This window comes from Rhinopithecus roxellana, chromosome 2, assembly GCF_007565055.1.
Source record: "Rhinopithecus roxellana isolate Shanxi Qingling chromosome 2, ASM756505v1, whole genome shotgun sequence".
NCBI classification, from domain to species: domain Eukaryota; kingdom Metazoa; phylum Chordata; class Mammalia; order Primates; family Cercopithecidae; genus Rhinopithecus; species Rhinopithecus roxellana.
The window spans coordinates 57,442-199,598 of record NC_044550.1 but is presented as its reverse complement, the minus strand read 5'-3'; the positions used below and the strand labels follow the sequence as shown (position 1 = coordinate 199,598).

At 40.3% G+C, this 142,157-nt stretch overlaps 4 protein-coding genes, 1 long non-coding RNA gene and 2 pseudogenes across 5 annotated transcripts; 4 read left to right on the top strand and 3 right to left on the bottom strand.

Annotated features, from left to right (window-relative positions):
• Positions 1-40,762: 40,762 nt before the first annotated feature.
• LOC115892343 lies at positions 40,763-49,093 on the top strand. The gene is made up of 3 exons (XR_004052232.1): positions 40,763-40,810; positions 41,447-41,544; positions 48,943-49,093. It is a non-coding gene; the product is annotated as an uncharacterized LOC115892343 (long non-coding RNA).
• Positions 45,650-46,596, bottom strand: LOC104657157 (annotated as a pseudogene).
• Positions 49,094-50,019: 926 nt separating the features above from the next.
• PYURF (PIGY upstream reading frame) lies at positions 50,020-52,833 on the top strand. Its single transcript, XM_030922018.1, has 2 exons — positions 50,020-50,328; positions 51,803-52,833. Exons 1-2 carry the CDS (start codon positions 50,126-50,128, stop codon positions 51,942-51,944), a joined length of 345 nt encoding a protein of 114 aa, XP_030777878.1. The 5' UTR covers positions 50,020-50,125; the 3' UTR covers positions 51,945-52,833.
• Positions 50,030-52,833, top strand: PIGY (phosphatidylinositol glycan anchor biosynthesis class Y). The gene is made up of 2 exons (XM_010356901.2): positions 50,030-50,328; positions 51,803-52,833. The coding sequence occupies exon 2, from the start codon at positions 52,039-52,041 to the stop codon at positions 52,252-52,254; it is 216 nt and encodes a 71-aa protein (XP_010355203.2). The 5' UTR covers positions 50,030-50,328; positions 51,803-52,038; the 3' UTR covers positions 52,255-52,833.
• Positions 52,834-62,740: 9,907 nt separating this feature from the next.
• LOC104657159 lies at positions 62,741-66,804 on the top strand (annotated as a pseudogene).
• Positions 66,805-67,737: 933 nt separating this feature from the next.
• HERC5 (HECT and RLD domain containing E3 ubiquitin protein ligase 5) lies at positions 67,738-120,479 on the bottom strand. Its single transcript, XM_010356902.2, has 23 exons — positions 120,071-120,479; positions 118,180-118,300; positions 117,464-117,540; positions 114,956-115,177; positions 113,680-113,771; positions 113,319-113,449; positions 110,251-110,396; positions 106,771-106,847; positions 105,933-106,036; positions 104,530-104,589; positions 102,685-102,778; positions 98,842-99,031; positions 95,168-95,322; positions 87,933-88,046; positions 86,987-87,097; positions 84,860-85,030; positions 81,057-81,200; positions 79,888-80,054; positions 73,862-73,928; positions 72,897-72,967; positions 69,475-69,658; positions 69,289-69,391; positions 67,738-68,218 (listed from the first exon to the last, which is right to left on the bottom strand). The coding sequence occupies exons 1-23, from the start codon at positions 120,330-120,332 to the stop codon at positions 68,013-68,015; spliced, it is 3,069 nt and encodes a 1,022-aa protein (XP_010355204.2). The 5' UTR covers positions 120,333-120,479; the 3' UTR covers positions 67,738-68,012.
• Positions 120,480-134,885: 14,406 nt separating this feature from the next.
• On the bottom strand, positions 134,886-141,682 carry LOC104657162 (probable E3 ubiquitin-protein ligase HERC6). The gene is made up of 7 exons (XM_030917880.1): positions 141,517-141,682; positions 140,444-140,510; positions 139,638-139,708; positions 137,253-137,436; positions 137,060-137,162; positions 135,855-135,910; positions 134,886-135,077 (listed from the first exon to the last, which is right to left on the bottom strand). The coding sequence occupies exons 1-7, from the start codon at positions 141,645-141,647 to the stop codon at positions 135,021-135,023; spliced, it is 669 nt and encodes a 222-aa protein (XP_030773740.1). The 5' UTR covers positions 141,648-141,682; the 3' UTR covers positions 134,886-135,020.
• Between the last annotated feature and the right edge of the window lie 475 nt (positions 141,683-142,157).

Below are 142,157 nucleotides of genomic sequence, written 5' to 3'. Positions count from 1 at the left end.
CATTTCTTTTAGAAAAACTTCCCTCAGCCAAATATGGAAACTTCAGAGAAAACTCATCCCTGCACATTGGAAGGGAAGATGGGGAGCAGCAGGTCTGAGAGAAAGAGAGAGAGACCTTGGTTCTGACGTTTATTTCTGAGGTCTTTCCATCTCTTTTGTTCAAAGCACTCAGCATGCCAAAGCATCATATTTTGGGATATTGTTTTCTAAGCCCCAACATTGTCTATGGAGAGGACCCATGAAAATTAATCCTACCCGTAGGAAATTCATCAAGTGCAGACCTAGTCCATTTCTCTCTATATCAAAAAGAAATCTTGACATTAAAAAAAAAATTTATAGCTTCAACATTATACTGTAAAACAAAATGAAAACTATTCATTTTAATCTGTACAGAAATAGAAAACTAGTTATCTAAGTAAATTGCTTAGGGGATAAATTCTGATCCCAGGTCAGCCTTTGAAACATCTAATGAACTTGGCTATGCATAATCTAATAGGCATTGAGAAGGATGTCTTTAGTGTACGGGGATGACATCAAATTTAACTATAGAAACATTTCAGTTAGACATCAAGTGGGCAACTCTTGATGATTCCACTAAAGAAAAAGTAATTGCTGCTAATTAGAAGCTACCATTTTTATGTCTCAACTAGTCTTTGAAAAGAGATTACCAGTGATATTATTTATTGAGTTATTTTAATATCCATTTTGTGAAGATATTAGTATTTGTCATATTCAGAAAAATTCTATAAGAAACATAGATGAAATATTCTGTAAAACACTGAAATAAAATATTTTAAGGAATATATTTTCAGAACAGGGGCAGTGGCTTATGCCGGTAATCCCAGCACTTTGGGAGGCCAAGGCAGGCCGATCACTTGGGTCCAGGAGTTTAAGACCAGTGTGGGCAACATGCTGAGACCCCATCTCTATTCTTTTATTAAAAATTTTTTTAAAAAGAGGGCCTGGCACAGTGGCCCACACCTGTAATCCCAACACTTTAGGAGGCCGAGGCAGGCAGATCACCTGAGGTCAGGAGTTCGAGACCAGCCTGGCCAACATTGCAAAACGCTGTCTCTACTAAAAATACAAAATAAATAAATAAATAAATAAAAAATTAGCTGGGCATGGTCGTGGGCACCTGTAATCCCAGCTACTCGGGAGGCTGAGGCAGGAGAATTGCTTGAACCCAGAAGGCAGTTGCAGTGAGCCAAGATCATGCCATTGCACTCCAGCCTGGACAACAAGAGAGAAACTCTGTCTCAAAAAAAAAAATAAATAATAATAATAATAAATAGAAAGAGAAGAAAGAGAAAGAAAGAGAGAAAGAGAGAGAAAGAAAAAGAATTTTCAGCAAATAAAATAACTCTCAACACAATAGGTTCTGCAGCCTCTTTACAAGCTGGCTCTAGAAACACAAGAATCCCTGAAATGGATCTAGTAAGGAAACTTAGAAGCAGGAATTATCAGTGCCAAGCTGCAGCAAAAGAATGGGGAGTTTTCATGTGTTAACTTTTCTATTTTCTCTTTCCCTCTTCCCTTCCTCCTTTGCCCTCCAATGTCCCATGCCATTAGAGCACCATACTTAACTTTCTTTTTTGATCATCTATCCCCTTCAGGAATCTGATGAAAGTTATACATTTTCTCTTCAGAAAATGATGCATATACTCATACAATTATGAACACTATTCTAGGAGTATTCATGGATTCTCTGCATTTAGAGATGGACCTAATACACTCCTCTTCCCTCATTGTGAGCCTCTGCCTCAACCTCTTACCAAATCTTTCAATAAAAGAATCTGATAAACTCATTCATACCCAAATACAATAAGGCTTAATATTTGGCCATCCTCTCATAGAAGAGAATTATAATTGAGGTGACATCATCTGTAACTGAAGGATATAAGCATGACTGTACTATGTGGGAACAGCATTTACCCCCTAATGACTCCTTCCTTAAGACCGAAAATCAAACCCTCATATGAGGTTGACTTGATTTTGGGTGCCTACTCTTGAACTCAATTCAGAGTATATAGAAGTGAATTCATCTTTCCCCCAGAAAATTAATTCCACTTCCTTTTTTTTTTTTTTTAATTGAGACAGTCTCCCTCTTTTGCCTAGACTGGAGTGCAGTGGTGTGATCTCAGCTCACTGCAACCTCTACCTCGTGGGTTCAAGCGATTCTCCTGCCTCAGCCTCCTGAGAAGCTGGGGATCACAGGTGCCCACCACCACTCCTGGCTAATTTTTGTATTTTTAGTAGAGACGGGGTTTCATTCTGTTGGCCAGGCTGGTCTTGAACTTCTGACCTCAAGCGAGGCACCCGCCTCAGCCTCCCAAAGTGCTGGGATTACAGGTGTGAGCCACCACTCCTGGACTAATTCCACTTTCATTGCCTTCGTAATCCAGATTCAGAATCTTGAAATTATCTTGATCCTTCACTCTTCTCCTCTCATGCAATCATCAAACACTGTTGTTTTATCTTTATGTCTTTCACATCCATCCCTTCCTCTATTTATTGGTTTCCTATTGCTGCTGTAACAAATGACTCCAAACTTAGTGGCCTAAAACAACACAAAATTTATTCTCTTACAGATCCTGGAGGCTAGAAGTCTGAAATGAGTCTTATCAGGCTAACATCAACGTATTGACAAGGCTGGCTTCCCTCTGGAGACTCCAGGAGATAATCCACTCCTTGCCTTTTCCAGCTTTTAGAAGCCTCCCATATTTAACAGTTCATGGCTTTATATTACCTTCTTCTAACTTCGACTCTCCTGATTCTTTCGTGTGAAGACCCTCGTGATTACATTGGGTTGACTATGTTAATCCAGGATAGTCTCCTTATCTCAACATCTTTAATCATATTTGCATTTAAAAAAACATATGCACAGGTTCTGGGGATTAGGACACAGACATCTTGGCAGAGGGGGAATGCATTATTCAGCCCACTGTACTCTATAATATCACCTCTTCCTCAGCCCTACTTCTGGTCCTTATCTGTACCACTGAACTAGTTCAACATTTCCTAAACTGGTTTTCCTGACCCCAGCCTCTCTCCCAATTCCCCATCCATTCTACATAACAAAAACAAATATTCATTAAAACTTAGTTATTTGTCCTGTTCCCCATACCCATTCCAAGGGCCTGAACCTAGTTTACTTTGGCCTGGCATTGGTCACTCTTTTGTTTGTTTGTTTGTTTGTTTGTTTTTTCAGATGGAGCCTCACTCTACCACCCAGGTTGGAGTGCAGTGACACCATCTCAGCCCACTGCAACCTCTGCCTCCCAGGCTCAAGCAATTCTTCTGCCTCAGCCTCCCAAGTAGCTGGGATTACAGGCGTGTGCCACCACACCTGGCTAATTTTCATATATGTGTGTATATATACATATATATATATACACACACACACACACACACACTTTTTTTTTTTTTAGTAGAGACAGGGTTTCACCATGTTGGCCAAGCTGGTCTCGAACTCCTGACTTCAGGGATCCACCCATCTTGGCCTCCCAAAGTGCTGGGATTATAGGCATGAGCCACTGTGCCCAGCCCATTCTTAACAAACTAATCTCCACACTGTCCCACAACCTATATAAACCAACTATTTGTTCAGCTCAAACCCCCTTTTGCCTCCAAAATTCTCCCATTATGCTAAAGTTTACATAAGCCCCTCCTCTTCCATGACTTCATCTCAGCAGTTCCGAGTCACAATGTTTCTACTTTCTTTTATTTCCTACAGCATGTTTTGTTGGGATGATGCCTCTAGCATTTATCACATGCTACTGGGTATAGATCCTGTCTCCACCTCTTTCCCACTATATGATCTTAGACAAGTCATTTCCCTTTCCCATGCCTCTTTTTTCTTGTCTATAAAACTGACAATATTTATGCCCTAATTATAGGATTATCATGAGGGTTCAAAGAGATAACAAAGCTTTTAAGATACTTAGCAGGTAGTGTTACCTCCTCCTCTTTTTCTTCGTATTTGCTTTCTTTAATATATGACCTAAATCCTTTGTTACATTAAAAATTCCTTGAAGATTCCGACCATTTCTTTTTTTTCTTTCTTTCTTTCTTTTTTTTTTTTTTTTTTTTTTTTTTTGGTGGAGTCTTGCTGTGTTGCCCAGGCTGGAGTGCAGTAGTGTGATCTTAGCTCACTGTAGCTTCCACCACCCGGATTCAAGCAATTCTCCTGCCTCAGCCTCCCGAGTAGCTGGGACTACAGGCACTCCCCGCCAAGCCCAGCTAATTTTTGTATTTTTAGTAGAGATGGGATTTCACCATGTTGGCCAGGCTGGTCTTGAACTCCTGACCTCAAGTGATCCACTTGCCTAGGCCTCCCAAAGTGCCAGAATTACAGGCATGAGGAACCATGCTCAGCCAATTACAACTACTTCTTATACACTATGCCATATACATTGGAGGCTCAACAGATACATCTTTATCACTATTGTTGTGGTGATGATAATTATGATAATATAAAGGGACAATTTGATATTATTTTCACAACACTGATATGGTCCTTGACATTTCTGTTTCTCATTCTTATTATATAAGTGAATACCTCCTTTTCTCTTAAACTATTTACACTCCTATTAACTGTGTAGAGAGATTCATGCTTAATTCATTGTGGAAACACCTAAAGACAATGCTTAGCAAACAGCTGGGCTTCATCAAATATTGGCTGAAGGAATGAATCATCTAGTGGTATAGAATCTGCCTGTCACATCACCTCCTTTACCCACGATTGATAATCTGAAAAATGAAGAGATTGTATTTCATGATCTCTAAAGTCATTTGAAGCTCTAAAGTTCACTCTTAATAGAATTCTGTGAATAAGGCCAGAAACTAATTTGACCAAGAAATAACCCTTTCTTACCTTTTGAATTGTTTCCTCAAACAGTACTGTCATTTGATATCACCATTCTATGGTGCCAATTTATAACGTAAATCTGTTTATGGAGACAGAAAAGCAAATTTTTCCACTAATTGCTAAATATAAATTAAGTCAACCACTATTCAGTAGCTATTATTTGCAACTACCTTTGGTATTACAAGCCTATTTTATATATATATATACACACACACACATATGCACATATATATACATAGTATAAGATATCTTTTGTTCTCATGCAAAAAAGTTTAGTCAAATATATATGTGGCACTTATATAAATATTCATTTGATTGAAGGTAATATAATAAATTACCTTTTATTATAATATAATATAATATAATAATATTATAATAGGTAATATAATAGGTAATATAATATAATATAACAATAAAATGTGCTTTTAAAGACAAATGTATAATTAAGGTTGAAAATGTGAAAGTGTAGTTAATATGGTCTTTGGCCACAAATAGCTAAGTCCCTGTTCTACGTCAGTAACTTCTACCCTTAAGGTCCACAAGGAAAATACATGCACAGAGAATTAAGCAAATAAAAAAACACTTGCTATTAGATAAGGCTTTAATGCCAAACCTCAATGAGGTACTTGGGGTACTTGTTTGGAACTTGGATAAGAAGTACCTTTGCCTAAAACTCATTAGTCTAAAGGAACTTGAACCAAAACAGAGGCCTATTTTCTCTACATCTGCCCCATAGCTCAAATCCACGACTTAGATCTTGCTATTTTAATGTCCACTACAGTTGTATCCCCTACCACAAGACTCTACTCAAAGCATGGCCTCAATAGTGTCCTTTAACTCTACCAATCTGTAGCCACAGCTCCTCCTCCTTAGAGGAGAGAAGAAATTGCCATGGCCAAAAATTGGGGGGAGAAAACATAAATTCCTCCCTTATAGCATATAGCAAGATAAATTCCAGATAAATTTGAGAAATAACAACAAAAGTTTCAGAAAAAAACTGAGTAAGTACAAAATTTTGTGGAGGGGAAGGAGTCTGTAAGCGTGATACCATGAAACAAAAATGGAAAAGATTAGCAGGCTTTATTATATGAAACTTAAAGCAGAAAATTAAACTCTATAAAAAGATTAAAAGGCAACATCCAACTGGGAAAATATCTGTACTAAAAGCATTTTAAAATAAATTTGAAGAAATTATCCAAAAAAATTGAAGAGACCTTGATTAGGTAACCACTACCACCTCCCCACCCTGACACACACACACACACACACACACACACACACATTAATGGGGAAACTTATCCAGCATTTTCTGGGAATTCTTCCCTGAAGAGAAAACATTTAAGTCAAAACCTTAAGGATGTGAGGAGTTGCCAGGTGGGATAAGAGCATCCCTGGGAGAGGGAACAGCATGTGTGAAAGTTCTGAGGCTAGGAAGAACTTGTCATGTCAAGGCACTGAAAGGACTGCAGGATTGCCAGCATGACTGGAGCAGAGTGGGCAGAAGGGGTGGCAGGAGGTAAATTTAGAGAAAAGGGCAGGGACATATCGTGCAGACTCTTCTGGGGACCTTGATTTTATTGGACATTCAATGAGGAGCCACTGGAAGGTTTTATACAGATCACTGGCACCTGGAAAGACGGCAAGGGTGGAAGGGGAGCAGTAATACAATTAAAAAGACCAGTCAGGAAGTTATGGAGGATATTGAAGTAATCTGTGCTAGAATGGTAGTAGCTTGGGTTCAGATGATGGCTGTACAGATGAAGAGAAGTAGATGGAGTCAAGAGCTAATTTGAAGGTAAAAGAGGAAACAGCTAAGAGTACAGGGTTGGGAGTGGGAAAATCAAAGAAAAGTCCTAGATTGCTGGCTTGAGCAGCTAGTTAAGGTAGTACTGTCCTTTATTAAGGTCAAAATGATTGAGGAACGAAAAAGTTAGAATAGAAATCAAGATCATCCTCTAAAAGTATAAGGTACTTAAGGGAGTATCTATGTTTAATTTTGCTTACCACCATCTACCCAGCATCTAGCATACTGCCTAACAAAATAGGCAGTATTTGTTGAATTAATGAATACAAATTGAACCAGGTTTGATGACAGTCCTATAACATCTTAACCACTCAGTTCTTACAACAATAAAGGGTTTGGTTAATTGAAATGAAATATTAAATGAATGTGGAATAAAGTTCTAAGATTCTCATTTCAAATTCATGCATCAGTTGGTAGTGATGAGTTAGTATCTTCTACAAACATGAGCATTCTTTAAAGCAAATGATGTTTTTACTGAATGTCTAATGTAAAAATACTGCTGATGCTGTACAAGGTACTTCAGGAAGGAAAAAGTCCCAAGAACTTCACTATAGATGATGGCTCTTTGTTATTGCTGAAGCTCTTAAATTCTATTATTGTAGACCGTTGACTCTTAAAAGCACTGCAGCCTTGTAGCACTGACTTTTATTTTAGATAGGGGAGCAAAAGAGAGCAAGTGACATCATCTCTGTGTCAGCTGTTGATGCTTGTCAGCTTTGACAGGCTGAGGAGGAGCTCTAGAATGACACTGAGACCAAATCAGTATTCAGCTTTTAAACTCTTAGGGAACATGGTTTTTAGCATAATCACATTAACATGCTATTTGTATATCCCAACTCTACTAGAATATGGATTATTCATTATGTGAAAAGAAAAAGTCCTATAGAGGAGGATACAGAAGTGTATCTTCACTGGTATTCTGCCAAAAGATACTTTTCAATAGGTAATTGGCATTTCATATCTTTACTATTCCAATAAAGGCTTTTCAAAAATTGGCACTCCCATTGAAAATCAGATTTGATAAAGGAGACCTCAAACTCGGTTAAATATGTCCAGAGCTGAAGCTGTATATCTGTCTACATGAGTTCTAAAATAAACAGTCTATAATAGCCAAGCAAAGTTTTTTTAATATTCTGAAAGTATTAAATATAATTATTAATTCCATATGACCCAGCAATTCTACTCCTGGGTATTTACCCAAAAGAACTGAAAGCAAGATCTCAAGGAGATCTTTGTAGACCCATGTTCACAGCAGCATTATTCACAATAGCCAAAAGGTGGAAGCAACTTGTGTCCATCAGTTGTTTAATGGATAAACAAAAGGTGGTATATGCATACAATGGAATATTATTCGGCCTTCGAAAGGTAGTATCAGACACACGCTACCACACGGATGAACCTTGAGGACATTATGCTAAAGTGAAATAAAAGTCACAAAAAGATAAATATTGTATGATTCCACTACTATAACATACCTAAAGCAGTCAAATTTATGAAGACAGAAAGTAGAATGATTATCAGGGCCTGGAGGAAGAGGAAATGGAGAGTGGTTGTTTAATGAGCACATTTTGCAGGTGAAAGAATTCTGGAGATAGATGGTGGTGATGTTTGCACAACAATATGAATGCACTTAATACCATTTAACTGTACACTTTAAAATGGTTAAGATGGTAAATTTTATGTTGTATGTATTTTACCACAATTAAAAATAATAATAACTATTAATTAACTTTAAGTAGAAATAGTGAGCAATATGACAATAATCTGGCATTATGAGACATTAGATAGGACATATATACACATATATATACATAGTATAAGATATCTTTTGTTCTCCTTCCTTTACTTTCCAGATCCCTAATACTTTGAAAAGATGGAATGTGCATAAAGCTGCAACCTCTGTGCACTGCCACAGGACTTCCCCTATCCTTGCCCCTTCTTCCTATCACTCCCTCTGGAGTTAGGAATGTGGTGGGATTTTTACATCCCAGGATGCAGTGGGCCACTTTAATTCTTCCTATATTCTGCCCAGTTGCTTTCAGGGAGCTGCAATTTTCAGATGGCTATAGACTGATTTTGGGGGCAGAGGAGGTAGAGGTAGATAGGGATAGGGAAACCTGTGATCTGGCTGCCTCAGAAAATAGTGCCTGCACATTTCAGGCACGGCAGAGAGGCAGAAAGAAGGGTTTTAGTTCTAGTTTCAATTAGGAAGGATCATTCTGTTTCTGGCAGTAAAATTTGAATGGTCTGTCAACTGTGTTTATTTTTCAGTTGTGCTTTGTTGCTTTATGAATGATGGAAATGCTTTTTAGATCCTAGCAACAGACTGACAAATCTTACCATTTTTGGAGGGGGAATGTGGCATTTTCACGTTTTCTGGATCATCACAGGTCTTTTCATTGACAGCTAGGAAAGGCTGTCAGGGCTGTGAAGCAGGTGCTGTTTTAAATCATTATCTTTCTCTTTACTCTTTCTGCTGACTTGTTTTGGAAAGGGCAGATTAAGGTGTGGGAATCTCCTTTGGGACTGTCAATGAATCTGTAGTGAAGATTTGCCTTTTCTAAGATTCATTCTCAGAGAAATTTAGCAGTACATTTCAAACCAATGCACAGATGACAGGGTGAAGGGAAGCTCTGAACTGTTTAGGTCACCATCCTATCATCTATCCCAGAATTCCGGAAGTCAAAGTAGGCAAACAGTCTATGCTTCATGGGTCCCTAGTGACACTGATTCGTAGGAGTGTAAATAAATGGTTATATTGTGCATATTTCTAATTTCAGATTTTAAATGTTCAGTTAAAATGTCATCTAATCAAGAGATTGAGCTATATAATGACTGGAATAGTGGCTGGATTCTAAACCTGATGAGCTTTATGTCCCATGTGCACACAAAGAATGTTTTTTAATGACTGATGAGTAAGCTAAATTTTTGTTTTCTTCTCCAAGTGGCTATGGATTTTCTTTTTCTCAGTGAACACTGATCTTAATACATTCAGATGTTAAAACCCAGCTGTTTCTCTTTGTGAACAGAAAGAGTCTTAATTAGTTTTTATAACATATACATGCCTTTCACTCTAGAAAAGTGCAACACTCAACAAATGACATTTTAATTAAAATCCAGTGAATACTTTTCCTGTTCTTTTTCTCCTTGTATTGTTTTGCTCCATAGTTTCTGTATCTGATACACAAGGGAGAAGTATCTCCAAAATATAACTTTTCAGATAAGAGAATCAATTAACCAATTTTTAAAGAATTTGTGAATTTTAAGTTTATGATTAAGATTTCCCCATTTATGTAACTTTAATTATAGACTTCATGAAAGAAAAGACTGCAATTATTATTATTATTATTATCATTATTATTATTTTGAGACAGAGTCTTGCTCTGTTGCCAGGCTAGAGTGCAGTGGTGCAATCTTGGCTCACTGCAATCTCCGCCTCCCGAGTTCAAGCAATTCTCCTGCCTCAGCCTCCCGAGTAGCTGGGACTACAGGCGTGCACCACCACATCCGGCTAATTTTTTATATTTTAGTAGAGACAGGGTTTCACCGTGTTAGCCAGGATGGTCTCGATCTCCTGACCTCGTGACACACCCGCTTTGGCCTCCCAAAGTGCTGGGATTACAGGCGTGAGCCACCATGCTCAGCCAAAAGACTGCAATTATATCAATTTTACATATTGATAAATTGTTTTTTGGTTAGAAGGTGGCCTAAGGCCATATACATGTTTTGTTTTGTTTTGTTTTTTTGAGGCAGAGTTTTGCTCTGTCACCCTGGAGTGCAGTGACGATCACAGCTCACTGCAGCCTGAAATTCCTGGGCTCACACGATCCTCAGCTGCCCAGGTAGCTGGGACTACAGGTGGGTGCCACCACACCTGGCTAATTAAAAGAATACACTTTTTTGGAGATGAGGTCTCACTATGTTGTCTGGGCTGGTCTTCAACTCCTGGCCTCAAGTGATCTTCCCACCTTTGCCTCCCAAAGTGTTGGGATAACAGCCATGAGCCACTGTGCCCAGCAAGGTTGATTTCTTCTGAGACCTCTCTGCTTGGCTTGTATGTGGCCCTCTTCTCCCTGTCACTTGGTCTTCCTTCCATACATGTCTGTGTCCTAATTTCCTTATCTTATAAAGACATCAGTCATATTGGATTAGGGCCCACTCTGATAACCTTACTTTAACTTAATTACCTCTTGGAAGACCCCCCTCTCCAAATATAGTCACATTCTGAAGCACCAGGGGTTAAGACTGCAACATATGAATTTTAGGGGGACACAGTTCAGACCATAACACCAGCTCACAGACTTGCTATGTTTTTTCATTTGATTGAGATAAAGTAGTCTCAGATGATAACTGTTTTTATACAGACAAAATACATATAAACTATATTCAAACTAGACTCAGACTATACCACAAATATAGGTGGTATACCAATGGCTATACCAAATGGCTATTGGTAAGGATGGCAGATTTTTGGACCAACAAATCTCACAAGCCTAAGGATGTCAAAGGCCTATCAGAAATAATGGGGTTCCAGCTATAATGGATATTAAACACATGCATGTGTAAAGACTATGAATAGATATACCTAATACTTTGCACCTGGGCTCTCTAGTTTGCATACCAAATCTGTCCTTCCAGGATCTGGGGGAAAAAAGAAAGAGTGAATGAGAGTTCAGAAGAAACCTTTGAATATATTTTCAAACCAAGACTAGTTTCTTCTTTTGCTACTTAGCTTAGGGCCATGGACATTCAAAGTCTAAAAAGGTTACCGTTGCCCTAAAACATGGATCATCCCACTTACCTTTAGGGACATTCCTGTTACTAATTTATATATTATCTGTTTATTCCCACAGATTACTTGTTTACTAGTTATGATACTTAATTTCCCTAAGGATCATTTTTCTCATCTCTAAACTAGGGATGAGCCAGGTGCCCTGGCACATACACTTATAGTCTCAGTCACTTGAGAGACTGAGGCAGGAGGATCACTTGAGCCTAGAAAGGTCAAAGTTGTAGTGCACTATGATGGCACCTGGGACTGACCACTGCACTCTAGCCTGAATAACACAGTGAGACCCCCTCTCCAAAAAAATAAAATAGGAGGCTGGGCGCGGTGGCTCACACCTGTAATCCCAGCACTTTGGGAGGTCGAGGCAGTTGGATCACAAGGTCAGGAGATCAAGACCATCCTGGCTAACATGGTGAAACCCATCTCTACTAAAAATATACAAAAAAAAAATTAGCTGGGGTTGGTGGCGGGCACCTGTAGTTGCAGCTATTCGGGAGGCTAAGGCAGGAGAATGGCATGAACCTGGGAGGCGGAGCTTGCAGTGCACTCCAGCCCTGGCAACAGAGCAAGACTCTGTCTCAAAATAAATAAATACATAAATAAATACATAAATAAATAAATAAACAAACAAACAATAGGAATAATAATAGTACTTACCTTGCAAGTTTGATGTGAGAATTAAATAAGATGACGCCATTAAATGTCTGGCACAAAGTGAGTATACAACAAAATATTAACTAATATAAGCTAAACTCCATGAAGGCAGGAGCCATATCTGAATTAATCACTACTGTGTACCCACTTCCTGAGAGACAAGAGATACTCAATAAAGGTGTTCAGTGGATGAAAGCATTAACTACAATCTGATGTTGGGATCATTGAAACAAAAACAAAGGAAGGTGGGACAGATAGGAGAGTGCACTATATTTTTTAATTGATTTTTTTAATGTAAGAAAGTTGTCATTGCATTTTTGAAACATTTGTGTAAGACACTAACCCTCTGACTAAGATTGTTTCATTACTGAGAAAATTAATTTTTCTTTCACTAGTTCATGAACACTTCTCTCAAGTCCACACTTGTCAGGGTTGTTTCTCAGAATTTATGTTTCTTATTTTTTATTGAGAAAAATGAAAATAACTGTATACTATCCCACTTTGAATAATTTGAAACCTGAAATGAATTACTTCTATATCTACTCCTCATACTATGCATGCCAGTGAAACATTTTAGGAATGCCAATGACCTGAAGAAAAATGAAACAAGCCATCATGGTTCTCAACCACACCTGCTCAGTCCTTGTCTTTGCTTCCTTTCTCCTACCTATCTGCCACCCTGGAAGGGTGTGGTATGGAGACTAAAATGCTAAAAAATAAAAATAAGAGGAAGTGGGCACTGCACTGGACATAGACATGTTCCCACCCGCCTGGAATTAAATTAGGGAGAAGCACGACAACCGATAGCGAAACCAAAGGAAACTTCCACCTCTCACTTCACAACATACTCCTGGATGTATGTGCAGTCCTATGTGAGCAGGAGCTGGCCAATTCCAAAGAACAGGCAACCTGGAGTGCTGGGGAGGCTGCCTGGCTTACACACATTGAAATCCTCCCAGCCAAATCCTTAGGGAAGGGAAAGCTGATGTGCATGACCTGGAGAGCTGAGGATCAAGGTTCAGGGCACACACAGTGACTTTCATGGATACATGTATATATGGCTACAAACAAATGGGGGCAAATTAATAAGAATAACTTCAAAGGAGTATACTTAGGGAGAAAAGTTAAATGATACAAACCGCATATATTGGAAGTAACAAATAGAGGTGGAGCAACATGGCTGAATGGAAGCCTCCAGTGATCATCCTCCCTGCAGGAATACCAGAATGAACAGCTATCCACATAAGAAAGTACCTTCATAAGAACCAAAAATCAAGTGACCAATCACAGTACCTGGGTTTAACAGCATATAAGGAAAGAGGCACTGAAGTGGGTAGGAAAGATAGTCTTGAATTGTAGATGCTACCCCTCTCCCATCCCCAGGTAGCAGCTTCATAGTGTGGAGAGTAAATCTGTGTGCTTAGGGGAAGGAGAGGGCAGTGATTGTGGGACTTTCCATTGGAACTCAGTGCTGCCTATCACAGCGGAAAGCAACACAGGGAAGAACTCAGTCAGCACACATGGAGAGAGCATTCTGACCAACTCTAGCCAGATGGGAATTGTGCATCCCAGTGGTCGGAACTTGAGTTCCAGCTAGCCCCACCACCACAGGCTAAAGTGCTCTGAGGTCTTAAATATCTTTGAAAGGCAGTCTAGGTCAGAAGGACTGTAATTCCTGGGCAGGTCCTGGTGCTGTGGTGGGCTCAGAATCAGTGGACTTGGGGTGCATGTGACCTAGTGAGACACCAGCTGGGGTGGCCAAGGAAGTGTTTACATCACTCCTCCTCCAACGATAGGCAGCACAGCTCACAGCTTTAAGAGAAACTCCTTCTTTCTGCTTGAGGAGAGGAGAAGGGAGAGTAGATAGGACTTTGTCTTGCAACTTGGGTACCAGCTCAGCCACAGTAGAAGAGGGCACCAGGAAAAGTCCTGAGGCTCCCATTCCAGGCACTAGCTCCCAGATGGCACTTCTAGACACACCCTGGGCCAAAACAGAACCCACTGCCTTGAAGGAAAGGGTCCTCCAAGCAGCATTCATCACCTGCTGACTAAAGAGCCCTTGGTCCTTGAATAAACATCAGTGGTACCCACACAAGTCTCACCATGGGCCTCCAGTGAGACCCAGTGTCATGCTGGCTTCAGGAGATTTCTAACTGTGGTGGCTGCAGGGAGAGATTCCTTCTTCTTGAGAAAAGAAAAAAAGAAGAGTGAGAAGGACTTCATCTTGCAGCTTAGGGGCCAGCTTAGTCACAGTAAAATACAGCACCATGTAGATTCCTAAAGTTCCCAACTCCAGGTCCCGGCTCATGCATGACATTTCTGGACCCACCCCAAGCCAGAGAGGAACTTGCTGCCATGAAGAGGACAGAAGCCTGGCGGGACTCACCACCTGCTAACTGAAGAGCCCTTGGGCCTTGAGTGAACATAGGCAATGGCTTAGTCTTGCTTTGGCTATGCAGGCTCTTTATTTCTTCCATATGAATTTCAGAATTTTTTTTTCTAGTTCTATGAAGAATGATGATGGTATTTTGGCAGTAATTGCATTGAATCTGTAGATTGCTTTTGGCAGTATGGTCATTTTCACAAAATTGAGTCTACCCATCCATGAGCATGGGATTTGTTTCCATTTGTTTGTGTTACCTGTTATTTCTTTCAGTAGTGTTTTGTAGTTTTCCTTGTAGAGATCTTTCACCTCTTTGTTTAAGTGTATCCCTAAGTATTTTAATTTTTTTCAGCTGTTGTAAAAAGGATTGAGTTCTTGATTTGAACCAACCTCAGTTTGATTGCTGTTGGTGTACAGAAGTGCTGCTGATTTGTGCACATTGTTTTGTATCCTGAGACTTTACTGAATCCATTTATCAGATCTAGGAACTGTATGGATTAATCTTTAGGGTTTTCTAGGTATGCAATCATATCATCAGTGAACAGTGACAATATGACTTCCTCTTTTCCAATTTAGATGTCCTTTATTTCTTTCTCTCATCTGATTGCTCTGGCTAGGACTTCTAGTACTATGTTAAATAGAAGTGTTGAAAGTGGGCATCCTTGTCTTGTCTCAGTTCTTAGGATGCTTTCAAGTTTTCCCCATTCAGTATGATGCTGGCAGTGGGTTTCTCATATACAGTTTTTATTACTTTGAAGTAAGTCCCTTCTAGGCCTATTTTGTTGAGGGTTTTTATCATACAGTCATGCTGGATTTTATCAAATGCTTTTTCTGCATCTATTGAGATGATCATATGGCTTTTATTTTTAATTCTGTTTATTTGATATATCACATATATCACATTTATTGACTTGCATATGTTAAACTATCCCTGCATTCCAGATATGAAATCCACTTGATCGTGATATATTATTTTGAAGTGCTATTGGATTCAATTAGCTGGTATTTTGTTGAGTATTTTGTATCTATGTTTTTTTGTTATGTCCTTTCCTAGTTTTGGCATTAGGGTGATGCTGGCTGCCTTCACAGAATGATTTACGAAGGGTTCCCTCTTTTTCTATCTTTTGGAATAGTTTCAGTGGGATTGGTACCAGTTCTTTGAATGCCTGATATAATTCAGCTATAAAGCCATCTGGTCTTGAACTTTTTTTGTTTGTTTGTTTTTTGGAGACAGGGTCTCACTCTGTCACCCAGGCTGGAGTGCAGAGATGTAATCTCAGCTCACTGAAACCTCTGCCTCCAAGATTCAAGTTATTCTCTCACCTCAGCCTCCAGGGTAGCTGGGACTACAAGTGCGCACCACCATGCCTGGCTTATTTTTATATTTTTTGGTAGAGACGGGGTTTCACCACATTGGCCAGGCTGGTTTCAGACTCCCAACCACAAGTGATCTGCTCGCCTTGGCCTCCCAAAGTACTAGGATTACAGGTGTAAGCCACTATGCCTGGCCATTTTTTCATTGGTATTTGAAAGAAATTACTGATTCAATCTTGCTGCTTGTTATTGGTTTGTTCAGGGTTTCTATTTCTTCTTGGTTTAATCTAAATTTTCTAGTTTGTGCGTGTAAAGGTATTCATGGTAGCCTTGAATGAACTTTTGTATTTCTGTGGTATCAGTTGTAATATCTCCAGTTTCATTTCTAACTGAACTTCTTTTGATCTTCTCTGTTTTCTTTTTTTGTTTGTTTGTTTGTTTGTTTGTTTTTGTTTTTTTATTTTTATTTTTTGAGAGTCTCACTCGGTCGCCCAGGCTGGAGTGCAATGGCGCGATCTCGGCTCACTGCAAGCTCCACCTCCCAGGTTCACACCATTCTCCTGCCTCAGCCTCCCAAGTAGCTGGGATTACAGGCACCTGCCACCACGCCCGGCTAATTTTTTTGTATTTTTAGTAGAGATGGGGTTTCACTGTGTTAGCCAGGATGGTCTCGATCTCCTGACCTCTTGATCCGCCCGCCTCAGCCTCCCAAAGTGCTGGGATTACAGGCGTGAGCCACTGCGCCCGGCCGATCTTCTCTCTTAATCTCACTAATGGTCTATCAATTTTGTTTATCCTTTCAGAAAACCAACCTTTTGTTCCGCTTATCTTTTGTATTGTTTTTTGTTTGTTTGTTTTAATATCATTTAGTTCTGTTCTGATCTTTGTTGTTTCTTTTCTTCTGCTGGGTTTGGGTTTAGTTTATTCTTATTTCTCTAGTTCCTAGAGGTATGACATTAGGTTGTCTATTTGTGCTTTTTCAGACAGAATTTTTAAATAAGTAAATGAATGCATAATCAACACAGTAGTAGAAAAATCACAGACTTTGAGCTGGATGTGGTGGTTCATGCCCATAATCCCAACATTTTGGGAGGTCAAGGCGGGCAGATCACTTGAGGTCAGGAGTTCAAGACCAGCCTGGCCAACACGGTGAAACCCTATCTCTACTAAAAATACAAAAGTTAACCGGTTGTGGTGGTAGGCACCTGTAATCTCAGCAACTGGGAGGCTGAGGCAGATGCAGGAGAATCACTTGAACCTGGGAGGCAGAGGTTACAGCAAGCACCACTGCACTCCAGCCTGGGTGACAGAGCAAAACTCCATTGAAAAGAAAAGAAAAGAGAAAAGAACAGGGAAGGGGAGGGGAGGGGAGGGGAAGGGGAGGGGAAAGGGAGGGGAGTGGGGAAGGGAGGAGAGTGGGGAGGGGCGGGGAGGGGAATTATGGACTTTTTGGATATAAAAGTTCAAATCCCAGCTCTGCACCTAAGGCAGCTGTGCCTCAGTTTTCTTACTTATTAAATGGTAATTACAATACATCCCCTGAAGATTGTGTTAAGGATTAAATGAGCCAATATCTTAAAAGGGTCTATCATAGTTCCTGGCATAGGACTCTGAATTATTAGTTCCCTTTCTTCTTTTCCTTCCATTGACTACATTAATAAGACATATGGTTTAAACTAAAGTGTGAAGGAATTAATTTATATAAAGGAACAAATTTCCTGACAGCATACATTTTCCAATATTAAAATTGGTATATAATAAAAACAATGAACAGGTCAACTAAGGAATTTGGGGCTTAAGGAATTTCTCATTTCCTTCAGTAGAGATGCATTTTTCAGAGGCAGTCCATAGGTGGGAGAGAAGTAAGTGAAGGCTTATTGGAATGAGGGGAGAATAGAAAAGGAGTCTCATGAATAGGACTTTCCATTTTAAAAAGCTTAGCTCATGTCCAGAAGCATGACCTCTCACATTCCAGTGTGTGATTTATAAGCTGTAAGAGTGGAAAAAGAATGGGCTAGGGAGGCAGGCAGGCAGGAGTTTGCATCCTGGCCATGTGTGACCTTGGACATATTATTTAACTTCTTCGAGCCTCACTTTACCCCATTTATAAGTTGAAGATAATACTTCCCTGCAAGTTTGTAATGAATTACAGGAGAAAACCTAGCCTTAGTGCATCACGCCCAATAAACGAGGTTTCTATAAATCTCAGCTGTCCTTCCCACACTCTTCAGGGTGTCTTTCCTTATTTCTGTGCTACACCCAGGTGCTATAATCTCTCAGCTGGTTTCCTCAGCTCTTGTAAAGGTATTTTTTTATGAACAGATAGTTGTTCAAATTGATGTTTCTGTGAGGGAATAAGGCTGGTCCATCCTATTCTATCTTGCTAGCATTACTGCTAATAAAAGAAAACCTTAGCTGTCCTAATAGCATCTGGACAGCTAAGGAAAACAAAATCAACTCCAGCAATAGTTTATGAGTTTATAATATGGAACATAGTCCATATGAAAACATTTTTTTTCTGAGGCAGGATCTCACTCTGTCACCTAGGCTGGAGTGCAGTGGCCCAATCACGGCTCACTGCATTCTCAACCTCCTGGGCTCACCCTCATCATCCCTAGTAGCTGGGACCATAGTCAAGTGTCACCACATTTGGCTAATCTTTGTATTTTTTGTAGCAATGGGTTTTTACTGTGTTGCCCATGCTGGTCTCAAACTCCTGGACTCAAGCAATCTAACTACCTTGCCTCCCAAGGTGCTAGGATTATAGTTGTGAGCTAGAGTTGGACTTTATTTTTAATATAATGAGACTATGCAGAATGATATTTAAGTCATTCAATGAAATTATCAGTTCTATTTCTGTATATATATATATATATATATACACACTTGTATACACACACACGTATATATCAGTGCTGGCAATATAAAGAATTATCCACCAAAAATATTGGTGACAGAGGTTGTTTTAGGAATCTAGATGATTCATGAAAACCTGAGTTAATACAAGGTAGCAGGGATAAAGAAGAGACCCATATAAGTGAAATTTAGGAGGTAGATTTGACTGTATTTATGACTACTTACTGAGTCCATGCTATGAGCCAGGCTAACTACTAAGGACATAGAAAAGAAAAAATAGCTCTTAACATTAAGTAACTTCTAGTCCAGTGATGGATACCAACAGTTAAACCAACTACAAGTCAATAGGGAAATCATTATGATAGAGGTATAATCAGGTGCTATGGTTGCCTAGCAAAGATGTGATCAACTCAAACTAGGGAAAGAAAGTTAAAGGAATTGAAGGATAAGGTGGAAATGGGAGAGGAAAGAAGAGGCGGATACTTTCCAGATGAAGTGAATCTGAAAGGGATACATGGAGGAAGGAGATGTATGGTTATTTTGCAGAACTGCAAATAGCTTGCTATATGTGAATATAAGGTACATGAGACCATGTGGTGACAAATAAGGTGAAGAAACTAAGATAAGAATAGGAAAAATTCCAGCACTTTGGGAGGCCAAGGCAAGAGAATTGTTTGAGGACAGGATTTTTAGACCAGCCTGGGCAACAGAATGAGACTTTGACACTCTTTAAAAAAAAAAAAAAAAAAAAAAAAGAGAGGACTTCGTGCCTTGGAGAGGAATTTGAAATTAGTTGGAAAGCTGTAGGACACCACTGAAGAATCATGGCAGACAGGCAACAGAATCTTACTGGTGTCTGAGGAAGATGGCTGTGGTGGTAGAGTAGAAGACAGATTGCAGAAAGGTAAGGAAGCCAGGTCAGTAATGATATTAGGACTGAGTGCAAGTAAGGGATTAATTAAAGGCTATGATAAAGAGGTAGAATTTATAGGACTTGTGACTGATCTGATGGGGAGGTTTTAGAAAAAGGAAGTAGCTGTTACCACAGTGATTATTTTCACATAATAGGCTCTCATAAATGTTAATAGAATGTAACTAAATTGCTTTTCTTCTTTAAATGGGTTTCTTTCAACCAACGAATTCTTTCAAAATAAGAGTATTTGTTTCTGTTAATGCTGCTAAAGAGTGTGGTTTTAGAGCTATTCGGGTTTACTTCCATTTTATTCACGTCTTAATCTATTATTGCAAATGTTTGCACAAAGCTTTTGGATAGCTAAACAGGTAATAATATTCAGAATGATTGCTTTGCACAAAGATACTTAGGGTTTAGCAGCTCCTGGGCACCTCCTATGTAACACAGTTGCCCTACCCAGGATGCTTCATTTTTCACTGACGGATGTTAGAGAATGGCAAGATGTTTGATAAGGCTAGGATGATTTTATGTATCATGCCATAGAGTTATAGTCTGGAAACATCAACAAAGCAAAAATAACTGTGAGTCCTTTGTCATACTTTTACAGCTTCCAACATCATCAATATCAAAGCTCCTTTACCTCTTCTTCTGACCCCTCTCCCCAAATCCAACCCAATTATCGATTGGAGACCCCCATGCCTATTATATATCTAATTGGTCAATCCAGTCTATTCTCTCATCTAGATAACCTTACCAGCTTACTAGCTTCTCACTGGAGCTTAACAGGTCACCAATTTCATATAGAGTAACATTCACTATAATTCTCTCTCCTCATTCTCATCATATCAAACTTAACCAAGAATAGAATATTCCTGCTCAATCTCTGCTAATAGGATTTATCTGCATCCTCACTTCAGCAACCATTGTCATACAAAGTAGTAAGTAAATTTTAATTTATTTCAGGTTATATAAAAAGTCTTCATATCCACTGGAAATATTTCAATAGAATATGCCAATATCATTTTCAATAAATATACAAAATAGCTTTTTAAAAGAACCTTTTGTATCAAACCTACCAGTTAATGATAATTAGCCATAAAAACATACAACCTAATTCCATTAGTTTAATCAAATTTTCACTTGTAGCATACCCAACAGCCACTTGTAAACAAAATTTCTCCATGTTAAACAAATCAAATGTTTTTAAGATATCTCAAACTACCCCATAATAATTTGCAAAATTTCCATGCTGTCATACTCTACTATATTCAAATTAAGTCAGTTAATTAAATTTTTGATTCCACACTCTAAAAATGTTGGTTTATACTATACAATTTCTTTCCTTTTTTGCAGGGGGCGGGGGACGAAGTCTCGCTCTGTCACCAGGCTGGAGTGCAGTGGCTTGATCTCAGCTCACTGTAACCTCCACCTCCCAGGTTCAAGTAGTTCTCCTGCCTCAGCCTCCTGAGTAGCTGGGACTACAGGCACCATGACCATGCCCACCTGATTTTTGTATTTTTAGTAGAGACAGGGTTTCGCCATGTTGGCCAAGATGGTCTCGATCTCTTGACCTCATGATCTGCTTGCCTTGGCCTCCCAAAGTGCTGGGATTACAGGCATGAGCCACTGCGCGGCCACCATATAATTTCTATACTAAAGTTCACCTGTCTGATAATTGTTTTATTTAGCTTAGTTCTAGATGTAATCCTATGTTTGACTCTCCATAAACATTAGCATGAGTAAGCCTGGAAATTAACACTCTACCTGAAAATCATCATCCAAAATAACAAAAGCAGCAGCACATTTTAGTATACTTGCTATACTTATTCCTAGGCCAATAAATAGAACATAAGCCTCACACCTCAGTCGCCATAATTCTGACTCTACCCATAATTCTGACACCCATAAGGAGCTAGGACTTATCTGTTTGCCAGTTAAATGCCAACGTATCCTATTTACCTCTTCATATCCTCCTCTTAACATGTCAAAAATTTTCCCATTCTCAACCAATTCTTCCCATGATTAGCTCTGCATATCTTTCATTAGTAAAGCCCTTAACTTTACTTGGCAGCTAAGAAGCTTTAATCAAATTCAACTGGGAAAAATTGTAGGCTACCTATGCCTCAGTTGTTTACAAAGACTAAATAGCAATCATTATTGTTTAAAGCCCAACTCTGATTAACCTCAATCATTTTGTTTACCTCATCTTCACAGTTACTTTATTCTTCATTGAAAATTATGTGCCTGCTACCAAGACACAGCCTCTTGTCACTGAATTTATAATTGGTATTGCCAGGATACTGTTTTTTTTTTTTTTTTTTTTTTTTTTAGACAGAATCTCCCTCTGTCGCCCAGGCTGGAGTGCAGTGGCACAATCTTGGCTCACTGCAACCTCCACCTCCTGGGTTCAAGGATTCTCCTGCCTCAGCCTCCCGAGTAGCTGGGACTACTGGCACACACCATGATACCCAGCTAATTTTTGTATTTTTAGAAGAGTCAGGGTTTCACCATGTTGGCCAGGATGGTCTCGATCTCTTGACCTTGTAATCCGCCCACCTTGACCTCCCAAAGTGCTGGGATTACAGGTGTAAGCCATCGCAGCCAGCTGATACCATTTTAAATCCTTACGCGATGTTTGCCATTAATAAGGTTTCTGCCCAACGGTCTTATTTTTGAAGAATTTATTAAGCACCACATCGCCATTTTAACAATTTCGTTATTACCCCCTTACCAAATACTCTCCTAAATAGGACTCTGTTAGTGAATGCTAATTGCATTTCTAGCACCATAGATTTATTAAAGGCAAGGATCCTAAGGTTCTCCTATTTTCCTTCTTAATTGTTTTCATGAATTTTAGCTTTTACTAACCCCAAAATAATTTTCATTCTCTTTTCTCATGTCATTCTTTTAACAGTCAGTATCTTTGAGAAAAATATTATTGTCAAATGTGACAAATTTATACTGAGTATTTTTAGTTACTTCATTAACTCTGTTGTTTACAAGCAACAGAGACCCTTTCAAGTTAGCTCATATGGATGAATAAGCAGACTAGGAATTCATGGAAGTTCAAGAATTGAGGCTGGATATTGGTTTTGGATTCAAACTTATTCTAGAAATCTTAGATGTGGGAGTTCAAGAATCTTTCCCCACAAACTCTGCTGTTAGTGTCAATCAGCTCTATTCTGTGTGTCTACTATTCTGTGCTAATAAACTTCTTCTGTTTACTTATGATTTCTATTTCCCTATAATTATATTACCCATGGTCCATTATGGCCTCCCAATCCTGGGTTCTGTCTCATAGATTTTCAGCTACACCATCCACCAGTAACAAATTCACTTTTGTTCCTTAGGTCCAATTCATGAGAAAAATTCATTTGATCAAATTAATTTTTTGAATCTGGCCTTAGAGGGTAAAGGTTACTGTCTCACCTGAAGATAAGCTGTTCCTGAGACAGATGGTTAATCCAGTCCAATAAATGTGGTTGGAGGGTAGGGAAAGAGGGAAGATATCACCACATACCAAATATGGCTTCTGAAACAACAGGGCCCATTAGTAGGTCAGTTTCCGTTGGCGGAGGTTGTGGACAGGGCAAGCACACAAAAAAGGTGGCCAGTAGTTACAGATGAGACAAAATGTAACCCTATTCTTTGTTTAATGTTTACATCAACTTCATCAGATTTTATTATGCTGTTGTGCATTAACTAACGAAATTGTTTAAGAGAAGAATGTAACAACCATAAATTCTTTAAAAGATAATTACAGCATCTACGAAAAATCCATAGCTAACATCATCCTTAAAGTGCCCATCAATGGTGGACTGGATAAAAAAAATGTGAGCCAAGCATGGTGGCCCACACATGTAACCCCAACACTTTGGGAGGCCGAGGTGGGTAGATCACTTGAGGTCAGGAATTCAAGACCAGCCTGGGTAACCTAGTGAAACTCCATCTCTACTAAAATACAAAAATTAGCCATGAATGGTGGCGCATGCCTGTAATCCCAGCTACTACGGAGGCTGAGTGTGGGAAACAAATTCACCCAAACAAACCCAAAGAATGGACTCAGAGACACACAGAGCAGAGGAAAACGAGACTTTTAATAGTGGTCTTGCAAGATGGGGTTTCTGCTAGGCAGGCACACCCGGGGCAGTTCACGGCAGGTAATTTATCTCCTAGCACACAAGTCCATCCCCCATTTCCTCATTGGTCGAGTCCTATGGGGTTATAATCTTCCCAGATGTCGCCTAAGTTTCATTATCCCCTTATAAAGTCATATCCAATTCCCCTTCCCCGCTAAAGTTTCGATTCCCCAATAAGGAAACTTTCTTCCCTTTTATGGGCTGACCCCTCCTCCTGTTCGTGTATCCTGACATTCTAGGTGCATGTGGTTGATCACACCCGCAGGCTGGCTGCCAGTATTTAGATTTCTATCATGCCTTGAAAATGGACCATTTAAAATGTTTTCTCACACTGAGGCAGGATAATCGCTTGAACCTAGGAAGCGGAGGTTTCAGTGAACCGAGATTGTGTCACTGTGCTCCAGTCTGGGTGACAGAGCAAGACTCCGTCTCAAAAGAAAAGAAAAGAAAAGAAAAGAAAAGAAAAGAAAAGAAAAGAAAAGAAAAGAAAAGAAAAGAAAAGAAAACACCATGAAATACTACACAGCCATAAAAGAGAATTAAATCATGTCCTTTGCATCAACATGGATGCAACTGGACGCCATTATCCTATTTGAATTAGTGCAGAAACAGAAAATCAAATACCACATGCTCTCATTTATACATGGGAAATAAACAATGGATTCACATGGACATCAAGATGAAAATAATGTCTATCTGGGGACTCCTTACAGGGGAAAGCAGGAAGGGGAAGGGCTGAAAAACTACCTATTGGGTACTGTGTTCACTATTTGAGTGATAGGTTCCAGCACGCATTATGCAGTATACCCATGAGCAAACCTGTACATATACTCCATGAATCTAAAATACCGTTTTGTTAAAAAAAAGATACTGTTAAGTAAAAAAACCTAAGGCATATATGAGATTTATAATATAATGCAAGTTAGTAAAATCAAACACTCACCCCCCCCCCCCCCAAAAAAAATGGTGCTAGGACAAATTGCATCCACATGCAAAAGAATAAGTTTTTATTTCTACTTTATATCATATAAAAAATTTCACTGGCAATGTCTCTAAGAACTAAATGTAAGAAATAAAAACATGAAACTCTTAAAAGAAAATATAGGCATAAATATTTGTGAACTTGGATTAGGCAATAGGTTCTTAGATATGACACCAAAAGCACAAGCAACTAAAGAAAATAAGAGAAAAACTGTACTGCAAAGGATACCATCAAGAAAGTGAAAAGAGGCCGGGCGCGGTGGCTCAAGCCTGTAATCCCAGCACTTTGGGAGGACGAGACGGGAGGATCACGAGGTCAGGAGATCGAGACCATCCTGGCTAACACGGTGAAACCTCGTCTCTACTAAAAAAAAAAAAAAAAAAAAAAATACAAAAAACTAGCCGGTCGAGGTGGCAGGCGCCTGTAGTCCCAGCTACTCCGGAGGCTGAGGCAGGAGAATGGTGTAAACCCGGGAGGCGGAGCTTGCAGTGAGCTGAGATCCGGCCACTGCACTCCAGCCTGGCTCACGCTTGTAATCCCAGCACTTTCGGAGGCTGATGCGGGCAGATCACGAGGTCGGGAGATCAAGACCATCCTGGCTAACATGGTGAAACCCTGTCTCTACTAAAAAATACAAAAAACTAGCCAGGCATGGTGGCGGGCGCCTGTAGTCCCAGTTACTTGGGAGGCTGAGGCAGGAAAATTGCTTGAACCAGCGAGGCGGAGGTTGCTGTGAGCTGAGATGGCGCCACTGCACTCCAGCCTGGGCGACAGAGCGAGACTCCGTCTCAAAAAAAAAGAAAAGAAAAGATGACCCACAGAATGAGAGAAAATACTTGCAAATCATATATCTGATAATGGAATTGTATCCAGAATATATAGAACTCAGTAATAATTCTTAGAACTCAATAATACAAAGGCAATCCAATTGAAAACTGTCAAAAAAAACTGAACAGCCATTTCTCCAAAGATGATAAACAAATATCAATAAACAGATGAAAAAAAGATGCTCAACATCATTGGCTCTCAGGGAAATGCAAATCAAAAGCACATTGAGATACCATATCATACACACTGAGATGACTATAATCAAAGAGACGAGATAATAACAAGTCCTTGCAAAAATGTGGAAAAATTTAAAATCGTCATATACTACTGGTAGAGATAAAATGATGCAATCGCTTTGGAAAATAACCTGGAATTTTCTTAAAACATTAAACACAGAGTTATATGACCACCAGTTCTAATCCTAAGTATATATTCAAGTGAAATAAAAGTGAAATAAAAATGTACATGTATACAAAAATTTGTTCACAAATGTTCATAACAACATTATTCATAATAGGCAAACATTAGAAACAACCCAAATGTCTATCAACTGGTGAATGGATGAATAAAATATGGTATACCCACCCAATGGGATATTATTTGGCAATAAAAAGGGATGAAATACTGATACATGCTAAAACATGTATGAAACTTTAAAACATTATGCTAAATGTGGCTGGGCACAGTGACTCTTACCTGTAATCCCAGCACTTTGGGAGGCTGAGGCAGGCAGATCATTCGAGGCCAGGAGTTCGACACCAGCCTGGCTAACATAGTGAAACCCAATCTCTACTAAAACTACAAAAATTGGCCAGAAATGGTGGTGCGCTACTATAGTTCCAGCTGCTCGGGAGGCTTGAATCCTACGGGTGCAGGTTGCAGTCAGCCAAGATCATGCCACGGCATTCCAGCCTGGGTGACAGAGCGAGACTCTGTCTCAAAAGCAAACAAACAAACAAAAAAATTATGCTAAATGAAAGAAGCCAGTCACAAAAGATCACATATTGTCTGATCTCGTGTATAGAAAATATCCAGAACAGGCAAATTAGTAGAGACAAAGTAGATTCATGGTTGCCTAGGGCTGCGAGTGGGGTGGGATTGGAGAAATGGGGAGTAAGTGCTAATAGGTATGGGATTTCTTTCTGAGATAATGAAAATGTTCCAAAAGGAATCTTAGTGATTTTGAAACTCTGAATATACTAAAAACCATTACATTTTACATTTTAAGTGGGTGAATTACATGGTATATGAGTTTATCCTAATCAAGCTGTTATTAAAACAAATTTATAAGTATACATTTCTTTGATATTTGTTACAATAATGCAGTGATTAGCTACTTGTTATACTTTCTATCCAGAGAATTATAACACAATTCTTATACCAATACTCCAGCAAAGAATAAAAATTAAGAACTGGAATTTAGTCACTAGAGTAGTGACATTTTATCTGATAAGGTCAACTAGTTTAATAAAGTTGCCTACCATTTCATTATTAAACATAATATTGTCTTAAACATTGCATTATATTATAAATTATAGTGTATTACATAAGTTTGGGATGAAAGAAAGAAAAAAAGGTAAAGGAAGTACTGAAACATGGTTTCTTCAGTGTCTGTTGTGGAATTTCAATTATAGACCAAGAAACAGTTTTTTAAAATCGCCCTAGCCTAGGAACTATGTCACATGTTCTAGGGGAATATGACACATTACTGAAGAATAATAATTCAGGAAGCCTATTATTTTAATAATAACAAGGTCCAAAACTTATTTCTGAGACTCTGACAGAGACTACTTAAATACATTAGATTCATCTGGGATTAACAATACCCAGTGAGTTTCAATTTGTATAGTGCACAAAAACAAAAATAAAAACAATCATCTGCACAATTGAGCTATATGATTTCATTAAAACAGGTTTCACAATGCATGAAAGGACTAGATTAGCCAGGCCTGGTGGCTCCTGCCTGTAGTCCCAACTTCCCTGGGGGGTCTGAAGTGGGATAATCAGTTAACCCAGGAGGTGGAGGCTGCAGTGAGCCATGATGGCACCACTGCACTCCAGCTGGGCAACAGAGCAAGACCAAGAATGAAGGCAGGAAGGCAGGAAGGAAGGGAAGGAGGGAGGGAGGGAGGGAGGGAGGAAACAAAGGACTAGAAAAAGTATATAGAAGAATCATTAAACACTACTAGATTTGGTAGTCAATAATAATCAAGTTCTCCTTTTTGCTGGCATAGGGATAGCACTATCCTACCCCACTGAAGTTAGATACAGCCTTATAACATTTTTTGACCAATAGAGGTGCAGTGTTAAATGATGTGTGTACTTTCTTCAGTTCTTTTCCTTCTGCCAAGGTAACCAGCAATATCCTAGCTGGTGGAACCTCTGTTAGACGGTGTCCCTTGGTACAGACAACGTGGAGTAGAGACCCCAATCATTCTGTGATTGACATGGATTACACCAATCCATATGAATTTACAGTATCTCTAGTTCAAAAATTGTGAAATACTGGAAATTTCAAGTAATTCAACCTAATAGCATAAACACAAAATACACTTGTTCTTTTAAGCCACTAAGATTTAGGGATTGTTTTTCCTGTACTATACCTAATCTATACTATTAGTAAGTGATTTTTTCCCTAAAGAGCAATGAAGTCTATTCTAAAATATTTGGTTGAGATTCCCATTTATACCACTATTAAGGAGGATGGAATGATAAAGAGCACTTGAATGATTACATCTTCATATTAGGATAATTTTATACTGGATTTTAGTTTAGAATTATTCCTTTAGTTCAGATTTAAAACCTCTTTATAGCTGAGTTCTCTTCAAGCATATGAAAAGAGAAAATAGATATTTTTCTTGGAGCTGTCATCACTTTAAAATGAAACCAGGTGTGGTGGTGCACACCTTTAGTCCCAGCTATTTGGGAGGCTGAGATAGGAGGATCCTTTGAGCCCAGGAGTTTGAGACCAGCCTGGGCAACATAGCAAGACCCTGTCTCTAAAAAAGAAAAGAAAACTTCTCATATGTAATTCCCTAATCGTTAAGAATTCTCAAAATGCTGATGTGGTAGGATCACACAAGCCCAAGAGGGTGAGGCTGCAGTGAGCCATGACTGTGCCACTGCACTTCAGCCTGGGTGACAGAGCAAGACCCTATCTTAGAAAAAACAAAAAAGGAATTTTCAAAAGGAATGATTTCCTTTAAATAATTAAACAAATTTAAATATATGTTTTAAGTCTCATAAGGAATGTATAATACCTCCCTTTAAGTCCTTGTAAAGTTGGTAGAATAACCAAAATTTTAAATTTTATTTTATTTAGAAAAAAATTTTATTTTTAATTTCTGTGGGCACATAGTAGGTGCATATATTTATGGATGGCGTACATGAGATGTTTTGATACAGGCATGGAATGTTAAACAAAAATATTTTAAAGCAAGCCAGGGGACTGGAAGAGTAGTGATATGGACAGGACTGTGTCCCCCCCACCATTCATATGTTGAAGTCCTAACCCCCAGTGCCTCAGAATGTGACTGTATTTGGAGATAGAATTTTTTTTTTTATTATTTTACTTTAAGTTCTAGGATACATGTGCACAACATGCAGGTTTGTTACACAGGTATACATGCACCATGTTGCTTTGCTGCACCCATCAACTTGTCGTTTACATTGGTTATTTCTCCTAATGCTATCCCTCCCCGAGCCTCCCACCCCCTGACAGGGCCCAGTGTGTGATGTTCCCCTCCCTGTGTCCATGTGTTCTCATTGTTCAATTCTCACACGAGTGAGAACATGCAATGTTTGATTTTCTGTCCCTGTGATAGTTTGCTGAGAATGATGGTTTCCAGCTTCATCCATGTCCCCGCAAAGGACATGAACTCATCCTTTTTATGGCTGCATAGTATTCCATGGTGTATATGTACCACATTTTCTTAATCCAGTCTATCATTGATGGACATTTGGGTTGGTTCCAAGTCTTTGCTATTGTGAATAGTGCCGCAATAAACATACATGTGCATGTGTCTTTATAGTGGCATGATTTATAAACCTTTGAGTATATACCCAGTAATGGGATAGCTGGGTCAAATGGCATTTCTACTTCTAGATCCTTTAGGAATCACCACACTGTCATCCACAATGGTTGAACTAATTTACACTCCCACCAACAGTGTAAAAGTGTTCCTATTTCTTCACATCCTATCCAGCATCGCTTGTTTCCTGACGTTTTAATGATTGCCATTCTAACTGGCATGAGATGGTATCTCATTGTGGTTTTGATTTGCATTTTTCTAATGACCAGTGATGATGAACTTTTTGTCATATGTTTGTTGACTGCATGAATTTTTTCTTTTGAGAAGTGTCTGTTCATATCCTTTGCCTACTGTTTGATGGGGTTGTTTGTTTTTTTCTTGTAAATTTGTTTAAGTTATTTGTAGATTCTGGATATTACCCCTTTGTCAGATGGGTAGATTGCAAAAATTTTCTCCCATTCTGTAGGTTGCCTGTTAACTCTGATGATAGTTTCTTTTGCTATGCAGAAGCTCTTTAGTTTAATCACATATGTCTATTTTGTCTATTTTGGCTTCTATTTTGTCTATATAGCCATATGTCTATTTTGGCTTCTGTTGCCATTGCTTTTGGTGTTTTAGTCATGAAGGCTTTGCCCATGCCTATGTCCTGAATGGTATTGCCTAGGTTTTCTTCTAGGGTTTTTATAGTTTTAGGTCTTACATTTAAGTCTTTAATCCATCTTGAGTTAATTTTTGTATAAGGGATAAGGAAGGGATCTAATTTCAGCTTTCTGCATATGGCTAGCTACTTTTCCCAACACCATTTATTAAATAGGGAATCCTTTCCTCTTTTCTTGTTTCTGTCAGGTTTGTCAAAGATCAGATGGTTGTAGATATGTGGTGTTATTTCTGAGGCCCCTGTTCTGTTCCATTGGTCTATATATCTGTTTTGCTACCAGTACCGTGCTGTTTTGGTTACTGTAGCCTTGTAGTATAGTTTAAAGTCAGGTCGCATGATGCCTCCAGCTTTGTTCTTTGGCTTAGGATTGTCTTGGCTATGTGGGCTCCTTTCTGATTCCATATGAACTTTAAAGTAGTTTTTTTCCAATTCTGTGAAGAAAGTCAGTGGTAGCTTGATGGGGATGGCACTGAATCTATAAATTACCTTGGGCAGTATGGCCATTTTCACAATATTGATTCTTCCTATCCATGAGCATGAAATATTCTTCTATTTGTTTGTGTCCTCTTTTATTTTGTTGAGCAGTGGTTTGTAGTTCTCCTTGAAGAGGTCCTTCACATCCCTTGTAAGTTGGATTCCTAGGTATTTCATTCTCTTTGTAGCAATTGTGAATTGCTCACTCATGATTTGGCTCTCTGTTTGTCTGTTCTTGGTGTATAGGAATGCTTGTGATTTTTGCACACTGATTTTGTATCTTGAGACTTTGCTGAACTCGCTTATCAGGTTAAGGAGATTTTGGGCTGAGACGAGGGGGTTTTCTAAATATACAATCATGTCATTTGCAAACAGGGACAATTTGACTTTCTCTTTTCCTAATTGAATACCCTTTATTTGTTTCTCTTGCCTGATTGCCCTGGTCAGAACTTCCAACACTATGTTGAATAGGAGTGGTGGGAGAGCACATCCTTCTCTTTGCTGGTTTTCAAAGGGAATGCCTCCAGTTTTTGCCCATTCAGTATGATATTGGCTGTGGGTTTGTCATAAACAGCTCTTATTATTTTGAGATACATTCCGTCAATACCTAGTTTATTGAGAGTTTTTAGCATGAAGAGCTGTTGGATTTTGTCAAAGGCCTTTTCTGCATCTATTGAGGTAATTGTGTGGTTTTTGTCATTGGTTCTGTTTATGTGATGGATTATATTTACTGATTTGTGTACATTGAACCAGACTTGCATCCCAGGGATGAAGCCCACTTGATCATGGTGGATAAACTTCTTGATGTGCTGCTGGATTTGGTTTCCCAGTATTTTATTGAGGATTTTTGCATCAGTGTTCATTAGGGATATTGGTCTAAAATTCTTTTTTTTTGTTGTGTCTCTGCCAGGCTTTGATATCAGGATGATGCTGGCCTCATAAAATGAGTAAGGAGGATTCCCTTTTTTCCTATTGATTGGAATAGTTTCAGAAGGAATGGTACCAGCACCTCCTTGTACCTCTGATAGAATTCAACTGTGAATCCACTGGACTAGTTTTGGTTGTTAGGCTATTAATTATTGCCTCAATTTCAGAACCTGTTGTTGGTCTATTCAGAGATTCAACTTTTTCCTGGTTTAGTCTTGGGAGGATGTATGTGTCCAGGAATTTATCCATTTCTTCTAGATTTTCTAGTTTATTTGCATAGAGATGTTTATAGTATTCTCTGATGGTAGTTTGTATTTCTGTGGTATTGGTGGTGATATCCCCTTTATCATTTTTTATTGCATCTTTATTTGATTCTTCTCTCTTTTCTTCTTTATTAATCTTGCTAGTGGTCTATCTATTTTGTTGATTTGTTCAAAAAAGCAGCTTCTGAATTGATATTTTGAAGGGTATTTGGGTCTCTGTCTCCTACAGTTCTGCTCTGATCTTAGTTATTTCTTGCCTTCTGCTAGCTTTTGAATTTGTTTGCTCTTGCTTCTCTAGTTATTTTAATTGTGATGTTAGGGTGTCGATTTTAGATCTTTCCTGCTTTCTCCTGTGGGCATTTAGTTCTATAAATTTCCCTCCACACACTGCTTTAAATGTGTCCCAGAGATTCTGGTACATTGTGTCTTTGTTCTCATTGGTTTCAAAGAACATCTTTATTTCTGCCTTCATTTTGTTATTTACCCAGTAGTCTTTCAGGAGCAGGTTGTTCAGTTTCCATGTAGTTGTGCGGTTTTGAGCGAGTTTCTTAATCCTGAGTTCTAATTTGATTGCACTGCGGTCTGAGAGACAGTTTGTTGTGATTTCCGTTCTTTTACATTTGCTGAGGAGTGTTTTATTTCCAATTATGTGGTCAATTTTAAAGTAAGTGTGATGTGGTGCTGAGAAGAATGTATATTCTGTTGATTTGGGGTGGAGAGTTCTGTAGATATCTATTAGGTCCGTTTGGTACAGAGCTGAGTGCAAGTCCTGGATGTCCTTGTTAACCTTCTGTCTCGTTGATTTGTCTAATATTGACAGTGGGGTGTTAAAGTTTCCATTAACCAGTCTAAGTCTCCTGGTAGGTCTCTCAGGACTTGCTTTATGAATCTGGTAGCTCCTGTATTGGGTGCATATATATTTAGGATAGTTAGCTCTTCTTGTTGAATTGATCCCTTTACCATTATGTAATGGCCTTCTTTGTCTCTTTTAATCTTTGTTGGTTTAAAGTCTGTTTTATCAGAGACTAGGGTTGCAACCCCTGCTCTTTTTTTGCTTTCCATTTTCTTGGTAGATCTTCCTCCATCCCTTTATTTTGAGCCTATGTGTATCTCTGCATATGAGGTAGGTCTCCTGAATACAGCACACTGATGGGTCATGACTCTTTATCCAATTTGCCAGTCTGTGTCTTAATTGGGGCATTTAGCCCATTTACATTTAAGGTTAATATTGTTATGTGTGAACTTGATCCTGTCGTTATGATGTTAGCTGGTTATTTTGCTCATTAATTGATGCAGTTTCTTCCTGGCATCAATGGTTTTTACATTTTGGCATGTTTTTGCAATGGCTGGTACTGGTTGTTCCTTTCCACGTTTAGTGCTTCCTTCAGGAGCTCTTGTAAGGTAGGCCTGATTGTGAGAAAAATCTCTCAGCCTTTGCTTGTCTGTAAAGGATTTTATTTCTCCTTCACGTATGAAGCTTAGTTTGGCAGGATATGAAATTCTGGGTTGAAAATTCTTTCCTTTAAGAAGGTTGAATATTGGCTCCCGCTCTCTTCTGGCTTGTATAGTTTCTGCCAAGACATCTGCTGTTAGTCTGATGGGCTTTCCTTGTGGGTAACCCGACCTTTCTCTCTGGCTTCCCTTAACATTTTTTCCTTCATTTCAACCTTGGTGAATCTGACAATTATGTGTCTTAGGATTGCTCTTCTTGAGGAGTATCTTTGTGGTGTTCTCTGTATTTCCTGAATTTGAATGTTGGCCTGCCTTGCTAGGTTAGGGAAGTTCTCCTGGATAATATCCTGAAGAGTGTTTTCTAACTTGGTTCCATTTTCCCTGTCACTTTCGGGTACACCAATCAAATGTAGATTTGGTCTTTTCACATAGTCCCATATTTCTTGGATGCTTTGTTCATTTCTTTTTACTCTTTTTTTCCTCTAAACTTGTCCTCTCACTTTATTTCATTAATTTGATCTTCAATCACTGATATCCCTTCTTCCACTTGATCAAATCGGCTATTGAAGCTTGTGCATGCGTCACGATGTTCTCGCACTGTGGTTTTCAGCTTCATCAGGTCATTTAAGGTCTTCTCTACACTGTTTATTCTTGTTGGCCATTCGTCTGACCTTTTTTCAAGGTTTTTAACTTCCTTGTGTTGGGTTAGAACATGCTCCTTTAGCTTGGAGAAGTTTGTTATTACTGACCTTCTGAAGCCTATTTCTGTCAACTCATTAAATTTATTCTCCATCCAGTTTTATTCTGCTGCTGGAGAGGAACTGCAATCCTTTGGAGGAAAGGAGGTGCTCTGGTTTTTAGAATTTTCAACTTTTCTGCTCTGGTTTCTCCCCATTTTTGTGGTTTTATCTTCCTTTGGTCTTTGATGTTGGTGACCTACAGATAGGGTTTTGGTGTGGATGTCCTTTTGTGGATGTTGATGCTATTCCTTTCTGTTTGTTAGTTTTCCTTCTGACAGTCAGGGCTCCCAGCTGCAGGTCTGCTGGAGTTTGCTGGAGGTTCACTCCAGACTTGTTTGCCTGGATATCACTAGCGGAGGCTGCAGAACAGCAAATATTGCAGAACAGTGAATATTGCTGCCTGATCCTTCCTCTGGAAGCTTCGTCCCAGAGGGGCACCCACCTGTATGAGGTGTCTGTCGTCCCCTACTGGGAGGTGTCTCCTAGTCAGGCTACACGGGAATTAGGGACCCACTTGAGGAGGCAGTCTGTCCAGTCTCAGAGCTCAAACATCATGCCACTGCTCTCTTCCGAGCTGTCAATAGGGATGTTTAAGTCTGCAGAAGTTGTCTTCTGCCTTTTGTTCAGCTATGCCCTGCCCACAGAGGTGGAGTCTATCGAGGCAGTAGGCTTTGCTGAGCTGTGGTGGGCTCCACCCAGTTCAAGCTTCCTGGCCACTTTGTTTACCTACTCAAGCCTCAGCAATGGCAGATGTCACTCTCCCTGCCAGGTTGTAGCCTCACAGGTTGATTTTAGACTGCTGCGCTGAGCCAGGCACGGGAGGGAATCTTCTGGTTTACTGGTTGCTAAGACCATGAGAAAAGCACAGTATTTGGTCGAGAGTGTACCATTTTTCCAGGTACAGTCTGTCCCACCTTCCCTTGGCTAGGAAAGGGAAATCCCTTGACACCTTGCACTTCCCGGATGAGGTGATGCCCCGCTCTGCTTCGGCTCACCCTCTGTGGGCTGCACAACCAGTCCCAATGAGACGAACCAGGTACCTCTGTTGGAAATGCAGAAATCATCCGTCTTCTGCGTTGATCTTGCTGGGGGCTGCAGACCGGAGCTGTTCCTATTCGGCCATCTTGGAAGCAACTGGAGATGGCACTTTTAAAGAGGTATGAAATGAAAGTAAAATGAGGTTATGGTGGGTGAATCCTGATTCAATATGACAGACATCCTTATAAAAAGAGGAAATTGGGACACAGACATGTTCAGAGAGATGACCATATGAAGTCAACAGAGAGACAGCCATCTATAAGCCAAGGAGAGAGGCCTTAGAAGAAACCAACCCTGCCAACACGTTGATACCTAGCCTCAAGAATTGTCAGAAAACAAATGTCTGTTGTTCAAGCCATCCAGTCTGTGGTACTTTGTTATAGCAGCCCTAGCAAACTAATAGGCAGCTATCACCACCATACTCCATGGTGTACAGTGTCATCTGAAAGAGCATCACAGTGTGAAAGAGGTCTTTAGTAGCTGAATCTAGTGAGGGAAGGAAATGTTGTACTCTGAACTGCATAGTTCCTTTACTATGATGCAAAACCATTTAAAAGAATAGTTCAAGAACCTCCCATTTATTGTGTTAAATTTCTAACTCCAAAAAACAAGTAAAATATCCATCGAATCACTTGTACCATTTCAATATAGTTCTCCCTTAAAGAATATGCGAGTTGAACAAAGAGGCTGAGAGTCAGGATTCACAGCTGTAACACCAACATAAACCTATTCTTTGATTGTAAAGTATGACTATCAACATGGGACATTATCTTCCTGTCAGAGGGTTTTTGACTAGTGATCTAACTGTGAGCCAAATGCACAGTGTTGCAGAAACAACAGTTCTGCTGCTATTCGATCTTTGTTCCCAAGGAGCTGCTAAATGCAGATCTCCCATTTACTTAAGGCTTTAATATTCAGGGCTATGGATTTCAGAGCTTAACATCTTGTTTTTATACATAATTTTGCAGCTAAAGCACTAAAAATTTCAGAAAATCACCATTTTAAAGTCTTTTGATTTTTATTTGTAATCTCTAAGAAGGCCAAATATCAGAGCTAAACAATTTCTACTTAGAACACAGAGGAACACTTGGTCTCTCTTTTGTTTGGCCTTCAATATAACCTCATCCCTGTATGCTACTTATTAATTACATAGAGGAAAACAGTAATTTACAGTAGTGACAACTTAAAGGGACCACTTTAACAAAATGATCAGGGTTAGCATAACCAGTAATAATTTTTGGTAGGATACACTAAAAATGACATAGTGTTACTTCTGTGGTATCCTGGCAAAAAATGCATAACTTGAAAAAATGTATAACCTGAATCTAATCATGAAGAAATATCAGACACATCCAAATTGAGGAACAGACTTGCTGCAAGTAAACTTCCCATAAAGCCTCAAAATGTCAAGGTCATGAAAAACAAAAAAAGACCAGTGAACTGTTCCAGATTACAAGAGATGAATGAGACGTGATGACTAAAAGCCATGTCTCGTCCTGGATTGGATCTTGGACCAGAAATCCTTTTCCTTTTGCTATAAAAATACATTAGTGGAACAAATGGTGAAATTTAAATTCATAAATTATAGAATAATATTGTATGAATATTAATTTTCTGATTTTGATAATTGTCCTGTAGTGATGTAAGAGAATATAGTTTGTTTTGGTTTTGGTTTTATTTCGAAGTGTTGAAGTATAAGTGAACCTCATGTCTGCAAGTTACTGTCAGTTTTTTAAAATCTAGCTACAGAAAGCTATTAATTTAAGAAATCCAGGTGAAAATATATAAGAATTATTGGTTATATTTTTTATAACTGTAGTGTGTTTTAAAAATATATAATCCCAGGCAAAAAAGAATTTAGATGACAGATGTGATAGAGTACTCCTTCTAGCACCTCTACCCTAACTTATATTACTCAAAATTATAATCAGATTGGGAAATAGTTTATATGTTTTGAATTTCTCTAAATTGAAAAAAGAATTTATTGTGCTTTTCTTTTCACAGGTAGCTAAATTTCAAGCAGATTCATTGACTGTGTAATATTTTTTTCCGTTGGCAAGTTAAGAGGAACAACATTTGATACTAGACATATTCCATTCATGTTACAAGTGTTTATTAAACGTATACTATGTGCCAGTCACTGTGCTAGATTTAGGGATAAATAAATAAAATACACATGGTATGTGACCTAGAGGATCTTCTAGATTAGTACAGGAGACAGACATATAAATGAATACTTGTAAAGAAGTAATAAATGTTATAATAAGAGTTAGTGAGTGAGTGTGCACGTGTTGGGCCAGGGGGTAGTTTACTATTGTATACAAGAGATTGATGGTCAATTCCCAGGAAGCAGGGAAAGGGAAGGAGTTAGAAAAATCTTCATAAAAGAGACTGTGTTTGAATTGAGTCTTAAAAGCTGAGTCCTGGTTTAGACGGACAATGGAGTAAAGATATTCTGGGCAGATGAAATGGCACGAACAAAAGACATGGAGCTATGAAACAGGCTATTATGGGGACAGCAAATAATTCAGAATGGCTGAATTCAAGACGAGAAGTTGTCACAGTGAGAGAAGATGCTAGAGACAAGCTGAGACCAGTTTCTGGAGGGCCTCATAAGCCATTGTGCCAGAAGCTTTTGCACAAATCCAGGGAAATCATCTGGGAGTTCTTGGCCACTTGAGTGCATCGGTGAATAGCTAATTTGTTAAACTATCACATGCAAAGTAAGGTACATTGAGGTAGGCCATCCTACTCTGATAAGATGATTTGTGTTTATTGTAATAAGGGAATTGAACCAAGAATGGGATGCTCTTCCATCTTTCTATCTTACGTTACAACATAAGAAACATTTGCATTCTTTCTACTCTGTAATATTTCTGTAAAAGATTTCAGGAGTGCTGTGGTTTGAATATGTCCTCCAAATTTCTTGTATTGGAAACTTAACTGCCAAATTCATATGTTGATTGGAAGTGGGGCCTTTGAGAGGTAATTGGAATTAGATAAGGTCATTCGTGTGGGACCCCCATGGTGGGACTGGTGGCTTTATAAGAAGAGGAAGAGAGACCTCAGCTGACACACTTGCTCCCGTCCTCCTGCCATTGGATGCTCTTCCTCATGTGACTGGATGTGGGAGGTGAAAAGATGAAGTCCACCATGACTTGAGACCTGGGCCCAGGTGACACAGAGGATGGTGGTATCATTTACTAAGTTCAATAACGAGGAAGGAGAGTTTGCTGGGGAAAGTGTAGGTGAGTGGATAGTAAGTTTAAGATCATTCTGATAGTCACCTTATATAACATTTTTCAGTTTATGAATTCTCTAAGTTGGTGACTAAAGTACTTTTCAGTAGGATCTTTACATTAAACGAAAATGTCCCCAATGACTAGACCAAACTCAAACTACTGAAATATTTAGTTGTATTTTCCATTGCAATGAAATCAAGAAGAAAGCAGGGCAGAGTGGGAATCCCAGGGCAGTACCCCAGGTGCTGACAGGCCAGGTGTAAGTTCAAGGTTGGGCTCTGAGTCAGCCAAAGATGCCTGACAGGCTTAGAAAACTAGGAAAAGCAGACTTCCAAAAACTTAGAATTCTGACCATAGTTTCAATAAAAACATTCAGGACTCGGTTTACTTTCATCTAGTCAAGATTCTGGTAAAAATTATCCTATTTTTTTTCATATGCAATAACTCTTGTGTAAGCTACATAACTGGAAAGTCAAATCAAGTTAAAGTTGTCAAATTCCTGACTCTCTTCAACTATGGAAAACACAGCTTTCTAAAATAAAAGAACTTTTAAAATAGCCCCATCTTCCTCATCTGAATACAAAAAAAGACTTCTTTTGGAGATTCATTTCCTTTTTCACTATGGACTATTTGATTGCTACAATCTGAACAGTTATTGAAAACACACACAAAGTAAAACACCTATTGATTATTATTTTGAGAATTACTTCAGTTGTTTTTGAAGGCACCATAATGCACTAGCTTAAAAACGGATAATAAAAAAGTCATATAGGATCACACATTTCAAAACTGTAAGCTTGCTGTCTTAATTTTTTATTTTTTTCTGAGAGCACGAGGCTTTTAAAATCATGTTAATACCATGAAAAATTCCATTCATAACTTTCATTTAATTATTTGGAAAAGGAAATGGTAGACTTTTGGGGAAAAAAAGCTTTCCAATATGAGATCCTTTTAGTCACAGGAACTGACTAAGTAGAGGGAAGAGGACTGGAAAGTTTTTTCTAGAAAGAAAAAAAAAACTGTTAGACTCATAGAAGATGCTACTGAGTGCTTATTATAGTGTTTAAGATCATTCTAGAGCAGGATTCCTCAGCCTGGTCACTGTTGAAGTTTTGGGCCAGGTAATTCTCTGTTGTGAGGGGCTGTCCTGTACATGGTAAGTGCTTGGTGGCATTCCCGGCCTCTGCCCAGGAGCACCACCCCAGTTGTAACCATCAAAAATGTGTCCACATATTGCCAAATATTTCTGGGGTCCAAAATTATTCCAGTTCAAAAACCAGTGTTCTGGGGTCTTGCTACTAAAAGTGTGGTCTGCAATTCAGCAGCAGCAGCCGGAAGCTGCTAAGAAAAGAGGATTTCAAGCCTCCTATTCAGTATGATCCTAGTCATAATGAGTCAGAATTTGCATTTTAACAAGATTCTCAGGTGATTCATATGCATATTCAAGTTTGAAAAGCACTGTCAGATGATATGGATCATATTTATCCATTAGCAGGAGGGTAGTGGAGAAGAAGGAGGAATGGGAGGTAGAAAGAGGGAGGAAGGGAGTAAAAAAAGATGGAAGCTAAGAAACCTGGTTGATATTGGAGACACATAGCACTTTAAAACCAAGCATAAATAACTTTGCTTTTTGTGAAATTTTGAACAAAGTTGCCAGTGAGAACGTTAAAGAAGAAACTTTTATTATTGGGATTTTAAAGGGAAAAATATTAGAAAATTAGAGATAAAGAAGTTAGGACTATATAAGAAGTTAGCCACAAGTTTAAATCACTGAGGCCAAGATTAGAATCGTGACTGTTAAAATCAAAGTGCTGAAAGCCAGAAGACTTACGAAGAAACAAATTGTAAGAAATGGTGAACAGCCAGATGTGAAAGAGAAATTATAAAGGCTTTTGGCACGCTGTTTCTCACACGGTCACCTTCCAAACTAGTCTGCATCATGCCAATGAAAACCTTGAGAAAGGGAAGGGGATAGTAGTATCAGTAGCATCGAATTACTCACATAGGTCTCAGGTGACATCGTTTTGCCTCCTTTTATCCCTTCAATTTTATTTATAAAATCAGAATTTTCCATGGTATGATGGTTAATAATGTGTCAACTTGATTGGATTGAAGGATGCAGAGCATTGTTCCTGGGTGTGTCTGTGAGGGTGTTGCCAAAGGAGATGAACATTTGAGCCAGTGGACTGGGAGAGGCAGACCCACCCTCAGTGTGGGTGGGCACCATCCAGTCACCTGCCAGCGTGGGTAGAATAAAGCAGGCAGAAGAAGGTGGAATGAGCAGACCTGCTGAGTTTTCTGACCTTCATCTTTCTCCCATGCTGAATGCTTCCTGCCCTTGAACATCAGACCCCAAATCTTTCAGCTTTTGGACTCTTGGTTTGGGACTCAGAGTGGCTTCCTTGCTCTTCAGCTTGCAGATGGCCTATTGTGGGACTTCACCTTGTGATCATGTGAGTCAATTCTCCTTAATAAACTCCCTTTTGTATATTCATCTATCCTATTAGTTCTGTCCCTCTAGAGAACCCTAATACATATGGTATTAGTACAAGAGGTAAATTATCTTGCCTCTTCCTCAAGCTCTCCCTTGAACCCTTGCAAAAAGAAAGTTCCCCACATTGTTTCCCTAAATATTACAACTCTATGTCCAGAGGACGATTGTCTTCCTGAGTACTTCTTAGTACTTCTACTCTTCATTCTTTTTAGTAATTCTGATCAGGATCTTTTATTTTCTGTTATAACGGGCCAATGTGATGGTTAATTTTATGTGACATCTTGACTGAGCTGAAGGATGCCTGGTTAGCTGGTAACACATTATTTGTGTTTGTGTCTGCGAGGGTGTTTCTGGACGAGTTTAGGATTTTAATTTATAGGTTGAGTAAAGAAGATCTGCCCTCACTTATGTGAATGGACATCATCTAATCCTATGAAAGCCTGAATAGAACAAAAAGGTGGAGGAAGGGTGCATTTGCTTCTCATTTGAGCTGGGACAGCCATATATACTCCCCTGCCCTCAGACACTGGTGCTCTGGGTTCTAGAGTCTTCAAGCTCCGATCTGGACCTCACTGTTGGTTCCCCTGGTTCTCAGGTCTTCAGATTCAGACTGAGTTACATCACCAGCTTTCTCCCGCTGGTTTTCCAGCTTGCAGAGGACAGATTATGGGACTTCTAGGCCTCCATAATTGTGTAAGTCAATTCCTGTAATAAATCTCCTGTTTTATAAATATATCTATGTAGATATCTCTTATTGGACTGTTTCAGGCCATTATTCTTTATGTAAATCACTATTCTAAATGATTTACATGTTTTATTTAATGATCACATCTACACTCTGGGGTAGTCGACCACTCAGGGTTCAGTGCAGGAAAAAGAAATTATTCTAGGAATTTCCAGTACATAGGAATTTTAATATACAGAAGTATGTGTTTATAAAATTATTGAAATGGCTGGAAGAGCAGAAACAGAAGGCTGCTTCTGGGATTTTGGTGTTAAGCTAATGCCCTTATAGCTGTGACCCAGAAGAAACTGTTACTGCAACCACTGCTGTGGCTGCCACAGCTGCCCTGTGCTAAGAAGACACTGCTCCTTGCATCTAGAGAGTGCAGCATTCATCTAACCCATGCAAATCCTGTGTCTGTCAGGACCTGTGTGTCAACTCTCCCTGCTGCAGGAAGCTCACCTCTGCCTCCCTTTGAAATTTCAGGTGTGTGTATCTAACTGGCAGAGTCTATTTCATAGCCAGAACCCTATCTATAAGGGAGTCTGGAAAATGTACTTGTTCGTTTTCCAAATTCTTCAAGTAGGAGGGTTGAGAGAGCAATAGCTCATCTTCAGATGGAGGTTGAGAGAGCAACGGCCACCACAGATTTCAAGCTGAGTTGGACAGAATTGCAATTTTTTTCTTGATTTCATTTGTTCTAAATAGACAAATTAATACCATGTGGAGTTGCTTATCTGGATATTTTCTTGTGATATATTTATAGTTTTAGTGACCTCTTTTCTTATTTTTAAAGTTTGTATTTCAAAATATGTATGAATAGGATATTTTAAAGAACAAAATAGTGGTGATGACTCCCATTAAGAAATACTATTGGCTGCGCACGGTGGCTTATGCCTGTAATACCAGAACTCTGGGAGGCCAAGGTGGAAGGACAGCTTGAGGCCAGTTCAACTAACCTGGACAACATAGCACAACCCCTGTCTCTACAAAAAAATTTTTAAAAATACTGTTTGTGCCAGGCACGGTGGGTCATGCCTGTAATCCCAGCACTTTGGGAGGCTGAGGAGGGTGGACCACCTGAGGTCAGGAGTTCAAGACCAGCCTGGCCAACATGGTGAAACCCCATCTCCATTAAAAATACAAAAAAATTAGCCAGGCATGATGTGGTGGTACACACCTGTGGTCCCAGCTGCTTGGGAAACTGAGGCCAGGAGAATCACTTGAACCTGGGAGGTAGAGGTTGCAGTGAGCTGAAATCGCACCACTGCACTCCAGCCTGGGCAACAGAGCTAGACTCTGTCTCAAAAAGAATAAAAACAAAAAATAAAATACTATTCCTCTTTCCATATATTCATATCTTAATTATGTTGAACTTTTAGGCTTAAGATCAAACCTGGCCATTTTCATGATCAGTTTTGAAATCTTATAGTTATACACAGAAGGCATTTAAAATGTATATTAATATGCAGCCCTACAATATCTACTCAAGTCCATATTATTCACTCTTGCCTGAGCTGTAGCATAGTATTGATGGCTCATCATACTCAACTCTGCCTAGCAAATTTTAGATTCTACTTGCAAAGCTAAAATTGTTTTTGTGGATTAAAAAACGATGAAAGGAGATAAAATGGGTGTCTCTTGAGGTCTCAGTAAATAATTTGTTACGGCTATATCAGTATATATCAGTATAGGTCATACTGACACTCCCCTAAGCCCTCCTTAGGCCTTTGGCACAGCCTTTTTGTGAGCCTCATATAAAGTATAAGTTCAACAAATGTTGAATGAATACACAGAAGAACGCATTATATGTAAACCTGAATTTTTTATTTACCTTTATTCTGTGCTGTTTACTTCACTTAAGATTATAAACACCTTCAAAATAGGGAAAAGCTTTTTTTTTTTTTTTTTTTTTGGAGACGGAGTCTAACTCTGTCACCGAGGCTGGAGTGCAGTGGCACCATCTTGGCTCACTGCAACCTCTACCTCCCTGGTTCAAGCAATTCTCTTGCCTCAGCCTCCTGAGTAGCTGGGATTACAGGCACCGCCACCACACCCAGCTAATGTTTTGTACTTTTAGTAGAGACGGGATTTCACTATGTTGGCCAGGCCGAGATGGTCTTGAACTCCTCAGGTGATCCGCCTGCCTCAGCCTCCCAAAGTGCTGGATTACAGGCGTGAGCCACCGCACTCAGCCGGAATAGCATCTTATATGCTTTTATACCCCTCCTTTTCACCTCCTAATATGATCTGAGAACACAGGAAGTGATCAATACTTACTGACCCGAATCAATAGTTTTGAAATAAAGTATTCTTTTACCAATTATGAACTGGTAACGTTTATATTTTAAAACTACTTTATTAAATAAAAAATTTTAAATAGGGAAACATTTAAAGAACAATTCAGCAATATTTCAACCAGCTAAAAAGAACCAACTTTTTTTTTTTTTTTTTCCAGACATAGTCTCTCTGTCTCTCTCTATTGCCCAGGCTGGAGTGCAGTGGTGTGATCTCAGCTCACTGCAACCTCTGCTACCCGGTTTCAAGTGATTCTCCTGCCTCAGCCTCCCGAGTAACTGGGATTACTGGTGCCTGCCACCATGCCTAGCTAATTTTTGTATTTTTAGTAGAGACAGGGTTTCACCATCTTGGCCAGGCTGGTCTTGAACTCCTGACCTCGTGATCCACTTGCCTTGGCTTCCAAAAGTGCTGGGATTATGGGTGTGAGCCACTGTGCCTGGCCTATTTTTTATTTTTTAGAGACAGGTTCTTGCTATGTCGCCCAGGCTAGAGTGCAGTGGTGCCATCATACCTTACTGTAACCTCGAACTCCTGGGCCCAAGTGATTCTCCTTCCTCAGCCTCCTGAGTAACTAGTACTGCAGGCACTGCCACAGCCAGATAACTTTTTTTATTTTTTGTAGAAATGGAGTCTTGCTAAGTTGCTCAGTCTGGTCTTGAACTCCTGGCCTCAAGCAATCCTCCTGCCTCGTGCAGGATTACAGGTGTAAGCCACAGCACTCAGCCAACATTTTGGTGGTTATTTGTTTTTTGCCCCTATGCAGAAGTTCTTGGTTTAAAAGTATAATCTTTGTGCATACATTTTTGTGTCCTGCTTGTTTTTCACTTATTATAATTGTTTGTGTTATGAGTTTTTATTTTTAAATCTGAATAATGGTGCATGCCTGCCACATAGTGGGCATTCAGTAAATGAATAAGTTGATACTTTATTCATTTATTCATAAACATTACGAATTACATTTTTAAAATATTTACTATTTCGATAGATGAGAAATGGAAACTTCTTTGATTTTTTAAAAAAACTAAGATCACTTTTATTTATCGAAGAGCAAAATAGTATATTAACAAAATGTTAGCTGATAGAGAAATAACACCAGAAGAAGTCTTGTGCACGTGATTATCAGCTAAGTAACTGGTTGAAGTCAGGATATAAATCACTGCATAATTTTTCATGGAAAGACAGAATAAATTGATGAGGCCCTTAATAAAGAATGGAAATGAAACTTTGCCCTTTGGAGAAAGAGCACTCTGTAATTCCTATAGCCACCACCCTTCATCAAAGAGAAACAGGGTTGTGACAATGGTCCCATGAGCCTGGACCTAGAACCGCCTTAAGCTTGTTTCTTGCTTGACTTTGCAGAGCAGACTGGGCATAACATAGAGGCCAGAGACTAATTTGACAATGAAGTTATCAAATGTTAAAAACTATCAAATCAAAGTTAAAAACTTCATATCCTGGGCCCACTCTTTGATCTTGAGCCATTAGTTCCACAGTTTCTCTTGGCCTTTCATGTCTAAAAAAATGCCCACGTATTACTATTACCACCTTGAGAGACGTGGCTGCTGCCATCAGTAGGTGAAAGGTTGTTTTGCTGCCTGAGATGGAAAGTCCCTAGCCAACACCTTATTTTCTGGCTGTATAAGACAGGCACCCAAAAAGCGAAGGGCTGGGAGGACAGGCAGTCCAGCAGGTGACCATTTAGAACTTCATGCTATAAATGGTTTTGGATTTCCAAAGATGAAACGAGTCTCCCCAGCACAGGGCAGTTGCAGGTCACACCCCCAGGGCCTGACTGGTTTTATCAATCTGGCTGTTCGGGGTCAGTGCAAAGGACCTCCTCACCACCTGGATTGCACGTACACACAGATGCTGATGATTCTGATATACAGGAAATTGTTGTGAAACTACAGTCTCGCTTTTGCATAGCAACCTTTCACTTGTGGATCTGAAGGGCAAGATGCTTGTTGCCCACTGGACCAATCACTCTTGCTATTTAGGCCACAACAGTGCAGAAATGACTGGATGGAGTCCCACATCACCTTGGTGCTGTTTCAGGCCCTCAGCTACCTGTACATTCAGCTTCTGTTCATAAACAAAGTGCAGGATAGCCAAAGTCACCTTAGCAAGGAGGATAATTAGCAGCAGAATGAACAAGGACATAAGCAGACACCTGTTTTTCTTGCCAGAGCCTACGCAGCCCAGGAAGGCAACCACTGTGATAATGGAGCCCACGATGAGATGAAAAGCTCATTGCCCAGCGTGAGGGAGGGGAGCTTATGGAAGAGCACTCCCAAGCTGTTGTGGGTCAGCAGGTACATCCCTTAAAAGTGCAGCAGCCACAGAACCGAAAGAGCAAGCTGGGCTGTGCGCAGTGGCTCACGCTTGTAATCCCAGGACTTTGGGAGGCTGAGGTGGCAGGATCGCTTGGGCAACATAGTGAGACCCTGACTCTACAAAAAAAAATTTTTTTTAATTAGCTGGGTGTGGTGGTGCCTGTGCATGCCTATGGTCCCAGCTACTTGGGAGGCTGAGGTGGGAGATTGCTTGAGCCCAGAAGTTCAAGCTGCAGTGAGCTATGATGGAGCCACTGCACTCTAGCCTGGGAGATAGAGCAAGATCCTGTCTCAAAAAAAGAAAGAAAGAATGAGAGAAAGAGAGAAAGAGAGAAAGAAAAAGAAAAACAGGACATAATTCCACAATTTCAAGCTACTCGTGCCCATGCTGGGATATTCTGGCCCTTTTTCAGGCACTAGTCCTTAGCCTTCAGAGAGAATTTGTGATTATCCTTCAGATGGCCAAGACAAGGCTGGTAACATTCATGTCTAGGGTTATTTCAAAACTTATTTGATGTTCAAAACTAGCATTACAACGTTACTATTGAGGATAATTTTTTAATGTGTTTATTGATCAACTGTATTTTTTTTTGTGAATTTTTCTTTTCAAATATTTTGTCCATTTATCTATTGTAAACTTGATTTTAATGAACTCATTATAATTAAAATTTATTAGTAAGACTTTTATGATTTTTGTTTTTAAAATAAGTGTTGGGCTGGGCACAGTGGCTCATGCCTGTAATCCTAGCACTTTGGGAGACCAACGTGGGTGAATTGCTTGAGCTCAGGAGTTCCAGACCAGCCTGGGCAACATGAAACACCAGCTCTATAAAAAATACAAAAATTAGCTGGGCGTGGTGGCGTGCACCTGTAGTCCCAGCTACCCAGAGGCTGAAGTGCCAGGATTGCTTGAGCCTGGGAGGTCAATGTTGAAGTGAGCCATGGCTGCACCACTGTACTCCATCCTGGGTGACACAGAGAGAATCTGTCTCAAGAAAATAAAACAAAAATAAAAAATAAGTGTCATCAAATTAAGAAACAATTGGCAAAACGAAAGTAAATCCTTGTAATCACAGAGAGAAAAAAAATCAAGCAGAGATAAATGTTAGTTCAAATAGTAAATGATGCCATCTAGTGGAAAATTTACTTTGACTCATTTCTTTGGATTACAGGTTCATAAATTTCAATCCCCCCAAATTTGGAATTGATGGGTTTTGTTAAAATACATAGTCCAGCCCCTCTTCTGCCTAAAGATTTCTAACTTCATGTGTGTGATAATCCAAGAATTGTATTTCAATAGTATCCATATTGGAAATTAGAAAAATTCCATTTCAGTTAAAAAGAGTGTTCCAGAAATACCTTGTGCTTTCCCTTTTCATCAGAATGTTTACTAGTTTCACCATAATAAATAATTTTATTGCTAACAACATTCTTTAGATGTGTTAGCCCCTGTACTGTTTTACTTGAATTGTTTTATTTAGTCTGTTCAAACACCATAATTTACATACTATTATTATTGTATTTCTCAAGTGAGAAGGTTGAGGGGGAGAACTTAAGTAGCTTCTTCAAGGTCACACAGGTATACTGTATCTGAGCTCAGAAACCATCAGGTTATTGTGCACAGGCCTATGTGACAGGAAAGGTCATAGTCATGTGAACAGTGACAAGGGACTAACTTTTAAAAGCCCAGTTCCAGTCCCATGATCCTATACTATCATCTACATTTAGCTTAGTATACTACAGGCAGAAATGAATCGTATTACTAAGGGCTATTTAGGGACATTTTGCTTTGATATGTTGCAACTTAATACGCACATAGTGACAGTCATACATTCAGATGTTCCTTAAATATTGGTTGTTGATTTCTGGTGTTATAAATTTGAGGATGTTTTCAATACTTTGCTGTTACTCTCTATTCTTCCCCTAAATAAAGTAAACGGAATTGCCTCAACGCTTTATGTGGAGGCAAACTGAAACTAATTTATTTATAACTGGTTAGAAAACCCAGTTGATAGAGATCTGTCAGCCAAGCTAGTTGAGGCATGTCAGCCAAGCTAGCTGAGGCTTAAGCGTGGGTGCCTTCCCCTACCCAAAAAGGGCCAAGGGTTGGGCCCACTCAGCGCTGGCAGAAGTCAAGCGCTGTTTCTCCTTAAGCAGAAACTTATCTTTCCTACAGTTCAGCCCTTCCCTTGAGCCCAAAGTATCAACTGACTTCAACTGAAAAATTAATTCCTGCTATTGCCCTAGTCGGAAATAGTGTGAAGGTGACACAGGAACTTTACAGTAGTTTCCCTTGAGGGTAAGTCCTGATAACTGCCCTATTCTCTAGGCCGTTAGTGACTAGGGGGTAAGTCCTGATAACTGCCCTATTCTCTAGTCCCTTAGTGACTCTAATAACGGAAAGTTACGACTATGAAAGATTTCTTTGTGGGGGAAGGAAGGTGTGGCAACCAGAGACTTTCATTATCTCTTAAATATCTATCCAGTAGAAGTGTTTCCTTTTTGGTATCCTATAAGCTACATTAACCTTAGAAAATCTCCTGAGCATTAGTGAACAAAGAACATCAAAAAATGAACCTTTTTTTTTTTTTAAAAAAAAAAAAAAAAACAGGATGGCCCAAAAAACAAATAAAAAATTAGGATGAACGCATAAACATTTCTCAATTTATTTTTACATTGGAGCGGGAGAGAAATTTGAAAATATAAACATATTTTTGTATTCTTTCCTTCCAGCCCCAGGAACTCAAAGTGTGAAATGATAATGCCCAGAGATGCAAAAAAAAGTTCAGGTTGATATTCAGCAGAACGGAGGGAAAAAATGGATGACTAACAAGAAACTTTGAGTCTTCGGACATGGAAAAACTAGATGAAATAAAAATAAAAATAGACAACATTAATGGAGCCCTAATTTGTGCCAGGCACTTTTCTAAATGTTCTTCGAATGCACAATCACATTTATCCCCTACCTTGAGAGAACAAGGTAGGTACAATTATTAATCTTATACAGATAAGGAAAATGAGCAGTTAAGTCATTTGCCGAAGTAATTCGGCTACTAAACTGTGGACAGGAAACCAAGCTGTCAGGCCCCAGAGCCCAAGTTCCCTTCTACTACACTGTAAGAAAGAGATCTAACATGCGTCACTTCCTCGGAGAGCCGGAAGCAAACCTGGGATACAAATTCACTGAATGGATCACCCACTTGACTAACAGACATCTGCCTGTTACACAGTTATTTAGGCCCTTTGCGGCCTCTAAGTTCATTGATAGAAGTAAATTAGTTGTGCTTTATTACGCAAATACTTCACAATGACTGGGTCTCAGGCAGGAAGAATTTATATATTTTGGAGGGTCAGAGGCCTAGGCCATTCCTTCCAGGTTCTCACTTTTTTTAATGAGACAGAAAAAAGCCAAACAAGGTTACAGAAACTAATGGTATAGTAAAGACGTACATGAAAGAAATGAACGCTTTCAATACATCCATGGCAATACATTCAATACAATACATGACAGTGTGTTTGAAACTTCACTTGGAGGTAACCACGTAGGTCCAAGCCTAACTCCCTACAACTCTGAGATCTGGCCACTGGCTTCCTAGCATCTCTGCCACAGGCCCCGGTGAAAACCCAGACACCTCGACTTAAACACTGGTTTAGTTTGTAGTCTGGTAAGGCGGCGGGGCACCCCAGAGGCCTCTGCCCTGGGGCTGTCCTACGGCCTGCAGATGACGTCCGTGGGAAAAGCAGTCGGAGCATGAGCACACTCGGAACCAAAGCGCCCGCCCCGCCTACTCCCCGGCAGCGTTTCCCAGAGCACCAGGGGGTGGGGCCTGGCCGGCTGGTTTGGACGAACGCGGAGGCAGGAGCTCGGACCCGGCTGGCGGAGGCGCAGTGAGGCCTGGTCTCCGGCTGCTAGACCATGCTGAGCGGAGCACGCGGCAGGCTCGCCTCAGCGCTGCAGGGAACTAGCGCAGCGCCGTACGCGGTCGCCTGTAGGTGTCTGCATGCGTCGGGGTCGCGGCCTTTGGCCCATCAGAGCAACAAGACGGAGGAGCCGCCTCGCGCCTTCGATCCGGCGCTGCTGGAGTTCCTGGTGTGCCCGCTCTCCAAGAAGCCGCTCAGGTGACTCGCTGGCCTTGGCCCTTCCTTTGCAGCCTCCCGGTAGGCGGAAAGGGAGCGGTGGACCGCGGCCTGTCGCAGCCACTGGGGCCTTGTAGGTCGGTCAAGTACTCTCCGCTGCCATATTCTGGACTCTGTTCCCGCCGGGCGCACGCACCTCCCGCTGCGGCGGGCAGAACGGGGGAGACCAGAGGCCAGGGGAGCCGCGTCCCACATCTCCGAGAGCACATAGCCGGCCTGCCGGAATGGCTCGAAGCGGTTTAGGGTTCGCGACCGGCTGCTCTTTGCAATCACCCGGGGACCGTTTTAAAAATGCCGATTCCCCTGCAGCCCCCAAGACGGGCAGACTTGGAATGCTTGGGGGATGGGACCTGAACATTTGTATTTTCTTTTTTTCCTTTTAAAAGACAGGGTGCCCCCCTACGTTGCCCAGACTGGCCTAGAACTCCCACCTCAGCCTCCTCAGGAGTCGGGAGACAGGCGCCGCCCCCACGCCCAGCTTATTTGTGTTCTTAAATGGTCCCTAAATGATTTCTAACGTACCACCAGGTTCATGAACTACTGCGATTCAGGACAAGTCCAAAGCCTTCCGGTTTTTAAGCTAAGATAATGAAAAGTATTGTACCCTCCAGATTCTTGTGAAAGTGTCTTGTACAACTGGTGCCTGACAATCTTAAGCAATTCAGCTGTGTATGCTGCCTGGTGGCTCTTAGTTGTGGCGTAGCAGGTTTCGTAGAAGCCTCTTTAACCTAGTTTTTGGGAAGACAGCTCTACAGTTTCCAAGCTCCCCAAAATGGAATATTGACAACACTAACGCTAGTATTACAAATCGCATAAACGAAACACCAAACGTTGTCAGTGGTTATCTTTGAGTGGTAGATTGCTAGCAATTTTTCATATTTCTTTTTTCCCATAATAAACATACTCAATTTTCTCAAACCTTGAAATTATTTGATTTGCGTTTATAACTAGCTCATTGCAGACTTACTGCTTTCCAAAGTTTCCTCATTTCTGCCCTCTCACCTTTTCCAGTGATTTCCTTCTAATGGATTAGTTAAGTTTCTCTACTTAGCATTTATTCTAAAACGAAGAAGTTGATTTTTCTCTTGTGTTTATTCCAGTAGTAAATTAACAGGAATGATTTGGGGGTTGACCAAAGTAATGAAGGAATATTTGGATAAGAGAGGCGGATCTTTTCTGACTAGTATGAAAAAAAAATTAAGGAATAACTTGTGAATAAGGTGAAAAAGAGAATATGAGAGAAACTGACTAAAATGGGAATAATTATAGATTCTAAGAGAATTTTTCTAAGATAAAAGGTTGAATTGGCTATCGTTGCTTTTAATTAAAGAAGACTATTCTGGGATTAACTCCATACCAAGAATTGGATAAATGGTGGTATTTGTTGAAAATCAGTCTCTTCAATTATTTTATTTTTCCACAACTCATTTTGTTCTTTTTTTTTTTTCCACCCCAGATATGAAGCATCAACAAATGAATTGATTAATGAAGAGTTGGGAATAGCTTATCCAATCATTGATGGGATTCCTAATATGATACCACAGGCAGCTAGGATGACGCATCAAAGTAAGAAGCAGGAAGAAGTGGAGCAGCGCTAGTTAATAATTAAAAAAATAAAACGCCAACAGCCAACTTTTCTTAGTACCATATACCTTTTAAAACACAGTGGCAGGTAATAAGTGGAAGAGAAGAATGTTTCTGTCTCTTCCTACATTGACTGTTCTTATTCCACTGGTTTCTTTAACAGGACTGTTCTACTCAGCCTCTGTGGAAGAAAACTTCCCACAGGGCTGCACTAGCACAGCCAGCCTTTGCTTTTACAGCCTGCTCTTGCCTATTACCATACCAGTGTATGTATTCTTCCACCTTTGGACTTGGATGGGTATTAAACTCTTCAGGCATAATTGATGCAACTAGAGTCAATATGCTGTATGTATTAATGGTGGTTCTTGGGCATCTTCTTATCTCTGAAAGCTCAAATGGATGGAATTGAGTTTGTGGGAAAGAGGCTTTGCTTTGCGCATATCAGGCTTAGGACTGTGGGAGGCTTAAGTTGCAGATGCTTCTTTTATTGTGCTCTTGTTCTGCCCTTGTTTTTTGAAGGCTCTGACTTATAACTGCTGTATCAGAAGAAACATTTTGACAGTGTCTTGTTGGAGATAAACATCCATAATTGACATGTGATGACTATTTCTTATTCCATTCATCTAAGAGTCATTGAAATTTTGTTTTGCTTGTTTGTTTAGCTTCAAGGTCTTTGGTAAAGTCACATGTTAGGGATGACTGAAATAATTCCAAAGGAGTGATGTTGGAATAGTCCCTGTAAGGGAGAGAAATGCATTTGAACGAATGTGATACAAAACCATATAATCAAATAGAAATTTCATGTACTTACAAAAATTGAGTCTGTAAAATTACCTTCATTTCTTTGACATTAAATGCTTATATTAGCAATAAAGATGTTGACACTTTCCCATAAAAAATAAACCAGTTTGTAATCATTTGTTTTGTTTATTTGTTTGGTCACGGAAGTGTTATTGATACTAAGGGAAGTTGTAAAACTGCACTAAATGTAGCTGTGTTTAGAGAGGTACTTAATACATAAAATAGAATCATTTCCTAGGAAAGTAGGGGGTGGGAAGACTTGCAAGTAGTAGATTGTGCCCTGTTGAGCTTAGAGCCATATTTTGAGCCACATTTCAGTTTATTTTCCCAGGACGCTGAATAACACTACTAAGGGCATGAGCATCGACACATTAATAGCCTCTGATTTTCCAGAACTTTCAGTAAGACTGATCGAGCATAGTACAATACTTCTGAAGTATAGTGTGTTTCAGTAGTTAACCCAGAGAAACCTAAGAACCGAATACAAACTTTATTTTTATTGGAATCTTATGTTAACAGAAACCTTAAACAGCGATTCTTCTGCATCAAAAAATTAAAACATGTTAGATGTGTTTTCTTTTGAATTAATTCAGGGTATACTGTAGTATAAATGGCATGTTAAAATTACCCTATGGCAACATACAGATAACCTGGAAGACTACAGGTTCCCAGGTATTTCCTGAAGAGTTGTTCTTTTCAGTTAACCCTAACTCTCACACTTAACCAAGTCAGGGAAAAGGAAACAATTCTGAAAAACAAGTATGTACTCTATCTCAAGAAGTCAATTTCAATTTCAGCTTTTGGGGAAGTTGAGTGACCATTTTAGGAAACACTGACACGCATGCCCTTGGGGAGTTTAGTATTTAACACCATCCTCTCACTAATATAATTTATTTAGCTATCAGTTGTTACAGTATAAACATACACCAGGTACAATTATAAACATAGTGCTGTGTCTTCAATCTTATAACCCTAAGGAGTAGGTAATATTAGCACCATTTTACAGATAAGGAAACAAGCACAGAGATTAAGTGACTTGCCCAAGGTAACATAGCTAATAATTGGATTGAAATGTAAACCATCTAGCCATCTGGCTTCAGTCTTAACTACCATGCCATGTGCCACTTTATTTTGTACTGTTTGGTCCTTTCTATTTACAAGAACAACAAGAATCAAAATGCTTAGTTTCTAATTTTCATTCAAGACTGGACTAGGTGACCACCCCCCCGCTTTTTTTTTTTTTTTTTGAGACAGGATCTCACTGTGTTGCCCAGGCTGGAGTGCAGTGGCATGATACGATCATGGCTCACTGCAGGCTCCACCTCCTGAGTCAAGTGATTCTCCCACCTCAGCCTCCCAAGTAGCTGGGACTATAGTCATCTGCCACCATGCCCGGCTAATTTTTTTTTTTTTTTTTTTTTTGTAGACATGGGGTTTCACCATGTTGTCCAGGCTGGTCTCAACTCCTGGGCTCAAGCGATCCACCCGCCTTGGTCCCCCAAAGTGCTGCGATTACAGGAGTGAGCCACTACACCCAGCCAGTGCCCTTCTTACTGCTTAAGGCACTGTACACTTTATTCTAGCACTTAACCTTGTGCTGCAATTGTGTGGTTTTTGTCTCCTATCTATACAGTAAATGCTGAACATTTTAAATCTAATGTTTAGCACAGAGCAGGCAGTAAGTGCATCCTGAATGAACACATGGCTCTGAGAAGCCTTATAACTTCAGCCAAGTTACTTAGCATTCTGGGCCTCATTTTTAGGGCCAAAAAGTCCTTACCCTTGTTTCATAAAATGGTGAGGATCAAATAAAATTTTATATGTGAGGGTGCTTTGTAAAGAACTAAGTGATACTTCTAGAGACCATGTGAGGAACTTTGTGAACCCATTCGCCAGTGAAACAAGCCTAACTAGTGAAAATTATAAACAAAACCATTTAAACAGTCTGGAAATTGTCCTAGGGCATACAGCTCATTAAATGAAGAAACATTCAAGGAAACCTACTGAAACTTAATAAGAACAGCAAGTTTTTGTCATCTGACCCAGCAACCATTTCTTTTTTGCTCCTTTTCAGCTCGGCAATGGCCACTCCAGGAGGGTGCAGTCAAGAACACAGGGCTCGCTCTTCCCCCAGCTCCTAGTTGAGGGTTACGGTACCTCCCAGGAGGCACAGGCCATCAGCATAGTAAAGGTAATTATGTAATTATAAAAGACAGTATAAATGCATATTTCGTCATTCTTATTTATAGGGCAATTACGGACAAAAACCATGTATACGCAAGATGCATTGTATTTGGGAGCCTGTAACATAGATAACATATTTAGTATTAACATCACAAAGGAAATGGAGGTAAGCAAAGGTGTATTTGCAGTACGAAAATGATACCAGATAGTAACTTGAATTCATAGAAATACATGAAGAGAACCATAAGAGGTAAATAATATTAATGTAATGAATGCTATAAATATATACTTGCTCTCCTTTTCTCAGTTTAAGAGACATCAGATTATATAAAATAATTATAACTAAGTGTTGAGTTTGTAACATACAGATGTGATTACATAACAGTAGCACAGCAAGAGGGAAAAAGGAATTGCACGCTTTATATGTGGCTAGGTCAAATAATGCTTCTATATCTTACTGACACTTTGTTGTTGTTGTTGTTTGAGATAGAATCTCACTCTCACCCAGGCTGGAGTGCAGTAGCATGATCTCTGCTCACTGCAACCTCTGCCTCCTGGGTTCAAGTGATTCTCCTGCCTCAGCCTCCCCAGTAGCTGGGATTACAGGGGTGCAACCACCACACCTGGCTAATTTTTGTATTTTTAGTAGAGACGAGGTTTCACCATGTTGGCCAGGCTGGTCCTGAACTTCCGACCTCAAATGATCCACCCTCCTCTGCCTCCCAAAGTGCTGGGATTACAGGAGTGAGCCACCATGCCCAGCCTCTTATTGACATTCTTATGAACAGATCAGCAGTTTTAAAAGACCTCGTAAGCCTTCATACACTGCTGGTGAGAATTTAAAATGTTGCAGCTTCTTTGGAAAACAGCAACACCACAAAAAGTCAAATGTAGAGTTGCCACATGACCCAGCAATTTCACTCCCAGGTATATACTCAAGAGAAGTGAGAACTTAAGTACTCACGATTGTTTGTATGCAAATGTTCATAGCAGCATCATTTAGAATAGCCAAAAAGCAGAAACAACCCAAACGTCCATAAACTGATGAATGGATAGATAAAATGTAATATGAATATAATGAAATAATATTTGGCAATATAAAGTAATAAAGTAGTGATACATGCTAGACTATGGATGAACCTTGCAAACATTATGCTAAGTCGTAGAAGCCAGTTACGATAGGTCACATAGTCTAATTTCATTTATTTGAAATGTCCATAATAGTCAATCTCAGACAGTAGATTAGTAGCTGCATAGAGCTGGAGAAGAAGGGGGAGATTGTGCAGTTTTGGCTAAAGGATACAAGGTTTATCTTTGGGGTGATAAAAATATTCTAAAATGGACTATGGTGGCACTTTGGGAGGCCAAGGTGGGAGGCTCACTTGAGCCCAGGAGTTCGAGACCAGCCTGGGCAACATAGGGAGACCCTGTCTCTACAAAAATTAAAAACAAATAAAAAATTAGCTGGGCATGGTGGTGTGTGCCTGTGGTCCCAGCTACTCAGGAGGCTGAGGTGGGAGGATCCAGCCCAGGAGGTCAAGGATGCAGTGAGCCATGATCATGCCACTGCACTCCAGCCTGGGCAACCCAGCAAGACCTTGTCTCAAAAAAAAAAAAAAAAAAAAAAAAAAAACCCAAACAGAAAAATTGACTATGGTGATGCTTGCACAATTCTGTGAAGATACTAAAAACCATTGAGTTATACACTATATATGGCTGAGTTACATGCTATGTGAATTACATCTCAATAAAGTTGTTAGAGGAAAATTTAAAAAGCAGTATCTCAGTGTCCAGCCTAAGGCTCAGTGGTTCCAGGTCACTTGCTGGAGGTCAGATGCTGGTTAGAGGCATGGCCAAAAGTGAATGCAGGTCTTACGCCTTCTAAATTTTGTCCACCCATTGTGCTACTTCTAGTGACCCTATGAAATATGACACCCTGTATTGAGAATTCAACAGGTTTCTACTGTTCCTTCCCAAGCTTCTCACTAGCAAATCATCCTGGCTTCATATCTGTTCATAGGGACACAAGCTGACCATTACGTAGCTCATGCTGCACGCCAAGGCTTTGACCCCACCACTTCCATCTGTTGCACTGTAAACTCACCATGAGGAACACTGTCTTATTCCTACATTAGTGAAACTCTTCCCCACTCCTCCTCCTCAATAATTCGCTGACTTCATAATGCCAGGGGACCTATTGCTTCCTTAGAGACTCTTAACAAGATTCTCTTTGTAAGTATCCTCAACTGCATCCCTGACAAATCTTTAACCACCTGTTAATGAGATCCTTCCCACCAGCTCTAAATGAGAAATTCCCATCCTGAGGGAGCAAAACCTGGCCTATTGTATGACCTACTCTCCTTCTTTATTTGCTGCCAATCCTGCAAAGGAGGGGATTGGTTTTGTTTTGTTTTTGAGACATAGGCTCGCTCCCGGGTTCACGCCATTCTCCTGCCTCAGCCTCCCAAGTAGCTGGGACTACAGGCCCCCACCACCACGTGGGTATTTTTTGTAGAGACGGGATTTCACCGTGTTAGGCAGGATGGTCTCGATCTCCTGACCTTGTGATCCGCCCGCCTCGGCCTCCCAAAGTGCTGGGATTACAGGCGTGAGGCACTGCGCCCGGCCCAAAGAAGGGAATTTTAAGGAGGCCCCTCTGAACTTGAGACTGCATCTGTAAGATGAAAATTACGATACCTACTTCCAGACCAAGGGAGAGTTTTTTTGTCCACCCATTGTGCTCTCGTAGGAGAGCCACGAGCCACAGTAGATTCTCCCTACTGTGTGTAGTGGTGGAGAAAGCCTGTCCACTATTCCAAGTTTTGTCCCTCTTAGTGAAATGCTCCATTTGGAGGCGATTGTTGTCTTCTGCATTTGCCACTAGATGGCACTTTTGGTTAACTCATGGGACCAATGGCCACTGAGCCCTCAGAAGGAAGCAGAAAGAGAACTGCACTGGTGAAATGCAGAGCTAGGTAGCATCCAGCAGAATGCCATGAGAGCTGAAGTGAATCCTGAAAAATGAATAGGAATAACCAAGACAGAGGAGGAGGCAGAATTGAAGAGAGGAGGTGAGGAAGAGGGAGAGATAGTGGTGCAATGGGAAGAGGGTTCTAGGCAAAAGAAAAAGCATGTGTGAAAACACAGAGAAGAGACTGGCCCATTCAGGAAACTGAAATAGAATCATGGGCTGCTTAATGATGTTTCCATTAACAACAGACCACATATACAACCCATAAGATTACATGAGGAGCTAAAAATTCCTGTCACCTAGTAGCATCATAGCTGCCATAATGTTGTAAAGCAATTGCTTTATGTTTTAAATAAATGTAGTGTAGCCTAAGTGTACAGTGTTTATAAAGTCTACAGTGGTATAATGTCCTAGGCCTTCACATTCACTCACCACTCACTCACTGACACTCAGAGCAACTTCCAGTCCTGCAAGCTCCATTCATGCTAAGTACCATTTTTTAAAAATCTTTTATATCATATTTTTACTGTACCTTTTCTATTTTTAGATATACAAATATCGACCATTGTGTTACAATTGCCTACATTGTTCAGTACAGTACACATGCTGTACAGGTTTGTAACATCATGCAAACATCACAGTGTACTTACAAACACAGCGTGTAAGTGTACTCTGTGATGTTTACACAGTAACAAAATCTCCCAAACAGTGGGAGATGAGGCTGGAGCTGTACACAGGGCACATCAGGAAGGATTTGGGAGCTGTAATAATAGTGTCAGTGAAATCGGAATTTATTGCCTGACTTTTAAATTATTTGGATTTGTGCAGCTGATAAACACTATGGTTGTTTTTCCCATAAAAAAGGAAAAAGAAAAAAAAAAACACGTGCAGCGTACCAGAGGGTTTGTGTGTTACAGATCCCTGCTGTGGCAAGTGTTCATACTTACAGTACAGTAACCACTTGTCACATGTAGATATTGAGTACTAGAAATGTGACTGTGACTGAGAACCTTTTAAATGTATTGAATTTTTATTAAAGAGCCCATACAGCACAGCACAGTTCTAGACTGTTTTTCCCACTGCTGCCAATGAATGTATTCACTTTTCAAAATTCTTCAAAGACTAAGCCTTATGTACAGAGGAGTCCAATTTATTGGACAGTGCAGATAAAGATTTCCAGCTTCACAGCAAGCTCTGCTGGCCAGTGTTGGTCTAGATATAGGGAGACCAATTGAGAGGCTAATGAAGTGATGGGACAAGAGATGATTTTTTTTTTTTTTTTGAGACTGAGTCTTGTTCTGTCGCCCAGGCTGGAGTACAATGGCACAATCTTGGCTCACTGCAACCTCCGCCTCTCGAGTTCAAGCAATTCTCCTGCCTCAGCTCCCTGAGTAGCTGGGATTACAGGCACCCACCACCATACCCAGCTAATTATTGTATTTTTGGTAGAGATGGGGGTTTCACCATGTTGGCCACACTGGTCTCGAACTCCTGACCTCAGGTGACCCACCCGCCTCGATGTCCCAAAGTGCTGGGATTACAGGTGTGAGCCACTGCGCCCAGCCAGTAGATGATGATCTTGAACTTTGAGCACTGGCAGTAGTGGGGTTACAGAGATGTTAAAACTAGAATTATTAGAACTTGACTTGAATGTGGAATGTGGTAAAAAAAAAAAGAGGGAGAAATGGAAGATGACTGTAGGCTTCTTCTTGAAGATATTGGTGGGATCACTCCAAGCTGTGAAATATAGAAAAACATTTTTGGACTAAAAAATGACAATTTTCTCCTTGCAAATGTTGAGATTAAAGAGCCAAGGGGCATACAGGTAGTGACATAGACTACACAGAAAAATGGCTATGGTGCTGGAATATATGAATTCCTGTAGGTCAGAGGTATAGCTCCAGGTATCACAGGCAGACCTCATCTATCAGCTTAAAGAGGAGACACTTTAGCCGTGGGCCCAGTAATAACTGAAGCCATAGACTTGATCAGGAGTCCAGGGGTTGGGGGTGTAAGGATACAAAGGAAATGGAAAATAAGCCAAGAAAAGGAGAGCAGTAATCAAAGGCTTCAAATGTGGTAGAAATGATTTAAGATGGAAATAACAAGTTTCTGTTGATATTTGCAACAAAAACAGTCATCTGTGGCTTTTACTGGAGCAGTCTGAGTGGGAGAAGTGGGGGACTGGAGGGCAGATTACAGTGTCACGGAGATATTGAGGCTGGAATTTCCTAATTGTAGATTTTTAGGAAAAAGCAAGGAAGAAGGGAAAGGGGAATATATAATGGAAGAGGGAAATTCTAAAATGTATTATCTTAATGGCAGAAATGTGGATATAGAAGAGCCTGTGGTGAAGCAATTGAAGATTAGAAGACATAGGAAAGCTGGCTGGGCATAGTGGCTCACGCCTGTAATCCCAGCACTTTGGGAGGCCAAAGTTGGTGGATCACCTGAGGCCAGGAGTTGAGACCAGCTTGGGCAACATGGCCAAACCCCGTCTCTACCAAAAATATAAAAATTAGCTGGGTGTGGTGTGCATGCCTGTAATTCCAGCTACTTGAGAGGCTGAGGCATGAGAATCCCTTGAACCCAGGAAGCAGAGGTTGTGGGGAGGCAGAGGTTGTGGTGGGCCTGCATTGCACTATTGCATTCCAGCCTGGGCAATAGAGCGAGGCTCTGTCTCAAAAAAAAAAACAAAAAAAACAAAAAAACAAAATAGGAAAGCATGGAGAAATGATGGAGATGGAAAGGAATGCAATCAGAGCACAAATAGAGCACAAGACACCTCTCCTCAGAGACAGGGAGGGAGAAAGAAACAAAGGGTGTTGGAAGTGGGTTTACAGATAGCTAGCAAGTAGGAAATTCCAGGCCAGGCGCGGTGGCTCACGCCTGTAATCCCAGCACTTTGGGAGGCCAAGGTGGGTGGATCACGAGGTCAGGAGATCGAGACCATCCTGGCTAACACGGTGAAACCCCATCTCTACTAAAACTACAAAAAAATAGCCGGGCGTGGTGGTGGGCGCCTGTCGTCCCAGCTACTCGGGAGGCTGACAGGAGAATCGCTTGAACCCAGGAGGCAGAGGTTGCAGTGAGCTGAGATCATGCCACTGCACTCCAGCCTGGGCGACAGAGTGAGATTCCATCTCAAAAAAAAAAAAAAAAGTAGGAAATTCCAGAGGTAGATCCCACTCTAGGTCTAATCGGTGGACATCACACACCAGGTACAACTATTACCCTTTCTTCTATAACACACACAATTTAGCACACATTTAAAAATACATATTAAATAAGATAGATTTTATTTTATCCCATTTTCTCTCTGCTTGAGAATATAAATACCACTTCATAACAGAGGAAAACATTTACTCACTGGTGTTGTTTGAGTTTGTATCTTGTCTTATTATTAATTTGTTTTACTGTATTAGCAAATGAAAGACACGTTCATTTTCTACCTATTGTGAGCTATCCTTCAAATACTTTCAGGTTGCATGTTTTATAGGTTGGCCTTGAATATCTTATTTTATTAATCATAATTAGACTCTTGTACCCTCTTAACAGACCATCGTCTTTAACCAGTTTCAAAAAATTATTCCTCTCTTGTTTCTCCCGTACTGTGAGCATCTCTTACAAAACTATTAGCCAAGGTAACTCCTTAAAAGGTCATCCTTGTGATTTAGGGACTGAGGCAAATTATCTTTCAACTCAAAGTTGCCCTAAATTCTGTCCCCAGGCAAACAGCTTGCCATCTTGGCACACACACGCACACAAAATGAAATACATGTTCATTTATGTACTCAAAAAGTATACAGTGACAGATTTCCCAAGGCATATTAGAATTTTATAGTTGCTGCTTGTACTAGAACTGTTTCTTTAGAATAGCTCCTCAATTTCTTTCTCCATTGGATGCAATTCTAGGGGAATTGCCAATCATCTTAACCTTTCCTGGCCATGGAATGGGTATGAGACTCAAGGTAGGCAAATAAGAAAGATCATCTCTCTTTGGAATTTAAAAACAGTTTTTTTGAGATATAAGAGGCATACAATAAATTACACACATTTAAAGTGTGTAATTTGACAAATTATGGGATATGTATATACCTGTGAAACCATTCTCACCATTGAAATAATGAACGTGTCCATCATCCCGCAAAAGTTCCTTGTGCCATTCTGTAATCCTTACCTCCTGTCCCTCCCCACCCCCATCCCCTTTCCCAGGCAACCACTTATCTGCTTTCTGTCACAGTACTTTAGCTTGCAATGTCTGGCATTTTATATAAATGTAAATTTTATATAAATGTAAATGTAAATTTTATATAAATATAAATATACAGGATATAGTCATTGTTAGCTTCTCTCACTCAGTATAATTATTTTGAGATTCCTGCATGTTGTTGTGTCAACAGTCCATTCCTTTTTATTGCTGAATATTATTCTATAGTATGGACAGACCACAATTTATTTATGTATTCACCTATTGATGGACATTTGAGTTGTTTTCCATTTCTGGCTATTAGAAATAAAGCTGCTGGCCGGGCGCGGTGGCTCAAGCCTGTAATCCCAGCACTTTGGGAGGCCGAGACGGGTGGATCACGAGGTCAGGAGATCGAGTCCATCCTGGCTAACACGGTGAAACCCCGTCTCTACTAAAAATACAAAAAACTAGCCGGGCGAGGTGGCGGGCGCCTGTAGTCCCAGCTACTCGGGAGGCTGAGGCAGGAGAATGGCGGGAACCCGGGAGGCGGAGCTTGCAGTGAGCTGAGATCTGGCCACTGCACTCCAGTCCGGGCGACAGAGCGAGACTCCGCCTCAAAAAAAAAAAAAAAAAAAAAAGAAATAAAGCTGCTATGAACATTTGTATGTAATCCTTACGTGGACATACACTTTTATTTCTCTTGGGTAAATTCCTAAGAGTAGAATAGCAGGATCATATTGTAGATATTTCTTTTTAAGAAACTACCTAACAGTTTTCCAAAGTGGTCAAACCATTTAAATTCCCACCAACCGTGTATAAGAGTTCTAGTTCTTCCACATCCTTATCAACATTTGGTATGTCTATTTAATTTTAGCCATGGTAATAGGTGTGATGTGGTACCTTACTTGGGTTTTGATTTGCAGTTCCATAATGATAAATGTTGTTGAACTTATTTGCCATCGATATATCTTCTTGTATCTGTTCAAATCTTTGCCCGTTTTAAAATTGAATTTTTGGATGTTGAGAGTTCTTTACATATCGTGGGTAGGATGTAAGTCCATTTTGTGCTGCTATAACAGAATACCTGAGACTATGTAATTTATAAAGAACAGGAATTTATCTCAGTCTGGTGGCTGGGAAACCCAAGATCAAGACACAGCAGATTTATTTTCTGATTCAAGCTGGCACCCTTGTTGCTGTGTCTTCAGAGTAGGAGAATTGTGTTCCTCATGTGGCTGATGCAAGACTCCTTATATGGGGTCAGAGCAATAGTAGGTAATACTGTTCTATGTGAAGAATAAAGGAGGAAACAAAAAGGTTCCAGTCAGTTGGAAAGATTCCCTTTTAAAAAGCCTCCTCAGGAGTTTTGTGTGGGGCTGTGTCCCTGTCCACCCCAAAGTCCCCTTGGATCACCCGAAGAGGGATTGGGAGCTGGAGCAGTGAGCAGAACGAATACCTCACATGACCAGAGTGGCTGCTCCAGTAATAGAGAACCCCTTTTGAGGTATAGTAATGCATGGAGGGACTTAAGAGCTTGCTATTGGTGGAGTTCCCTGGGCCGAACAGCAAATTAAAGATAACTTGTGAGAAGTCAAAGCTTGGGTTCACAGTTGTATAAGCTGTCACCTGGAATGCCTTACAAACTGAGGTGGCTGTATGAACAGTTAGACCTCATTTATCAGCTTAAAGAGGAGATATTTCAGCCGCAGGCCCAGCAGCTCTACTGGTTATTTGGCCAGTTCAGTGGTCTTATTCATTAACTGAAGAGCACCCAAAACAAAGATCTAGCCAATCAAGTCTCTGTGTGCCTGGAGGGACTGGGCAGTTTGACACCTAAGTTTGAAGATTCAACAATCCTGCTCTTTGAAGCAGACACAACTGCTCTGCATGACTATCACCACATTTGGGTTTCTCAAGACAATTCAAATTCCTTAGCACTTCATGCCTCATGCTAACTCATCAACTATCAGGCCCTTCCTGGAGAAGAAAGGCTATATCCTAATGCCAGAGCAGAAGTCAGCATCCAGCATCACAGATGTCCCTCTAAGTGAATGGCTCCTTGGAGCTCCACCATACCAGTGGTCTTCAGGAACAACCCCCCAGGACTGGCTCACCAAAAAGCAGACCTTGGAGAATAGACTTCTTCCAAAGCCTGCAGTTTCTTCAGTAATGTCTCAGGCAACCGAAAGGGCTTTCAAAACTTGCTCCTCAAGAATCAGCAACAAGAAGTTCCTGAAAAACCAAGTTACCCAAAGTGACAGCATTTTACTACCAGTTCCTTCTTCATTTAATTGAAAGGGTAGAAGATCTAGAGCTTTCTGATCAAGATGAGATGGATCTGTCTGGCTGGCGATTCCCCAGGAATCCCATAAGCTGGAGAAGCCTGAGAATGGCAGTTGTGAAACCAGTGATAAGTTTACATTCTTGTTCCAGTCCTACAATATGAACGATTGGCTTGTCAAAACCAACTCCTATATCAACTGTTGGGGCAACCAGCCCAGCAGTGTAGAGATTTTGAAAAACCTGGGTAATGTGAAGTGCCTGAATGACTACTTGGAGGCCAAGAAACTATTGTCTATCCTCAGCATCATTTCCGAGGATTGACTTGTCCAGAAACATCAGGACCCATATAAAGTAAAGGACATATGCAAAGTCAATGAGCCCTGCAAAAGTTTTTCAGAGTGTATGAGAATTGAGAAGGAAGCTCTGTATAAGTGGCTTCTAAAGAAAGATGGACAAAAAAATGGGATACCTGTGGAACCCAAACCTGAACCTGAGAAGCATCGATTCCCTGAATATGTGGCCCTGTCCTTCAAGAACAAGCTAAGACATCAAAGGCAATGGCTCCTTCTAGAATTGCTGATTCCAAGTCATAAACAACAGTCCCTTGTCAGAGTGGCTCATCAGGCCCCCACATAAGGAAGTAAGTCCCAAGGAAGTGCCTAGTACTGAGGACAGGGCTGGCCAACAAAAGCTTAAAAGCCCCACAATCACTTCCTGGTGTCCCTTTAATACAGCTGACTGGGTCCTGCCAGGAAAGAAGATGGGCACTCTCAGCCAGTGATTGTCTGGAGAAGACAAGTGGCTGCTTCAGAAGAAGGGCCAGGAAGTATTACTTAATCCACCCTTACAGGAGGAACATAACTTCCCCCAAGACCATGATGGCTACCCTACAGTTTGTGATCTCTTTGCCTGTATGAAACTTAAAAGTCGAGAAAGAGAAGTGATTGTATCAAACTCCTCTACAGATGTGAAGGAACAGACAAGAGTTCGGCAGCTTTTCAGCATATTATTATACATCCACGAGCTGAGTGACTGTGGCTTGCCAAATCATTGTATTTCTGGGTCTGACCAGTTAGCTTAGTCCCTTTCCTGCCTAAATTTGAACTAGTGAAGCAAAATACATCATTGGATTATGAGTTACCATTTAAACAAAAAAGGCTGAGGTGACTCAGTTCTTTCCTTCTGACAGAAGTATTAATTCACCCCATTCTAGAAATGTAGCACCTTGGTGGAGTTTTTCACAAGCCTCCCAGGCTCCTTAGATTGGGTTATTACTAAAAGTACATTAAAACACCGTAGTTTTAAAAAGGAAGTATTTCTGTAATTGAAGTGTATTCTAAAGCTAGTAAACTTCCCTAACTTTTAATTGCCCTGTAGCTGCTTCTCTTGCTGTGTTTTCTTTTATTAGAGGCTGAAATAATTTTTCTGTTCAATATATACTTTGCACAAAAAATTAATCCTGCCAGCAGTGATTACCAAAACATGTACTAATAATCTTGGTACTTTTTGACATTAATTACCAAACATCTTAGCCTACGTTAGTTTTACATTATTTTTCTTCTTCACTTGAAAGAAACTGAGTTACTGCAATTTTTTTCTTTATTCCTTTTTTCTAAATCAAGCTTGTCCAACTCAGGGCCCATAGGCCCCAGGATGTCTTTGAATGCAGCCCAACACAAATTTGTAAATTTTCTTAAAACATTATGAGTTTTTTTTTTTTTTGCAATTTTTTTTAGCTCATCAATTATTATTAGTGTATTTTATGTATGGCCCAAGACAATTCTTCCTATGTGGCTCAGGGAAGCCAAAAGATTGGACATCCCTGCTCTAAATGTTATTAGAGTATCCAGTGAGCTTTTTTGGAAGGGCTCTGTATTGTTTTAAGACCATTTTTCAAGGTAGTTTTAGACTCTTTTCAAAATACTCTATAAATATAGGGTTTAAGAAAGCCCAGGTGCCAACTAAGAGCAAATAGGTGAGACACGTTGGAAACGTAGTGTAGTACTTGAACCACTCACTATTCTAGGGATTATTGGTGTATCCTCTATAAATGGAAGCTGAGCTTGACCCCTGGTACTTTTAACTAGGGATCAAGTTGTCCTCTCACTGTAAGCACAGCATACCTGTACCTCCAGAAGTACAATGCAGTGACATTTTAGTAAACAGGCTGCTTACAACACTTATACCTTGGGATGTTCATTGAAGCTTTATGAAAACTACTGATGTTTTCTCAGTATCTTTAAACTCATGTCCATGCTTTAAAAAGTCTGCAGGAGAGAACTGGGTTTTATAATGTTTTAAAATTCCCTTAAAACATCTTCACCACTTTCCTGACTTTGGAACCTATGAAGTTTCTCAACTGCCTATGTTATTGGAAGTACTTTTGGGAAAATGTCATGGTCCTACAATGTCACTGTCATACAGTTTCATTAAAGTTCTTTGAACCACAGCTGAAAAAGAGCTTTGTATTATTCCTTAAGCCCCACCCAGGTATCATTTAGAACTATAATAATAATAAAGATGATGGGTAAAAACAACTTAAGGACGGCTGGGCACGGTGGCTCATGCCTGTAATCCCAGCACTTTGAGAGGCTGAGGTGGCGGATCACCTGAGGTGGGGTGTTCGAGACCAGCCTGACCAACATGGAGAAACCCCGTCTCTACTAAAAATACAAAATTAGCTGGGCATGGGGGGCGCATGCCTGTAATCCCAGCTACTCAGGAGGCTGAGGTAGGAGAATTGCTTGAACCCAGGAGGCAGAGGTTGCGATGAGCTGAGATAGCGCCATTGCACTCCAGCCTGGGCAACAAGAGCGAAACTCTGTCTCAAAAAAAAAAAACAAAAAACTTAAGGAGTCTTTCCAGTATCTTAAGTTGCGGCTAACTTTGTAGTTTCTTTTTGGGGCCTAACACACTGTATTTTACATTATCAAAGTGTAATTTACATTTATCTCTATGTTAATGAGTATGCACAACATTCTTTTGCTTGGATGCATTTTGTACCTAACTCCGTTAAAAGCATAACAGCCATTTAAATAAAAAAGCTGCCTCAGAAGCTTCTCCCAATGACTGTCACCACTGCCACCTGTCCCTACCTTGAAGAGAGGCTGGGATATGCATGATTTTAAAAGACTCAGAACAATGCCACTTCTACCATATAGGGAATCTGTACTGAAAGAAGGGGAGAACAGATATTGGGTAGATAATTACAAGTTTTAAAAAAACTTCTAAGCTAAAGAGTCTCTCTTCAGGCCAAGTCATGCAAACATTGTGTGAGAGACACAGCTTAATCTATATTATAATTGATATATCTTACATGCAATGATAGCAATTCCAAAAGATCTGGTAAACACATTGACTAGTGAATAAGACTTACAATTTTTCAGTTATTTTATTTTTGAAAAATATTTCCCCAAAGAGGTAAGGAATATGATGTAGACATAGGGGTTTCCAAGGGAGAGAATACAGTCACGGGTACTTAGTTTCTGTTTCTGGTTAGGCCAGTAAAGCCTCTTATTCATCCCTCTTTCCCGCTTCTCATTAGAGACAGAAACGAAAACCCATGGCTTCAGGCTGCTAAAAGCCTAAAACAAAGTACAGAAACAACAACAACAACAACAACAAAATAAGGCTGTTGGACAAGCTTGCTGGTCAGCCAAATCCTCTGTTGTTGCTGATGGCTACTTGAAGCGCTTCTTCCACTGTTTCCATTGTAGAATATTTAGGGAGGAAGAGGACACTGAAACATGTCAGTGCTCTCATAGGGTCTCTTTCATTCCAACTTTCAGGACAGCAAAATGTTATTTTCATATTCTTTAAATCTTTCATTTGTAGTCTGTCAGTTCCTGTAAGAAATACTAAAAAGAAGAATAAAATGAAGCAATCTGTTTTACATGGAAACCAGAATCTCTTTACAGAGAAAAAAACGATTCACAAAACTTTATTGTGAGCCCATGTGCAGTGTCCTACATTTGACAGTGCATTGGGGATTGTATTAGAACAATGTCTGACACATAGCCACTGTCCTCAAGCAGCTTAAAGTCTGACTGGGAATATTAGATTCTTGTGAAGAAAAAGACACATAATAGCAAGAGAAAAGCTGTGAGATATAAGACAGCCCAAGGAGGTGTCATGGAGTTAAGTGCCTCCCGAGTCAATGCTGTGCTTGAGAATAAGGAGAGAGAGCCAGGCTGAGATGACTGAGGGGATTTCCAAGAGTTCAGAATTATGCCAGACCTTTAAGGATGGAAAGGTTTAGAAAAGCAACAAGGAGGTAGGTGAGGTTCAAGGCAGGAGAAGGAACTTCAGAGAAAGGCCTGGAGGTGGGAAGGTACAAGGTGAGCTCTGGAGTGTTCAGACAATGGGATTATTTGGTTGGAACAAAAATTTCCTCTAAGAGTTAAGACTGGAAAGGTAGGTTGGGCTTCTATTAAGTCTGAGTATCTTCTAACATACATGTTATCCACAAAAATAAAAATAGAAGATAAATGTTTCTCAAAAGTAAGGAAATAGAAAATGAGAAAGTCATTAAGCCTAAAGATACAAATAAAATAGCTGTGTACAGTAATAGCAAATACAGTATTAATAATATAGGAACAGTAAAAATTAGCCAAATAAAATATCTTAGTTAATCCCACAAAGGCTGAATAAGTGAATGATGACAGGGGTACAGAAAGAAGGCTTGATATTTAGCTTGGATGAAGAAACAAAAACTTTAAAAGCAATAAAAAGGGATGAAATCACAGGGGAAAAGATCGCTTATATAATTAACGTTTGTTTTTTGATGTTGGGACACAGAGGATGTTCAATTGGACTAGGCGTAGCTCTGACACTATGATTTGCTGCAAATTGTACCTATCATAAAGGAAATTTTTATCCCATTAAAAAGACATACGATTACAGACCTATTCCTTGATATAATACTTACCAAGGAATTTTTTCTTTTCTTCCAGCGTCAATTTGTGGAAAGCCTTCCAAAACATCACTATGGTGGGATGTGAACTGTTATATCCTGGTTCATAACGTGCATTCTAGAGAAAATACAAAAAAAAAAAAGTTATTGAGGAAATAGGAAGGAAAATTGAATTTAATCAACTTAGACTTTATGATGTACCCTTTCAAATGTTTTCCAATCATAATCTGTATGTCCAACAATCACATCCTTCAGTTCTTCGGGGTGGAATAATTTGATAATGTCTTCGTCGCAGATTTTGTAAAATCCTCTCCGAAATTCTTCATAAACCGCCTTTACAGAGTCATTGAAAATGTAATCGATATACTTAGAAACATAGTCTCTCCTTTAATAAAACAAAAAGTTATTTCAACACTTACTGCAATATCCTGAACGAAATGGTGAGGGGCTAAAAATAAAAGCTAGAATACCTAACAGTTTTTGAGTAATTACCATGTGTCCTGGACTGTCATAGTTACTAGAGATTATCTACTGTAATTTTTTTTTTTTTGAGACGGAGTCTCGCACTGTCACCCAGGCTGGAGTGGAGTGGCGTGATCTCAGCTCACTGCAATCTCCACCTCCTGGGTTCAAGAGATTCTCCTGCCTCAGCCTCCCAAGTAGCTGGGATTACACATGCCCACCACCACGCCCAGCTAATTTTTTTGTATTTTTAGTAAAGATGAGGTTTCACCATTTGGCCAGGCTGCTCTCAAACTCCTGACCTTGTGATTTGCCTGCCTCGGCCTCCCAAAGTGCTGGGATTACAGACGTTAGCTGGCCCTAATGTAATTTTTATAACAACTCCATCATAGGCTGCTTATAACATATGTAACTTAAATGTGAAAACACAGATTAAAGTCAAAGAAGGGAAAAAAAAATTCTATGCAAACACCAACCAAAATGAATCTGGTGTAGCTATACTAAAATCAGAAAAACATGACTAGGATAGAAAAGTACATTTACTAATGACAACCAGGTCATATACCAGGAAGGTAAAACAATTCAAAAATTTGTTATGTGCTTAGTAATAACTTAACAAAACTTAAAGAAACAGTCATATCTACATGTATAGTATAGATGCTAATATACCTCTCCTACTAACAGAAAAGCAGACAAAAAATTTTTAAGGACAGAGAAGATTCAAATACAATAAATGATCCAAGAAACCTATTTAGAATACTGCAACAAGATCTCTACATAGAAAACTACATAACATTTTTTCAAGAGTGACTAAAGATGAGCTAAACAAATGGAGATTTTATATTCATGGATTGAAGACTCTTTAAGATGTCATATTTTCCCCCAAAATTGATCTATAGGTTCAATACAATCACAGTTTCAAAAATTGAAAAAATAAAACCTGATCCATACATTGTATCTTACTAAAAAAATCAATTAAAGTGGATCATAGATCTAAATGTGAGAAATAAAATGATAAGCTTCTAGAAGAAAATACAGGGGAATATATTCATAGCCCTAGGATAGGGAAGTAGTCATAAAATAGAAAACAGAAAAACACTAAGCATTAAGGAAAATATTGATAAAGTGGACTACATTACAATTACAAAGTTTGGCTAATCAAAAGACACATTTAAAAACTGAAAACAAAAGCCACAGTATATAAGAAGATATTTGCAGTACATATAACCAACAAAAGGCTTACATCTAGAACTCTCATAAACTGACAAGAAAAAAAAAAAGCAACAGAAAAATAGACTAAAGATGAGGAATAATTATTTCTGAAAAGAGGATATCCAAATAGCCAATAGGCATATAAAGTGCTTACCATTAGTAATGAGAGAAATGCAAATTAAAACCACAATGAAATACTACTATATACCCACCAGAATTGCTAATTTTAAAAAGACTAGCAATACTATTAGAGTGGACATAGAGCAATTAGAACTGTCGTATCCTACTGATGAAAGTCTGCCTCCATTTTTTTATGTTTGCTTACTAACAGCTTTCAAGTACCACTCCTCCTCCTTTTTCCCCTTTCGCCTCCAAATTTGCACAACACAGGCTCGCTCCCTGGGCACCCACTGACAGCTGTGTGGCTTAAATTTCCCCACGCATGCTCTGGGTTGCATGGGAACCCTAACCCTGGCCCCATGCCGGAACCACCATAAAAACTAAAGCCACCTGCCTCTCTCTTCACTTAAGCCAAAGAGATCAGCTTGGATGCCTGTCCAGTTCTCCCCAGAAAGCCCCATTATGTACAAAACATTTTCATACTCTCTGGCACACATATGGCATCATCCATATCAATATCCAAATGAATTTCAGGAGGATTGATCCTGCTCTGCATGGAGCAAGGGGAAACCACAAGGCACCAAGCACTTCTCCCAGTTACATACTAACAAATGCCTGCACATAAACAAAACACATGTACAAGAATGTTCACAAGAGCATTATTCATAACAGTCCAAAACTTGAAATACACTATGTCGGTCAAAAATACTACAGATAGGCCGGGTGTGGTGGCTCACGCCTGTAATCCCAGCACTTTGGGAGGCCAAGGCAGGTGGATCACAAGGTCAGGAGATCGAGACCATCCTGGCTAACACGATGAAATCCCATCTCTATTAAAATACAAAAAATTAGCTGGGCATGGTGGCGAGCGCTCGTAGTCCCAGCTACTTGGGAGGCAGGAGAATCGCTTGAACCCGGGAGACGGAGGTTGCAATGAGGCAAGATCATGCCACTGCACTCCAGCCTGGGTGACACAGCAAGGCTCCATCTCAAAAAAAAAAAAAAAAAAAACACACAAAAAAACTACAGATAAAACTGTGATGTGTTCATACAATACACAACTATACAGCTGGAAATGTTATATTTCTTGATCTGGCAGTAATTACACAGGCACGTTTGCTTTGTAAAATTCACTAACTGTACATTCATGACTTGTGCAATTTTCTGTTATATAGGTTATATTTCAATACAAAATTAAAAAAAAAATATTTAAGAAATTGTGGAAAAAGATGTGATGTAGGCCAGCATGCTTCCTAGAGATCTCTGACCAATTATCAAGGGAAGGTTCTATAATCCCAAACTCCATGGCTTTAAATGGCATTCCATAAGATGTTGGGGAGTCAAAATATCATAGTAACCTTTTCAACAAATACTTACTATGTGCCTGCAATGTACCAGGCACCACTGTAGACTACTCTAGGTACTGAATATACAGTGGTGAATAATACAGACCAAGTCCCTGCCGCATTCACTATCATGGGAAAAACAATGAGAAATAAATAAGCAAATAAACCCCAAAGGAAGGTGATGTGTAATACAAAAAGAAAAAGTAAAGCAGAGTGAGTGGATAAAGAGGGACAGATGGTGGTGCTGTAATTTTGGACAGGAAGAAATAGAAAGGTCTCTCTGGGAAAGCCATTTCCATTTCTTACCACAATATAGACTCCATGATATATATGTCAAAACACATACAACACACACCAACTTCTCTGCCTTAGCAAAAAATGATTAATGATAATGAAAAATTAAAGAGCTAAAAGGAATTTTTAGAGCTTAGTGAAATAAAAATAGTAAATATACAAACCAACTATTTCATTTTTTGTACCTACTTGTTAGTCTGGTTGACAATTATGCTACTTCCATTAGGAATTAAGTTTGTGTTGTTTCTGTCCCAGTGTACCTGTAACCACAAATGAACTCATATAATAACCTATCATCAACAAAAACTCTTTGGAGCATACTTTTTAACAAGAATGTGTTAAAATGTATATTTTTATCATAAAGCTAGCAAGGAATATACAAACAAAAAATTACACCCTATCATACTGAATACATTTTTTCAAAGCTTGAATTATCTTATTTTAACTGATCAAATTAAACAAATTAATTGGAAAATTGCTACATCTCAGTATTCACTTCATACAGCATAGACCCAGTATGGTAGATTTACAAGAATGGCCACGAATTCTTCCCATCCTAGTTCTTCTGCTCCTTTGCCTAGTGGCTTTGCAACACTTCCAATCAAGGGGGGAGGCTATCTCTTCAGTCACTGAATCTGGCCATGGCCATGTGAAGCACTTTAGCCAACAGGATCTGAAAGAAGCAGAAGCATGTGTGGTGGGGTTTGCTATCCTTTCCTCTCTGTAATCCTAAGGCCACCATGTGAAGAATAAAGACTGCAGTCTTGCTTCAAAAGCCACAGCTAGCCTATTGGAGAATGAGAGACCACAGGGAATATAGACAAGCTGTTGCAGCTGATACCCTATAACCCAACCAGCCTGCCAATGACTGGGCATGTGAGTGACACCACTTTAGACCATCCAGCCCAGCCAAGTCGGCCCAGTTCAGAAACCCACAAAATTGTATATGTTCTTTTAGGGCACTTGGTTTTAAGGTTGGCTGTTACATAGTAAAATCTAACTGACGCACCTAGATCATGATGAAGAACAATACCTTTTTCACTAATTTATTTCAGGTTTTTTTTTTTTTTTTAAGTGAAAATAGACATGTTTAGTTAAATATGTAAAGGGTTAATCAGATTAAAACTAATCTGTTATCTGCTTTTGTTACTCACATTAAAATGGATGTAAAATACTTCTTCAAAGTTATCACCTTCATCATCCAGAAGTGTTTGCAAATTCCTAAGGGAAAAAATAATCTTGCTTTTAAAAACGTAATAACCATGATCACTAGACACAGCATCTAAAATAAATGTCAAATGTATAGCTATTCTGAAGGTAGGAGGTCAGATATAGTTCACAGCACTTCTTTCTCCATGTACCGATAACCTAAACAGGGCCAGACGTCAACTAAACATGTCAAATTTAGGAAGCTTGTCTGCAATTCTGCAGGCTGCCTGCCTGCTTCACAGCTCTCTTCCCTTTACCCTAAATTCCCTACCTAATGATTGTAGGTTTCTATTTAGAAAAGGATTCTAACGTTCACTGACAGTGAAACTCATTCAAACTGGTGTAACCTTTATTGAAGCTTTTGAACTTTACTTACAGAATAGGTCTCATATTAAATTTCAGGTATCAGTAACTCTGAGGTGGGTCAAAGGACCTTCTCTGCACCTCTTGTCCCAATATCATCAAGCTTAAGAAACACCTGAAATTAGACTACCTTAATAGTTTCAGGGCATTTGTGAGAATAGAAGTCACATCAAAATGGACAGTAACCAATTTTTAAATATTTCCATCCTATCATCCTATGATGCTTTATACATGCTTTTGAAATAACATGATGTCTCATTGTATTTGCTCATTCACTCAAATATTTATTCAACAAACATTTAAGTAACCCCTACCATAGCAGGCATAGGGGATGTAAACTTGAGACTAAGATATTACTGCCAATAAACTCTGGGACTTGAAGGTGAAGTATGCTGATGGGAGTCTTACCTACAATACAGTGAGGTATGTGCAGCCAGAGAACTATGGAAATCACATAGGCTTAAAATAGCACAGTTACATTTTTCTGAAGGGATACACATGACATTGGGAAAGGCCTCTGGGATAAGGTAGAATCTGAACTGATTTTTTTTCCCCACTGGATTTTTAGATTACTGTATTGTGAAGTAACGGACCATGTTTTATTCATTGTGGGTTGTTTTTGTTTTTGTGGGGAAAGAGGTGAATTGTTCGCCAGCTGTGATCCTGTGAAATTGAACAAGTTACGTGTTTCTAAAATACAATGGTGGGCCAGGTGCAGTGGCTCACGCCTGTAATCCCAGCAATTTGGGAGGCCAAGGTGGGTAGATCACTTGAGGTCAAGAGTTTGAGACCAGCCTGGCCAACATGGTGAAACCTCATCTCTACTAAAAATACAAAAATTAGCCAGGCATGGTGGCATGTGCCTGTAATTCCAGTTACTCAGGAGACTGAGGGACAAGAATCGCTTGAACCTGGGAGGCGGAGGTTGCAGTGAGCCCAGATCCCACCACTGCACTCCAGCCTGGGCCACAGAGTGGGAGACTCTGTCTCAAAATAAATAAAATAAAATAAAATTCAACGTAGAACAGGCATAGGATAGACATTCCCATTTCAAAAGGGAGTAATAGAAACAAGAAAGGGGTAAGAGGTCCCAATTAAGTCCAAAACTCAAAACGGCATGCAACATTAAATCTTAAGGCTTGAGAATAATCTTTGACTCAATGTCCCACCTTCAGGACACACTGGGGTTGGGGTTGGGCTCCTAAGTTTCCAGGCAGCTCTACACCCATGGCTTTGCTGGGCACAGCCCACCTGGAGGCTCTCACACATTAGTATTGGGTGCTTGTGGTTCTCCCTCAGGCTGGAATTGCACACTGGTGGTTCTTCTGGGGTCTCTAGAGCAGCCTCACTCCTATGACTCCACTAGGCACTGCCTTAGTGGGGGCTCTTGACAGTGGCCTCAACCCTGTGCCAGTTCTCTGCCTGCACCCCATGGCTCTGTGAAGTATCTTTTGATATCTAGGTAGGAGAAGCCAAGGCCCCACAGCTTGTACACTCTGTGTCAGTAGAGATGGCACAGCCTGCCCACCATCCAGGTTTACCACCTGTGCCCTCTGATGGGACAGCCACTGTGACCCACACCACACCTGGGGCCACTGGAGTCACACCTGGGTCAGCTGAGGAGCACTGTGCCAGAATGCAATGAGTAGGGACTTGAGGCAGCACTGGACATCAAATGTCCAGGTCCTGTGGGTACACAAAGCCACTCTTGACATAGTTCTGTCCTCCAGGCCTTGGTACTCAGGGCCTATGATGGGATTGACAGCCCCCAGTGATCTCAGAAATGCCTTTGGGGTCATTCTTCCATTGTCTTGATGAACAGCACCAGGCTTCCATCCATCCACACTAATCTCTTTATTAAAGAGTCACCTGGCCACACCCTTGGTGCTCTCTTCAAAACACGTTTGCATTCTTTACAACATGGCCAGGCTGAGCATTTCCAAATCTTTAAGTTCAGCTTTTTTTCTAATGATAAATTCCACTGTAAATAATTCTCCCTGCTTCCATTTTGGTGTAAGCAGTCAAGAAAAGTCATATTGTTCCTTTACCACTTTGCTTACAGATTGCTTCTGCCAAATATCCTATTTCATTGTCAAGAATCTTACTTTATACAAATACTAGGATACAACACAATTCAGCTACATTCTTCGCCACTTTATATAGTAACCAGGATCACCTCTCCTCCAATTTCCAGTGTGTTCCTCACTTCCATCTGAGATCTCATCAGAATTGCCTTTATTGTCTATGTTTATACTAACATTCTGATCACGACCACTTAGGTAATCTCTAAGAAGACCGAGGCTTTCTCTAGAGGTCTCCTCTTCTTCTGAACCCTTGCCAGAACTGCTCTATAGGGCAATACGCGATTTTTCTAGCATGCACCTCAAAACTCTTCCACTACTTATTACCCAGTTCCAAAGTTGCTTCCAATGCCACACTTCTTGGTAGCAAGAAGTCCCTTAGTCCATTTAGGCTGCTATAACAAAATATCTTAGACTGGGTAATCTATAAACATAAATTTATTGCTCACGGTTCTGGAGGCTTGGAATACAAGATCAAAGTGCCAGCAGATTCGGTGTCTGAATCTAAAGGGAATAGGTGATGACCCATTCCTTTTCAATGGTGCCCTCTCTATCCTCTTATGGTGGAAGGGGCGAATAGGCTCCCTTGGGCCTCTTTCATAGGGGAATGAATTCCACTCATGAGGCCTCCACACTGGGGATTTGGCTTTGATATATGAATTTTTGGGGAACACATTCAGATCCTGATAGCACCTTCCTTTCTGCATTTTTCTAACACCCTCCTGATGAACAGAGAAGTTCTTTAATCTTATTGCAGTTAAATGTATGAAATCTTCTCTTTAATGTTGGTACGTTACATGTCTTGTTTAAGAAATGTCAAAGGTGAGAAATATAATTTTCTTGTATTTTCATGATTTTTGCATTTAATATCTAAATCCTTCATCCTCATGGAGGTGATTATCATGTATGGTATAAGACAAGGATCTACTTTCATTTTTCTCCCCAGACAGATACCATTTTTTCCCCCAGACAGATATCATTTTTTTTTCCAGTTCCATTTATTTAGTACTCCTATTCCCCTTGATCAAATATGTCACCTCTAATAAAGTTCCATATAGGCATGGGTCCATTTCTGATCTATCTTCTGTTCTATTGGAAGACCTATCATACTGTCCTAAATAACACAGCTTTCTAATAATTCCTTTTTTTTTGAGATGGAGTCTCGCTCTGTCGCCCAGACTGGAGTGCAGTGGCACAATCTTGGCTCACTGCAACCTCCGCCTCCTGGGTTCACGTCAGTCTCCTGCCTCAACCTCCCGAGTAGCTGGGACTACAGGCGCCCGCCACCACGCCCAGCTAATTTTTTGTATTTTTAGTAGAGGTGGAGATTCACCATGTTAGCCAGGATGGTCTCGATCTCCTGACCTCATGATCCGCCCACCTCAGCCTCCCAAAGTGCTGGGATTACAGGCGTGAGCCACCACGCCCGGTCTCTAATAATTCTTGATATCTGACAGACCAAGTTCTCCATCCTTATTTGCCTTAAGAATTATTTCTGGTTATTCCCAACCCTTTGTTCATCCATATAAATTTTAGAACCAGGTTGTCAAGTTTAATAAAAAGCCTCCTGGGATTAAAATTGAGTTTTACTGAACACAGAGATCACTGGTTCTCAAAATGTGAGCCAGACCAGCAATTATTGGGAATCCTTGGGCCTTTACAGAGTTCATGAGATCAAAACCATTTTCATAACATTATTAAGATGTTATTTGCCTCTTTTCACATTCTGCTGTGAGTAAACAGAAGAGTTTTCAAGAAGCTATATGACACTGTGGAATGCTCTGATAGCTAAAAGATATTGTGTATTCCTGTGTTTAAAATACTTAATTTCTACTCCTGTAAATACTGACAGATATAACCAACCTAAGTAAAAGCACTTTGGAGTCAATATTTTTAAGAGAATCTTAAGACCTAAAAGTTTGAGAAACAATGATACAAATGTAAAGATCTTTTAGTTCATGTACATTGTTAATTATCAGTCTTCTGAGGCATAAAGATTATTTAGGTTATCTTCAATGTTTCCAGTAAAATAAAAATGACAAATTTATCTTCTTCTTTCTAAATCTTGTGCTTTTGATTTTTTTTTTTTTTTTCCTTATTAGTACAGTTTGTATAAATGATTAACAGACTCTGGTGCCAGACTGTGTTCAGATCATGGTTCTGCCATTATGGGGCCTTGAGCAAGCTATCTAATCTCTCTGTGTTTTAGTTTCTGAATCTGTACAAGAGGGATGATACTACTACTAGAATCATATTACTGTTCTTATTCTTTTTTTTTAATTGAGACAGAGTCTTCTTCTGTCACCCAGGCTGGAGTGCAGTGGTATGATGATGGCTCACTGCAGCTTCGACCTCCTGGGCTCAATCTATCCACCCGCCTTAGCCTCCTGAGGTGTGCCTCCTGGCATGTGCCAGCATGCCCAGCTAATTTTTGTTTTTTTTGTTTGTTTGTTTTTGTAGAGATGAGGTCTCGCCATGTTGGCCAGGCTGGTCTCAAACTCCTGGGCTCCAGCAATCCACTTGCCTCAGCCTCCCTGCAGTGCTGGGGTTACAGGGATGAGCCATCATCATGCCTGGCCTGTTCTTACTCTTTAAAAAAATAACAATAAAAATCCCTGTAGTATTCCATTGCATAAATATACCAAAAATATATCATTCCCTTAGTGAAGGACATTTAGGGAGCCTTTACATTATGAACTATAAATATAATGCATATTACTGTACACTGATCCTTGCCTGGTTGTGTATTTCTGAAAGTTAAATGTCTAGAAGTAGAATTGTTGGGTTGAAAAGGCAAACATTTTTGATTTTGCTAAGTCCTGCCACACTGTTCTCTGAAAAGGAGTACCAATCTGTATTTCCACTAATAACACCTGAAATTAAAATGAAAGTTTTCAAGCCCTTGCTAATACTATATAGCATCAACACTTCAAACCACCGTCAACCTGAAGTATAAATTAGCCTCTTACTTTAATAGGCATTCTATGAGCACTGGTGAGACTGAAGACATTTTCATTGAGGAGGCATTTCTATTGCTTCTTTCCCAGGTTGCCTTCTTGGATACTTTGTGAATATTTCTTATGGATGTGTAGGAATGCTTTACTCAGCAAGGATATTAAAACCCTTCTACTGTTGCCATTTTTTGGTGAGGTGGTGGCTTGTCTTTTAACTTAGAAATAAGTTTCCATTTTAAAGGTGATGACATGAAACAACATTTAACATAAACATCACTAGTAGATTTTGCACCAAGGTGTATGTAACCTGTGCTCTGTGCATGACTATTCCTACACAGAAAAAGTTGAAAGATTAATGCAAACATTGAAGACTAGTTAAGGGAATAATCAACACTTCCTAATTTTAGAAAATGAAATTATCATCCAACAATTCTTGTCAAAATTAAAACTGGTCAGAAGTACCTAAAATGCTGCTGTTGAACATGAAAATATTATGAAGTGTGTGTACTTAAATATTTGCCTAAATATATGTTTATTAGATAGAGTCCTTCCTCAGGAACTATGTTTACTTACTTTCCCAAATCAGGACTGAGTTCTTTCAAGTCTTCCAATGATGGCATTTGGTCCAAAAGTTTCTTAAACAGTGCCAGTGGGAAAGGGAGGTTGGCAACATTGCAATTGAACAGGGAAAGTCCACATAGGAGCCCAAAGAAGAAATACCTTTTCTTCTCAAATTTAGGCTGAAAAGCAAAAAAAAAATCTTAAAGTATTATGAGTTTTTACCAGTACAATGAAATATTTATATTAAATAAACCTTTGTTCCTCTTACATAAAATCAAATCTCAAATTGAAAAATTTAAAGCCTGAGATAAGAATGTTTAGGGTTTATATTAGTTTGGTGCAAAAGTAATTGCAGTTTTTGCCATTAAAAGTAAAGGCAAAACCTGCAATTACTTTTGCACCAACCTAATATTTGGTCATTAAGTCAATTTAAATCCCTGCCACTCTCATGCTTGTAATCCCAGCCCTTTGGGAGGTCAAGCTGGGCAGATAACCTGAGGTCAGGAGTTTGAGACCAGCCTGGCCAAACTGGTGAAACCCCATCTCTACTAAAAAACACAAAAACTACCCAGGTGTGGTGGCGGAAGCCTGTAATCCCAGTTACTGTAATCCCGCCAGGCTGAGGCGGGAATGGCTTGTGCCTGGGAGGCGGAGGTTGCAGTGAGCTAAGATCATGGCACTGCACTCCAGCCTGGGTGAAAGAGTGAGATTCCATCTCAAAAATAAAGCAAAACAAAAGAAACAAACAACCAAATAAATCTCTGCCACAGTTTTAGTTCCTAAAAGCATACCAGCAATAAAAATACATTAGGTTCAGTAATCTTTATAAACTAGTTTTCACAATTTCTTTCCACAGCTTTTGTCTTCAAATTCATTGGGAAAACAGAACTGACACAAAGAATGACTACCTAAAAAAAAGAAGGTTCCTTTTTAATCCATGCATTATATAACTGATCAAAAAAACACATTGCTTGAGTTCTATGTGGACAGATATGGGAACCCAGGAAAAGGAAACTCCATTTCAAAGAAAATAATCACCTTATCAGAATTATAGATTATCTCCACAATTATATCCGTAACTCCTCACCTAACACGAAATAGTCTAGACAAACTAATTTTCTATGTTATAAGATGTACTTTTTCTGTCACAAAATACCTTAAGCGAAGAAAAGGGAACTTACCCTAACAGGAAACCACATGCAGGAAGCCCCTTCAGGATACATGAACATCCCATATTCTGGCTGGATCATCTCTTCAAACAGACAGTAGAAGAACTCTCTCTTGACTCCTACAAGGTCATACCCAATTTCTCCACTAAATGAAACCTGATGAAACAGAGCAAATAATACATCACTTCCAGGGCTCCATATTGCTATACATGAAGTCTCATTTAATAACAGTAAATAGCTAACATTAATTGTGGACCCAAGTATTTGGTAGGCACTAAGTATCCTACTTATATATTGTCATATTTAAGCTCTACATTAATTCTATGAGATAATGCGGCCTTGAGAATTTAAATAACTTTTCTAAGTTTATACAACAGCTAGGTGGTGTAGCCTAGTTTTTTTTTTTTTTGAAATGGAGTCTCACTCTGTTATCTAGGCTGGAGTGTAATGGTCTGATCTCGGCTCACTGCAACCTCCGTCTCCTGGTTTTAAGTGATTCTCCTTCCTCAGCCCCCAGAGTAGCTGGGATTACAGATATGCACCACCACGCCTGGCTAATTTTTTTGTATTTTAAGTAGAGACAGGGTTTCACTGTGCTGGCCAGGCTGCTCTTGAACTCCTGACCTCAAGTGATCCACCCACCTCGGCCTCCCGAAGTGCTGAGATTACAACCATGAGCTGCCACACCTGGCCTACAGCCTAAATTTAATCCTATGTCGGTCAAACCCCAGAGCCTAAAGTTTTTACCACTAAACTGACCTCAACTGGCATCACTATTATAGTCATCAGATCCAAGTATATGTAATAAAAACAAACAGAAAGAAATCATAAAAATTGGCCGGGTGTGGTGGCTCACACCTGTAATCCCAGCACTTTGGGAGGCCAAGGTGGGCGGATCACGTGAGGTCAGGAGTTCGTGACCAGTCTGGCCAACATGGTGAAACCCTGTCTCTATTAAAAATATAAAAATTAGCTGGGTGTAGTGATGCATACCTGTAATCCCAGCTACTCAGACGGCTGAAGCACAAGACTCACTTGAACCCAGGAAATGAAGGTTGCCGTAAGCCGACGTCACACCACTGCCCTCAGCCTGGGCAACAGAGTGAGACTCTGTCTCATACATAAATAAATAAATAAACAAATAAACAAAAAAAAAAATTCAGGATGTTCAAAAAACCAGAGCACACATAAGGTGTTTGCTGAAGTGGCTGTCTGCTCCCTGAGGCTGCACCCCCACTGCTGACACCAATCCCTCCCAAGAGGATGCTATCATAACCCATCTTTGCTCCTTCAGTTACCCCTCCATTCCTGCCTTTTCTTGGAATCTTTCACTTCCATTTACAAAAATGTTAAGGTCCCCCTTAACCTTAAAAGGAAAAAAAAAATCCCAACATATTGTCTCCAATACAGACAACATGGGCTCCTTCTACTCTTGCCAAACTTCAGAGAGATACGCCAACTTCCAAACCCACTTCTCCACTTAAATGGGTCTCTCCAAGAAGACCAAGAACTGTAAATCGCCAAACTCCAAGGACTTTTTCTCATATCTCATCTCTATGATTTCGTTAACTCCTTTTCCACTTCTGATCATGTCCTTTTTCTTGACACACTCTTCTCCCTTGCTTTCGCTTATGAAGCACCCTTCATGGTTTTATTTCTCTCTTCTTTTTCCTGCTAGTTTAACTTCTAGAACCAGAATTGCAAACAGTTCTATCCTAACACTTCTGTCCTTTCTCTCTGTTCTTTCCCTGGAGGTTCATTTTCTCCGTAAACTTTGTTTACCACTCGTAGATATTTCACCTTAAGATTCAGTGTATTTTCTCTCCTGATTGACAGTCACTTCCAAAGACCCGTTCGACATTTCTACCCAGATGTTCTACTAGCATCTCCAGAAAGCTCCTCTTACCAGTTTCTTTATTTAGATGCATGCCTCTTCCATTCCTCTTGGTGAAATAGTGAAATATTAAAAATCTCTGTAGCAAGACCAGGTGTCAAACCCTTCCCCCTCTTCTTACTAAGGACAAGCTGCCTGATCTCATAAAGCCTGTTTTCCCACATGATTATCAGAAAGATTACAGGGGTCATACATGTAAAATATCTCACACAGAGCCGGCAAATGGCAAATGCTGAGTGTTACCCGCATTTAAAAACTGGATGAACGATATATAAAAGTGGAACTCAAATAATCGAGTGGACTGACTGGCAAAGGATAGAATCACATGAGTTCATTAGAGTTATACAATTATCTGTGTGCAAAAATACATGGAAATGCCAACTTTAACCTGCTATATATATATATATTTTTTCCTTGAGATAGAATCTTGCTCTGTTGCCCAGGCTGGAGTACAGTGATGTAATCTTGGCTCACTGCAACCTCCACCTCCCGGGTTCAAGTGATTCTCACGCCTCAGCCTCCCAAGTAGCTGGGATTACAGGCACCTGCCACCACACCCAACTAATTTTTTTATTTTTAGTAGAGATGGGGTTTCACCATGCTGATCAGGTTGGTTTCGAACTCCTGACATCAGGTGATCTGCCCACCTTGGTCTCCTCAAGTGCTAGGATTAAAGGCATGAGCCACTGTGTCCGGGTGCAATATGCTTTTACATCAGTATCTTGAGACTTAGTAAAGTCAATCTTTCTTTAATCTGAGTAGAAGTGATAAACTAGGGTCCCCAATCAAAAATACTCCATTTACTAATATTATCAGGTCAATCTTTATCTGTCTTGATTAAGCAGAAAGTCTAGTGCCTAATGGCTGGGCCCAAATCCTGGCTCTGATGCTTATCAGTTGGGTTACTCTTGGATAAGTCACCTAATAGTTCTGTACCTCAGTTTCCCCATCTATAAAATGAGGGAAAAACAGAATCTGCCACGTAGTGTTGTTGAAAGGGTTAAAAAATTAGGTACAAAGCACTTACAACAGTTCTTGCCACAAGGACAGCACACAAAAGATCTACTGGTCATTATGATTCGGTATCAAATATTTACTAATAAGACAAATTATATGGTAACTAAAGAAAAAATCAGTTACAGATCTTCCGAACATGGTCAAATCTACAATTATACCCCAAAATAACTGTAGGATTTTAAGAGAAAGTTCTCTTTTCTACAAAGCAATTTAGGTTATTATTATTTTCGGGTTTTTTTTGAGACAGAGTCTCGCTCTGTCACCCAGGCCAGAGTGCAGTGGCATGATCTCGGCTCACTGCAACCTCTGCTTCCTGGGTTCAAGTGATTCTCATGTTTCAGCCTCCCGAGTAGCTGGGATTACAGATGCCCACCACCACACACAGTTAATTTTTGTATTTTTAGTAGAGACAGGGTTTCACCATGTTGACCAAGCTGGTCTCAAACTCCTGACCTCAGGTGATCCACCTGCTTCAGCCTCCCAAAGTGCTGGGATTACAGGTGTGAGTCACCATGCCTGTGCCAATTTAGGTTACTGCATAAGAAGAAAACCCCTTAATTCTCCTCTATGCTAACCATCTCATTGAAACCCTTCAATGGTGGAGCTAGCCAGGCTAGGCCAGACCTCAGAAGGGACTGTACCTCTTAGGGCCAAGACTGAACTATCTACCTGAGCAGGGTGTGGGGAGAACAACCACTTTGCCTGCTGTTCTTAGCCCAAACATACTCAATGAGTGCCCACAGCTATCACCCAAAACTCAAAGGCAAACTAGGGAATCAGAGGAACCCTAAAATAAACAACCTCTGTGGCAAAGGACGATAACTTCCTATGAAACCCTTTGTTACTTTTTTTTATGTTTTTCTTTTCTCAGCAGCAAAAACATTAAGTGAGAATTACACTTTACCCATAACTCTTTCCTCAGGTCTTCATTCTCAAATTGACTTAGCTGATTCAAAACATCCTCAATCAAGTGATTCCTTCTGACTGTTAGATCAAACGTGGGCATCAAAGCGAATTCAGACTCTCTTTCTTCCTCAATTGCTGCCGACATAAGATAAGCTTTATGTTTTTTACCCTAGCAAAACAGAAACAGAAATATTACACTTCATTTTACCATTGGCCCTCTCTAAGTAAAAATTTGGAAAGCAGAATAAACTGGTTCTGCTTATAAATGCAGGTCACCTTTATGAAAAGAACCTTATATGCACCACTGAAGATAAATGATAACATTAGTATTTAGTCTCAGTGAGCAGAGGAAACAAGGGACCTGAAGAATCAAAGCCTTTGTGGAGCCAACCTGGATGAGCAAGTAAGTTACCAACTGCAGGTTTTATCAGACCACTTTCTCCTATACACACAATTATTAATGCTTAAGATACCAAAGCTACTTATTAACAGGCTAAGAGATGTATTGGTATCCATTGAAACAGTGCACTGCAACATGATGCTTTCTCATTCAGAAGAGAAGTTCAGATGCTTAGAAAGCAAAAAGGCCGCAGGAAAAAAATCCAGGTGTGAGAGATGTCACCAAAGAGCCTATCCCAGGAAAAAAAAAACCTAGACAAGAGATTTTAAGGCAGAATTTACCTAAGAAGTTAATTGAAGACAGACAAGCGGGGAAAGAGAGAGGGAAAGATGGACAGACAGACAGAATGTCCATTCAGAAACCAAATGGCAATTTTAGGTCACCGAAGTCTATGGTTTGGGGCCGGGTGAAGTGGCTCACACCTGTAATCCCAGCACTTTGGGAGGCTGAGGCAGGCGGATCACTTGAGGTCAGGAGTTCGAGACCAGCCTGGCCAACATGGTGAAACCCTGTCTCTACAAAAAATACAAAAATTAGCTGGGTGTGGCGGCAGGTGCCCGTAATCCCAGGTACTTGGGAGGCTGAGGCAGGAAAATCGCTTGAACCCAGGAAGTGGAGGTTGCAGTGAGCCGAGATCATGCCACTGCACTCCAGACTGGGCGGCAGAGGGAGATGCTCTCAAAAAAAAAAAAAAAAAAAAAAAAAAGTCTATGCTTTTAGCAGAAAAAGGAGTAGTCAAATACTACTTCTATGAAATTATCTCTGGAACCTTGTTTAAAATCAGGAGAGAATAGGTTGTAAGAGTTGAAGCAAAACAAAGTTCTTTTATCTTTTTTGCTTTGATTTCCCTTTGTTAAATATTTCATTCTAGTCATACTCAGAACTCGTAAATCAATTTCCCATTTTTATTATGGTAAATGCATTATATTAAACTATCTGCTTTAAGGACATATATTTGAATGTTATACATACATATAACATATGTCTGCATATGTAAAAGTGATAATAATACCCAACCCTTTGGGTACTTTGAGTGAGGCAGTTTTAAATGCTTTACCTGTATTAACAAATTTAATCCTTATAAAATTGCAATGAGGCAGGGATTATCTCATACAATTCCTTGGGAATTTTCAATTGCCCAATTTTACTACTTTGGTGGTAAAATATTTTGTTAACGTTTGATAAAATATCCATCCACTTTGCTGGATATATCTACAAACATAACCACCTCAGTTAGTAACAGTACTGTATATAGAAAAGGGGGAATCTGTACAAACCTCTATTATGGCACCATCACAGAGCAGTAGCCATTTATTGGGCTCCTAATTTCAGGAATCCTCAGCCACCTCTATTCCTGCTACCATATCTTTTCATTAGATTGTGCCTCCTTACACAGGTGCTAGTCAAGCCCAAGTCTGTTATACCTCTTTGAGTACTATTCAGAAAACTACAGGCTGCCACTGCCAACTTCAGGTAAAAACCCAACAACTAGGCCAGTTGTCCAAGCTCCATCCCTTGCTACCAAGGCCCTAATTTGCCTTAAGGTGAAGATGATCCAAATTATGACAGTCTGCCTTGCCTTCTTCATTAGAGTGTAAGCTACTTGAATGCCACAACCATTGGTTTCACTGGTAGTTGGTTCTCTTATCACCCCCAAAATATTGCATGATTAAGAAGGCACTCAGCATGTGATTTATGCTAATGAAGACAAATAGGCATACATACCTCTATTTTTAAAAGTGTGTCTGTATGTAGTAGTTTAATTTTCGACAGATGATTAAAGATAAATGGAAAGTGACTGAATATGACCCAGCATCCTGCATTTTCTGAAGAATCCTAAAAATGGAAATGACAACAATTCTTATAAGTTAAGCGACAGAGAAACCTTACACTTTACCTCACAGCCTTACATCCCTGATGGTTTAAGGTCTCAGCACTTCCAACAAAAGCAATCCAAATTACTGGTCCATAGTACTAGTAGTAGAAAATGTGTTTTATATGTATCAATGAAAGGTATATAGAGAATGTTTAGTGCCCATTTAATTTAGCAATTAATTATAATCTTTGGATGCTTTCCCAAAGACTCTGTTCTGCTGAAACCTGAGTTTCTGCCATGTGAATAAGCTCAGTTGCATTTGGTAAACAGAGAATGATATAACATGGGTAGCTGGTTAGCTCATATATGAATTTTGCTGGGCAAGAGTTGATGTGCTAGAAGGAGAATTACAACCTTCAGAGAAAGAAAGAGAGACTTCGGGCCAGCTGCTACCTTGGCAGTAGGAGCCCTTCAACTGTATTTTCAGAAAATGAAAAAGGAGTGCTTACATCCAAGACACTCTACCACAGGTCTTGGCTCTTGACTCCTAATGAGTCTCACTGCCTTCTATGACCACTTTAAAGGTATCAGAGCTCCACTAGTCCTTCTCCAATTACAGTGTAGATAGATTTCTACCCTTTCCTTTTTGTGCATTTTTCATATTCCCATAGTCATCTCCCAAGGTGTCAATCATTTTTCCACTGGAACTCTGACTACAAAATTGCATAGATTTTGAGGAGTCTTCACGTTTCCCACAAGCCCTGCTATTTCTATTGTGCAATTTTGCAGAGGACAAGAAATGCCTATATTAACTCACTGATTATCAATTTCCCCCTTTAAACATGCTATACCTACCACAGTCATTTTCCACAAGCATCTTCTGCATACTTCTACAAAAAAATTGAGACGGTACAAGAGTTCGTCTACTTGGAAAATACTTTCAGGTAGTTGACACTTCATCTGGTTTACCTTAAATAAAATATGACTTGTGAAAAAGTTTTATATTTAAAGACAATTTTGCTTAATAGCTGTTAATTAGATTATCAAATTGTAAATGAAACACCCTTATAATGACCAGAATAAAATTCTATCCAATTCCTCCATTGCCAAAGCCCCAAATTTTCATGAACATAAATATCTAAGATTTAATAGTAGAGATTGATGATATAATGATAAACTTCTAGTTATTTTTAATTCATAGAAAAATTTTAAAGAACTTTCAATCCAAAGAAAAAAAAAAAAAAACAGTATCCCAAAGTACTCTGGGGTCCAGTTCTTCAGGTCTTAGTCTTCAGGACTTAATAATATACTACCTTATAGGCATTCACTCTGCTGAGGCATTTGTGGAACATTCCCCTACCGAGAGGAAATTTTCCAACCCTCCATCTCATATGATATGATCAGGGTTATTATGACTATTATGACAGACACATGAACACCCTGGCATGTTGTGAAGACAATGAATAATAATGACACTAGACACTTCGGGCATTAGTGACTGTTAGTATTTGACTTGGATGGGCGTTATCCTGAAATAAATTACTCTCAGGTGGTCTTCTAAAAACTCATCTTGGCTATATGCACTGAAACCATGTGTCTAGAATGTTTTTACTGACTCTCGTCCAGACCTCAAATATTCCAGGCCTCCCAGTACTACCACCCAAAGCCTGGTGAGACTGTTTCACCCTTTAACTATGGCTCTCTGGATCTGATGATCTTGGCCTTGCATTATCATTATTAGCCTCAAGGTCTCCAGAGTCACAGAGAAAGTGGGTGCTTCATCTTCATGGTGTCTGGTAGCCTCCTGCTGAGGTGCGGAGCCTGACAAATATCAAATATTCTGATGTTATCTATTAGGGTCAAAGGACAAAGCGGGATCCCCTGAAGATTTCTTTTGTTGCTGCTTCAGTATTTCTTGTGATTCTCTTTGTAAGTAGCAAAAGCTTGTTAGAATACACCTTCCCAGAGCTCTTCAATAAATTTCTCATTTTTTCAAAACAAAAATTATTTGTCATTAACCTTTCCCTTTTGTAAAATAAAAAATTTAAAACTGTTGAAAATAACCATTGTTTTTCAATAGTATGGCAGTTTTTTTCTTCAGCAGTATGATATATTAGGTACCCTGATCCACTGAAAACACCTAGAAATACAGGAAAAGCTGTAACAAACATGTTTAAAGGCATTACTGATTTTTTAGGTAGATGGAATAATCAGGTCAAAAACCAAATGAAAGTGGCATTTGCCTTGAGAGCATCTGCCCAACCTGGTGAACGTAAACTTCAATTTTCAATGGTTGGGGCTTTGGGGAAAGGAGGCAAAGCCCAGACTGTTCAAATTAGGGAGTCCATAGAAGTTATCCCCACAAGTCTGAGACCCAAAAGGGTTAAACCATCAGGTAAGGATGAACTAGAAATGAATAAGCTCTTTTCCCCACTGCCATATCAATCACTCCACCTCCACCTTGACCCCAGGACCACAAGGCAAACTGTTCCAAGTTCAAATGGTGCTGAGCTGGGGAAAAATTATCCCCCATAGGATCTATAATTACAAAAGAGCTCTCCTTCAACTTTACCACCAAATTCTAAAAAGCTTCAAGCCAAAAATGTAAAGTACTACCAAACTGGTGGTATCTCCAGGAGCCTGGCAGAAGAAAATTCTCTGTGAAGAAAGCCAGTCCTCAGGTAATTCCAAAAGATAAAGTTCCAAGGAAAACGGACAGCTCTCACACATACACAAATCACAAAATACATGAGGATAAAGACACCAGGAGGAAGATTCAGCAGAAACTGACCTGCAAAGACTTCAGATACCTGAGTTATAAGGCATATATATTCAGATAAATAAAAGGAAAGTGTGAAAAGAACGAAGGAATTATAAATAATGAGCAAATTATTTATAATTTAAAGAACAAATTCGAGTATCTAGAAATGAAAAACATTAATACTTGAGATAAAAACTTAAAAGGTAGTACTAATAGCAACCAAAATCACTGAAAAAAGAATTCATGAACTGGAAGACAGGGTTGAAGAAATACTATCCAGAATGGGGTACAGAGAGACAATGAGACGGAAAATATGACAGAAAGCTTAAGGGACATGCCAAATAGACCGAGAAAGTCTAACATATCAATAACTGGAATTTCAAAGAAGAGAGTCAATATTCAATTAGATTTGAAATGTGGAATAATTTCTAAAAGGAGGGAAATACCCTTAACCTACAAAGGTTATTTTCAAAAACCTAACAGAAGGCCAGGCACAGTGGCTCATGCCTGTAATCCCAGCACTTTGGGAGGCCAAGGTGGGAAAATCACTTGAGGTCAGGAGTCGGAGACCGGCCTGGGCAATGTGGCGAAACCCCATCTCTACTAAAAACTAAAAAATTAGCCGAGCAGGGTGGCATGTGCCTATATTCCTGGCTACTCACGAAGCTAAGGCACAACGATAGCTTGAACCCAGGAGGCAGAGGGTGCAGTAAGCCAAAATCGTGCCACTGCACTCCAGCCTGAGCAACAGGCTCTTTTTTTTTCTGTCTCAAGAAAAAAAAGGAAAAAAAAGCCTATAGGGCTGGTGTGGTGGCTCACCCGGGTAATCCCTGCACTTCCGGAGACCAAGGCCAAAACAGGAGAATCACTTGAGGCCAGGAGCTCAAGATCAGCCTGAGCAACATAGTTAGGCCCTGTCTCTCCAAAAATGAAAAAATTAGCTGGGCATGGTGGTGCATGCCTGTAGTCCCAGCTACTCAGGAGGCTGAGGTGGGAGAATCACTTGAGCCCAGGAGTTCAAGGCTGCAGTGAGCCATGACTGCACCACTGCACTCCAGTCTGGGCACAGAGTGAGATTCCGACTCAAAACAACAACAACAACAACAATAACAACAACAACAACAAACCCCTATAAGTAAGTGATACTAAAAGCATTTCCTTTGGAAACTAAGAATAGTCCATGAAAAAAAATTTCCTTTAAAATCACAAAGAAGTACCCACTTTTACCCCACTTCTATTTAACATCATATTAGAAGCCCTAGCTAGAGCAAGACAAAGGAAAATAATAAAATGTATATGGACTGGAAAAAGAAAACATAAAAAATTCAAAATTTTGGCAAATTTGAGAATTTGGCAAATTTGCTGAATATAAGAATCAATATTCAGGCCAGGTGCAGTGGCTCACACCTGTAATCCCAACACTTTGGGAGGCAGAGCCAGGCAGATCACTGTAGGCCAGGTGTTCGAGACCAGCCTGGCCAACATGGTGAAACCCCGTCTCTACTAAAAATACAAAAATTAACCAGGCATGGTGATGCGTGCCTGTAATCTCAGCTACTTGGAAGGCTGAGAGAGGAGAAGCACTTGAACCCGGGAGGTGGAGGTTGCAGTGAACAGAGCTCACACCACTGAACTCTAGTCTGGCCAACAGAGGGCAACTCTGTCTCAAAAAAAAAAAAAAATTAATATTCAAAAATCAATGCATTCCTATACACCAGCAACAGATAATATAATTTTAAGACACTATAATAGTGTAACAAATGCAAATGTCTTGGGATATATTTGACTAAACAGACTTTAATAGTAAAATAACAAAACTTTACTGAAAGACAACTAATAAGTGGAGAGGTAGATGCTATGAAGATTCACAATAGTAAAGATGTCAATATAGTGAAACACAGACATATAAATAATTAACTATAGATTGAATGTAATTCCAATCAAATTCTCAATAAGACTGTGTGTGTGTGTGTGTCTCTCTGTATATAACCTGACAAGGCAATTTAGAAATATATATGGTAAATGTTTAGCAAAATTTGTATGCCAAAAATATTCAAGACGCACTTCAGAAACAAGGCTAGGGTACTTCTCTTACTAGATATGAACAATTAATGTACAGCCATACAAAAGGACCCATGGTATAGTGGACTCATGGTACAAAAGGACCCAAAATTGAAACCCACACATGGAAACTTGATTCACAACAGTTTGTATTGCCTATCAATGGAGAAAAGGCAGCATTTCAATACGTGGTGCTAGGGTAACTTTTTCACATTAAAAATAATAAAAATAAATTTACAGTACGTTTCTAATTGCATTAAACAGTAAATTGTGAAATGCAAAGCTAAAGTCAGTATTTCCTTTAGACCTGGACAAGAGTGTCCTCTGCCCTAGGACCATGGTTCTTGCAGTGGCTCTCCTCCAGCCAAGCCTCTTCCCCCAGAATAAGGGGTCTGCAGGGCCAGGGGGACCTGTCTATTTTCAGCCCACACATCCCCTTCTAGATTGGGCTACATATACCCAGGACCTAGGATTCCATGTTCAAATGGTTCCAGGTCTGCTTCTGGCACAGGCCTCTCCCCTTTCTTGGTCTCTAGAGAGTGAACTATGTCACAACTGAGACCCTCCAGTCTCAGGGTTGGCTAAGGAGGGTCTATGGTGTGAGGTGGGATAGAACTCAGACATATGGGCTGAGGTGTCCACATATGGGCATGTGACACGCCTTCTGGTGTGGGACAAAACCAAGGGAAGAAAAGAAGAGCAGAGGGCTGCATTTAAGCTACCACTTCTCTTTTCTTTTTTTTTTTTTTGAGATGGAGTCTTGCTGTATCACCCAGGCTGGAGTGCAGTGGCACAATCTAGGCTCGCTACAACCTCTGCCTCCTGGATTCAAGCGACTCTCCTGCCTCAGCCTCCCAAACAGCTGGGATTACAGGAGCGCCCACCACACCCGGCTAATTTTTGTATTTTTAGTAGAGATGGGGTTTCACTATGTTGGTCAGGCTGGTCTTGAACTCCTAACCTTGTGATCTGCCTGCCTCAGCCTCCCAAAGTGCTGGAATTACAGGCATGAGCCATCAAACCCAGCAAGCCGCCACTTTTCAATGTAGAATTTTAAGAAGACTGAGATTTCTGAATTCAAACCTGGCCTCCCCTGTCATTATGAAGGTTTATTTGTCAAAGGAGGAGGGCAGTATATTTTATTAACAGTTTGTCAGACAGGTTTTTGACCTTTTAAATATTAGACATATGGTATATAGGCCTCCATTTACACTCTTCCTCTGGCCTTGGCTATTGTCCTCTTAGAAGACTATCTAGGGCAGTTTTAGAGACCTAATCTAGCCCTCTGTTATTTTTATAGTCTTACTGGTAACATAGCCATGACCATTCATTTTTGTATTGCCTGTGGCTGTTTTCATGCTACTCCTGAAGAGCTGAGTAGGTGCAGTTGTGATAGAAACCACATGCCGCAAAAAGCCTAAAATATTTACTATCTGGTCCTTTCCAGAAAAAAGCTGCCGACCCCTGATTTAGGGTAATAATTTAAAACCTTTATGGGAGAAAAAAAGCTTAAAACAAGACACAAGGAGTGAAATTATATAAAGAAATGGATAGACAAATTTATCTACATTAAAATTAAGAATGTGAGTTTGCCAAACACCATAAAAGCAAAAGACAAGCTATAACTGGGATACACCATTTGCAACACATATCACTGACAAAGAAGTAGTATCCAAAATAGAAAGAATTCCTATAAGCAGTAAGAAAAAGTCAAATATTGGCCGAGCACAGTGGCTCATACCTGTAATACCAGGACTTTGGGAGACTGAGGTGGGTGAATCATTTGAGCTCAGGAGTTTGAGACCAGCCTGGGCTACAGGGTGAAACCCCATCTCTACAAAAAATACAAAAATTAGCAAGGCATGGTGGCTTGCACATATAGTCCAAGCTACTCTGGAGGCTGAAGTGGGAGGATCACAGGAGCCTGGGAGGCAGAGGTTGCAGTGAGCCGAGATTGAGCCACTGCATTCCAGCCTGGATGACAGGGGAGAACCTGTCTCGAACAAATCAAAATCCTTTATGGGAGAAAAGAAGTTTAAAACAAGACACAAGGAGTAAAAAGAAATGGATTGACAAATTTATCTACAATAAAATTAAGAATGTGAGTTTGTCAAAAAACACCATAAAGCAAAAGACTAGGATACAATATTTGCAACACATACCATTGACAAAGGAGTAGTATCCAAAACAAAAGAATTCTATAATCAGTAAGAAAAAGTCAAACATCATTTAAATGAACAAAAGTCAAGGACAGGCATTTCACAGAAGAGGAAACAAATACTGCAATTATAAACATGAGAATATGCTCTAGCGCATTTGAACCAGGGAAATACAATTAAAACCATAATTTGGTATCATTTTGTATCAAAAATATTTTCAAAATGGAGCAACGGAAATTATCATCATCTCCTGGAGAGAATTTAAATTGGTCCAACTGCTTTTGAAGAGTTTGTCACTACCAGGAAAGAGCAACACACACATATCCATAGCTTATCAATTCTAGAACTAGGTATGAAAACCAGAACCAACTCTTGACACAATAACACCAAGAGATTATGAGCAAAAATATATTATAGCAGCAATGTTTTCTCATAGAGGAACTCCCAAAAAGACCAAAAAAAAAAAAAAAAAAACACACACACAAGAATTGCAAACAGCATATGTATTTGTCAATATTGGAATGGATAAGCAAAGTATGGTATATTCATACAATGAACTATACTGCAGAGTGAAAAATGAATGAAATACAGCCATAAGCATTAATCTGGATGAATCTATAAAACAACACTGAGTGTAAGAAGCATGTATTCCATTGACATAAATTTTGAAAATAGCAAAATTAAACATTGTAGTGTCTATAAATACATACATATAGTTCTAAAACAGTAGGAGCAAGGGAATGATTACCCCAAAATCCAGGATCATGACTATCTCTGTGAGATGGAGAGGCTGCAATCCATGAGGGGTACACAGGTATTTCTAAAGTACACAGGTATTTCTAAAGTACTGGAAATGTTGTATTTTTTTTAACATGGGTGGTAAGGACACTAATGTTTATTTTATTATTTTTCTTTGAATTCTAAATAGGTATTTTATATATATATATTTCTTTATATGTATGATGTAATTTACAAAAAACAACATTTAAAAAAATAGCAATATAAACTTCGTATGTCTCACAGGAGTCTGCTAAAGATTCAAGCCAGCTGAAAGCAAGGCAATTTTTACTGCTAGATAAAAACACAGAGGTTTCTAAAGGAACTCTTACCCTGTGCAGCTTCTTCAACATTTCTAGGAGAGCTTGAACATTACCATTCTCCTCAGCACTTTCATCCCAGTAATCCAACTGGCATATGACAGCTGTTTTAAACATCTGGACCAGTTTGCTGAAAGTGGATTCTTGCAGAGTTGCCCAATACTCTTCTGAGGAATACAAGGAAAGCAAATTGTTTTAAAAATGAGTTTTATTGTGTTTTTTTGTTTGTTTGAGACGGAGTCTCGCCCTGTTGCCCAGGCTGGAGTGCAGTGGCACAATCTCAGCTCACTACAACCTCTGCCTCCCAGGTTCAAGCAATTCTTCTGCCTCACCCTCCTGAGTGGCTGGAATTACAGGCACCTACCACCATGCCTGGATAATTTTTGTATTTTTATAGAGACAAGGTTTCACCATGTTGGCCAGGCTGGTCTTGAACTCCTGACCTCAGGTGATCCGCCCACCTCTGCCTCCCAAAATGCTGGGATTATAGGCGTGAGCCACCTCACCAGCTTATTGTGTATATTTGAGGCCTACAAAATGTAATGGGATACATATAAACAGTAAAATTGTTACTATAGTGAAGCAAATTAACATTTTTTTGCAGGCCAGGCATGGTGGCTCACACCTGCAATCCCAGCACTTTGGGAGGCTGAGGCAGGTGGATTGTCTGAGCTCAGCAGTTCGAGGCCAGCCTGGGCAACATAGAGAAACTTGGTCTCTACCAAAAATACCAAAAATTAGCTGGGCATGGTGGCACGTATCTGTGCCACCTCGGGAGGCTACTCGGGAGCTACTCGGGAGGCTGAGGTGGGAGAATCACTTCAGACTGGGAGGTAGAGGCTGCAGTGAGCTGAGATTGTGCCAATGCACTCCAACCTGGGTGACAGAGTAAGACCCCACCTCAAAAAAAAATTTTTCTTTTCATAACAAGAACAGCTAACATCTATTTATTTAACAACAATAAAATCCCTAATACAATGTTATTAACTATAGTCCTCCTGTTGTATTGTCTAGTAGATCTCTAAACTTGATCCTACACATCTGCTTCTTTGTGGCCTTTGAACTACATCTCCACATTTCCTTTCCACCCCTATCCACTAGTAACCACTATTTTATTATCTATCTCTGCATATTTGACCTTTACAAGGAAGGTAAATATAATTATCATGTAATTTTACTTAGATTCTTGAAGGAAAAAAGTAGCCAATATTTTCTGAAACACGTAACAAAATATTTTAGTATATATCATAATTACAAAAGCACACTTGTAACAAACTTTTCACTGAATAAATACAATTACTATTACAAGTTTAGAATTTAACTTTCTGGTTGCTTGAGCCCAGGAGTTCAAGATTACAGTGAGCTACAATTGTACCACTGTACTCCAGCAAGGTGACAGAGTGAGCCCCTGTCTCTACTAAAAAATACTACTAATAATTTAACATCCTGGAAAAGTTCCTTTACAGTTAATAGAACTACAAACCTGATGTAATTAATTTGTGAAAATATATGAGCAAAATTAATCACATTTTTGCTGAGATGAAACAGTATAATGTGTTAAAAATTAAAAATTGTTCGTGATTGCATAATTTTCTTTTTGTGCTCCCAGTCTGAGATTTTTAACTCTTAGAAAACATATTTCAGCATTTTAAAAAACAAAAACCATTTTAAAGTAGCTTTTCATCACTTATCATGTTACCCAGTTTTAATAAAACATAAAGAATGGACTTCCTTGAGCTGAATATGCTATGTATGTCAAAAATCCCATTAAATCTATTCATGCCCCTAGAACTTACTTGCAGTGTACTGGAAATACAGGGATTGGATGAAACAATCAGACTGTCTGGATGTGGGACAGTCTACAAGACATCTGACCAGGATTGCATCCTTCCTTCCTCCTTCATTCCTTCCTCCTTCATTCCTTCCTTCACTCCCTCCTTCTTCCCTTCTCTTCCCCTTCTCCTTCCCTTCCCCTCCCCCACCCCTTCCCTTCCCCTTCTCCTTCCCTCACCTTCCCCTTTCTTCCCCTTCTCTTCCCTTTCCCTTCCCTTCCCTTTCCCTTCCCTTTCCTTCCCCTTTCCCCCTCCCTTCCCTCCCCCTCCCCTCCCCTCCTCTCCCATCCCCTCCACTCCGCTTCCCTTTCCTTCCTTCCTTCCTTTTTCTTTTCCTTTCTTTTGATTGATTGTATTTTTAGTAGAGATGGGGTTTCACCATTTTGGCCAGGCTGGCCTCCAACTCCTGGCCTCAAATGAGATTTAAAAAGAAAAAAAAAAATGCTGTAAATACTTTTTTTGGGAAAAGAAGAGAAGTGACCTAGATATTGAATATGACCTAGATACTGGATAATATTATAAAATTATGACTAATTTTCTTAGATATGATAATGATGCCAGGGTAATACAGAATTCCATGTTCTTTTTTTTTTTTGGGACAGAGTCTCACTCTGTCGCCCAGGCTGGAGTGCAATGGGGCGATCTCAGCTCAATGCAACCTCTGCCTCTCAGGTCAAGCAATTCTCCTGCCTCAGCCTCCCGAGTAGCTGGGATTACAGGCATGCACCACCAAGCCCGGCTAATTTTTGTATTTTTAGTAGAGTTGCGGTTTTGCCATGTTGGCCAGGCTAGTCTTGAACTTCTGACCTCAGGTGATCTGCCTGCCTCAGCCTCCCAAAGTGCTGAGATTACAGGCATGAGTCACCGTTCCCAGCCAGATTCCATGTTCTTAGATGAATGGTGAAATATTATGAGTGAAATCTCATGTCTTCAACTTATTTTCAAATAGTTCAGTAAAAATAAAATGTAATCTTTACATAAACAGAAAGCACACATGGCAACATATTTATTTATTTATTTATTTATTTATTTATTTATTTATTTATTTATTTATTTATTTTTGAGACAGAGTCTCGCTCTGCCACCCAGGCTGGAGTGCAGTGGCCGGATCTCAGCTCACCGCAAGCTCTGCCTCCCGGGTTTACGCCATTCTCCTGCCTCAGCCTCCCGAGTAGCTGGGACTACAGGCGCCAGCCACCTCGCCCAGCTAGTTTTTTTTTGTATTTTTTAGTAGAGACGGGGTTTCACCGTGTTAGCCAGGATGGTCTCGATTTCCTGACCTTGTGATCCGCCCGTCTCGGCCTCCCAAAGTGCTAGGATTATAGGCTTGAGCCACCGCGCCCGGCGACAACATATTTATTATTGCTGACTCTACAGTAGAGGGTACATGGGTATTCAGCATATATCATAATTACAAAAGCACACTTGTAATAAACTTTTCAGTGAATAAATACAATTACAAGTTTAGAATTTAACATCCTGGTCGCTTGAGCCCAGGGGTTTAAGATTACAGTGAGCTATGATTGCACCACTGCACTCTAGCAAGGTGTACTACTTATTGCCTGTGGTATACTATACTATTCTTTCAACTTCTCTATTTGTGAAATTTTTCACAGTGAAAAGTTGGAAACTAAGGAAATCATGACAAAGCCATGTGTGTATCCAAGGAAACTAAGTACTAGAATAATCTATTTCAGATGACTGTGGTATTGTTACAGTATCTTTAGAGTATGCTAACGATACGAACAAAAAAAAATGAATACATTTATAATTATCTAAGTTTTGCCGTCACTTTACTAGACATGTCTTTCCACTGAGAAAACAGGTAAAGTATCTTCAAATGATCAATCTTACCCAGAACCAGTGAAGACGGGTCACTCATTTTACAAACAACCTTTGCAAATGGAACCACAAGGCTCTCCCAGTTATTAGAAAGATGCATCACAGGACATTCTGGGAGAAGGAAGAAAACTTCCAAAGCTTCTTGGTATGGAGAATGAAATGGGAGTCTTTTGAGCAGATTATCTTTGAGGCAGGTGGTTATCTGTGGTCAGAAAGGAATAGGGAAAAGGCATTCAAAACTCAGTGGAAGCAGGGTGGAACTGATGGTAATAAAACAAGGTGAAGAGGCTGGAATGTCATTCTACTACTAAACGAGAATAATCATTTAGTTTTTCTAAAACCCCTGTTTACATCCTTTCTCACCTAGCCTCCAAAATATTGGAGGTATTTGGAATATACAGTAAGTATTCTCTCCATTCAATTATTGGGGTGCATGAAGAAGATCAAGCACACCTGTAATCCCAGCACTTTGGGAGGCCGAGGAGGGCGGATCACAAGGTCAGGAGATCGAGACCATCCTGGTCAACATGGTGAAACCCTGTCTCTACTTAAAATACGAAATTTAGCTGGGCATGATGGCGCATGCCTGTAGTACCAGCTACTTGCGAGGCTGAGGCAGGAGAATCGCTTGAACCTGGGAGGCGGAGGTTGCAGTGAGCCGAGATTGTTTCACTGCACTCCAGGCACAGAGCAAGACTCCGTCTCAAAAAAAAAAAAAAAAAAAGAAAGAAAAAGAAAAAAATCACATGTGCAAAAATTACACTGAATGAACAACGGATTCAGAACTAATAAACAGCCTTCTCAATCATAAGTACCATATTCTACCCTCTGGTTTACACTATCACACCTTGGGTTTCTTTTTTCAAAAGTAAAAATGCATCAGAACCCCAAAAAGCAGAAAAACAAAACAAAGCAAAAAAAAAAAAAAAAAAAAAAAAGACAAAATCCAACAATTTCAGGAACAAAATTTAACGACTGTCATTATCTTCCATAAGAGCAACTGTCTCTACCACAGACTCTAACTTTTAGCCCCTCCAATTTCCTTATAGTTTCCCAAATTCAGAATGCAACTGTTTAGGAAAAAATGGAATGGAATTCTGAATTTTTGTTATGTGTGCTTAGATCATAGTAATGATTTGTTTAAAATCCCAATATGAAGATAAGCTAGTATTTATGGAATACTTACTACTTGTCAATTATTGTGCTAAGTGATATACATATATTAATTAGGTCATTTAACCCTTATAGTTTCTCCCTAACATAGATGATATTAATCCCATTTTACTGATGAGAAATCTGTGATTCAGAGACATTAAGTAACTTGCTCAAGGTCACACAGCTAAGTGGGAATTTCTCTGGATCTTTCTGACTCCAAAGCCCAAATTCTTTTTTTTTTTTTTTTTTGAGACGGAGTCTCGCTCTGTCGCCCGGCCTGGAGTGCAGTGGCCGGATCTCAGCTCACTGCAAGCTCCGCCTCCCGGGTTTACGCCATTCTCCTGCCTCAGCCTCCCAAGTAGCTGGGACTACAGGCGCCAGCCACCTCGCCCAGCTAGCTTTTTGTATTTTTTAGTAGAGACGGGGTTTCACCGTGTTAGCCAGGATGGTCTCGAACTCCTGACCTCGTGATTCGCCCGTCTCGGCCTCTCAAAGTGCTGGGATTACAGGCTTGAGCCACCGCGCCCGGCCCAAAGCCCAAATTCTTAATCGTTGTATTATGAGACAGTGGCTAAATGGTATCTGTAAATGTACAAATTGTTGTAATTACCTATTTTTATATTAAAACATTACATTGGACTCCCACAATGAGATTCAGTCTTTGGAGTTAGTATACCTGACAACTCTATTTCAACATCTTATTAGTACACACGCATTCTACCTCCTTGCTCATCATCAGACACAACCTCAAGCCTCCTCACCTACTCCAAATCCTTAGAATGACTGTGATACCCTCAAGCCAGTCCTATTGTCTGACACACTGTGCTCTGGCGTACTCTTTTCTAGCTGCCTCAAATGCCCTTCCACGTGAGCACCTGGTACGATCTTAATTCCTCTGGGCAACTTTTTGAGTAAATAGAGCTAACTATTCACTGCCCTAATAATGACTCAATTCATCCAAAAATATTGCACACAGGCTACATTCTAAGCTAGGCACTAGCGAAGACAGTGAAGTGTAAAACACACCAGGTATTTGCATTAATGTATGCATGTATGTATCTGTCTCTCTTACTACACCATGAGCTTCTAAAGGACAGGGAGTATATCTCTTTCATTCTTCATCAAGAGTCATCATTACAGTGCCCAGCACATAGTAAGTATTCAAATGTTTGCTGAATAAATGAACACATGCCAAAGGTCTGAGAGTCCATATCACAGAACCTCAAGATAGAAAGAAACATTTACAGGTCTTCTAATCCAATCATCTTATTCTGAAACAATGGAGGTCAAGGGTGCCCCATGATTATTTCATTTACATACCATATGTTCTTTCTGTGGCACAATCAAGGTATATTTAGTAAACAGGTGGAGCCCTTACTGATGAACTGATCCAATCCCTTTCCTTCACAGATGCACAAAAGGGCTTCTATTTTTGGTAATCTTTCCATGGTTGGATTTAGTAGCAATGACTCAGAATCTTACAGAAAGTTAAACTGGCCCCCACAGGAGGATTTTAAAAAACAAAAGAAAATGAGCACTAACAGATGTTGATGAAATAGTCCACAGAGTTTCTGGGTTGTTGATACAGGCAGCACTAAGTGTTGCAGAGTCCCAATAAAGGTACATAATTAGGGAACCATTTCACCTCAGACCCCCAGTGGGGCTGTGGTTCTGCCAAAGACAACTGAACTTTCCATTTTCCCTTGAAAGAAAGGAGCGCATGAGAAAACCTGCAGCTGAAATAGAGAACGCTAGTTGTGGCAGACAGAGCAACTGCCGGAGCTGAAAGGAGGAAGGGTGAGAGAGCAAAGACTGAGAGGGAAAGAGAAGAGGGATATAAACACAGAGAGAGACTAAAAAATGGGTGGGAGGCTAGAGGAAGGAAGGGAGGAGGGAAGGAGAGAGAAAAAAAGAAGGAACTACAGTGAGACCCAGAGAGGAAAAAAGTGCAGAAAAGAACAGAAAGTAGTATCCCTATATCAACCAGTACAAAAAAACAGGGAAATAATAAAGACTACATTAAGAAAAACTACATTAATAAAGGAAGCATGCAGTGAGCCAAGATTGCGCCACTGCACTCCAGCGTGGGCGACAGAGCAAGACTCCGTCTCCAAAAAAATAAAAATAAAAATAAAGGAAGCATGTTTGGAGCACCTGCAAGAAAAAATACCTAAAGATAGTACTAACAGTGCTGAAACAGGAAGCAATCATCCCATAAAGAACAAGAACATTCTAGAATCTACAGAAAAGTGGAATGGAAAAAAAAAAACAAAGAATCCAGGCAGTCCCTGGCGAGAAGGATATTCATATCAGAAAAAATGTTCTCATTTCTACATTTACGCTTAAAAGGATTGCATATAAAATGTTCTTATTCTAGTGTGCCAATCTCAACAAATCCTTAATCATCTTCCTAAAGCCCTGAGTTGAAAAACTTCCCTCTAGGAATGTGTATGCATATATGTGCATGTGTGTTTGTGTACAGACACATTATTTAGAATATTTGTAACCTGTGTGACTACTATGCCAACTATTTCACCCTAAAAGGGCAAACTCCTAATTGTTATCTGAGTTTAACTTAATCTGAATATGCTACAAGGTCTCGGAGAATCCCTTAACACAAAACATTTCTTCTAAAATTTTGAGTTCTTATAAGAAATATTCTGGTCTATTTTCTTTCTCCACATAACAATCTGAAGATACCATGTTAGTAATCCAGTCCTTTTGGGTTAACTCCTTGAAGATGTTTCTTGCTTTATTTAAGTCCAAATAAACAGGCATTATTTCTGTAGTTCTTCTGCAGAAGAAAGATAAATTATCTTGTTAGATTATCTCCCTAGATGCAGTTTCTTCTAGACCTTGCCCCATTTCAACAAAATTACATTTTTTCTCGTGTATAACTATAATAAATTGTCTAAATACAAATGCAATGTAGTACATAACATTATTTTTTCTAAAATACCAAAAAATATCAAGGCTGCTTTCACTACATATACCATAAGACTTTAACTCAGATGCTGTCTTATCTGTAACAGATTAAAAAAATAAATATTTCCCAGTTTAAAAAAAATAGCCACAGAGGGAGGCCGAGACAGGAGAATCGCTTGAGCTTGAAAGGTCAAGGCTGCAGTGAGTTGTGAACATGCCACTGTACTCCAGCCTGGGTGACCGAGCGAGACCCTGCCTCAGAAAAAGAAAGGAAGGGAGGGAGGGACGAAGGGCGGGCCATAGAAAAAAGATAAATGTTTTTCGAAGGAACGAAGGAAGGACCGACCACAGGAAGGAAGGACCAACCACAGGAAGGAAGGACCAGGAATTGAAGGAAGGAAGGAAGGAAAGAAGGAAGGAAGGAAGGATGGAAGGAAGGAGCTCCACAGAAAAAAGATAAAGGTTTTTCCCATTTCTAAAAAATACATCCATTTCTTCCAGTTAAATGGTCTGAAAAGTAGGAACCAAAAGAGGGGGCTTCTGACCAATAATTTCTTAGTACTTCAATATAAAGTCATTAATGAAATGCTTAAGTATCTTCTCATGGAAGACCTTCTAATGGAAGGTCATGCAGCCATTAAAATTATGTTACCGGCTGGGTGTGGTAGCTCACACCTATAATCTCAACACTGGGAGGCTGAGGTGGGAGCACTGCTTGAGGCCAGGAGTTCAAGACCAGCCTGGGCAACATAGCAAAGCTGCTGTCTTTACAAAAATTAAAAAATTAGCAGGAGATGGTGGCACATGCCTGTAGTCCCAGCTACGTGGAAGGCTAAGGTGGGAGTATTGCTTGAGCCCAAGAGTTTGATGATACTTGAGCCCAAGAACCATGATGCTGTAACTCCAGGAGACCTTGTCTCAAAAAAAAAAAAAGAAAAAAGCCATATATATATATATACACCAAAAGAGATAGAACAAAATGTAAAATGGGCAAACATTAAGTAGAAAACAATGTATAAACAATGTGATCCAGCTGGGCATGGTGGCTTACGCCTGAAATCCCAGCACTTGGGGAGGCCAAGGCTGGTAAATTGCCTGAGTTCAGGAGTTCGAGACCAGCCTGGCCAACATGGTAAAACTCTGGCTCTACAAAAAAATACAAAAATTAGTTGTGTGTAGTGCCATGTGTCTGAAGCCCCAGCTACTCAGGCTGAGGTGGGAGGATTGCTACAGCTTAGGAGGCAGAGATTACAATGAGCCAAGATCACACAACTGCATTCCAGCATGGGCAATGACAGGGTAAGACCCTGTCTCAAAAACACAAAAACAAAAAACCAGTATGATCTCATTTTTTGTAAAAGAATACATTTGCATGAAAAAATATATACATAAGTGCTAGCTATTACTCTTAAGTGATTGATTATGGAAGATTTTCACTTTCTTTTTATTGTATGTATTTTTGACATTTTCTACAGCAAGCATATATTTACTTTTGTTAAAAAAACAATTTTTAAAAAGGGATGAACACACAGCTAATTATTTTACCCTCCAATCATTTTTTATCCTCTTTCACGGTACTCTTAATACAATTTAATACAATTAATTTATTACATTTATTACCTTTTCCTTAAAAAACTTCCAGTTAGACAAGCAGGAGATGAAAATATCTCTTGGATTTCCCTGTATTAGTAATAAGACACTGGTTAAACCAAATCACATGGTATACATACATACAGCCTCTTTATAGCATGAAACACGATAAATACAACATCTTATAACAATCCTTCTAACCTCTCCATTTGTCTCCTATCTGTATGCATATTATCTTGGCTTCCAAAAGTCCATTCTGTTTGGTAAATCTCAAAATTTCAGTGGCAAACATGGGAAATAAAAAAGTTTATACATACTAAGAGAATCCTCAAATAAAGAGGAAAGGCTTGATTTATGGTCAGAACTTTCTTGAACAAACAAAATACTCCCACCCCACCAACTATGCAAGTCCTATTTATTTCTATTCCATTGAAGTAGAAACAAAATAAATTACCAGAAATTAAATGGGGGAAGAAGTATGCTGAGTTTCATCTTAGCAGTAGTTGTACAGTTCTTAATTATTTATGCTCTGCAAATTATGATGCAATTATTTTGTGCAACCATTTTGTACAATCATTTTCCAGAATTAGAAAGCCATACTTTAAAATATTTCTAAAAGATGATGTTTGTAAGAATAGGCAGGAGTTCTATAAGACTGTAGTTCTATGGTTTAGAGAAGAATGGTACAAATTGTTTGGCTAAGAATAACAGGAACATAGACTAATGGTTCCAGTATCGAATGGGACTGGGGAATACTATAGACTGTATTTTCTGGCCAGAGAGTCACAATATACATAAACAGAGGCCTGGAGAAACCATACAGTAAAGAAAGCTGTCCTCATGGAGCTTATATGCTAGTTGTGATGGTTAGTTTTATATGTCAACTTGGCTAGGCCATGGTACCAAGATATTTGATCAAATATTATTCTGGATGTTTCTATGAAAATACTTTTTTAGACAAGATTAACATTTAAAACAGTAAACTGAGTAAAGCACTTCAACGAGTGAATAAAAAGAAAGCACCTTCCATAATGTTAGTGAGCCTCTTCCAGTTGAAGGCCTTAAGAGAAAAGGCTGAGGTCACCCAAAGTAGAGGAAATTCTGCTTTTAGATTGGCTTCAGACTTGAGTTGCAACATCAACTTTTCCCCAAGTCTCCAGCCTGCTGGCCTGTCCTACAGATTTTGAACTTGCCAGCCCCTACGATCTCATGAGACAATTCCTTAAAATAATCTCTCTCTCTCTCCCCTCCACAGATGGATAGATGGACAGATAGACATGATAGAAACAGAGAGAGAGACAGAAATACACATATATCCTATTAGTTTGTTTCTCTGGAAAACCCTGACTACAAAATCTCATACTGCTGTGCAGAACCAGTTTGGGAAATGATACTTGAGAGTGTTATATAAGCAGACAGACTGTGGGATGTACCTTTTTGTGCTATGCCACCGTTTCGTCTCCACATCAGCAATCCATCTCTTTACAGTCCCTTCATTCAGTATAGGAATTGTCCTCTTCAGATTAACATAGGAATTCTGTAAACAAACAGAAAAGTAAAATACAATAATTTAGATACATGAGAGATAGGTACCCAACTTTTAGGTACACTCTAGAGGGTAAAACTGACTTTTAAATATGGGTAATACAGCCCTGGGACAATCACAAAGTGATACTCAACCAATAAGTAATCAATCATTTGCCTGGTTGCCACTTTCTTGTCCAAGGGGGCTTAGACTGAGAGTAAATTTCTCTGAGGGCCTCAACACTCAGCACTTTATACAAATACAATCAAATTAAAGTGAACATCAGACAGCCTTGAAGGGAAGGGAAGATCCTGAAAGAGCTGTGTGCAGAAGTGTGAGGAACTCGATTTCACTTGGTGAAGTAGGGCACGGAAGTTAGGGACTTTTTATTTGCAAGCCCATGAACCTTGGGGTCTTTCTTAGTACTGGCCTGCAAAGTCATTTTTCGAATCTGCCACTCTGTTGTTTGCAAGGATACTGACCAAACATCACTGGCAAGTAGCCCCCAAAAGGTAAGTAGAGTCTATGGAAATCACACTGATCAGACATTCACCAGAGAAAATTTTGCTGATTTTTGTGGGAAAATACTGATGTAGTTTAGACAATAAAGGATCAGTAATGTCCAGCTATCCCCCAAAAAGTCAGCCAGTGAACTGATGATTTTGGAATTCACCAAACTTAGATACTAGAACCCTTAGTTTTCCTTAAAATACCAGGTTATAGAACACCTGGAGATCTATTTTTACCTCTTTCTTCATCCAGAGCAAAATGCTTTGATTCCCTCCAGCAATCATTATTAACTCCTTTTCTGAGGTATGGCTTTCTGAAAGGATGCACAAAAAGTAACAGTGTTAGAAAGTCATTTAGCACAAACAGGCGTGTTCAATTTAAATAACTTCAAATTCTTCTTAAACATAGTCATCTTCATGATTGTATATTTAGCAAACCCCATTGTCTCAGCCCAAAATCTCCTTAAGCTGATAAGCAACTTCAGCAAAGTCTCAGGATACAAAATTAATGTGCAAAAATCACAAGCATTCTTATACACCAGTAACAGACAAACAGAGAGCCAAATCAGGAATGAACTTCCATTCACAATTGCTTCAAAGAGAATAAAATACCTAGGAATCCAACTTACAAGGGATGTAAAGGACCTCTTCAAGGAGAACTACAAACCACTGCTCAGTGAAATCAAAGAGGACACAAACAAATGGAAGAACATACCACGCTCATGGATAGGAAGAATCAATATCGTGAAAATGGCCATACTGCCCAAGGTTATTTATAGATTCAATGCCATCCCCATCAAGCTACCAATGAGTTTCTTCACAGAATTGGAAAAAACTGCTTTAAAGTTCATATGGAACCAAAAAAGAGCCCGCATTGCCAAGACAATCCTAAGTCAAAAGGACAAAGCTGGAGGCGTCACGCTACCTGACTTCAAACTATACTACAAGGCTACAGTAACCAAAACAGCATGGTACTGGTACCAAAACAGAGATATAGACCAATGGAACAGAACAGAGTCCTCGGAAATAATACCACACATCTACAGCCATCTGATCTTTGACAAACCTGAGAGAAACAAGAAATGGGGAAAGGATTCCCTATTTAATAAATGGTGCTGAGAAAATTGGCTAGCCATAAGTAGAAAGCTGAAACTGGATCCTTTCCTTACTCCTTATACGAAGATTAATTCAAGATGGATTAGAGATTTAAATGTTAGACCTAATACCATAAAAACCTAGAAGAAAATCTAGGTAGTACCATTCAGGACATAGGCATGGGCAAGGACTTCATGTCTAAAACACCAAAAGCAACGGCAGCAAAAGCCAAAATTGACAAATGGGATCTAATTAAACTAAAGAGCTTCTGCACAGCAAAAGAAACTACCATCAGAGTCAACAGGCAACCTACAGAATGGGAGAAAAATTTTGCAATCTACTTATCTGACAAAGGGCTAATATCCAGAATCTACAAAGAACTCAAACAAATATACAAGAAAAAAACAAACAACCCCATCAAAAAGTGGGCAAAGGATATGAACAGACATTTCTCAAAAGAAGACATTCATACAGCCAACAGACACATGAAAAAATGCTCATCATCACTCGCCATCAGAGAAATGCAAATCAAAACCACAATGAGATACCATCTCACACCAGTTAGAATGGCAATCATTAAAAAATCAGGAAACAACAGGTGTTGGAGAGGATGTGGAGAAATAGGAACACTTTTACACTGTTGGTGGGATTGTAAACTAGTTCAACCATTATGGAAAACAATATGGCAATTCCTCAAGGATCTAGAACTAGATGTACCATATGACCCAGCCATCCCACTACTGGGTATATACCCAAAGGATTATAAATTATTCTACTACAAAGACACATGCACACGTATGTTTATTGCGGCACTATTCACAATAGCAAAGACTTGGAATCAACCCAAATGTCCATCTGTGACAGACTGGATTAAGAAAATGTGGCACATATACACCATGGAATACTATGCAGCCATATAAAAGGATGAGTTTGCGTCCTTTGTAGGGACATGGATGCAGCTGGAAACCATCATTCTTAGCAAACTATCACAAGAAGAGAAAACCAAACACCGCATGTTCTCACTCATAGGTGGGAACTGAACAATGAGGAAACTTGGACTCAGGAAGGGGAACATCACACATTGGGGCCTATCATGGGGAGGGGGGAGGGGGGAGGAATTGCATTGGGGAGTTATACATGATATAAATGATGACCTGATGGGTGCTGACGAGTTGATGGGTGCAGCACACCAACATGGCACAAGTATACATATGTAACAAACCTGCACGTTATGCACATGTACCCTAGAACTTAAAGTATAATAAAAATAAAATAAAATAAAATAAAATAAAACATAGTCATCTTAATAGACAAAATTAATACATCCTCCACCAGTTAAGAAGCTGAAATACATATACTTTGGAGTAAAGTCTAGTTGGCAAACATACGTAATTCACAAGGTGGACATGTGACATCAGTTTAATATACATAATATAAATATTTATATATAAAATACAAATATTTGATTAGCTAAATGCTATCAGTTTAATTCAAACTCCCATTACTTTTTTTTTTTTTTTTTTTGAGATGGAGTCTTGCTGTCGTCCAGGCTGGAGTGCAGTGGCGCAATCTCCGCTCACTGCAAGCTCCGCCGCCTCGCGGGTTCACGCCATTCTCCTGCCTCAGCCTCCCTAGAAGCTGGGACTACAGGCGCCCACCACCACGCCTGGCTAATTTTTTTTTATTTTTAGTAGAGATGGGGTTTCACCGTGTTCGCCAGGATGGTCTCGATCTCCTGACCTTGTGATCCACCCGCCTCGGCCTCCCAAAGTTCTGGGATTACAGGCGTGAGCCACTGCGCCCGGCCCAACTCCCATTACTAAAAACCATGTTTTCAAGATTTAACCAATGACGCTGGCTATAAAGAATATAAGCACTTTAAGCCCATGTAACTGGTTATAAGGAATCAAAGATAATACATGCTGCTTAAGGAAATTACTGTTCATTTTCCCACAAGAAATGAGTAAATTTTGTCACTTGAGGTCACCACTAAGCTTTCAGAAACAAGTAACAGAAATGCTCCAAGGTGCTTCTATAGTGGAGTGTTTCAGAACTCAGACTGAGGTCATAAAGGGCACGGGTTCGACTCCAGACAAACCACTTACTGGCCATGAGTAAGTGGCTAACTCTTTTCTCTCCAAGTCTCTTTATCCTCCAATAAAACAGAAGTGACAGAATACACCTCCCAGAACCGTTACAAGGATTGGTGAGATAACACAAGTAAGTGCTGAGCACAGTTCAGTGCCAGGTATATGTTGATTGCTCATTATTCTGAGGGTTTTATATGACTGTGGATCAACTTAACCAGGGCAACCAGCCACCATAGAATTAGTTAAGTCTCTTGCAAACTGGAATGAGAGCTGCATTTGCCTCTGAATCCACTGTCTATTTTATCATTTAAATTCACATTAATCCTAATCTGAAGGAGTAATACAGAATAATTATTTTGCCTCAATAAATTAGACTGACTCTTGAATTGTTTACCAGTAAAAAAATGAAACCAATATTTAAAGAAACTCCCTTCATAGTCATATACTGTTTTCTTTGCTGCATTTCCCAGTTAGAAAAATCATTTTCTCTAAAAAGATACTATGCCAAACCCTATGTTCCTATAGCATTTACCAAGTTTGAGTTCTTCACTTGATGATACTTTCACAGGAAGCGGCATCTGCTGGTCAAGTGTTCCACCGTTTCCCAGTTGTCCATCTTTTCCAGAACCAAAGGAAAAGACCTTTCCCAAATCAGAAACATAGGCAAGCGTGTGCCACCTATTAAATAAAAGCACATATGGTCAATCCTTAATTATCCACAATGATTAGAGTGTTTAACAATACAGTAAATTGCCAAAACTATGTTACCCAGTGAGAGTGAAACTAAACACCTCTTAAAGGATGAAAACCATCTGGAAACCAAGAAAACAACATGTACCTCAAGACTGTGGAACCCAAAGGCCACTCAAGACCATGATGTCGTACTTTGGCGAATGGTGTTCCCTTTGTTGGAACAAGCACCTCCCCTTGCCCTCTGCTCATTTTTCACCCTCAGTTTGAGTCACCACCTCTTGGAAACCATCTGGTCCCTTATCTTCCCATCCTGGAAGACTCAGCTGAGTTCCCATTTAATTTCTCAAAGACCTTTACCACACTGATTTCCTACTGATTTGCTTGTTTGTATCTCCACTATACTGTTGTGTAGCAAGGAATCTGCCTTGCCCAGAGAGGTCTGGCTGGTGCCCAGTTCCTGGGAGGTAACCTCTAAACCCACAGAATCTCCCAAGCCCTCAGACCTACAGGAGGGCAGAGCTGGAGATTAAGTTCAACTACCTGGGCAATGATTTAACCAATCATGCCTCAGCAATAAAATCCCAATAGAAACCCTCAATCTAGGCTGGGGTGTGGTGGCTCATGCCTGTAATCCTAGCACTTTGGGAGTCCAAGGCAGTAGGATACTTTGCGCCCAGAAGTTTTAGACCAGCCTGGCCAATATAAGGAGACCCTATCTCTACAACAAATTTAAAAATTAGGTGGACATGGTGGCACGCACCTGTGGTCCCAGCTACTCAGGAGGCTGAGGCAGGAGGACTGCTTGAGCCTGGGAGGTCAAGGCTGCAGTAAGCCATGATAGCACCACTGCAGTCCAGCCTGGGTGACAGAGTGAGACCTTGTCTCAAAAAACAAAAAAAAAGCCAAACCAAAAACAACTCTCGACTTGGGTGAACTTCTGTGACTGAATGGCAAATTATGTACATCCTGTACTGTCTCCAAAAAAAAACCAGAAAAAACAAACACAACTCTCAACTTGGGTGAGTGAATTTCTCTGATTGGTTGGCAAATTCTGTATATCCTGTCACATTATCAGGCCAGAAGAGATAACACCATCCACCTCCTCCAAGGGGAGATGACAGCCACAAGCTCAGCATTTGGAGCCCTCCTAGACCCTGCCCTTACGCTTCCTCCTTTGACCGGTACTAATTTGTATCCTCTTCTTGTAATAAATGTGACTATGAGTATAATAGCTTTCAGTAAGTTTGTGAGTCTTTCCAGTGAATTGTCCTGTTAGTAGGGGTATTGCCCTGATGTGCATTAAGACAGATCTCCAACTTGCCTCCTTCTCTTGTAACACATGCTACTCAAAAGAACTGTATGTAATGAAGAATCCAAAGAGGTGATAAGACTGCTTTGGTTAAGAGATACCGAATGAGGTATCAATATTGAAGAGACGTTTGTTTGGTGAACAGACTCATATTCCGATAATTTGGTCTACCTTAATATTACCCATTTATGTAATTCTACTCCAAGATTATAAGAAAATCAGACTGAAAGTATGCATGTTAGTTTTTTATAAGAATGGTTTCAGTAAACTAACAAATGAACCCAATATTCAAATACAGTCTGAATTTTGCTCTATGTTTAGTGAGGGAAAAACTCCCCAAAAGAGTAGTGTATACGGGGGAAAATATTTTTTAACCCCATCAACTCCCAATATCCCCCTGGCAAGACATGCACTGATATATCTGATGACCAAAAAATTAAATAGTGGCGTGGTGGCTCACCCCTGTAATCCCAACACCCTGGGAGGTCAAGGCAGGCAGATCACCTGAGGTCAGGAGTTCAAGACCAGCCTGGCCAACACAGCGAAACCCCATCTCTACTAAAAACACAAAAATTAGCCAGTTGTGGCCGGGCACGGTGGCTCATGCCTGTAATCCCAGCACTTTGGGAGGCTGAGGCAGGTGGATCACAAGGTCAGGGGATAGAGACCACCTTGGCTAACACGTTGAAACCCCATCTCTCCTAAAAATACAAAAAATTAGCCAGGCGTGGTGGCAGGCACCTGTAGTGCCAGCTACTCGGGAGGCTGAGGCAGGAGAATGGCGTGAACCAGAGAGGCGAAGTTTGCAGTGAGCCAAGATTGTGCCACTGCACTCCAGCCTGTGCGATAGAGCGAGACTCCGTCTCAAAAAAAAAAAAAAAAAAAAAAAAAATTAGCCGGTTGTGGCAGTGCACGTCTGTAATCCTAGCTATTCCAGAGGCTGAGGTGGGAGAATCACCTGACCCTGGGAGGTGGAGGTTGCAGTGAGCTGAGATCACTGCACTCCAGCCTGGGCGACAGAGCAATATTCCGCCTCAAAAAAAAAAAAAAACCTTTAAATAAACCAAGGAGTCTGAGCAAGACATTTTACCTTAATCTTCTAAAAAAGAGCTGTGAAAATTAAACTTCTTAGGAATATTTCACTCAAACCATCACTGACTATGTCTCATACTTTACCGTGATTAGTGCAGGCTACAATGAAAGAACTCTGGTCATTAAAAAGTATGTTGGCCGCAAGGCATTGTGAGAGAGGGTGATTACATTAATGAATAATCCTTTGTGATTCGTGCTTTACTTTTCCCAAATAAACAATTAATGACTTATTTTTCTTAAAGACAGAAGTGCACCTGAATAGTTACAAAGGTATTTTCACTAAGGAGACAGCAGAAAGTGAACTGTACCTGCTCATTAAAAACAACAACAAAGAAAACCATGTATAGTAAAAGGGGTATTATGTTTATCTAAATAAGTTCAGCATTTTCACAGATTTGAAAATGTTTGATACTTAAATCTCAAAGAAACTGATAGAAATTTTATTAAATTACTATCTAGTTTACTGCATTCATTTTATCAATTTTCATTGATACTTTACAACTTACCTTCCACATGCTATCTGAGTCACTTTATTCCCAACAAGCTCAGCCACCAAACAGGGTCTTAGCTCATTCTGTGTTGAATTATGACCAAGTTGCCCATGTTTTCCAGCACCAAAAGTAAACAGCAGCCCATCCTAAGGAAAGGGAATGGAATATCAGATGCTAGAGAAATAAAATAAAAAAGTAGTATTCACTGATGCAAAGTGAGTAACTAATAAAAAGCACTGTCAAAGTAAAGCTCCTAAATATCAGAAGGACAGTCCTACATGTAGGAAGGATGACCTTTCTTCCCTGGGAAACACTAGCTTCCCATACAAAATGTTCTTCTAAAAATACAGCCAAAAAGAGACAAGGGTACACCCACCTGTGTGAGCAGGGCACTGTGAGAGCCACCACAAGCGAGAAATTCAACTTTCTGATTGTCTAGTGCTTCAATAAGGGAAGGAGAATCTTTACCTATGTAAGGAAAAAAATAGCTGAAGTGACCAAAAGGAAATGCTGAGTTTCACACTGCAGTTACCTGGACTGCTGCTTCTCAACCCAGCGACAACAGTTCTCATGATATTCTGACAAGAAAGGCTCTATGTTGCCATGTTTAAGATCAAGTTCTATGCCTCAGGGTGAAGGTGGGACCAGAGGCCAAAAGGGTCACACTTAGGGGAACCCACCTGTGAAAGGGTCAAACCACGTCCCAAAGCCTGTTCTCAATTCTGACTTCATTCACTTTAATTGCAGCACATTAGATATTTCCAATACCATCTAGAATTACTTTTAATGATCATAGCAATTCCTTTTTCTTTCAAATTATCTACTAGTGTCATCACCTCACACTACCTCTTCTTTTCTTCATGATTATTTTCATGTCAAAGCACTCAGAGATTCAGCCGAAGTAGTTTAATGGCCGCTTGTTCTCTTCTCTCCTTTGAATATTTTTCTAACACTGACTTATTGGCTATTCTGTGTAATGAGCATTGCACTGTGTCAGAGAGAAATGAGTAACCAGTGATCCAGGGAAATGCATACAGTACCACAGCTGGGTAAAGGAGCAGAATTTCTTACACCTGAAAACTCTAATGAGTTGTTTGGGATCATGAGAAATTTTACCATCAGCTTTGTTCAATAGTGGAAATTACATGTTTTTTCATGTGTGTTTTTGTGTGTTTACAGACATAATTGATACCTTATAGAATAAGATCAGGATATGTGATTTCTTAAATATAATTTTAGTATTCTTTTGTAATAATACACTAACAGACTTTAAGTGCAAAGGCTTTAAAGGTCATCTCATCCAAACTTGTTACTTTACAGAAAAAGAAAATGAGGTTTAGAGAAAAGTTTAGTGACTGGGCAAGGCTTGTAGTTAGTAAACTGCAAAGTGGGATTCAGAATCCAGGTTCTCATCCCTAATTCAATGCCCTTTCCCATCTCACACACAGCCCTGAAACATGTCTCAATTACAGTAACAACTTCCACACTACCCATGCCTCTTGGACTGATTCTGCCCTGAAGACAGCGAGGTAATCAGGAAGAGCACTGCAAATCAAAGTGAAGATTTGAACCATTATTTGACAGGGAGGTCCATTAAATTCATCTAACAAGTATAAGTGTTGGTGACAGGAATCTGAGAATGTGTTCCATACTCTCAGTGTGGCCCAGGCCTAGTTGTCCAAATTCATTTTTTCCCCACGAATAAATGTTGCCAGACATGGTTAAGGCCATGCTGTGGGCTTCTCCAGCAGAAATCTGAGCCAAGGGTACTCCTGCGAGGTGCTCCACAATCTGTGGTGTGGTGGTTGAGGGAAATTTCCTTCCAACTCCAAGCTGCCCATGCAGGTTCTGTCCCCAGGCAAAAAGCTCACCACCTTGACATAAACAAAGCAAATGCTGTTTTATTCCATTTAAAATGCAGCAGACATTACCCTAAAGCATGATGCAAGCTCTACATAGTATAATATCACAATATTGTACCTTTGCACTAATGGTACTCTCAGTTACCCTATGTCTGACACAGAAAAACATAGAATCTTCTCTTTAGCAGTGACAGTTACACTTCCTTATCCCTCACCTCAAAGGTGAAGCTATTTGAACATATTAAATAATATCTTCAACATAATAAATTTGATTGTAAATCAAATTCAAGAAATATTTACTTTAAAACACTCAGAGGATGGGCCCATGAAAAACAGAAGCAATCTACCTCTGCGAAAAACCCCAGAGCTACTATTTTCTCTATCTCCCTTCCTTTCATGTGCCTAAAGATCCCAAATAAATAACTGTAAAATTCATCTGAAATTACAAGATCCCAAATCAACAACTAAAATTAATTTCAAATTACAGTTGCTCAGACGAGTCAGTTTCTTCTTCCATTAACTGAATATATGGATCACATTTTTTAGGGAGTGTTCTTAGATGTTATCTGATAGAGCTGACAATATCTAATAGAGTCTTAAAAAATACACCAGAGAATTAAGGTTTACTGGCATCTCTTTGCAAGATACTGTGCAGGATCTGGTGGTAAGCACAGCCTCTCCTTCACACACAATTTTCATGCACCTGTCAACCACCAAGAATATAATGATGAGCATGACCAGCTTATTTTCTTGTTTCCCCAACTTTTATTATTTCTGTACTGTGATTTACTAGTAGTAAACTCTGAATATCCCTTGTACATACATGCCTCTAGACCCTGGGCTTCTTAAAGGCAGGGTGTGTGTGTTTCATCTTCATAATCAAAACACAGTAGATAATATGAAATATTTGTTAATGAATTAATGAAGTCAAATGATCAGTCTTTTCCAATACAAGTTCATACTATCAAATCTCAACAGGCTTTGAAATGAAGGTCAATACTCACTAATTATTAACTTCCCTTGAATCCCAGATTCTATTCAGTTTATGAACATGTTTACATCTGTCCTATATATTAACAAAAATTCCCTTGACTCCGAATTCCCTTCTATTACCCTACTGCTATCTTAATTATTCCATTCACAGTACATTTCTTTTCTTTGAGACAGAGTCTCGCTCAGTTACCCAGGCTATAGTGCAGTGGCACAATCATGGCTCACTGCAGCCTCAAACTCCTGGGCTCAAGGGATCCTCTTGCCTCACCCTCCCAAGCAGCTGGGACTACAGGTGCAAGCCACCATGCCCAGCTAATTTTTAAGTTTTTTTGTAAAGATGGGGTCTCCCTATGTTGTCCAGGCTGGTCTCAAACTCCTGGCTACAAGTGATCCTCCTACCTCAGCCTCCCAAAGTGCTGGGATTACAGGCATTAGCCACCAAGCCTGGCCTCATAGTCAAGTTTCTTCAGGAAATAATTTACATTCACTGCTTCCATTTCCCATCATGACAGTGTCTGATAGAAAATGGGAAATACTACAGGGTTAGGGAGAATCCTTGAATTCAAAAGGCAATGTTATGTTAAAACATATCAGAGGTGGCCGGGCGCGGTGGCTCAAGCCTGTAATCCCAGCACTTTGGGAGGCCGAGACGGGCGGATCACGAGGTCAGGAGATCGAGACCATCCTGGGTAACACCGTGAAACCCCGTCTCTACTAAAAAATACAAAAAACTAGCCGGGCGAGGTGGCAGGCGCCTGTAGTCCCAGCTACTCGGGAGGCTGAGGCAGGAGAATGGCGTGAACCCGGGAGGCGGAGCTTGCAGTGAGCTGAGATCCGGCCACTGCACTCCAGCCTGGGCGGCAGAGCGAGACTCTGTCTCCAAAAAAAAAAAAAAAAAAACCTATCAGAGGCCTGCAACCTGGCCACAAAAGGGGATTCTGAGCCGGAAGAGTGGAAGTTGGAAGACTGTTAGGAAAAGGGAAGCAGTTTCTGGAAAAGGGTGGCCCCAGGCCTGGACCAGCTGTAGAGAAAACAGTTTTGATTATTCAGAAAATTTTCACTGTTTTGTACTTGAAAAATAAAAACATCATATCAAATTTAGGAATAGTAATTATAGAAACCTGAACATTTTACAGATCCAAGAATTCTCTCATTATGTATTTGCTTTAAGAATAGTATTCGGAACTATATCAAATTTAAAACTGTATTTCCGTCCTGTTACAAGTGAAATATAGACATTCTACTGGCTCCACATATACACACATGTATTACTTCTACAAAACTATTAATATTGCAGAAAAATACCTTTTGAGAGTGCAAGAGAATGATAATCTCCACACGTGATCTGAATTATTTTTTTTCCTTGTAAAATGCTTTCAAACCTGATGAAGGAAAATACATTTTGTGTTAATCGCCATAATGAAAGTTACAACATGGATTTCAGAACCATTAATAGTATTTAATTAGAAACGAAGCTCAAGAAAAAACTTTCAATTTATTGCATCACATTCAGTACATCTAAAATTATTTTTTAAATACTGTATGTTTTAATTAGTGGTTTAAGAAAAAACATGCATTACATAATTATGATAAAATATTATGCAAACAATAATTTATGATGCAGGAATAAATGCAAGATGAAAATGAGTTCTAATTCATATAATCTACTAGGGAAAAGTCTCAAATCATTTCATGATAATGTGTATTTTTTCTAGATAAAAAACTTTTATTTCCAGAAATTGAACTTATAGGACTATTGTGAGGATCAAATGAGTTAATGACTGTAAAAGTCCAATTTAGGGCTAGGCAGACTATTTAATCATTTTCTTTAAATGCCAAAACAACACATAATACCTGCCCTGGGGAACGTAAGGACTTTACTGGTCAGTTCAGAATTTATCATTTACTTAAGATGCTACTATATAAAGCAGGGGACAACAATCAGATATGGCAACATTTTCCTACAAAAATTATTGTCTTTTGATTAAAATTAATTTTAATAAAAGAAAAAAGTTCCCTACCTTAGATGTTTCATGTTGTAGTCATACTCAAATGGTTTTCCATCTGATGAGAGAATCAGCATGTGGTCTGCTCCTTGGTCCACGGAATGTATCTTCATGTTTTTTCCTAATTTAATGCATTCTACAAAGCAAATCCAACCAGGAACTATCATCACGTTGATTATTACCCACTGTATTACTAATTTCATTATAATACACTTAAAACATCTGGGAAACATTTCAACTACACAAGGTTGACTTACCATGAACTTCTCTTAAGAAAATTCTGGTAGGCAAAGCAAATTAGGAATGACAATTGTCTTGACGTATATTTTTTTAATCAGAAAAAATACTGATTACACTTTGTTGTAAATGGAACATACCCTTAAAATATCCAATTAAATATCTGCTTTTAGGTTCTTGTTTATTAAGTGAAGACAAACGAAATTTGAAATGACAAAGACGAAAAAGAAAATATAACTTTAAGACAACATAACTAATTTCAAGAACAAATAGATTGTGTATTCTGAAACACATTCCTTTCTCCCAAAAAGCAAATAACAGTAATAAACACCTCCCAACAGTTCCCAATAGAAGCCAATGCCTATATTCTTAAAAGGAAAGTTTATGTTTGGGGTACTATTTTTAAAGAGGATGCTGTTGAAAACATTTTTCATCGGCATTAGTGAACATTTGGCCCTTTCTAAAGTTAAGAGATTTTAAACTGTCCGCTAGTTAAAATGTACTCTTATTTAATTTGTTCACAAAAATTAAACTAGGATAGTTTTGGAACCTTGTTTCATCTTCAGTGCTAATGAAATAGAATTTATACATGTGAAAATCTCAAAGCACAAACCATATTACAAATGCTAGGGGAACCAAAACAGTTTGGTAATAAGAAATGGCCCAGCGGACCTATGGTTTCTTTTAAAGAGTCTCAGCATCTCAAATCAGTTAAATAAAAGGAAGTATTAAGAAATGGTATTGGGACATCGGCTAAGCATTTGGAAAAGCAAATAAATCTAGCTCCCCTCCTACCTCAGTACTTAAATTCCAAGCATACGAAAAATTTTAACTTAAAAAAAAAAAACCTTAAAATTACTATAAAGATGAGTACATTTTAAAAAATATTGGGAGTGTGGATAGCTTTCCAACCTAATATAAAATCCATAAGCCTCCTTAACAGACAAAAAATCGATTGACTACCCCCCAAAAAATGCACAATAAAAAACAACATCCACAAAAGGCAAAGTGAGAAAAATATTACAACATGTACAACGGGCAAAAGGCTATTCTTATTCAATACTCAAATGCCTCTTCCATACAAATAAGAAAAAGATTTAACAACTCAATTTTTTAAAAGCCAGGCAAAGACAAACAGGCAGTTTACCGAAAAAGGAATGCAAACGTCCAGTAGTTAAACGCAAAATAAACTCGCTGCAAGATACCAATTTATTCACTCCACAGATGGGCAAAATTTTAAAGAACGTGGGCAATTATTTCCCCCACTTCGATGAGAACGTGGAAGTGCAACTGAAGGCCAAGGTAAAATCCCATCACTGAGAATGGCTCCCAAAGTTGGAGCAGTGACTACTACCTCAAAACGAGTTAGTGGAAGATGTGGCGGGCGGGGAACGGGGGGACAAACTTGAACAGAAACCTATGAGAAAGCCAGACTGGCTATAAGAACGAAGATGCTGCCCCCATGCCCCGCACCGGCCACTTTACTGAGTGGAGGATTCGCTGGTCGCCAGCATCCCGCTCACCCCGCACCCGATAAAAAAGCTCAGGTGCGGCGTAGGCGAAACGACCTGAGCCAGGCGCGCGTCTGCGGCCTTCTGGGCTCTCTTCCCTCAGGCGCGGACCCCCGGCCGCCCGCCCCTCACAGCCCTCACACACCAGCCCCACTCACTCGGCGTCCGGGCGCCGCTCCCCGCGAGCACCTGGTGAACCTGGACGCCCGCCCCGCCGCGCTCCAAGACCGCGAGGCGCCGCGGCGAGCAGCAGATTTGGCGCGTCACCTCGGCCCTCCGGAGCAGCGCGCGGTAGAAGCCTGAGGTGCTGGGGAAGAGCCAGAGCTGCGCGTCCGGAGACTTCGCGGGCTGAGACGCGGCGGTCTGGCCCGCGGTCGAGCGCCCGTCGCGCCGCGACTTCCTCCGCGACCTCCGCTCCATCGTCGCTTTGCGAGGTCCCAGGCCCAGACGCGAGAGGAGAGAACGCGTTGTCCCAGGACTGAGCGCGCCCACTGCCCCGTGCGTCGCGAGGCAGAACGGGAACCAGCTGCGCGCAGCTGCGTGGCGTCGGGGAACCGCAGCCTCAGCTTTTGAGCCCCTGCCCGGACGCCACGCCCCCCACGTGCAGCTTGGGGGCGGGGCCTGCAGCTCGTGTGGGAAACGAAACAGAATGTTTGTTGTTGTTTTTAGGGGGCGGAATCGAAAAGGAAAAGGAAACTAATGTGACTTGGCAAGCGGCCAAAGGCAACAGGTCGTTGGCTGGGGTAAAGGCCGGTGGGCTGGACTGAGAAAGTGTTCCCGGGCGTGCAGCGGCCACCTTAACTCCTGGACGGAATGGCTTTCGAGGAAACGCTGCAGTTCCGCTAGGAGGCACCCTGACACACGCATTTCCAGAGGGCGGGATAAGCGAAGCCAAAGTTTGTTAAGCGTTGTGCGCCGCGGCTGGGCGTGGTGATTCACGCCTGTAATCCCAGCACTTTGGGAGGCCGAGGCGGGCGGATCACTAGGGAAGGAGATCAAGACCATTCTGGCTAACACGGTGAAACCCCGTCTCTACTAAAAATACAAAAAACAAAATTAGCCAGGCGTGGTGGTGGGCGCCTGTAGTCCCAGCTACTGGGGAGGCTGAGGTGGGAGAATGGCGTGAACCGGGGAGGCGGAGCCGAGATTGCGCAAATGCACTCCATCCTGCGTGACAGAGCGAGACTCCCTATCAAAAAGAAAAAAAGAAGGGTTGTGCGCGGGGCTCAAACCGAGATAAATAACCGAGATAAAACTGGGCAGAGCTAGGCAGTCAGCCACCCCTCCCCCACCCCTTTCGCGCCTGCTCAGCTATGTACTCCTGGGTGCCTGGCAACAGTGATGTGCTTTAGGCCTTTTCTAGAATGCGTACAAACGGAACCATACCTAAGTGATGTCTGGCTTTTTAAAATTAGCACAATGCTTTGAGCTTCATCCTATTGTGTTTAATTAGTAATTCCTTTGGGTTATTGCTAAATGGTAGTCTACCGTGTGGACATGCCACAGTTTATTCATTCACAATTGATGGGTCTGTCGGTTGTAGGAAACAGGAAACGGGAGAAAACTTACCCTTTGCACTCTGAAGGGTCACCGAAAATCAACTGACAAGGCTGGGCCTCGGCTCCTGCCTGTAATCCCAGCCCTTTTTTAGGCCAAGGCAGGAGTATCTCTTCGTTGTGTAGTGTATTCAAATCTTTTGACCATTTATTTATTAGCTAGCTTGACTTATTATCTGAGAGTTCTTTATATATTATATTTGAGTTCTTTATGTGTTTCATACCGTGTTCTTTATTAGTTATACGTTTTGAAATGTTTTCTACCTGTCTGTGGCTTGCCTCTTCGTTTTAAGTGTCTTTTGAAGCACTGAAGTTTTTCATTTTGATGTAATTGATACATTTTTTCTTTTACATAGTTCATACCTTTTTTGTCCTACTTAAGAAATTTTTGCTAAACTCGAGATTATAAGATTTCCTCATTTGTTACCTTCTAAAAGTTTTATAATTTTTGGTCTTCATTATACTTAAAATGAATTATTCTTTATAGTATTGATAGATGCAGGAGGCAGATAAGGGAGGGTCCCTGGAGAGTCTCTGACCTGCCCCACAAGCTTTTGTGCAGCTGAGGAAGCCTGCCCAGGGTCTTGTCTGAGCATGCCCACAAGGCACTTGGGGGCCCACCTGCACTGGGAGAGTGGGTTGCAGCCACAGGGAATTCAGCCTTATGCAGCAGGGAGGAGCGAGACGTCTTCAGCTTGTGTGCGTTGACCTATTATTCAGTCTGTGAGCTGGGAGCCTTTTGGCAGGACCCTCCTTGTTTTTTTGCTGAGAGCTTTCTTTTAATAAATGCCACTCTTCACCTCTCAATGTATTCATGTGCCTAATTGTTCCTGGTGGTGAAACAAGAACCTGGATTTTAGCTGAGCTAAGAAGCAAAAATTCCTGCATCAATATAAGGTAAGAATAAAGGTTCATTTTTTTTCTTATGGATTTCCAGTTGTTCCAGCTTGCCTGTCCCCATGGAATTGCCTTGGCATCCCTGTCAAAACTCAGATGGCCGTATATCGTAACCTCAGAGTCAGCCCAAACTGGCCATACTCTCTTTGATAACAAAATGGCCAGTTACCTTGTAGGTATGACAGAGCCAAAACCTCAAGTCGTGGGTACTGGGCATGTGCCATGGAAAAAACTTTGACCTCTAACAATGAAACGGGAAAGGTTCCCTTGTCCGCTTCGTAGGGCGTGCGAAGTGGGAGTGGCTCGCTTCTTCAGTGCCCCACTGCTCACACCTCTAGGGGAGCATACAGACAGGCAGGTTGTGGGGCTCTGACCCCACACCAGTGTCTAGGGGTGGATGTTTACTGCTCCTGAAGCACCAGTGGGCTGTGCTACTGTGTGCTTTTTTAGTTTTGCTGTCTATAGGCACTTGTGTTAACCACCTCAATTAGACCCTCCACCTTGTCACAAGGACAGAGGGCTTTCTGTATCCTGGGTACTTGTCTTGGTGTACCAGAAGAATTGGATCACACGTGGGCTTGGAGAATGAGTGCAAGGTTTTGTTGAGTGGAAGTATCTCTCAGCAGATGGGGGAGCCAGAAGGGAGTTGGTTTTCCCCTGGAGTTGAGGCGCTCAGCGGCCCGGGCTGTCCTCCGACTGCCCTGGCCAAACTCCGCATTGTTCCCCTGGTTGATGGCCTGCCAGTGCTAGTGCCTTCAGAATGGTTCTTGCTACACAGTACCTACTATAAGTAATTATTCAATGAATTAATGGATCCCTTAACATTCAGATTTTTGAAATAAATTATTCAGCAGTTTGCTAAAATAAAAACTCTAGAGATATTCCTGAATATAAAATATATATCTAGCAAGGTTAGGGATATAGGAAATATTGCTTTACATAATATTGTTTTATTAAAAATATTATTCTTGGCTCACACCTGTAATCCTGGCACTTGGGAGGCAAGGCAGGAGGATTGCTTGAGCCCAGGATTTCAAGACCAGCCTGGGCAACATAGTGAGACCTTGTGTCTTAAAAAACAATTATTCTTGATTCATCACTTTATTATTTATCCAAACATTTTTCAACTAGTTATCTTTTTTAAATTGTAAATTGGCAATTTATAATTGTATACATTTATGGGGAACAAAGTAATCTTATAATTTATGAATAACAATGTGAAATAATTGAATCAAGCTAGTTCCCACATCCATCACTTCAAATACTTAACAATTTTTGTGGTGAAAACATTTCAAATTTAATCTCTTAGGTATCTTGAAAAGTGCAATACTGTATTGTTAAATATATTTACCACACTGCGCAATGGAACTCAAAAAAAAAAGAAAGAACATATTCATCTTGTTACCAGGTTAAGTGTTCTGATGGTGAGGTGTCCAGGTTCTTGGCACATTGAACAAAGAATTGAACAACACACATGAACAAGCAGTGAAGGAGTGAATTTATGAGAGTGGAAGATAGTGAAGGATCAAAGGCAAAAGTACATTCCACAGGGTGGGAGTGGACTCAAGCAAGTGATTCAAGAGCTCTGGTAGCAAAGTCTTCTGGGGCTTTAGTACCCTCTAGAGGTTTCTTGTGGGTTATATCCTATGTAAATGAAGGATTGGCTTGTGACCAATTAGAGGCCGAGGTGAATTGGCCCATGGCCAATCCAAGACTGGTGTGGTTTGATGCCTTATGCAAATGAAGGTCCTGGAATGGACCAATCATTGGCCAGAGTGCAGGTTCGGCCTGTGGCCAATCAGAGCCTGATGTGGTTTGGCACCTTATGCAAATGAAGGTCCTGGAATGGACCAATCATAGGTCAGTGTGCAGACTCTTCAGCTCCATGGAGGCTGTCCAAGTTATCCTTAGATTCCCCATCTCCAGACCCTGTTCTCCTGCCTCATTTTACCCCTGAGAGACATGATCCCTAGAAATCTTTATGGGAGGCAGAGGGAGTGATGGTCTTTTCTTCTGTAATTGCTTCCTGCTGATTTACACGCTGGTCCTACCTACTGGGGACCACAGAACTCTCTCCCTGCTTTGTCTTGTGGAGACAGGGTAAGATTTTGATGGCCAGAGGTGGTGCCTTTACCTAGCACTGGCTGGAAACCTTGTCGCACATCATCTGAAGCTAAATGGTTTCTAGGCAAGAGAAAATGAACTTGGTTAAAAGGTTTAGCAAACATGGTGCAAAGACCAGGGCCAGTATAGCCATTAGCAATGGTCTGGCTAGGGGTTGGAGCCATGACCCCCAGCCCAGCAACCTTGATCAGGAGCCCCATGATTCCGACAGCTGTTGTCGTATCTTAGCGGCCCAGTCAGCTAGTTTTCAGGTGGCATCCCTTACTATTCCTGATGGGTTGACATAGAAACAGCATGCTATTCCTTATGTCTAGGAAAAGACATAAGCCTCCTTTCTGAGTAGTTACAAGGTCTAGTCCCCTTCTGTTTTGCAAAGTGAAAACTTTGCCAAAGTGTTTTGCCAGGGAGCCTATTTGATTTTGTACGATGACAATACTTTGAGCAATATCATCCAAGATTTCCATGAAATCATTGGACAAACGCTGGTGGTAGGATAGGGAGGTTGCCAGCCTGTTAACTCCTGTTCCTATTCCTGCTATTACTCCCAGCTCTACTAAAAGGGGTATAATGAGTTGGATGGCTTGCTTGTGTCTGGTGGTTGCAGTCAAAGGTATAGTGAGAGATTGGTTATTGGGAGCTATATTAATTTCAGGGGCTGAATGAACAAGTGTACAAGTTCCAGTCCAATTGGCAGGTAAACATAAGTAGGAGCTAGTCCTGTACAGGAAAAAGGCTCCCTGTTTTTCAAGACGGAAATTGTTTTCTGTGGTGAACATATGGGTTAATTTGTTATTTTTGCTTTCCCAAGTAGTTAAGGTCCCTGCTAAGGTGGCCCCTGTTAAAGACAGAAAGGGGCCTTGCAAAGTTGGGTTGCCCCAGTGGTTTTGTTTTCCTGGTGAAGGTAGCTGTTTTTGGTGTTCACCAATAACCACCCGGGGGTATTTTCATATTGGGGAACCAAAAGACAGCTAGAGGTTTCAGGACTAATGCAGTCTTCCCAAGGAAACGTGTGGACGCAGCTAGTGGGCTTCCCTTAGCAGTATTTAGACGGAATATCTTTTAAGGTGCCCTTAAGTAGGAATGGTTTCCATGAAAACCGTACAGGTTTTCTAAATCACATAGTTTGGGTAACTGTGTAATTTACGTGATTGTGTGAGGGATTAATCTCCAGGGTGTAATTGCACTGATTACTTTTCAAGGTCCCCAGGACCTGACTGGACTTTTGGCTCCTTTTGACACAGAGTGTACCTGGAATTCTAGCTCTGTGTGTGTTGATATTGGGCCCCAGATGGATTTTTCCGAGGATGTAACCCTAGAGAGGTTGCTGTGATAAGACCGCAGGAGGTTTACTGCTCATCCTGTCATTGTAACCTTTGTCATGTCTGTAATTTGATTGTATAAGTCATCTAAGTTTATTAGTTTGAAGAGAGTTCCTCCTTTGTAGGCAACGTGGTAAGTCATTTTTTCAAGGGCCCAATGTCGTGCTGGGACTGGGATAGCAGTGTACCTGGAAGAGTATGGGGAAAAGCAAAGCCAACAATATTTTTGCTAAGGCTAGGCTGGCAGCCAGGCACAGTGGCTCATGCCTCTAATCCCAGCACTTTGTGAGGCCTAGGCAAGTGGATCACTTGAGGTCAGGAGTTCAAGACCAGCCTGGCCAACATGGTGAAACCCTGTCTCTACTAAAAAAAAATCCAAAAAACAAAAACAGAAAAACAAGACTGGGCTGGTGGTGTTTAACAGCCTTTGTATTAGATTCAAGGTTCTTAGTAAATACTGAGGATCACCTAATGACTGGTCAGAGGGTAAATTGAGGCCCTGCTGTAGAATTAAGCCAATTCCCAATATGCATGATCCTAGTGTGTGTGGCCTGTAGCAAATCATTGTGGGTATGAATGTACCTTTTTGTTATTTTGCCTCCTTTAAGTCCTACAGGATAGGATTCTACTAGGGCAGAGGAGATAATCCCACCGCTTGGGAAAAGGCAGTTTAATAATGTAAGAATAACTAGTATTACCCCAACTACCACGACCACACAGAAAAGACACCAAGGAAAGTTAATAGGCATTTACTTATCTTTTGGCCATTCTTTTAAACAAGCACTTCAGGTCTTCCACAGGTTCACAGGTACAGTGGCTGGTAGGAGTTCCAGGTTCGGGGTCCGGAAACTTCTGGTATGGCAGGCTTGACACTGGAAAGATGTATCCAATTATCTAACCCTAGTACTTTGACCACAGAAGGTGTGGCCAGCACCACTGAAAATGGTTCCTTCCATTTGGGTTGTAGCTGTTGAGCAGATGATCCCTCTTTCCATGTTTTTACCAGTACCTTACCTCCTGGCCTAATTTTGGGTTGCTGGTTAGTTCCCAGTACAGGGAACCACTGGGTTCCAAACTTTTGTAAATCCTACTGAAATTGTCCCAGGTTAATTAGGTATTTTACTAAACTGGTTGTTTCTGGATCAGCGATTAGATCATTAGTTAAAAATGGCCTTGCATATAATATTTCATATGGGCTCATATTAATTTTTGCTTGAGGGGAATTACGGATCCTTAAGAGGGCTGTGGGGAGCAAGTTGACCCAAGTCTCTGACATTTCCTGGCACAGTTTAATGACCGTTTTAGAGTTTGATTAGCCTTTTCCACTTTCCTGGAGGATTGAGGCCTCCATGCTGAATGTAAATTTGATCCTGAGGGCCTTAGCAACCCCTTGAGTTATTTGGGAGACAAAAGATAAGCTGTTATTTTGAAGGCTCTGGGGTAGCCCAAACCAAGGGATTATTTCTCTTTCTTTATTTTATTTTATTTTATTTTTTGAGACAGAGCCTTACTCTGCTGCCCAGGCTGGAGTGCAATGTGCTGTCTTGGCTCACTGCAGCCTTCACCTCCTTGTTTCAAGGGATTCCTGTGCCTCACAGCCTCCTGAATATCTAGGATTACAGGCATGCACCATCATGCCCAGATGATTTTTTTTTTTTTTTTTTTTTTTTTTTTTTTTTGTAGAGACAGGGTTTTGCCATGTTGCCCAGGCTGGGCTCAAACTTCTGGCCTCAGTGATCTGCCTGCCTCAGCTTCCCAAAGTACTGGGATTACAGGTGTGAGACATCGTCCCTGGCCAGATTATTTCTTTTAAGAGAATTTTCACTATTTCCTTGGCCTTTTCTGTTCTGGTAGGGTAAGCTTCAACCCAGCTAATAAAAGTGTCTATCAGTACTAGTAAAAACTTGAATCTTTTACAGGCTGGCATATGGGTAAAGTCCAATTGACAGTCTTCCCCTGGGTAAGTTCCCCCTCTTTGGATTGGCTCTATTAAAGGAGGCAAGTTGTTTCCTGGGTTATTTAATGCACACAGTGAGCAGGCTTGACAGACCTGTTTGACCATGGAAGCTAGGTTGGATCCAGTAAAGAGCTTGTTTGCCATGGCCAAAGTTGTGTCTCTTCCCACATGGAAAGAGTTATGCAGGGCTTTTATGATTTTCCATTGGGCTGCTTGGGGAAGATTTATTTTTGATCCCTTATACCACCAAGATACCTGTTTCATTCCTCCCTGTTGTCTTATTAGCTGTTCTTCCTGTGAGGTGTACTCAGGTTCTATTGGGGAGTCATAAAAAAGGAGTAGTGCTAAAACTTGTTGAGATTGTACCTTGAGGGCTGCTTCCTTGGATTCCTTTTTGTTCCCTTGTGCTATAGGGGTTAGATTCTTTTGGTGCCCTTTGCAATGAATAATGACTATGGCCTCTGGCAAGTGTTGTCTGCAATAGCTGAAGAATCCTATGTTTTATGGGGGAGTGCCTGTTAGTAAATAGTCCCCTTTCCAAATTGTAGCATGAGCATGAACCACAAGAAATGCATACTTAGAATCTGTATAGATGTTAGCTTTCTTTCCTTGTCCCAACCTTTTTTTTTTTTTTTTGAGACAGAGTTTTGCTCTGTCGCCCAGGCTGGAGTGCAGTGGTGCGATCTCAGCTCACTGAAACCTCTGCCTCCCAGGTTCAAGTAATTCTCCTGTCTCAGCCTCCCAAGTAGCTGGGACTGTAGGCACACACCACCACATGCAGCTAATTTTTGTATTTCTAGTAGAGATGGGGTTTCACCATATTGGTCAGGCTGGTCTTGAACTCCTGACCTCAGGTGATCCACTCGCCTCAGCCTCCCAAAGTGGTGGGATTACAGGCTTGAGCCACTGCACCGGCCCCTTGTCCCAACCTTAATGCTAGAGTAAGAAAAATGATCTCAGCCTTTATGTCGATGTGCCTGGGGGCAGTAGCTGGACTTCAAAACTGGTATAATTCACTATTGCGTATCCAGAGTGGTCCTCCCCGTTTAGCACAAAGCTGCTGCCGTCTGTAAACCCGTTATCCTCAGGGTCTGGAAGAGGCTGATATAAAAGATAAAAGAGGCTGGCTCACATATCTGTGTATGGTGATCTGCTCACAGGAATGATTGGTTATGGTGCCCAGAGGTAGCAATGCAGCTGGTGATATGGTTTGGCTGGGTCCCAACCCATATCTCATCTTGAATTGTAGCTCCCATAATTTCCATGTGTTGTGGGAGGGACCCTGTTCCTGGAACCAAGCTGGGTCTGGCAGTTTTTTCTCAAGGCCCAATAAGGAGAAGCAGACAAACTAGGAAAGAATGGAATTTATTGGTGTAACTGGATACAGGGAGAAGGCCAGAGATAATTCCACCAGACCAACCCAAAGTGTTACAATTTTCTTAGTGCATGTATAGGTTGGGGTTAGGTGCCTCCCTGCAGTATAGCATTTGTCTAAGTCTATTTGTAACTAATTTTGTTTCAACTAGAAGGTCAGAGGCAAAAAATGCTTGCTAAGTTTGATTAAAAGGGCCCCAGTACCTTCAAGGCCTATCTACTATGGTACCAGAGTGATTATTTCTGTCTTATCTCCTTTGCAGCTTGGTCCAGAGAGCTGCCTTGGACTCTCCAATGAATCTATTCAAACAGCTGCCACTGTGGCCTTGACCTGTCTCAGATTCTGTTGACCCCAGATGGGTCCCGGCACTAGGAAGACTATCTCTATTATTTTGAGTTGCTCCAGGTTAGGGAGAAGGCTACTAACCGTATACCGTATGTTTCATTTCTAGCTTTGATGTCTGGGCAACAATTTCCCTAGGCTTAACTATTGGCTAAATGTTAAGGCAGTGCTGTGGAAATCTGTCAGTGTAACTGGAGTGCTATACAGGCCTGTCTGTGTGATTGTCAGGGAGAGTTGGGCTGCCACAACCCGGTGGGAGGTAATTGAATCATGGGTGCTGTTCTCATGATAGTGAATAAGTCTCACTAGATCTGATGGTTTTGTAAAGGAGAGTTCCCCAGCACATGCTGTCTTGCCTGCTGCCATGTAAGACATGACTTTGCTTCTCCTTTGCCTTCCACCAGCCATGATTGTGAGGCCTCCCCAGTCATGTGGAACTGTGAGTCAGTTAAACCTCTTTCCTTTATAAATTACCCAGTCTTAGGTATGTCTTTACTAGCAATGTGAGAACAGACTAATAGAACTGGATTTAAGGTGTTACAGGTCTTAATTGTGATCTCTGGATTATCTAGGAGTGCCACCTCGTATTTAATCTTTCTCCTGTCATCCAGATATGTCCTTTTATTTCTAGGACTGGTGGGGAGTTGTGGCTGGTCTAGAGTAATTTTCGTTTATTTATTTATTTATTTATTTATTTATTTATTTTTGAGGCGAAGTTTCGGTCTTGATGACCAGGCTGGAGTGCAATGATGCGATCTCGGCTCACTGTAACCTCCGCCTCCCAGGTTCAAGGAATTCTCCTGCCTCATCCTCAGGAGTAACTGGGATTACAGGCATGTGCCACCACCCCCGGCTAATTTTGTATTTTTAGTAGACACAGGGTTTCTCCATGTTGGTCAGGCTGGTCTCCAACTCCCGACCTCAGGTGATCCGCCCACCTCGGCCTCCCAAAGTGCTGGGATTACAGGTGTGAGCCACCATGCCTGGTCAGCCTAGAGTAATTTTAATAGCTTCTTCAACCAAAATAGCAGTGGCTGCTATTGCCTGCGGGCAGCTGGGCCACCTGGTGGCTACCCTGTCTTATTTCTTTGCTAAGTAAGCAACGACTGGGCGCAGTGGCTTACACCTGTGATTCCAACACTTTGGGAGGCCAAGGTGGGTGGATTGCTTGAGATCAGGAATTCAAGACCACACTGGCCAACATGGTGAAACCTTGTCCCTACTAAAATACAAAAATTAGTTGGGGCATGGTAGTGACAGGCACCTGTAATCCCAGCTACTTGGGAGGCTGAGGCAGGAGAATGACTTGAATCCAGGAGCTGGAGGTGGCAGTGAGCCAAGATTGTGCCAGTGTACTCCAGCCTGGGAGACAGAACAAGAGTCCATCTCAAAAAAAAAGAAAAGTATGCAATGGGCCTAGGCTCTGTTCTCAGCTTCTGAGTAAGCACTCCCACTGCTATACCTTTCTTTTCTTCCACACACAAGAAGGGCTTGGTGAGGTTTGGAATGCTGAGAAGGGCTTGGTGAGCCTGGCTGAGAGCCCGTTTTAACTTGGTGAAAGCCTCCCTCATTTCTAGGGTTCATTCCATGGGCTCATCTTAAGGTCCCCTTGTTGCCTCGTAAAGAGGCTTTGCTATGTGCCTGAAATTTGGGATTTATATTCTACAGAATACAACCATTCCAAGTGAAGCTGCTGCTTGACGTGTGAGGTAATTTGGGTGGCCATGATGTCCAGAGTTACCTGGGGATCCTAAGTGGTAGTGATGTCCCTGGGTCCTGTGAGTTTTCATCTGATCCCTCCTTATGCACTGCTAGAGTTTTGACTGGTGGAGCCCCTCAGTGGGAGCGGGGGCAGTCAATTATCCAGCGCCAGGGGTCGCAACTGGTGCCCTCACATTGGCAACACAGGCCCTGTGGGGGCTTAGTGGAGTCCTTTTCCTAGTGCCCACTTTTCTTGTACTTGTAACCAGAGCTTTTGTCGGCATTGTCCTTGTGACCCTTTGGGTTTCCTTTGGATGCCTTTTGGGTATTTAGGGCATCACCAATGACAGTTGCCATAATTTCGGCTATTTTTCTTTACTGTATTCCCTTTCCACTTCCTCCAGATCACGATTGTTATATACCGTGGAGGTGGTATCAATAAGCTGATTTTGATTAGTTTGTGGTCCCATGTGTAGCTTCTGGATTTTATGCCTAATGTCCAGGGCAGCTTGACTAATGAAATCCTGTGTCATTAATACTTTGTCTTCAGGAGAGGGAGGGTCCAGGTTGGTGTATTTTTTAAAAGCCTCTTCCAATCTACTATAAAATATAGCTTTCCTCCTTACCCTGTGTAATTTCCCTTAATTTACTGCCTTTATCATTTCCTTTCTCATTCCTCCCAGGTGAGCTTCAAGGAATTTGACTCAGTTGTTCATTCCCACAGGGGTGTTATAGTTCCAATTACGGTCAGTGATGGGGACTGTATCCGGACCCAGGCAATTGCCATCGGAGTTTCCGGCAAACAGCTTGTCTGCTTCCCATTGGGCGGCCTCAGAAATATGTTCTTTCTCCAGAGGAGTGCAACAAGTTGCCAGGATACATTGAACATCTTTCTGTGAGAGATCGAAGGCTAAGGTTAAAGTTTGGAATCTGTCCGCAAATCTCCTGAGGTTCTCAGAATAAATTCCTAACTTATCCTTTCATCGCTGTATATCAGTTATGGAGAAGGGGGCCTCCACTTAGATTAGCCCCTCAGCTCCTGCTACTTCCCTTAGGGGAAATACAGCTGGACAGGGAATTGAATAAGGTGTTGCCATGGAAGCGTGTGGGGAACTTAGTGGAGTTCCCGGCTCCTGTTCCTGGGTTTGATCCCCAGGAGCACTTGGCAAGGGGTTGTATGGAGTTGGTTGCAGTTCCCCCTGAGAAATGGTGGCCCTTGCAGAAAGGGGTCATCTATGACATCTGGTTCTACTTTAGGAATTTTTTCTTTTTGAGGGCAAAATTTGGAAGCCTTACAAATTGAAGGGTTTTGGTGCAGGGCCATAAAGGCTTAAACATGGTATTTCCGACCATTTACCCTGCCTTTTGCAAAATAAGTCTAATTGCAGGATAGTGTCATGACCGAGACTCCTATTGACTAGCCATTGCTCCTGGCTATCTAGAGGATACTGGGACCAAACAGTATTACAGTAAAAAAAAATTGTTTCCTTCTTATATTGTCAGGGTCAAATTGGTTCCAATTATTGAGGATGCAGCTGAGTGGGGAGTCAGGTGGTATGGATGAAGTATTTCCTATTGTTGTAAGAGAGAAAAAATTCTAAGGAGGATTTAATACTAGACCTCAGAACCTCCACCTAGGGGCTTCCCCTTCAGAGAGGTTGTGGCCTAGGATTGGATCTCCCAAGGAGTCCCCTTTTGGGGTCCAGTCTTAAGAGTGTCAGACATCTCTGACCTTAGGTGGGCACCAGTCCTGCTTTGAATGCTTTCCTTTCATAGACAATGCCTAGTATGATTCCCTTCGTTCTTGGATACAGTTCTTGGCTTTTGGCATCCCTGTAGCTGGCCACAGTAGTTTCTTCCCAGATGGTTTCCTTAACCATTGTAGTAAGTATAGATTGAAGGGCAAGGGATGGCAGACTGCCTAATTTAAACTTGTTAGAGACTAGCCTCTCAATAAGGGAGTATAGTGCTCTCTGACTGTACCAGATAAACCAGGCGCAGAGATTTCCGCAGGGATCCACTGTGCAATTTATGCAGTGATCCAAGAGTCTCCACCAGGATTCTTCCCTTAGTACCAGATCTACTAAACTTAATTGATCTAGATCTGGTCCCTTATAAAAGAAGCAGGGCACTTTCCCTATCCAAGTGGTTGGTCCCTAACCTTTTTGCTAATGTTTGCCCTTGGGGCCTCCATAGTCAGTTACCTATTGCCCTGGCCCTTTGGGTTGGGGTACATCTCTAATTGGTCTAAACATGTTATTCCAACATAACCAGCAAATAAATATAATATTATAGTTGCAAAAACATGCACCTCATGGCGGCATGGATTTATCTTGTGCCCCTATTTGTTGCATTCCCTGACGGGCTGACTCCACAGGAGAATTTTAGCATAAGAAAAGCAGGGTTAAAGCCACCTGAAATGTGTATGTATTCGACCTGGACAAGCTGCCACTGCCAATTGGTCACATGTGGGGCTCAGGAACTATAACCAGGAGATAGTAAAGAATCCAACTTCCAGGCCAGACAGCTATCCCCATTCACTCTTTGGCTTTCGGGCAGCACTGGAGAGTGGCCTTGGCCAGTTGCCCTCAATTACCGAGGAGCTACTGGGAAATGGCTGCTGAAGGACTAAAAAGAAAAGGACTCAGGTCCCCACCTGAAGTAGGCGATGATGGTTAGGTGCTTACACACAGAAACCTTTCAGTCTCACCAGACAGTGGCCCTGGCAAGAGACCTTCAGTTGTCTCTGTGCTTAGAATGCTGTCTGCCAAGGGTCCCAAGTTGGAAAAGGGAAAGAAAGAGAAGGGGAGAGACAGAGAGAGTCCCGTATGGAGTTTAGTTCCAGCCCATGGCCACAAATGGAATCTCAATAGAATAAAATAAAATAAATCCCCAAATTTGGGCTTACCTCCTGGCTGGCTTGCCAAAATATGTTACTGGGTTAAGGGTTCTGATAATGAAGTGTACAGGTTCTTGGTGTGTTGAACAAAGAATTGAACGACATGCATGAACAGGTGGTGAAGGAATGGATTTATTGGAGCACAAGGCAGTGAAGGAGCAAAAGTGAAAGTACATTACACAGGGTGGGAGTGGTTACACAGGGTGGGAGTGGGCTTGAGCAAGTGGCTCAAGAGCCCTAGTAGCAAAATCTTCTGGGGCTTAAGTACCCTGTAGAGGTTTCTTGATGGTTACACCCTATGTAAATGAAAGACTGGCTCACAGCCAATTAGAGGCTGAGGTGAATTGGTTCACAGCCAATCCAAGACTGGTGTGGTTTGACTCCTTATGCAAATGAATGTCCTGGAATGAACCAATCATTGGCTGGAGTGCAGATTTGGCCCGTGGCCAATCAGAGACTGATGTGATTTGATGCCTTATGCAAATGAAGGTCCTGGAATGGACCAATCATAGGCCAGTGTTCAGACTCTTCAGTGCCAGGGAGTATGTCCAGGTCATCCTTAGATCCCTATCTCTGGACCCTATTCTCCTGCCTCAGTCTTGTGTGAGATTTTGTGCCCTTTGACCATCATCATCATCTCCCCATTCCCCCAACCTCTCCCTCAACTACTTCTAACCACTATTCATTAACCTCTTGTATTATTTAGGTGTAAGGAAGAACAGAAGGATCCAAGCATGAGAAAGCCCACCCTGAGTCTCTCAGAGGTGATTATGACTATGTGAGCATGGGTGAGACAAATCCTCTATTGTTGTTGATGGCTACTTGAAGTGCTTCCTCCATTCTTTCCATTGTAGAATACTTAGGGAGGTAGAGGATATAATGACACGTTATTGATGTTGGGTGATCTCTTTCACTGAAAGTTTGAGGACAGCGAAATACTATTTCCATTTTCTGTATGCCTCTTGCATGCAGCCTATCACGTCCTGTAAGAAACACTAGAAAGGAATAAAATTTGGTTAAGATATTTCATAGAAAGAATAAAACATAATGAAAAGGAAGAAATTAATCACTTCATTCAGTAAGTATTTATCGAAGGTCCTTAGGCAGAGAGAACTGTCCTCGGCCATATTGAGTGTAGAAAAATCATGACATTTGGTCTTTGTCCTCAATGAGTTCATGGTGTAGTTGGGGGAAAATTGTATGCATGAAAAGATAGTAGCAAGAAGAAAGTTTATTCAGCTCATCTAGGAAGAATGAGGTTGGGAGCTTAAAGGATTCAGCACAGAGACAGACACCAGGCTGGGTGATCAGAGGGACTTCACAGAGGTCACACCAGGCTATTTCTCAAGACAGGATTTGGGTGAGCTTTCAAGGCAGGGGACAAAACTCAGGAAAAAGCCAGAGGTGGGAAGAAGTGAACTCATGGGATGTACAGACAGCTGAACCACTGGGCTGAATCAAAAGTTTCCCATTAAGAGAGAAGATTAGAAAGGCAGCTTGGGCTTATAGAGAAATAGGTTGGATATGTGGACAAGTTGGAATTGTCCTCCAACATCCTTAGTAGCAACAAAAATATCAAGAAGAAAGATGTGTAACTCAGGAAGAGCTGATGAATGGGATGAGATGGTGAGAGAAGTCATTAAGTCTGCCCTAGAGAAACCTTAGGGTTCCCACCAAGAGAAGTTCTTGTACCATGAGGCCACAGAGCTTAGTGCTCAAGAGCCTGGCTTTGGAGTCAGCCTGATGGATTCTCTTCTGGTTCCCATACTTACCAGCTGTCTGAACATGGGCAAGCTACTAAATGCTCCAAACCTCGTTTTCCTCGTGTCTGAAATGGGAAAAAAGAACAGTACCTACCTCGTAGGGTTGCTATTAGGAAAAAGGTAGGTAATAAATACAAAGCAGTCAGCATAGTGCATGGCACAGAATAAGCACACAGTAAATGCTGCTGCTGCTGCTACTATTATCATCAGTTGTTGTTGCTATTATTGTTTCTAAATGATATATTACTATAAAACAGATTGTTTGCATCATTCGAACATCATAGGACTTAGATAATTAGATGAAGATAGGAACATGAGATAAAAGGCTTAGAAGCCAGCTGAAGTGAGGAAAGAGGGTGCAGAAAAAGTCAGTGTAGAAAAAATAGTAAAATAGCAAATCTCTATTAAAAAAAAAAAAAAGAAACAGGCTTGAGTAAGAGAAAGAATGCTGGTCTAGAAGGTAGGGAGCCTGGGTTCTCATTCTTGCTCTGCCACTAACACATGTGATCCACCAGCAAGAATGGTGATACAGAGATAGAAAATTATTTTAGGCAGATAGTGAGGGCAAAAGAGTGCTCAGTAGAACTTCCCTTCTAACAAAAAGCAGTCCAAGAAATCACTTCTTTTCTAATAAAGAGCAGCCTGGAATATTGGGCTACAAACATAGATAAGAAGGCTGGAAGCTAGCACGGGGGAATGCCAACAGCTCCACCAATAGAAAGGGCAACCTGGGGCCAGGCATGTCCACCATGGGGGTTCCACCTCCCCTCTTTTTTAGCACATGCATAGTAAGAAAGAAATAAGCACCATGGAGTAGCTACCCACCTGTATAATCAAAGATTGGGGTAGGGGCTGCTAGAGATTCGTGCCCTATGTGATGGTACACCTGGTCCTAACTCATTTTTTCATGCCCTATGTATGTCCTCCTCACTAGCTCATCTATAAAAAATCCTGCATTTCACCACAGATCAGCAACTCATTTTTCTGGGACTCCTCTCTGTAGCAGAGAGCTATTCTCTTTTTTTGTCTCTTATTAAATTTCTGCTCTATACCTCACCCTTTGTGTGTGTCCCTGTCCTTGATCTCCATGTGAGACAAAGAACCTTGGGTGTCACCCCAGACGGTAAGGCCACTTCAATGGCTTCATTCTAAACAAGATTGTACCTTTTAAAAAGATATATAATTATGTGTCCATCTATTACCACAGTACTTACAAAGGAATTTTTTCTTTTCATCCAAGGTTAGTTTGTGGAAAGCCTTCCAAAACAACCGTATAGTAGGATGTGATTTTTGGTATCCTTGCTCATACTTTGAATTCTTGAGAGAAAGAGGGAGAAAAATGATTTGAGTGGGGTGGAATATATAGAAGTTGTTTGGAAAAATTGGGGCACTTTAGGTATCACCTACCTGTTCAAATTGTTTCCAGTCATAATCAGTATTTCCAATGATTGCTGTCATTAGTTCCTCGGGGTAGAAATGTCTAAGTATCTCCTTCTCACAGACTCTATAAAATCCTCTCTGAAATTCCTCATAAACTGCTTTTACAGAGATGTTGAAAATGTAATCAATATACTTAGAAACATAGTCTTTCCTTGAAGGAAGAAAAAAAAAAAAAAAAAGAAAAGAAAAGAAGGAAGGAAAGGAAGGAAGAGGCCAATGATTAAAAGATTCTATACTTTGTTCTTTTTACTATTTCTATTGAGAAGGAAAAGTCAATTACTTCTACATAGCACAAGAATGTTGTGTTGTGACCAAAACCTGGTCAGCTAGAAGAAAGAAATTTAGAAAATATAATCAGAAGGTTTAAAACTATTTGGCTCACTTTCCTCACTGCAGTTGGTAGGATTTTTTTAAAACATGAATCTGAATATGTCATTCTCTTGCTTAAAGTCTATCAAAGGCTTCCCATTACCCTTGGGGTAAATTCCAAACCTCCTTAGCAGGGATCAACAGGCCTTCCCAGCCCTACCTCCTCCCTTAATGATCTGACCTTGCCAGTCTCAGCAAGCAGCCTCTTCCTACTTCCACTTTCTTTCTTTCTCTTTCTTTTTTTCTCTTTCTTTCTCCTTCCTTCCTCCCTCCCTCCCTCCCACCCTCCCTCCCTCCCTCCCTTCCTTCCCTCCTTCCTTCCTTTCTTCCTTCCTTCCTTCTTTCTCTCGTTCTCTCTCTGTCTTTCCTTCTTTCCTTCTTTCTCTCTTTCTCTCTTCCTTTCTCTCTCTCTCTTTCTCTTTCTTAAGAGATGGGGTCTCCCTATGTTGCCCAGGCTGGACTTGGACTCCTGGCCTCAAGTGATCCTCCTGCCACAGCATCCTGAGTAGGTGAGACTACAAGTGTGCACCATGGTACCCGGCTCCCACTTCCATTTTCATCTCTGGCCATACTGACCTTTAGTTCATAGGTCTTGTTGTCTCTCTTTTGTAGTTGGGCCACATAATGTAGCATTTCTTCTTTACCTGATAACTTCTACCATCCATTAGATTTCAATATAAGTAAGACTTTCTCAGGGTTAATCCTTCTGTTCCTCTGCTTGTCCCCTCTCACAACACATGTCACTTTGTGAAAATTATTCCTGCAAGGTCTGTCTTATACTACAGAATGTAATTTCTACTAAATGATTAATTTCCTGATGGCAGGGTTGCTACTGGGGGCATTTCCATCAGAGACATGATTGTCTCTCACACTTTAGGCAGCCTTTGTGGACTAGCCTATCTAAATCAACTCTTGTCTGCCTTCCCCTATAACCAGTGGTGTGCTGGTAAATGTCTAACAACCAGCTCTCTGAAAAGGAGGGGGAGGGAAGGGGACACACATTTGCAGCATTGGCCAATTTCTGTGGTGTAAATATTCCCACCACGGCTGATTTTCAGCTACTAATACTTTGATAATAAACTCTTAACATTTTTGAAAATTTAACAGTCAGCTCTCACAAGCTGGTACTAGTGAGCTCCAGCATACCACCTGGAACTCCCTAGTTTCTTAATGGGTTTTAATTTTCTTCAGAGTGCTCATCCTTATCTGACATTATATTACATAATAATTCATTTGTGGCCAGGTGCAGTGGCTCACCCTTGTAATCCCAGTACTTTGGGAGGCTGAGATGTGAGGACTGCCTGAGCTCAGGAATTTGAGACCAGCCTGGGCAGCATGACAAGACTCCATCTCTATTAAAAATAATAATGATTCATTTGTACATTGTCTTTCTGCCCCACTGGAATTTAAGCTCCAAATTTTGTCTGTCTTTTTGACTACTGTATCTCCAGCACCTAGAATAGAGTCTGGTAAAAAATAGGGGCTCAAAAATATTTCTTAAATGAATAAATAGTAAAAAGAGCTACAAAGGAAATATTGAACCCTGAATTCTTTCTCCTTTTCTTTTATCTTAAAAGATTTTTTTTTCTAAAAGATTAGGAGCTAAAACAATCATCTGAGAAGCTAAAATACTTTTTTTTTTTTTTTTTTTTGAGACAGAGTCTCACTCTGTTGCCCAGTGAGCAATCCCAGCTCACTGCAACCTCCACTTCCTGGGTTCAAGCAATCCTCAGCCTCCTGAGTAGCTGGGACTACAGGCATGTGCCACCACACCTGGCTAATTTTTGTAGTAGAGACGGGGTTTCACCATGTTGGCCAGGCTGGTCTTGAACTCCTGGCCTCAAGTGATCCACCTGCCTCAGCCTCCCAAATTGCTGGTATTACAGGCATGAACCATATTTAAAAATACATTTTTAAAGAATAGTGATACAACATTTTATGTACAGCATATTCAAAACAGATATTCTGGCTGTCAAAACTTACTTGTTGGTTTGGTCCACAGGTATGGAGATCCCATTTGGAATTAAGTCAACATCATTTTGGTCCCAATGTATCTGTAACCAAAATGTATTCAGGTACCAAATATCAAAGTAAGTCTGAATAATCAACCACCCATAATATCATTATTGCCAATACATTCTCCCCTGTATAATTGAAAATAACTTGGAGCTAAATGATTTTTTATGTAGTTCAACCTTTTAAATACATGGAAAGCAAAAAAGCCTACCTAGTACATGTTATACATTGCTTTCATGCCTAAATTATCGTTTAGTTGTTACATTATTTACACTAGTTGAATAATCACCATAGCTTCACTTTATTTGAGAGTATATAGACATGAGAAGAAGATAAGGGGAAAGTCTTGCAGTACAGAAATAAAATCTCTTTTAAAAAAGGGATCCCACGGGCCAGGCACAATGGCTCATCCCTGTAATCCTAGCACTTTGGGAGGCTGAGACAGGTGGATCACTTGAGGCCAGGAGTTAGAGACCAGCCTGGCCAACATAGCAAAAACCTGTCTCTACAAAGAATGCAAAAATTAGCCAGGCATGGTGTCGCATGCCCATAGTCCCAGCTACTCAGGAGGCTGAGGCAGGAGAATCACTTGAACCCAGGAGGCAGAGGTTGCAGTGAGCCGAGATCATGCCATTGCACTCCAGCCTGGGTGACAGAGTGAGACTCTGCCTCAATAAAGAAAAAGGAATCCCAAATCTAAGATACTATAATAAAGATTATTTTTTAGAAACAGATTAAAGCTAAACTATAATCTGACTTTCATTAGTACTCACAGAAAAGTGTATGCAGAGCGCATCTCCAATGTCATCAGCATCATCATTTAGAACTTCTTGCAAACTCCTAATGAAGATTTTGGTTTTAAAAATTGTATTTATTGATCTTATAAAGTTTCACAAGTAATTTTCAATGGAAAAAATTGTGAACAATATAGAAATGTATAAAATATAATATAAAATTCCTATCCTCCATCTTCTCACTCCCTTTCCCTAGAGTTTACCTCTATTTACAGTTTGATTTGTTGGACCATTGTTACCACATAGACACTGCTACATCTTCATGAAAATTACAAAATTGAGCTGTTTCCTCTAGACAGTGATTCTGAACCAGGGATGACTTTGTACCCTAGGGATCATTCAGCAAAGTCTGGAGACATCTTTGGTTGTCACACTTGGAGGGAAGGTTGCTACTGGCATCCAGTGGGTGTGACCCCAAATGCTGCTAAACATCCCACAATGCCCAGGACAGTCTCCCACAACAAAGAATTAAACAGGCCAAAAGGTCAGTATTGCCAAGGCTGAGAAACCCTGCTCTAGCATGCATCTAGCTAATATATTCTTCCACTAACAGTACACAAGAAGAGAGAGTCCTTTCCCCCAGTTTTTTGCCAACACTGTAAGAAAAACTTTTTAACAAGTGTCAATCTGTAAGTAGAAAAATGACATCTCATTTTTATTTATTCCCTCAATTACTAGTTAGGGTGAGCATATTTTCAGTTTTTTTATTAGACTTACACACATACACACACACCCTTGTATAGTCATAAATATTTATGTGTGATGATGCATGTATATATTGTGCTCTCTGAAGCAACTGTTTCCACCTGGATAAAGTCAAGAGACCAGGCCAGAACTCTTGTTTCTTCCACTAGTTAATAATTAGAGGAACATTCAGCTTTCCTCCATTTTGAAGGTTTACTCAGTTATAAATCATGCTGAAATTCAAATTCCTCTCAAGAGCATACATTACTGAAATTGAAGACCGTATGTGTCTCTCTGTGTGTAAGATTATTTATGCCTAAACAACTGAGACTAGATATAGTCCTGAAAAAAAGGTTGTATTTACTTACTTCCCCAACTGAGGACTGAGTTCTTTTAAATCTTCCAACGATGGCTTTTGGTCCAGAAGTTTTTTATACAGAGCCAATGGGAAAGGAAGGTTAGCAACATTTAAATTGAATAAGGAGAGTCCACACAGCATTCCAAAGAGGAAATATCTTTTTTTCTCAAGTTTAGGCTAGAAAAGAAGAAAAAAATCCCTAAGGTATTATAAATAATTAGTAATACAAAGGGATAATTAGATTAGTAAAAAAAAAATGTGGTTCCCTTTTCTACAAGTCAAAAATTAAAAACAAAATGGGCTTCAGGAAAATAAAAACGTGAAGTTATTCTACAGATTATAACACAACTTAAATTTCTTCCATAATTTTGAATACAAATTGACAGTTCAGAACATTAAATAAATGAATTCGTTGTTACTAACAGCATATCTGGAATGTGAAAAAATACGCTCAGACAGCTTTATATAATAAGGTTTTCACCATTTAATTTTATAGTCTTTCCCTTCAGACTCACGTAGAATAATGACGCTGAGAAAGGAAGGGTGCACTTTATACATTTATTGGTTACCAGGCATATTAGATGAGCCTCGCATGAGTGGCAGTCCCTTCGGCAATGCAGCCCCACAACTTGGGTGTGCTTAGAGGGATGA

Coding starts and splice junctions, on each gene's coding strand:
- PYURF (XM_030922018.1), top strand. CDS start 50,126: ATGCTGAGCGGAGCACGCGGCAGGCTCGCCTCAGCGCTGCAGGGAACT. Junction 50,329..51,802: donor CTCTCCAAGAAGCCGCTCAG/GTGACTCGCTGG, acceptor TTTCCACCCCAG/ATATGAAGCATCAACAAATG.
- PIGY (XM_010356901.2), top strand. CDS start 52,039: ATGTTTCTGTCTCTTCCTACATTGACTGTTCTTATTCCACTGGTTTCT.
- HERC5 (XM_010356902.2), bottom strand. CDS start 120,332: ATGGAGCGGAGGTCGCGGAGGAAGTCGCGGCGCGACGGGCGCTCGACC. Junction 81,201..84,859: donor ACCTGAGGAAAGAGTTATGG/GTAAAGTGTAAT, acceptor CTGTTTCATCAG/GTTTCATTTAGTGGAGAAAT. Junction 73,929..79,887: donor CTCAGTCCTGATTTGGGAAA/GTAAGTAAACAT, acceptor TTTTTCCCTTAG/GAATTTGCAAACACTTCTGG.
- LOC104657162 (XM_030917880.1), bottom strand. CDS start 141,647: ATGCTGTGTGGACTCTCCTTATTCAATTTAAATGTTGCTAACCTTCCT. Junction 139,709..140,443: donor CGCTCTGCATACACTTTTCT/GTGAGTACTAAT, acceptor TTTTGGTTACAG/ATACATTGGGACCAAAATGA. Junction 137,163..137,252: donor ACTGGAAACAATTTGAACAG/GTAGGTGATACC, acceptor CTTTCTCTCAAG/AATTCAAAGTATGAGCAAGG.